The sequence below is a fragment of the Dama dama genome, chromosome 23 (genome assembly GCF_033118175.1).
Source record: "Dama dama isolate Ldn47 chromosome 23, ASM3311817v1, whole genome shotgun sequence".
In the NCBI taxonomy this organism is placed as follows: Eukaryota; Metazoa; Chordata; class Mammalia; order Artiodactyla; family Cervidae; genus Dama; species Dama dama.
The window spans coordinates 38,685,249-38,814,245 of record NC_083703.1 but is presented as its reverse complement, the minus strand read 5'-3'; the positions used below and the strand labels follow the sequence as shown (position 1 = coordinate 38,814,245).

Sequence of the window (128,997 nt, the reverse complement as noted above, 5' to 3'; positions counted from 1 at the left end):
GCAGGGTCTGGTTTTTCTTGACGTCGTCGTCGGGAAACATTCTGGCTGCAGAGCCAGCTCTCCAGGCAGCGGTACCTGTCCTGCTGGTACGAAAGACGCTGTCATCTTGTCTCCAAGTAACCCTTGGGACATCCCGTCTACACCAGTTTCCGCGTTCAGGTGCCCGCGTTACTCTGTTCAGTTCAGTTGCTGATTCTTTGCGACCCCATGGACTACAGCACGCCAGGCTTCCCTGTCCATCACCAGCTCCCGGAGTTTACTCAAACTCATGTCCATTGCGGAGAAGACAATGGCAACCCACTCCAGTACTCTTGCCTGGAAAATCCCATGGACGGAGGAGCCTGGTAGGCTGCAGTCCATGGGGTCGCTAAGAGTCGGACACGACTGAGCCACTTCACTTTCACTTTTCACTTTCATGCACTGGAGAAGGCAATGGCAACCCACTCCAGTGTTCTTGCCTGGAGAATCCCAGGGACGGGGGAGCCTGGTGGGCTGCCGTCTATGGGGTCGCACAGAGTCAGACACGACTGAAGCGGCTTAGCAGCAGCAGCAGCAGCAGCAGTATGTCCATTGAGTCGGTGATGCCATCCAACCATCTCATCCGCTGTCGTCCCCTTCTCCTCCCGCCTTCAATCTTTCCCAGCATCAGGGTCTTTTCAAATGAGTCAGTTCTTCACATCAGGTGGCCAGAGTATTGGAGTTTCAACCTTAACATCTGTCCTTCCAATGAATATTCAGAGTCTGCTTTTTCTTGATGTCGTTGGAAAACCTTCTGGCTGCAGGGCAAGCTCTCCAGGCAGCGGTTCCTCTCCTGCTGGTACGAAAGACACTGCCACTTTGTCTTCAGGTAACCCTTGAGACATCCTGTCTACACCGGTTTCCACGTTCAGGTGCCTGCGTTACTAGGGTCAGAAATGATGGAGCGAAGTGGAGAACTGAGAAGCTCACAGAAGAAGATACTATGCCCAGCTCACACAGACAATGGGCTTTCCAAGGAAGAGGTATTATGATCAAGAAACGGTTGGATGGCATCACTGACCCAATGGACATGAGTTTGAGCAAACTTCAGGAGATAGTGAAGGACAGGGAAGTCTGGCATGCTACCGTCTATGGAATGGCAGAGTCGGAGGCAACTTAGCAACTGAACACAATATTTTTTCCAACTGGAATTCTCAAAGGACAGATTTCCTCCTGTGCAAACAACTGTGGACACTGTTGATTTGGGCTGAGTCTCACCCTGAGGTTTCTTCCACCTTGATCTCTGTAGTGCTTTGCTATACCAGGGTCTGTTGTGCAGAGTGTCAGTTGCTTAAAGTGAATGCTGCTCTCCAGAAATGTAATGAGATAAAAATAACTTTTAAAGTGAAAATACCCTTTTCAAATATTTCGTCTGCAGCATTTTTCTCTGCAGAGGAGGAAGTACCATTGAGTTGGAGAATAGGGTCCCTGTGCTGACCTTGGAATTAGAAGCAGTTTAATTCAGGGCATATTTGGCTGTTTCTGTAAAGAAAAAAAAGGTATACTAGACTACTTTTTACTTGCGGTAGACTCCAGATATTTTCTCCCTCTTAGTCAGTGAGCCTTCAGTAAAGCTGCATGTCTTAGAATGTATGTCAGAGTGAGATGGTCTTTCATTCTACCATGACTGATTTTTCAGCTTGTCTTTTTGACATGGATTGTTATCCTGCTTTTCAAAAGTCCCTCATGGGGATTCACTGGCTGTTCAAGAGTTAGGACTCTGTACTTTCACTTCCATGTCCCAATTCCTTAAGATCCCTCAAGCCTTAAGGTGTGGCCTCCCCCTCGCAAAATATACCTTATGAGTTAACAGTGTCAAATTCAGAAATGGATTATCTATGTTTATATATTTATTTATCTGCAACTAAGACCCAACATAGCCAAATAAATAAATAAAAATACTAAAAAAAATCATCCCCTTTTAAAAAAAGAGGGGATATATTTTAAGGTATGCTAATTATGGAAGGAAAGTTATGACCAACCTAGACAGCATATTAAAAAGCAGAGACATTACTTTGCCAACAAAGATCTGTCTAGTCAAGGCTATGGTTTTTCCGGTGGTCATGTATAGATGTGAGAGTTGGACTATAAAGAACGCTGAGCACTGAAGAATTGATGCTTTTGAACTGTGGTGTTGGAGAAGTCAAGAGTTGGGACTCTTGAGAGTCCCTTGGACTGCAAGGAGATCCAACCAGTCCATCCTGAAGGAGATCAGTCCTGGGTATTCATTGGAAGGATTGATGTTGAAGCTGAGACTCCAATACTTTGGCCACCTGATGCGAAAAGCTGACTCATTGGAAAAGACCCTGATGCTGGGAAAGATTGAGGGCAGGAGGAGAAGGGGATGACAGAGGATGAGATGGTTGGATGGCATCACCGACTCAATGGACATGAGTTTGAGTGGACTCCGGGAGTTGGTGATGGACAGGGAGGCCTGGCGCGCTGCGGTTCATGTGGTCTCAAAGAGCCGGACACGACTGAGTGACTGAACTGAACTGAATTATGATTTCAATAAAGTTATTAAAAGAAGGCAAAAAAAATAAAGCTGTTTGTATGTATCAATTAATTTCATCTGCACAATAGGTGCTATATATTTTTTTAATAGGTGCTATTATTATGCCCATTTTACAAAGGAGGAAGGTAACTTGCCCAGAGTCCACAGCCTGAAAGTTACAGAGCAACATAATTGGTTTTTAGTTTTGTTTTCAAAAGACATAAAAGATTAAACTCACCTGGTTTAAAAGTGAATTCACTTGGTTTAACGGAGAACTTTTACCTTGAGGCAATCAACAAGACGAATGTGTATAAGTAGACTTTCAATTCTGTATTTCAGGTACTTACAGAATGGGAGGAGTGGAAAGAAAGGGAGGCAGTTAAGGTTAGTCACACAGGTGGGAGGAGAGAAAGAAACAAGAGAACAGGAAAGCAACAGACTCCCCGTAGGTTCTGAGGTCAGAGCACTGGCCTCTCAGGATGTTCATTTGGCCTCTGACAGCTACACCCTGTTCACATGGGCCTCGAGTTCAGTTTTTGAGTATCCCATTCCTCCCTTTGTGGGAGCCTTGCTGCCCTCTGGCAGGATGTTGTTCTCAGGAAGTGGCCTCAGTGAGTGAAGCTCTACGACAAAGGGCTTCTGGCTTCACTGGGGACAGTTCCTAACCTCCGGGGGCCTCAGTTTCCCCCTCTGCACTGTGGGGACAGTGATATGTCTGCTACCCCCTGGGCTTGCTGGTTGAGATGACGAATTAGCAGCATGACTGCACCAAGTCAGGTGTGTGGCAGTAGTGCATGTCATGCTCTGGCCAGTAAGTCTTCAGGGATCCCTAGGAGTGGCGAGATGGGGACCCCCTCGGCCCTGAGGGGAGGGGGAATCCTTATCTTCACAGCCTTGGGAGAAGTCTGTTCATTTGCAGCTCAGAGGGCCTTTCAGCAACATCCCAGCTGGAGGCAGCGCAAGCTCTCACCACACTTGCCCCAACCGTGATTCAAAATTCTTGGTGTGGCTGGCTGAGTTCCTTTGGATTCAAAACCCAGTCACGTTGTCAGAGAAAAATGTCAACCTTACTGGTTGTTAATGGAAGAAAGGAGCTGTTAGATCCTTTAAAGACAGGCAATTTCGACTGCCGTAAATTTATGAATCATTGTGAAAAAAATAATGGCTTTAACTGACAATACCACACGTTAGCAAAGACGTAGAACAGTTGGAACTCGCTGTGCTCTGGGTGGGAGTGTCTCTTGCAACCACTTCAGCTGAATCTACTGGAGCTGAACCAGTTTGAATCCTGTGACCCAGAACCTTCAACCCCAGATGGAGGCCCCACAGAACTGCATACATGTGTGCACCCAAAACATGTGCAAGTGTATCTGTGTGTATCCCACTTGCAGAAGTCTGCAGGTGCTTACCTTACTGGGGGTGGGGGCAGCGTGGGAGAGTATTTCCTGAGAAAACAGAGTGTGAGTGGGTCTTCTGGGACGCTGATGTCATCCTGTTTCCTAATCTTTTTTTTTCCCCCTTAAATATTTATTTATTTGGCTGTGCCAGGTCCTAATTGCGGCAGGTGAAATCTTGGTTGCAACACGTGGGATCTAGTTCCCTGGCCAAGGATCAAACCCAGGCGCTCTGCAGTGGGAGCTCAGAATCTTAACCACTGGACCACCAGGGAAGTCCCATTTCCTAATCTTGATGCTGCTACTGGGTATTCGTGAAGATGAATCAAGTGGTAATAGATTTTGTGCTCATATCTATATGCATGGCCTACTGTTATACAAAATCTTATATAAGGGATGTCCTTGGCAGTCCAGCAATTAAGACTTCGTGCTTTTACTGCTGAGGGCTCCAGTTCAATCCCTAGCTGGGAAACTAAGATTCCATAAGCTGTGGGGCAAGGCAAAAAAAAAAAAAAATCTTACGTAAAATTATGAACTGAATAAAAAAGGCTTCACATTTTATCACTGCTTCTTGCACCAAGAAAGTTTTTTCTCCATGATGACTATCAAGAATTGAGGTCTTATTAACTGAAGTAAGTCAGATAAACACAAATACACGATCTCACTTATATGTGGAATTTTTTTTAACATTACAAACGAACTTATTTACAAAACAGAAATAGACTCATAGACATAGAAAACAAACTTGTGGTTTCCAAAAAGAATGGGGGAATAAATTAGGAGTATGGGATTAACATATACACGCTACTATATACTATATATTATAGGTAAAGAACAAGAACCTACAGTATAGCACAGAGAACTATATTCAATATCTTGTAGTGGAAAAGAATTTGAAAAAGTATACACACACACACACATACACACATATATATATATTTGTTGTTGTTTAGTAGCTAAGTCATGTAGGACTTGCAACTCCATGGACTGTAGCCCACCAGGCTCCTCTGTCCGTGGAATTACCCAGGCAAGAATGCTGGAGTGGGTTGCCATTTCCTTCTTCAGGGGATCTGCCCAACCCAGGGATCAACCCAAGTCTCCTGCGTCTCCTGCATTGGCAAGTGAATTCTTCACCACTGAGCCACCTGGGAAGCCCCTGGTGCGTGATACTTCTTCCTAAGTAAAACCACCGGGAGACCTAAGCACTGCCATCAGATTGAACTTACCATCTAAGACAAAAATATGAATCTGACCTTCTCAGAAACCTCTCAATGGCTCCCCATACCTTAGGATAAGGCTCCAAACTGCTTAGAATAGCAGACTACCCTTTGCCCTTCCCTGCAGTCTCTGCAAAGTAAAAGTGAAAGTGAAAGTCGCTCTGTTATCTCCAACTCTTTGCAACCTCATGGACTGTACATCCATGGAATTCTCCAGGTCAGAATACTGGAGTGCGTAGCCTTTCCTTTCTCCAGGGGATCTCACCAACCCAGGGATCAAACCCAGGTCTCCTGTACTGCAGGCCATTTCTGTACCAGCTGAGCCACAAAGTCAAAAGCAAGTGCAGCTGGAGATCAGCGGCTTGTAGGAGAACCGAGCAATGGAAAGGAAGTGGAGGAAGTACAGCCCCCTTCCCGTGTTTGAACACTATGGTCATCAGCACTGCTTCCACCTGCACCCGTGCAAGGGTGGGATTTGAAAAAATGCCTTCACCTCTGAGTGTAATGTGGCTTCTGTCCTGCAGGTTTGAATTGGGGCCAGGTCCTCGAAGCTCTTGTGGATTTCCAAGTCGCTGGTAATATTAATCATCTACTCTCATCTAGAGGGAGGTGTTCATAGGCAAGCAAAGGTTCAACGTTGAATAAATGGTGGGCAGGAGTGCGCAGGTGAGGGCGGAGGCATAGTGAACTTGAAGGTCATGTGGGGCAGTGCTGAGGAAGAAAGAGGAGGCAGAGAGGCCACTGTTTGTTTAGGAAGAAGGTGGAGGGCATTGCTGAAGTGGCACCAGTAATCATCTTTTATGTACATGTTCCAATTTCAGCACCAAATGGTTTGGAAACATCGTACCACATGGGACCCCAGAAGGGACCATTAGGAGTGTTTAAAAAGCAAATGTAGGGCCCTGCTTCATGTATGGCCCCGTGTGGGCCCTAGCAGATAGTTAAGCAATAGGGTCCCATCTTCCTTGAGCTTAGCTTCTCATTTCAGCCATCCACCGTCCAAACTGTCCTTGAAGGAAGGCGGCCTGTTGGAGAAAATAGACTTTCTCTCAGTAGGTCCAACACAGTCTTCCCTCTAGTGCTGGAATTGATCAATGGAAATGGATCAACGGGAATTCAACGGAGGAACTATATAATTCTACACTGGAGGTGTGTCTCTTCTCTCCCACTCAGGAAATTATTCAATCATTTATTTATATAGACTTATAAATACATGCAACATCCTGCAATTTAATTTTGTGGCAAGAAATAGATATGGACGTCAGCTAGTTTACACATGAATCTATGAAGTATTGTGAAGTTTTCAGATAATTGAAGGAAGAGATGAATGACCAAGACATGGGAAGGAAAGAAGCTGGAAAATCTTCACTGAGTGTTCAGAGGTCTCTCTTTTGTCCAGCAGTGCCATCCAGGAGATAGGACATGAGCCACAGGTGTCATCTTATATTTTCTTGTACCATATCAAAAACAAGAAAAGAAAAACAGAAATGAAAAACTAAACAGGTGAAATGAACTTTTATATATTTTATTTGACCCAATATATCTGAGCTATCCTTCCAACATGTAATCAATATAAAAATTTATCAATGAGATATTTCACATTTTGTTTTTGTATCTAGCCTTCAAACTCTGTAATTTACACTTACATATGGTAAGCAGTGAACACTCTTTCCCCATTTGTCCAGATCTTCCCCACTGCCTTAGGATAACTTCTGTCTTCATTTTGCATGAATCTTTCCAGAGTTTAAGTATGTGTAAGCAAATACAAATGTTTTCCCTCATTTTTACCAAAAAGGCAGCAAAATGTACCCACTGAAATAGCTTTTAATCACTTCACATCTAATGATGTCATTTTTCCTATCTTGATATCTTTGTAGAAATTTTAAAAAAATTCTTATGTAGTCAGATGTAGTTTATTTAATTCTTGTATTATTATTATTTAATCTGCCACACCAGAAGATCTCTTCATTTCTGTCATATTTTAAACTTCTGGAGGCAAAAGCTGTATTTTGTTTGTCTCTGATAGCACTTTACCTATCACTGCACTTCCCACATGGTCAGTAAAAGTGAGCTAAAGTGAAAAAGAAGATGAATAGATCTTTGTGGAATAAATGAGTTAATATTAGGAAAATGTATACAACATTGATCCTTTTCCAGTAGTAACCAATCTCATAACCATTGTACTTTTAAGATCATTAAAAACATATACGATTGTCTCAGCTTCTTTCTGTTTGGAATGGTTTTTGCTTGTTTGCATTTTAAGGATAGGTTGATAGCATTTGGGAACTTGGAGAAAGAGAAGTACAACAATCACATCAGAATGTCATTCAAACCTAGCATACATAAATAACCCCCTCAAAAAAATGAATTAAGGTTTAGTATTTTTCTTACAAGGGACAGACTAGCATTCTTATTTGGGAACTTTCTGTGAGTAACATGAAGACATCAGGCAAAGAGTGCATAAATCAGACTAACATGGGGACAGAAGAAAGAATGAGATGTCCCCAGGAAGTCTCTTAGAAGCTAAATGGCACACAGAGCCCCACTCCATAGTCATTCCAGCATGCATTCTGATCTGTGCTCTTCACTGTCCACGGCGAGGTCCCTCTTCAGGAGTGGTGGAAGGTCTAATCCCCTTCTGATGACGGGATTATATGTCCTTTGAAAAACCTTTCTGCTCTTGAGGAAAATGGTCACTTTTCTTCTCATGCAGCTGTATTTTCACCAAGCAGGACAAAATATAATCCTGAATTTGGTGGATTCCAAACACATGCTCCCCTTTGTTAGCAACAGCAAATATTTTGTCTAGGATAGGGACCACGTCTTTGCTTGGTGTCCCTGGAGCCTACCTAGGACAGTGTCCTGTGTTTGTCAGGCTCAGACAAGAAGCCTGCTCCCAAGAAAGCAACAGTGGAGAGTGAACCTTCGCTCCTTGTACACCACCACCCAGTACACAAATCAGATTAAAATAACTTTAAAATCTTAAGCATTTTAAAACACCTGGGGTATTACACAAGTAAAAGTGCAAATCTTTTTTTTTTTGGTTGTTGCTGTGAACTATTTTTAAAGTACTGAATTTGTTATAATATTGCTTCTGCTGTATGTTTTAGCTTTTTGGCCATGAGTCAGGTGGATCTTTGCTCCCAAAATTTTATTGATAGTTAATAATGATTAATTAATTTGGTTATTAATTAAGCAAAAATTTTTTAATGTGACCCCATGGACTGTACAGTCCATGGAATTCTCCAGGCCAGAATACTGGAGTGGGTAACCTTTCCCTTCTCCAAAGGATCTTGCCAACCCCGGGATCAAACCCAGGTCTCCTGCATTGTAGACAGATTCTTTACCAGCTGAGCCACAAGGGAAGCCCTTATTAATCAATAATTAAGTTAATTTCACTAAACTTTTCACAACATCCATCTAGCTATTTCTCTCCATAGGAAGTGATTATAAAGAAATTTACCCATGCTTGACATTTGGCAAGTCTTCAGTTAAATTAGTGTTTATGGAGGGGCCTGATCCAGGCTCTGAACTGGATGGGGTGGGGGGTTACAAATATGAATAATACTTGGGCATCTCTTCTAAAGACCTGCATGCATACATACATTTTCCACTCTACCGTGATTGTTGGTTTGCCGGTTTATCTTGTCCCTTAGACTATAGGCTTTTTGAAAATATATATTTATTTATTTTTGGCTGTGCTGGGTGTTCGTTGCTACACAGGCTTCCTCTAGTAGCAAAGCGCAGGCTTCCGATCTTGGTGACTTCTCTTGCTGTGGAGCACAGGCTCTAGGGGTACGAGCTTCAGTAGTTGCAGCACCTGGGCTTCAGTAGTTGTGACTCAGGGGCTTAGTTGCTCTGAAGCAGGTGGAATCTTCCCAGATCAGGGATCGAACCCATGTCCTCCACATTGGCAGGCAGAGTCTTATCCACTGTACCACCAGGAAAGTCCCATAAGTTTGTTTTCTATATGTGTGAGTCTGTTTCTGTTTTGTTAATAAGTTCATTTGTATCATATTTTAGATTTCACATATAAGTGAAATCATATAGTATTTGTCTTTCTCTGACTTACTTCAGTTAGTATGATAATCTCTAAATCCATCCATCCATCTATGTTGCTGCCAGTGACATTATTTCATTCTTTCTTTTCCCTATGATTATATATTATATTTTACATAATATAAACAAAATCACTAATATAAGTAAATGTCTAGTAGTTTAAACTACAATGAACTACAGAACAGGTGGAAAATGGATTTACTTACTGGTAGCAAATAAACATTCTTTCTTATGGCTAAGTAGTATACTGGTTGTGTGTGTGTGTGTGTGTGTGTGTGTGTGTAAAACACATCTTCCTTATCCATTTGTCTGTTGATGGACATTTAGGTTGCTTCTGTGTCCTAGCTATTGTAAATAGTGCTGCTGTGAACTTTGGGGTACACGTATGTTTTCGAATTAGAGTTTTCTCTAGAGAATTAGTTTTCTCTAGATACATGCCCAGGAGTGGAATTGCTGGGTGCTGGGTCATGTGATAATTCTATTTTTAGTTTTTAAAGGAACCTCCATACTATTCTCCACAGTGGCTGCATCAATTTACATTCCTACCAACAATATAAGAGGGTTCCCTTTTCTCTGCACCCTCTCCAGCATTTACTGTTTGTAGACCTTATCTGAGGTTTTTCTCATGAAGAGCCTGGGGTTATGTGTGTTTAGGAGGCAAAGTGCCATTTTCATCACGTCTCATCAAGAGTGGGTATTAGACACATGACTAATCATGGTTGAGGTCCGTCTTGACCATCTAGCTGAGATAGTATTTATTGGGTTTGTCATTAAAATTACTTTTGTTTTCCTTTCTATACTGTCCTCTTTGAAAAAAAAAAAAAAAACAGTCACTGTGCAACCCACATTTGAGGATGGAGAGTCCACATCTTAGTCTCCAGACCTGTCAATATGTCTCATAGCAAAGAGGAATGAAGGATGAGGAGGGATGGTGAGAGGAAGGAAGAATTGGGATGATTATTAAGTTTCCTTTGGGGGCTTCTCTGGTGGTTCAGATGGTAAAGAATCCCCTTGCCATGCAGGAGACCTGGGTTTGATTCCTGGGTTGGGGAGATCTCCTGGAGAAGGGAACAGCTACCCACTCCAGTATTCTGGCCTGGAGAATTCCCTGGATGTACAGTCCATGGGGTCACAGAGTCAGACACAACTGAGCTACTTTCACTTTTGACTTTTGGTTTCCTCTAGGGCTGCTGAATGAATGCTGCTTACCGATGGGGAAGTCTGGGGGCAGGGAAAGGGGGAAGGAGAGATTTCGAGGAAACCTTCAGGACTTTTTCAGACTTACTGGGATGGTTTACAGAGACTCAGAATGGAGACACCAAATAAGCAATTGATCCAGGGGAATCTGAAACTCTAAGGAAGGTGTGGGTTTCACCTATGACTTTGAAGGAATTGAAATTTAACAATAAGAAATGGGTAAGATCTGCTTGGGAAAGAATGAAGGTAGGGAAGATGAAAGGAGCAAGCTTCCAGCTCTGAGGACAAGTTGAGAACAACAGTTCAGCTGAAGGAGGAAGAGAGAACAGAAAGTGATGTATATAGGTACATACTGTAGAGCACGTAGTGTGCTTCTCAGACCCCAGTGCTTACCAGAATCACCAGAATCTGGGCAAAGCCCAGATTCCTGGGCATAGAAGTCTAGATAGTGCCTGGGGTTTGCATTTCTAACAAATTCCCAGGTCAGGCTGATGCTACTACCCTGAGGACCACAGTTCGAGACCTGCTGGCAGAATGAACGCTTTTGACTTGAATAGGCTTCAGAAAGCTGGGGGTGGGAAGGGAATAAAGGAAGGATTCTCAAAGATTGAAGATGAAGGGTATTTGCTTGCAGATGGGAGCGACTGATAGAGTGAGGGAGCTGGACCACACAGAAGGGGCAAAGTCCTTGATGATGGAAAAGGGGCTGGATTTGAAGCCTCATGGGGGCTTTGGCCTCTGGTGGAAGCTGGGCACTAATCCCATGCTAGCAAGTGTGCATAGATTTTGTGGATTAGAGGCAGGAGACTGAGGAAGCTTGTACCAGGGAGCTTCTATATATTCCATAAGGAATGAAGAGTTGGGACTTCCCTGGTGATCCAGTGGTTAAGAATCCACCTGGCAATGCAGAGGACACGCTTCGATCTCTGGTCGGATAACTAAGATCCTACATGCTGTATAGCAAGTCAGCATGTGCAAACTACTGAGCCTGAGCCTAAATGAAGATCCCATATGCTGCAACTAAGTCCTGATGCAGCCAAATAAATAATAATAAAGAATGAAGGGTTTATCTGGAAGATTCTACACTCTGTATTCTCAGGGAAGAATGAAAGCAGAGTGGAGAAAATTATAGAGGAGTTTTGAGGCAAGGGGCAATGTATGAACTCATCATCTTGGGGAATGGAAAATCAGTTTCCTGATGAGTTCTATTAGATGAGCCTAATAGAACCTTTTTCCTGAAATCAGAAAAATGTTCTATAATCTGTGCTGTCCAATATGGTAGCCACTAGCCACATGAGACCGTTTGTCTTTAACTTAAATAAGAGTAGACATTTATTTCTTTAGACTCACTAGGCACATCTCGTGCCTCAGTGGAGAAACAGAGTGGGCTTCAGGTTTGTGAAACCAGCTGGCCCTGGTTGGTCATTTTTCTTCAGCAAGGCTCCCCAGCTCAGGGATAGGCCCAGAGGAAGGTGGGTGGTACAGGCCTTTCAGCATGGGACTTTTTTCAGATGTGTGCAGCAAAGGAAGAAAGGATCAGAGAATTGAGGATATTGGGGATGGAGGGGTTACCAGGCAGGACTATAGAATGTCTGGTGCAGGACATTGAACAAGAGCACTGAAGACAAGAGGACCCTCAAATGTGTCCCCCACTGTTAAGATGACCCTTCTAGAACAGGCATTCATCTAACTTTATCTCTAGATTGTATCTCAAAGGTAAATTGTTGACAAGAAGCATCTCTTTATAGAACACTCCAGCTAATAAAGAAGAAATGATAGGGCTTCCCTGGTGGATCAGTGGTAAAGAATCTGCCTTCCAATGCAGGAGACACAGATTCGATCCCTGGTCCAGGAAGACCGCACGTGCTGTGGAGCAACTAATCCCATGAGCCAAAAGAAAAAATATGCAAATAACAGCCACAGGAAGATATCTCCTTGCACCTGTCAGAATGATTATCATCGAGAAGTCTACAAATAAAAAATGAAGGTAAGAATGTGGAAAAAGGGGATCCTTGTGCACTGTTGGTGAGAATGTAAATTGGGGCAGCTGCTATGGAGACAGTATGGAGATTCCTCAAAAAACTAAAAATAGAGCTACCATATAATCCAGCAATTCCACCCCTGGGCTTAAGTCCAAAGAAAATGAAAAAAAAAGAAAAAAGAAGGAAAGATAGAATTAGAGCATCCACAGTCTATTCATATAAATCCCTAGAGAAATATGGATATAGGTAATACATATCAATGTTGCTAAACCCACACAATCAAGGGACAAGATATTTTACGTCACTTGATGGAAGAACTCAACACCAACTGATGCATTCTTGCCAAAAAAACCCATTCTGAGTCTGATCGAGCTTCTAGATCCAGCAACCCCCTTGCAGAACACGTTAGTGTGGCGGCGAAGCAGAGGGAGGGGGATGGAATCAGCACTTCAGAATTGTGCGACATCCTACCAGACATACAACTTGGCTTCTTCAACAAATTAATTAATTGCAAGGGGTGGAGGAAAGAGATGGAGAGAAAATCTAAAAGAATCTAAAATTCCACAAATAGGGACTTACCTAGTGATCTACTGGTTAAGATTCTGTGCTTCCACTGCAGGGGGCAAGGGTTCAATCCCACATGCAACCTGGCATGGTCAAAAAAGAAAAATAAATAAATAAAAAGGAAATTTTATCTCAGCCATAAAAAATGAAATTCTGACATTTGTAACAATGTGAATAAACATGAAGGGTATTATGCTAAGTGAAATAAGTCAGACAAAGACAAACACTACATGATCTCACTTATATGTATAGCACAGGGAATTACAGCCATTCTCTTGGAATAATTTATAATGGAATATAATCTGTAAAATTACTGAATCATCATGTTGTACATCTGACATTAATATGATATTGTAAATCAACTATACTTCAATTTCAAAAATTAAATGAAATCACATCATCTAATAGAATATAAAAATTGATAAATCAATAAATAGGACATTTCACATCACTACTAGAAAGAGAAAGCCAGTATCACTTTCTTTAATCAGTGGTGAAAATATAGGTCGCAATATGTGGCGCTAGTGGTAAAGAATCCCCCAGCCAATGCAGGAGACAAGAGACACAGCTCTGATCCCTGAGTTGGAAAGATCCCCTGGAGGAGGAAATGGCAGCCCACTCCCGTATTCTTGCCAAGAGAATCCCACAGACAGAGGAGCCTGGTGGGCTTCAAGCTGTGGGGTCGCAAAGAGTCAGACACGACTGAGCATCTGAGCTCATAGCCTAACCGAATGAGGCTGTTAAAGTTTAACCATTTACCACTGGCATGCCTGACAGAAGATCAAAGCCTGAGGCTGGCTTACTCCTTAAAGGGAATCTAGCCAGTATTAGAAAGGTGTTGAAGACAGATTAGCATCAAGCTAAGACTTTCTCCTGGACCTAGTCAGAAGGGTCTCGATTAAAGAGAGAACCACCTTCTCACCTGGGGCCTTCCATGTTAATATTTACCAGAGAGCAGTAAATACACCCCAAACAGCCACAGAGCCTTGACTGGTTGACAAACAACAATGGTGAGTTCATTGTTGGGAAGCCTTGGGGTAGGAAAATTACTGAGATATTCATTTGTATTCTGTTCAAGCAGTAATTTTTCCTCCATTCATACCAACCAGGTAGATGTTCCTTCATGCTTTCTAGTCTTCAGGGAGATCTGGGTTGAAAATCAAGGGCTTTTGAGGGCATCTCTCTTGCAGTCTATAAATAAAACTTAAAAAAAAAAAAAGAAAACTTAAACTCATGAGTTGGGGGGTGGGGTGTGGATGGAGGGAGGGCAGGAAGGTTGCTGAGGCTGGCGGGGGGAAGCGGAGGCCCATGATCCAGAAGCAGTGAGGAGAAGAGGTGGAGAAGGTGGCTCCATGGCAAACTCACCACTGGGATGGAAGCGTGGAGTCAGGTTAAAGAAAATAAAATCTTGTGACGTTGTCCCATACCTGAGTGTGTGGATCTGGATTCATACACAACTGTAAGCCTCTTATGGTGATTAGATCAGTAACTCATAATGGTAATCAACTCACTCCCAAGCTTTATATATATCTATATATATATCTTACATTTCCAACAAGCTTTATTGTAGACATTGACAAGCTGATTCCAAAATTCATATGGAAATGCAAAGGACCTAGAAGAGTCAAAATAGTTATGAAAAAGAAGAACAAAGTTAAATGATTTACAGAACTTGATTCCAAGACTCATGAAGCCACAGTAATAAAGACAGTGTGGCATTAAAATACACAAATAAATCAACAGACTAGAATAGGTTCCAGCGATTGACCCACATGTATATGGACGACTGGTTTTCAACAAAGGTACAAAGGTGATTCAGTAGAGACACAATAGTCCTTTCAACAAATGGTACCAGAACAATTGAATATTCATATGCAAAAGCCTGAACTTCAATCCACATCTTGTACCATACACAAAAATTAACTCAAAGCAGATCATAGACCTAAATTCAAGGCCGTTAAACTACAAAATTTCTAGGAGAAATTTCTGGGAGAAAATGTTCCTAAAATTTTAAGAAAATCTCAAAATCTAAGAAATTTTTCTTAGATACATATAATACTATGATTCAAAAAGAACAATGGATAAACTGGACTACATCAAAATTTAAAACTGCTCTTCAAAGACATGGCTAAGAGGATGGAAAGACAAGCACCAGACCAGGAAAAAAATGTATATATCTGATAAAGGACTTTCCATATTCAGGGAATTCTCACTAGTCCATAATAAGCAAACAACACCCACAGATGGTAAAAATATCTGAAAAGACACTTAACCATAATGAAACATAATTTGTTAAGTCTCCCCTGGTGGCTCAGATGGTAAGGAGTCTGCCTGCAATGCGGGAGACCTGGATTCCATCCCTGGGTTGGGAAGATCCCCTGGAGAAGGAAATGGTAACCCACCCCAATATTCTTGCCTGGAGAATCCCATGGACAGAAGAGCCTGGCAGGCTACAGTTCATGGGGTCGCAAAGAGTCGGACATGACTGAGCGACTAACACACTGACATATGTATATACTCATAAACACATTTTTAACCTGATGGCAAAGAAAGCTCAGGCAATTAGGGAAATGTACATTAAAACCACAATAAAATACCACTCCTCCTATTAGAAGGGCTGAAATTGACAAAAACACACAAGGCAAGGATGTGGAGCAAGTGGGACCATCACTTGCTAGGTATTGCCAATTCTAGGTATTCACCTCGGAGAAATAAAAACATATATCCATACAAAGCTTTTGCAGAAATGTTCATAGCAGTTTATCTATTTATATTTACATGTTTATGTGCCTAAAAGATGGAAATTAGTTGCTTCCTATGTTTGTACTTAGTTTATAGAACCACACCTTCTGTCTCATAAGAGTAAGTTAAAAAGTCACTGTGGGGACTTCCCTGGTGGTCTAGTGCCTAAGACTCCTCTCTCCCAACCCAGGGGCCCTGGGTTCGATTCCTGGTTAGGGAACTAGATTCCGCATGCCACAACTGAAGATCCTATGTGTCACAACTAAGACCCAGTGAAGTCAAATAAACAAATAATTAAAAAAAAACAACAACAATCATTGGGTCCTGCTGGTCTTTGGAGACCCAGCTTGTGGCTCATGGGTAAGAGATACACTGTCTTTTCTATGACTCACCAAAGAGCAGAGAAGAAAACAAGCGTCATTTTTAACATGTATTTAGGTGAAACTCTTGGTAGAAAATGACAAAGCACCACTCCCACTGGCTTGAGCAAGAGGGAGAGAGAATTTATTCAGGAGTCCCAGGGGTGAACTTGCTTCAGGCTGGGCTGGATCCAGAACCGTCCTGAGGACTCAGTTTGGCTCTCTCCGTCTCTTGGCATCGCCTTCCTCTGTGTTGCCTGCCCCGGGCTTGTGTCACATCCTCCCTCACCCTCCAGGGAGAGTGTCCTGGCAACAGCTCCTCCCCAGTGCTGGTTCAGTTTGGATCTTTGCCCCAGAAGCAATCACAGTGGCCAAGTTAAAGGGTCTAATTAGCCAGGTTAAGTGCCCACCTGCCCCAGGGGGTAGAGTCAGCCCACCCAGAACTGCATGTTCAGTTACTAGAAGATAGGGGGATGGATGCCAGAGGGCAGGTGGAAACACCAGGTGGCCTCCACAGGTAGAGGCATCCCTGCCCCGGACACAGGTGCACCCAGGAGCATGGAGAGCTCATTAGTGTGGAAGAGACACTGAGATCTTGTTCTTGGAAGATTTTGAGTGTGTTTATAGAGTGAATAATCCTCAGGCAAAGGGGGGTCCCCCCATGGCACATCTCGGGCCAGCTGGGGTCCCTGATGGAGACACTGCTTGTTTCCACTCAGCGTAGGGTGGATGCTCTCGGTAGCTGGTGCTTTTCTAAGAGCAGGGGTCCTTGACCTTTTAAAGCTTTTGTTTTCTCACTTGTGAAATGGGTACAAAAAGTTTTTCTCTCCCACAAATAGTTGTTTGGTGAAACAACATAGCTAGTGCAGGTGACCCAGTGTCTAGGTTAGAGCAGGCAATTCGATTAACATTGCTCATTGGTATTTAAACAATAGGAAATGCTTCTAACACGCATGTTCACAAATATGGTCCATTTGATTCTCAGTAACTGTGTGAAGTAGGTAAGAGACACGGTTATCATCCCATGTTATGGATAAAGACGCTATGGCTCAGAGAATTTAAATGACTTTGCATGTCCCTGGAGCATGTCAATGGCAGAGTCATGGTACAAAGCCAAGTCCTTAGCCTTCAACGTGACCTCCCTGTTACCCCTCCCCCTGCCCCCAATCACAGTGCTGACCAGAAAATGTGAGGATGGCAAAGAACAGCCTTCCAGAACTGCACAGGCTCCCCTTGCTGGTCATCAATAGTCTAGACCAGCACTGTCAGATAAAATTGTAACTCAAATAACAGAGTAGTGTAAAATTTTCTTGTAGCCACATTAAAAAGCAAAAAACAAAACCAAAACCCTTGAACTCTATCTTAATATTTCATTTTATTTAACCTAATATATTCAAACTATTAAGCTTCCCAAGTGGCTTTAGCAGTAAAGAACCTGCCTATCAATGCAGGAGATGTAAGAGACATGGGTTTGATCCCTGAGTAGGGATTACCTGGAGGAGGGCATGGCAATCCACTCCAGTATTCTTGCCTGGAAAACCATATGGACAGAGGAGCCTGGCGGGCTACAGTCCATAGGGTCACACAGAGCTGAACATGACTGAAGCGACTTAGCATGCATGCATTCAAAGTATTATCATTTCAACATATAAAATGATATACACAAAAGAAAAAAATGATATACAAAAGTAGTAATGAAATATTTTGTAGTCTTTTTTTCATAAGTCTTCAAAGTCCAGTGTGTTACACTTAAAGCACATCTCAGTTCAGACCAACCACTTTTCAGGTGCTCAGCAGCTATGTGTGACCAGCTGGTGGTCCTCGTTTGGAACCGTATGGGACTAGAGGCACAGTGGGTGTCTACTTAGGGCACCAGAAAGGGGCTGAGAGAAGAAAGAGAGATTTCGCATCCAGAACCTTGCAAATTATTCTAGAAAGGAGAGATTTTAAAAAAGGATACCTATTTTGTGGTTTATTGTTTTTATTTTGAATTACAGTCGTCTGAGTTTGAGTAAACTCCGGGACTTGGTGATGGACAGGGAGGCCTGGCATGCTGCGATTCATAGGGTGGCAAAGAGTCGGACACGACTGAGAGACTGAACTGAACTGAACTGAGGGTAATGTCCTTGACTGGAAGACAGCCTAATGAAGTCCTGGAGACAACCCAAGTTGCAGCATAGATGACCCAAGATGGCAACAGACTGCACTATACTTTGTTTAATCAGAAAAGGAATTTATTAAAGATATTAGGGAGCTCACGAAATCTCCAGGAGACCCTAGAATCTGTCTCTGAAGAGAGCAGCGATAAAAAGGATGCTCAGACTGCAGTTCCGAGGGTCTCCACTGGGGGCTCTGCCGCGGCCGTCCGGGTGGCCGGGCTGCATTCTGGCTGAGCTCAGGACTCGCCTCCAAGACCCTAAACCCCAGGGGTAGATCCCTGGTCAGAGGCTTGCACCCAGCATCAGGGGAGTCTGAGAAAGGAATCTCCTGGCTCCCTTGTGACTCTTAAGGGGAGATTACCCAAAGTGAAGGTGTGCACTACATCAGCCGATTTGGTTTGTTTAATTTTAAAGAATATTGTGAAATTTATTACAGCGACATGACAGTTTTTAATATGAATACATGATTAAATAACAATTATTCTCATTTTCCATGTTTAGAAATACAATATTGCCGGGACCTCGGAACCCCACCCCCACCCCTGTTTGTGTGCTGTGCTTAGTCACTCAGTGGCGTCCAACTCTTTGCTCCCCCGTGGACTATAGCCCACCAGGCTCCTCTGTCCATGGGATTCTCCAGGCCAGAATACTGGAGTGGGTTGCCATACCCTCCTCCAGGGGATCTTCCCAACCCAGGGATCAAATCCAGGTCTCCTGCATTGCAGGCAGATTCCTTACAGACTGAACCACCTGGGCACCCTCTGTTTATCCCTGCCTAATTTTACACCTGCCTCCTGTAGACAGGTATGCAGATTAAGAAGCAACAGATAGAACCAGACATGTAACAATGGACTAGTTCCAAATTGGGAAAAGAGTACGTCAAGGCTGTATATTGTCACACTGCTTATTTAACTTATATGCAGAGTACATCATGTGAAATGCTGGCCTGGATGAAACACAAGCTGGAATGAAGATCACTGGGAGAAATATCAATAAGCTCAGATATACTGATGACACCACCTCCATGGGAGAAAGTGAAGAGGAACTAAAGACCTCTTGATGAAGATGAAAGAGGCTGGCTTAAAACTCAACATCCAAAAAAACTAAGATCATGGCATTCGGTCCCACCACTTCATGGCAAATGGATGGGGGAAAAAATGGAAACAGTGACAGATTTTATTCTCTTGGGCTCCACAATTACCAAGGACAGTGACCGCAGCCATGCAATTAAAAAATGCTTGCTTCTTGGAGGAAAAGCTATGACAAACCCAGACAGTGTATTAAAAAAGCAGAGACATCACTTTGCTGAAAAAGGCCCGTCTAGTCAAAGCTATGGTTTTTCCAGTAGGCATGTATGGATGTGAGGGTTGGACCATAGAGAAGCCTGAGGGCCCAAGAATTGATGCTTTCAAACTGTGGTGTTGGAGAAGAGTCTTGAGAGTCCCTTGAACTATAAGGAGATCAAACCAGTCAATCCTAAAGGAAATCAATCCTGAATATTCTTTGGAAAGATTGATGCTGAAGCTGAAGCTCTAATACTTTGGCCACCCCGATGGGAAGAACTCATTGGAAAAGACCTTGATGCTGGGAAAGACTGAGGGCAGGAGAAGAAGCGGGTGACAGAGGATGAGATGGTTGGGTGGCATCATCGAGTCGATGGAAATTAGTCTGAGCAAACTCCAGGAGATGGTGAATGACAGGGAAACCTGGTGTGCTGCAGTCCTTGGGGTCATAAAGAGTTGTAAAGAGTTGTCAAGAGACATGACTGAGCCACTGAACAACAATTTTATACCTGGTCTTCTCTCCAAGTGAACAGCATTCTGGTGTCTTTTGTATCGATAGTTTTCTTGCTTTGTCTAGTGTTTTTTTTTTAATGGTGATATAATTGGCATATAACATTAAATCTGTTTTAGGTGTACAATGCAGTGATTTAATACATATATGTGTTACAAAATGATTACCACAATAAATTTAGTTAATATTCATCACTGCACATAACTTTTTTCCTTGTGATGAAAACTTTGAAGATGAACTCTCTTGTTGGGCTTCCCTTGTGGCTCAGCTGGTAAAGAATCCACGTGCAATGCGGGAGACCTGGGTTTGATCCCTGGGTTGGGAAGATCCCCTGAGGGAAAAGCTACCCACTCCAGTATTCTGGCCTGGAGAATTCACAAAGAGTCAGACACTTTAATTTTGAGATAATGCAGTTTCACATGCAGTTGTGTGTCCTTCATCCAATTTCCCCCAATGGTAAGTCATAGAGAACGAGCGAAGTATATTAACAGCAGAATATTGGCATTGAGACAACCCACAGGTCTTCTCCAAACCTACACAGCTTTACTTGTACTCACTGGTGTGTGAGTGGTGGTGGTGGTGGTGTGTGTGTGTGTGTGTGTGTGTTCATTTTATTTTTTTTAAAGTCTTTTTTTTTTTAATGTGGACCATTCTTTTTGTGTAAGTCTTTATTGAATTTGTTACAATATTGCTTCTATGTTTTGGTTTTTTGGCCAGAAGGCATGTGGGATCTTAGCTTTGAATCCATACCCCCTGCATTGGAAAGTGAAATCATAACCACTGGACTGCCAGGTAAGTCCCTGCGTGTGTGTTTGTGTGCATGAATGCTAAGTCGCTTCAGTCATGTCTGTCTCTTTTCGATCCTATGGACTGTAGCCCATGAGGTTCCTGTGTCCATGGAATTTTCCAGTCAAGAATACTGGAGTGGGTGGCCATGCCCTACTCTAGAGGATCTTCCTGACCCAGGGATTGAACCCATATCTCTTATGTCTCTTGCATTGGTAGGGAGGTTCTTTACCACTAGCGCCACCTGGGAAACCTCTGTGTGTGTGTGTGTGTGTGTTTAATTCTATACAATTGTATCATATGTGCATGTTGGACTATTGGCTACTACAGGTATGGAGCAGTTCCATCACACAAGGATCCCTCAGGTTACCCATTTATAATTCCTTAACTCTTTGAGAACCGCTGATCTTTTCTCCATTTTTATGATCTTGTCATTTCAAGAATGGGAGACCTGGGTTCAATCCCTGAGTTGGGAAGATCCCCTGGCAAAGGGAATGGCTACGCACTCCAGTATTCTAGCCAAGAGAATTTCATGGACAGAGGAGCCTGGCAGGCTACAGTCCATGGGATCACAAAGAGTTAGACACGACTGAGCGTTACACTTCATGTAGCCCTAGCAAACTAATAAAAAATGTAAAATGAATATGAAGGTAGAAAGTTAATTTTATAAAAAAGGAAATAACTAATTTCAGTGGAATCAGAGACTGAAGGATGACTGCCCTGAATCCTCATTTTCCCGTGTAGAATGTTAAAAGATAATGCACCAAATTCAAATATATATAGGTATCACTGTGAACACATTTAGTTTCTAAACTAAACAAGCAAAACTGGAAGGGATGTTGTTGCCTCTAAGAAACTGTCAAGGATTACAATGGTCATAGGCAGGGCCTTTTTTTTAAGGGAATTTGGAAAGTATTTTGGTTTTTTAAAATACTATTTTTATTTATTTGATCCTTACCTGTGGCATGTGGGATTTAGTTCCCTGACCAGGGATGGAACCTGGGCCCCCTGCATTGAGGAAATGGAGTCTTAGCCACTGGACCACCAGGAAAGTCCCAGGGTCTGTCCTTCTGGTAAACCTACTATAACAATGGACCATCTACCTTCCTGTATATCTTTACTACAAATAGAAATAGAATAAAATTAAAAAAAAAAATAAACAATAAAAAGAATGTTATATAAATGGAATCATACAATGGGTAACCTTCGGTATTGCTTGTTTTAAATCAGCCTAGTCTCCAGAGACTCTTCCAAGTCATTGCTTGTTGACTAATGGTTTTAACACGTGTCTGTATTCCTAAACAAGATATGGTTTACTTTGATCTGTTTTTTAAAGTAATTTGAATCTTATAGTACACTTCTGTCACTTGCTTTTTTTCTTTCAACAATATGTTTTGAGACTTACTTTTGTTAATGTGTGTGGCTATGAGCTATTCCTTCTCACTGTACAGATTTATCACCATGTTTTAATCACATCAGTTATTGATGGTCATTTGGGTTGCATTGAGATTCTTATTTTTCTAAGTATAATAAATGCTGCTATGATGAGTATTCTCGTCTGTGACTCTTGGTACAAAAGTGCAAGACTTTCTAGATTGAGAACCTTAGGTGGAATATCTGTGTCATTTAGTATGTGTATGTCCAATTTGACTAGGTAAAGAAAAACTCTTTTCCAAAAAAATTTTTTAGATACTTATTTGGCTGTGCAGGTCTTAGTTGCTGCACTGGGATCTTCAGTCTTCAGTCTTCACATGTAGCATGCGGGAGTTTCTAGCTGTGGTATGTGGGATCTAATTCCCTAAACAGGGACTGAACCCAGATGCACTGCATTGGGAGCACAGAGTCTTATTAGTCATTGGACTATCAGGGGAAAAAATAAAGGAAATTGAATAATGAAACTGGGAAGTCCCCAAAGTGCTTCAGTGAATATACATACCCAGAAATATTTGACCAATTTCATTGCTCCACATCCTCACCACACTTTGAGTATTGTCAGACTTAAACATTTTGAAAGTTGGTAGTTTGTTCAGTCATGTTTGATTCTTCGAGATCCCATGGACTGTAGTTTACCAGCCTCCTCTGTCCATGGACTTCTCCAGGCAAGAATAGTGGATTGGTTAGCCATTCCCTTCCCCAGGGGATCTTCTTGACCCAGAGATTGAGTCTGGATCTCCTGTATTGCAGGCAAACTGTTTACCATCTGAGTCACCTGAAATCATATTTCTTTGTCATTTTATTTTTTTTTCTTTGTCATTTTAATTTGTAGTTTCCTATTTACTAATGAGGCTGAGTATCTTTTTATATGTTAATGAATCATTCCTGTTTTCTCTTCTGGGAGATGCTTATCTAAGTCTTTTGCCATCTTTCTATTGTTTGCCTTTTTTACATTCATTCACAAGAGTTCTTTATAATAGTCTGGATTCTAATCATTTGTAAGATAAATGTGTTGCAAAAAGTTCTCTGCTGTTTAGCTTACCATTCTCTGATGCCTCTTGATACATTTTTAATTTTTCTGTAGTCAGCCTTATCAACTTTTATGGTCTGTTTCAGCCTTATCAACTTTTGTGGTCTGTTTTTGTTTCTTAAGAAATTCTTCTCTACCCTCTGATCATGAATACATTCTTCTACATTATGGATGTGTATATATATACACATGCATATTTCAATGTTTAATCCACTGGAAATTGTTCTGTGTGCACATTATTCAGCTTCCTTTATTTTTTCCCCAAATGCATAACCAGTATTCCAGTTTCACCTATTGAATGACACATCTTTCCCCACGGCTCTGCAGTGCCTTCTCTCATAAATCACATGTGTGGGTCTCTTTCTGGGTTCTCTGTTCTGTACTGGCTGTCAACTTGTATACTAATGTCTACTTATGCACCAATGTCTGTCCGTCCACCAATGCCCAGCTGTGAACCAATGTCTCACACTATTTTAATTACTACTGATGTCTGATATTGTCTGCACACCTCGTTTTTCTTCAGGTGTCGGATGGTTATTCTTTCATATATACTTTATAATAATTTGAGCAGACCCCACAGGTGGCCCAGTGGTAAAGAATCTGCCTACCAATACAGGAGATGCAAGAGACACAAGTTTGATCCCTGGGTCAAGAAGATCCCCTGGAGTAGGAAACAGCAACCCACTTTAGTATTCTTGCCTGGGAAATCCCATATGGACAGAGGAACTTGGTGGGCTACAGTCCATGGGTTCGCAAATGAGTCGGACACGACTGAACACACATGCACAGAAGTATCTTTAAGTATTTTTAAGAATTGTATTAAATCTACAGATGAATTTGGAGCTTTTTGACCTCTTTTTCATGTGGAGTCTAACAATCTGTTAGTATGGTAAATCTTTCCATTGATTAGCATATTCTTTAACACTTTCCAATAAAAGTTTTTGAATTTTATTCACAGGAAATTTGCACAATATTTTTAGAAAATTTATTTCAAGGCTCTTTGTATTTTGGTTGCTGCTGTAAGTCACTTTTTAAATTAAGCTTTTAATTTTTCTGACTGTTCACTATGTAGAAATGCAATTGACATAATACATATACACAGATTTTCTATAAACAACTTTGCTAAACTCTCTTCTTACTTTTAATAATTTGTCTGAAGATTCTCTTGAGTTTTCCACCCAGACAATCATACTGGCTACAAACAATGGTTTGTTATTTCCTTTATAACCCTATACCTTTATTTCTTCTTTTTTGACTTATTGAACTTATAAGAAATCTGGTCTATTGTTGAATAGAGCAGCAGCTTTGTCTTGTTCTGGGGTGCTGATTCAAAGATGAATTCAGTTTGCAAAAAGTTATCAAGCTGTGGGCTTATAATTTGTGCATTTTTTTTTTTTTCTAACACTATGTTAAGTTGTTGTTCTCTACTAAGTCATCACTGATTCTTATTCGACTCCATAGACTGTAGCCTGCCAGGCTCCTCTGTCCATGGGATTTCCCAGGCAAGAACACTGGACTGGGTTGCCATTTCCTTCTCCAGGGGATCTTCTCAACCCAGGGATCAAACCCACCTCTCCTGTATTGGCAGGCGGATTTTTAACCATTGAGCCACCAATTCTATGTTATATGCTTCAATAAAAAGGTTTAAAAAAATGAAGGAATATTTTCCCCAACATCCTAACCTGTCCTCATAACTGTATGCTCTAAGGATGCCACTGAGCAGGTTTATACCTGTCTATTGCAACCTGACCATACATTACCAGAGAAAAGGAGTCTTAGGAGAGGACAGGGGAGGTGTTTTTTTTCCTGCTTTAGAACCAGAGGGAGGGGGCACAGCAGACCCTGAGGGCAGAATGGGGAGGGGAGGTAGAAATGCAGGGACAGATTTCCACAAAATGGAAGGAAAAGCTTTCTAACAGCAGTGTTGTCGAAACGGAACTAGGGCTGCTTTTTGGAAAATGAGCTCCCCAGCTCTGGAGGTATTCAAGCGAGGCTGACTACACAGCTAACGAGAGCAGCCACCTCCTCCCCCTAATACTGGGTGAGCTGTGGACCACTCTTCCAACTCCAAACTTTTGAGATTTTTAAAAGAATTGAGGTTTTTTTTTTCATTTCTTATCCTATTTTGAGGCGATGCTCTATCAATACCTCTCACAAAACTTAAAATACTGATGTGACACAAGAGAAAAGTCAACAGAGGCAAAACTGATTCTTTGAAAATGTTAATAATACTGTTGATAAACCCATCTAGTCTGATCACACACAAAAGAAAGATAACATCAGAATTCCTTTCTTCCAAAGAGATAGCCAGTAAATATAAGAATAGGTGTGCATCCAACATGGTCAAATAAAAGTGTGATTAAACCTGTCATGCTCCACCTTAACCCCCTAAGTATTGAGCTACGTTTTGAGATTTCTTGCCTTAGATCCTGTCATTCTACAGTGTTTTCAAATAATAGACAGAGTGAATCAGATACTAGGTGATTTGAAATCCAGTGGGAAAAAAAAAAAAAGAAAAAAACTCTGTTAATGGGGTTTTTGTTTTCTGTGTGTGTGTGTGTGTGTGTGTGTTTGTAAAAGAAGGAACTTTGAAAACAGTGAAGTTTTAAAGGTTTTTATGAGATGGGGCATACTTCCATGATCTCACAGTTTCACTCTATTTTTACTTTCATTCAACCAAGCGTCTTCTTCTAACCAGGCTCCAGTTTGTTGGCAGATAAAAATACACTCGCAGAGGCTCCCAGAAGCTGCGCCATCGGCCTCGGACGAGAAAGAAGCCTGGTCTCCTCGTGCCGCTATGGAGATGTCTTCCTCTTCCTCCCCCGGGTTCCCTCCGTTCCACGTTTTTTTCCTTCTGCGTTGATCGTTCGCAGAGAATATCTGGGGTCCAGACAGGAAAGAGCCCGAGAGGGGTAGCCCTTGAGGGCAATCCCGGAGGCGGGGCGCGTCTGTCCCCCGCAGTCGGGGCTGAGCTGCGCCCCTCTCCGAGCACCCGGAGTGTTGCCGCCGAGCCGAGAAATCCGTTACCAGGCTGCCGTGTCCCCAAGGGCCATTCCAGGGCGGAAGAGGACGGGGAAAACCGCTGTGTTGATTCTCCCGCCCTGTGGGCAGGTCGCGCTGCAGGTCAGGTTACAGACAGGTGAGTCGGGCGGTTGGGCGAGCGGTTGGCGCCAGGGCACCCCGAGCCGGCCGCGCCCCCGCAGCACCCGGAGCTGGCACACGTCTGATCCCCAGGAAGGGGGGTGACCCCGCGACCGTGGAGGCCGTGCCCCGCATCCCTGGGCACATCCGAGCAGGGGCATGGGACCGGCGGCGGGCCCTCTATCCCCCAGAGCGGGTACAGCTGCTCTTAGAAACTTGGCATCCTTTTCTTACCAACTCCCCTTCCTTCTCTCCCCCCCCTCCCCCCACCATTCCTGGCCCTCCAGGTATAAAGGTAGATTAAAAAAACAAAAACAAAAAACTCACACAAAACAAAACCCAAACCCCAAACCTAAAATAAACCCTCAGCTATCCAGCCAAGCTCCCAGTAGGGGCGGTAAGGAGAGGTAAACCCATCTTGACTGGCTTCCTGAAAAGTATTTCCCAGCCTCAGAATTTGGGGAGCAAATGGTTGGGGGAGGCAATCGGGAGTGCGCGAGGATAAAAAAATTGTTTTGAAGCTGCGTTTGCATAACTAGCACTTGGCTTTTTTTTTTCCAGAGTGTTTATTTAGGGGTGAGAGGGTTCGCGGTATGGACGGGGCTTGGGGTGGAAGCAAACGGACTGGTTTTTCTTAGATTGTATGGCACAAAATAACGTGTTCTAAAGATGCTGAACTTTTTTTTTTTAAACTGTGTTTACTGGGGGGTGGGGGAGCTGTTGTAGATGAAGGGGAACCGAAGCCCCGAAGTTCCCTCTTTACCGGATCAGAATCCCGGGCGTCTCCCCGCGGCCTCCACACAACTGAGACTTCAACAAACCCAGGAATGATCCACAAGGTCCAGAGGAGCTGAGCCATTTTCTGGCTTGCTCATCGGAGACGAATCCACGGGTGGGGGCCGGGGTGCAGGCACTAGCGGGAGGCCCCAGCTCTGAGGAGCAATGCCCCGGGAAGCGCGTGCCGGGTTTCGTTCCAGGAGATCGCCCTGAAGTGCCTGTGATGCGGCATGGGGCAGGGGGTTCAGAGAGAAGCGTCCTTCCCTTCTTACAAAGGGGAGGGGGAAGAATCAGACGTTAAATTCTTTTGCAAACATTCATGCCTAAGGAAGGGCTGGAACAGGCAGCCCCGGCCGCCGGAACCGGTCGGACAGGTAGCGAGCTTGTTGACACCGTTATGTTGCAGGGCGCATGCTCACTCCCAAGTTTCCTGGTGCCTTTTCTATTCCACCTTATGAAACTTTTTTCCTCGGCGTGGTCTCACCCGCGATTTCAGGCAGAGGTGTCGCGGAGCCCGGAGGCTGGGAGTCTCCCGGCGTGCGGGGGAGAGGCCCGGCCGCGCGGCGGCGGTGGGGGGCGGAGGGAGGGGGCAGGCGGGGCGGGAAGGTGGGCTCCGGCCGCGGGGAGCCGGGGACCAAGCCGCCGCCGCCTTTAGCGGGGAGCAACCGGGACTAGGGGCCCGCAGTCCGGGGAGAGGGCCCCCACGATGCCCAAAGTCTTCCTGGTGAAGAGGAGGAGCCCGGGGGTCTCGGTCCGCAGCTGGGATGAGCTCCCGGACGAGGAGAGGGCAGACACCTACATCCCAGGTGAGCGCCGCGCGGGGGCCGGGCCTGGGCGCCAGGTTCCTGGGGTGGGGGCAGGGGTGGCCGGGTCCCCTCTGCTCCACGACCCAGGCTGGACTCCCTCCGTCCCCCATGCCCCTCCTTCGGGGGAGGGGGGAGGAAGTTACTGGGGCACGAGAGGACCGAGAGTGAGAGGCTGGGAACCCGCGACGCCCTGCACCCCCTCCCCCCTAGTGGGCGCCTCTAATTGCCCGGCGGCGGGACCGTTGGCTGCGGCGGGCGGAGGTGGCCCAGGAGGGAGACTGGGGGCCAGGAAGGGGCAACCTCAATACCACATCCTCATGGGGTTGCACAGGGATGGGTCAACCTCTCCGGGGCCAGGTGGCTCGAGATCGGGTCCCCCCATCAGCGTCCCAGGGAGTGGAAATTTGGCGCGCGGTGTCCCCAGCTGCGCGTGGCCCTCCGTACCTCGTGGGCACGGGAACTGGGAACGAAGAGCGGACGCCACCCCCCCTCCCCGGACCCCGAGCTTGCTCGGGAGCCCGAGTCGGGGGCTCGCTCGCCCACCCCCGCGGCGTTGCCCACTTGGCGAGGTGCCCAGGTCCGGGGAGGGGCGGCGGCGGCGGCACCGCCCGCAGGTCAAACTGCCGCGGGCGCCCGGGCCTGACGCCGCGTGTCTGTGTGTCGGGGTGCGGCCCTCGCTCCGCAGTGGGCCTGGGCCGTCTGCTCCACGATCCCCCCGAGGACTGCCGCAGCGACGGCGGCAGTAGCACCGGCGGCGGCAGTAGCAGCGCGGGGGAGCCCGGAGGCGCAGAGAGCAGCTCGTCCCCGCGCGGCCGGGAGCGCGAAACCCCAGAGCCCGGCGACGGCGAGGGCCCTGATGGACACCTGGCGGCGAAGCAGCGCCCGGTCGCCAGGTCGAAAATCAAGGTACGGAGTCGACTCTGCCCCCGCCGCCACCTGCACCACGCCCTGGCGTCGGGCTCCCGGGGCCGGCGCCCCTCCCTGGCGCGCCCCGGCACCGGTGCACCCTGCGCGCCCGCTGCGCCGCTCCTGCACCTGCCCTTGGGTCGCGGCCAGGGCGCCTCCGCGTGTCCTCCTGCCTGCGGGCTTGCCGGCCGCTGCGCCCGTAAGACCCGCTCCCCGCATGGGCACAGCCCTCCCGCGTGGCCTCTGGAGCTGCCCAAAGCGCTCAGACACAGACTCCTTCCCCCATTCTGTGCATAGCGCCTGAAGTACAACCAGACGGTTGGCATTCCGGGGGTGGGAAAGGAGAGGCCCCAGGCACTGGGATCCCCTCCTCTGGGGCGCAGTTCCCAGCGCTGTTTGAACTCGAAGGGAATTTCGCCCCGTTCCTTGCGTTCCGAAGACAGTCGTGGGAGCTTGGCACACAGTAGGTCTTTCACAGTAACAACTATTCCCAGCGCCAATTATGAAGTGCCCGTTAGACACGAGGTCTGTGCCGGGCACTTTTAAACTGGTGTTTATCAAATCTTCTAGAATCATATGGACGGATAATCGGATTCAACTGCAAATTGCCCCATGGCCCCGCCCGCAGTGGCTTGCAGTGTTTGTTTCCCTCAGTTCTCGCGCTTCGGTCCCCAACCCCCACCCAGCCTCTTGGAATTGTAGGCCACAGTTTATCACGACGCCCATCTGCGCTTTCCTGGGTGGAACTTCCAAGATTGCCTGCTCAAAGGTATCCGCTACCTCCAAGATTAAGTCCCATTCCACTGACTCACAGCCAGCCGGAGCCAGGGAGTGGTGTTTTTACGAATCATATGACCCCAGCTTCTAGCCAGGTGGGCCTTAATGCGAACCTTTGCGGGCTCCAGTCCCTCGGTGTAGGTGTTAATTCTTCGGCGCTCCTGGGCGGTCCCAAAGCGCCCCCTGCCCCGGCCGGGGGATGGGGAGGAAGCCCTAGAACACTGCGGATTGGGAAAACTTCCGTTACTTTTGGTGGGAGGGGTCTTCCCTCCCCCGTGCATATATTCCTGGCTCCTGGGGCTTGGCTCTGGGATGGGCTGGAGTGATTTGGTTATGAATTGAGGCTAGATGCTTGAGCTAGGAATCCTTAGGAAAGACAGCTTTTAAAGGATGCTGCCGACTGGGTGTGGGCATCCTGCTTGGAAAGGTTCCAAGTCAGCTGGGGGGAGGCTTTTCTGGGCCTCGTGGGGTTAAGTGGGAGGGACAGTTTGCCTGAGGCTGCTACCTCTGCCCTCCAGGAAATTCTACAAAGTGTCTCACTTGCATATTTACCGCCTGGCTGGAAAGACAATTGAACCGTTGTTTGGGGGTTGGTACTAGCTAGTTTAAACCTCAAACCCCCAACTGCCCACATTGCCCTGGAAAGAAAGTGGCCGGGGGAAAAATATCCAGTCCCTTAACCACCATTTTATGAGATCTCTGATGCCCCGGGCCAACAGCTCCACTGGGGCCCTGGATTAAGGGAATGAAGAAATTGATCTTATTCCAGGATGTTTGTCTTGGTGCTGCCCCCAGGGGTGGGGGTGGAGTGTAGAGTTTGCTCCTCAACCATTAACTAAATTTCCAGAGGAGCTTTTGTTTGTTTACTGAGGCTGAAGTTCAGGTTCCTTCTCCTCTCTGCTTCCACCTGAAAATAGGAGACATCTTGGCGTCAAGATGCTCCAAGATTATAGAATTATCAGCCATGGTATAGTCCATTTTCAAATGACTGGTCAAACCCCCCTTGACTTAGCAAGTGGTGGAACTTTAGAGTTCTGTGCAAAGTACAATGAACTATCTAAGAGGGGGAAGCCACTGGAGCAAGATGTATTTTTTTCAATGACTGGAAGGCACTCATTAAACAGTTGGTTCTTAGAACCAGAGAAGGGCAGAGAGAAGCTCCATCCACAGCATTTAGTGCCTGCAAGGCAGCCAGTAGATAAAAGTTGTGCCACCCTGGTGTTTCAGAACCATCTGACAGTAATGGTTAGGGTTCTACGCTCTGGCTTTTGCAAGTTGCTAAACCTTCCAGGCTTCAGTTTCCTCATCTGTAAACTGGGAGTGTTAATAGTAATGACATTTGCCTCAAAGAGTCGTGAGGATAAATGAGTCAAGCAGAAAACATGGTAGGTGCCCAGTGACTCCAGCTAGGATTCTTTGGGTTGGCGGAGAGACACAAATACTATATTAATTATTAACACTATTACAGGAAAGTGAACGCTCAACCAGAAGCACGAGGCAAGATGCAATACATTCTGAGCAGAGGGAGGTATGAATTCGAGGGCAGTGAGAGAGTGTGAAGAGGCAGGCTTTAGGGCTGAGCCTGAAGCTTGAGTAAGAACAGGACTCAGTGCTGAAGGGAGGATGGGAAACGGGCCTGGGGTCAGGGACAGTCAGGGTGAGGAGCTGGAAATATAGCTGGGATAGGCTGAGATGGTAAAGGGGCCAAGCCGTGAAGTGTGGATGCTCCTCTGGGGGCGGATGAGGGGCCGTGGGAGAAGGAGAACCTCATTTGGGTCCATCTCACTAGCTGCGCTTGGGAATACGTTTATGTGTTCTAAGCCTCAGTTCCCTGATCTGTAAAATGGAGAAATAATAGAATGGGCCTCTCAAGCACTGGGGTAGACAGTGGATACAAAATGCTGAGCGATTTTCTTAGTGTATAAACTGCCCAGTGGGGAGTTAGCTGATAGTGACCTGTGGCAGGTTTTGTTAACGTCCAATATTTTGTTGCCCCCAGCAAGGACAAGGGATTTACCAACTGGTTTGGCTGGATTTAAGTATTATTTGAAAAAAACTCACCCGTTTGATGTTTGGAAGGCAACATAAGCCTCATCCCTAACTCCTTGCCTGTTGACTTCAATCTCCCAAGACAGAATTGGAAGCTCCAATTCCCCCACTAACCTTGTAACTCACCATCTCCTTGGCTGACCAGACTCCTCTTCTTGACCCTAGAGCCACCAAAGGCAGGGAACATTCCTAGTGGGCTCATATTTGCAGCAGCTGGTACAGTAATGCCTGACTCATAGGAGGACGTACGTCAACATGGAAGAGAAATACAGGCAGGGAAGGAGGAGTCAACAGTCCCTAGACATAAGTGACAGCATTTGGGGAAAAACAGGAAGGAAAAAGGGGAAAATGCTTGGAATGGATACTTGAAAAAGCTTAAATTAATTTAAAGGGGGAAAAGGAGAAATAGGAGAACAACGTGTGAGCTGCAGATGATGGTTAATTATGGGGCATTAAATGGGGTAAGTCTTTCCTGGTGGCTCAGATGGTAAAGAATTTGCCTGCAATGCAGGAGACCTGGGTTTGATCCCTGGGTCAGGAAGATCCCCTGGAGAAGGAAATGGCACCCCACTCCAGTATCCTTGCCTGGAGAATTCCATGGACAGCGGAGCCTGGCAGGTTATAGTCTATGGCGTTGCAAAGAGTCGGACAAAACTGAGCGACTAACACTTCCTTTCAAACTGGGATAAAGAGAGACCAGGCTGAGCTCCCAGGAGTGACTCCCAGAGCCACACTGCAGAACTGCGCTGCCTAGGGAGCTGCTGCGGTGGCCGCTGTGGTTACTGTTTGCCCATCATGATGCTTCTGCTAATGCAGGGTGTGAAACAATTGCTGCATACTTGCCTCGGCTCAATTAACTCAGGCCTGCCTGAAGTCAAATCTCCAACAGTGCATGTAACTGGTGGAACCCAGGTCGCATCTAAAGACCACAGCTGTGAGGGATTCTGGGAAATGTTGTGTCGTGCTTTCTAGCCTCTCCTATGCGGGATGGTCCACCCCAGAGCAGGGACAGAGGCTGAGCCTGTCCACTCACAGGATCTACTCAGGGACTCAGATGTGGTCCAGTCCCCTCATATTTATGGGGAGAAAGATAAAGCCAGAGAGGTTGTTTTGAGTTCCTCACGGGTGCTAGTAGCAAAGCCCAACCGAAGGCCCCTTACTCTTTAGTGTATTGTACTGTCGTTGTGGTGGTGTTGTGTAGTTACGCTGTTGTGCTGCCACCTTAGCCACTAGTGTGACATGAGGGAACCTGAAGCAGTTTCTACCACATGACAGGGAACAAAGCTCAGGGTTATCCCTCCCTCTCCCACACATCGTGCCCAGACCCATGGGCCTGTCCCTGGGAGGTGTCAGCACACATTTTGCAGACTACAAGCCCCATCAAAATGTCAGTGTGGGCACCTGCAAGTGTTTTAGCCCCGGTTTCTTCTGGATGATAAGGATATGTTCCCTTCAGCATCTCTGCATTTGGGAAGACTGCATTCTGCCATGTAGTGGAATTGTGATGCTTAAGGATGCAGGAGGGGTATTTTTGTCCCAAAGAAATTGGGGAATTACACTTAGCACGTTTTGAGCACTCAGACCTTAAGCAGATGTGTCAGTGGCAGTCTTGTCCACGTGGCCATGGAAGGTAGCCTAGACCCACGATAGCCTACTGCAGGAAATAGGTCCATTAATTTAAGGAACTTGTGTGGTGGAAGCATCCACAGAAAATAAAGGATTTTTTTTTTCCTTTAGAAGTTGATAGGTAGGTGACCTTAGCCAGCTTTGAAGTTGGTCAGAGGGCCAGCCCAAGTCCCCACCTCCCTGGATGCTCCTGAAGTCTTCCGTAGCTCCGATACAATGATGGGTTTGTTTCTGCTGCAGAGGACTGTTTTTCAGAAGAACTAGAGGGGAATTTTATGTGTATTTTAAATGAAAGCTGAGATCCTGAAGAAAATAGGACAGCAAATAAGAAAGCGCCAAGCTGCAGGGTTGGTGAATTAACTGTCTCTCTTCATCTTTCGGCCCTGAATTAATCGCCAATTAGTTAATGAATCTCCAGACTGATGTCACCTCCCACCCTGCATGGTAGCTTCCCCACTTGAGTGCTGAGCCTTTTGGAGAGTTAATTTTGGATTAAGGGTGAGACTATTAAACTTTTTCAGAAGATGACACAGTATCTGGAGCAGTACCCTGTAATTGCACACATTAATAATTTCTATATCAAAGCATGAGTATTGACACCAAACGGTAGCTTCTAGTTTTGTTGCCAATGGAGATAAGAGAATGTTGGTTTTTAGAACTTTTTCGATTTCAGAGTTGCAGATGAAGGACTACGGGCTAGTGACCCACACTGAAGGTTACTTTCCTTTTCATCAGTGAGAGGAAAACTCAAAAGACAGGTGGAGAAACAAGGTTTTGACCAATTACATTTTATTTAGGATCACAGGATGCTGGAACTTGTCAAACTCTAAGAGTTACGATTTACCGAGCAACCAGTATTCCTTAACAATCCCAAGAGGCAAGTATCGTTATTGCCCACATTTTATGGGGGGAGGGGTGTGAAATTACCCTTAGAGAGGTTGAGTAACTTGCCTACTTCCCAGACTGAGTGGTAGAGCAGGATTTGAATTTAAGAAAAGAGCTCATCTAATCCCATTTGGGGCTTCCCCTGGTGTCTCAGTGGTAAAGAATCCACCTGCAGTGCAGGAGCCCCAGGAGACAGGGGTTCGATCCCTAGGTCGGGATGACCCCCCTGGAAGAGGGCATGGCAACCCACTGCAGTATTCTTGCCTGGAGAATCCCATGGACAGAGGAGCCAGGAGGGCTACAGTCCATGGGGAGGCAAAGAGCTGGACACGACTGAAGCGACTTAGCACACACACATATGGTAATCTTAAGAGAATGTGATACATCTATTACCATTCCAGTGATCTGCTGCTGCTTCACAGATAACCCCAGATTTAGTAGCTTGGTATAATGTTTTACAATATCTTCTAGTTCTGTGGCTTGACTATGCTCAGCTGGGTGGGTTTTGCCTGGGGTTTCTCTTGCGGGTGTAGTCGGATGCCAGTGGGACTGGAGTCTCCTGGGCTGGATATCCAGGAGGGCTTACTCAGGTGGCTGGTAGTCAGTCTTCTGTCTTTTTTTCTAGCTGCTTTCATTATATGATCCTACCATCTTTTTTTTTTATTTTGTAACAAGTCCCTATTGATGGACATATAGGTAGTTTTCCAGCCTTTTGCTATCACAGACCAAATTTCCAGGCATATGTGAAGTGCGCTCTGTGGGATAAATTTCATCTTTAGAAATTTATCCTCCAAATGTTTTTCTGCAGAATTCTTAGGAATTTCTCTCTCTCTTTTTTTTTTTTTAAATTGATGTATAGTTGATTTACAACATTGTGTTAGTTTTACAGGTATGGTGAAGACATTGTATATATATATATACATATATATTTTTTTTCCTGATTCTTTTCCTTTATAGGTTACTACAAGATATTGAATATAGTTCCCTGGGCTATACAGTAAATCCTTGTTGGTTATATATTTTATATATAGTAGTGTGTATTTGTTAATCCCATACTCCTAATTTATCCCTCCTCCCCTCCTTCTTTCCCCTTTGGTAACTATGTTTGTTTTCTATATCTGTGAGTCTGTTTCTGTTTCATAGATGAGTTAATTTGTATTACTTTTTAGATTCTACATATAAGTGATATCATATAGTATTTATCTTTCTCTGACTTCACTTGTATGATCATCTCTAGTTTTGTCTATGTTGCCACAAATGGCAATATTTCATTCATTCTTTTTTTATTTCATTCTTTCTTATGGCTGACTAATAAGGCATCTCTCTTTTCCTTCTGATGAAGGAATTTTTCCTTCTCTTTTGTCATTAAAACAATTTTTTTCTTGGCCGTTCAGCACATGGGATCTGATTTCCCAACCAGGGATTGAACGTGTACCCCCTGCATTGGAGCTTGGAGTCTTAACCACTGAACTGCCAGGAAAATCCTGTGCTTTCTTTCTGACAAGTGAACTAGTTTGGCAGAAGCTGGCTTTATCAGCCATGATCTTTTGCCTTTTAATTAACCTTACATCTTTCAAAGAGAGACTCTCTTCAGAGGCTCTGGATACAATTCATCACTGTCTGGGGCTGGACTGCTCAGGACACGTTTACAGGCAGCAAGTGGTCCTTTCTGGGGATTCTCTGGATAAGCATTTAGCAGTGACTCTGTTTTCCATATTGTGAAATGGGGATGTGCATAAACGTGGAGAAATGGGAACGGTGCCTTCGCTCAGGCTCAGGGGAGAACTTTTCCTTTTGCTTTGGGAAGACCAGAGGGAAGTTCCCTGAGAATGGGGTGCCCTCCTTCTGCAGTCCCCTCACTCCTCTTTGCTCCCCAAGGTTAGAAAGCTGTCTATATCTTGCTCAGATGGCCTGCTGGCCCTGCACCGCCTTCAGTGGTTACTGACCCCCTCCCCTCTGCCCTCAGCATTTTCTTCTTTTCAAACTAAAAAGTGTCACTGATATCAGATTTCCACCCTGGACTGTCATAGGAGGTATCTATGTTGCATGCAGAGCATTTTAAAAATAGGAATTTACTGAGAGGATTAAAGTAAATAAGAGTCCAGTTTGGAACTGTGGTCGGCACGTTCCCCAGGCACGTTGATGGCAGGGCTTTCAGAAAACAGCTCTCCCTTTCTTCACGTTTCTAATCAGAATGACGAGGGTCATTTGCCTGTGTTCTATTTTATTAGCTGTGCGACCTCTCAAATGACCTTCTTCCTGTGTAGAATTGGCTTTGAGAAGCTCCAAGTACCCTTTGCCAAGATTTGGGCTATATTTTGTCTTTTTCACATCCCTTCAATGGAGGCAGTGACCAGAATGGGGACTTGGGCACTGTGGACGAGGGGGAGACCATGACCTGTCCTGGTGACGGGAGAGCCTTGGGCACAGTGGAGTTGCCCTCGGGCTCTGTCACGTCCCACCACTTCAGCGGACACAGGGCAGAGGTGGGGTATGAGGCAGGAAGGTCTTTAGACTCAAGCCCCGTGGTCCTCTTATATCTTCCAGTGTGCCCCACCTCCCTCTGTCCTCTGACAGTCCAGTTCATCGGGGATCCCAGGTAGAGCCCTGCCCTTCTCCACTTCTCTGGTTCCTCGGCTCTCTTCATCAGCTGCTCTCCAGGGCTCAGGCTGGCCAAAACGGACCCCACGCAGCTCCTATTTCCCAGCCCTCTCCTGAATCTTCTTTGCCCTTCCCCCATCTTCTTCCTCCTCTTTGGCTGAGACACTAACTTCCCGAGAAGCATGTTTTCTTGCACAAGGGCACCCCCGTCCAAGGTTAGGTGCCCCTCCGAGCAGCCTCTTGCACCCTGGACTTCCCAGATGGCAGTGGCTTGTGCCTAGGCCTGTGCCTAGACCAGCCGCTTCTTGGGGACAAGCCATCCTGATGACGGGGCACCCTCCAGCTCGGAGCACAGGCTCTGTCTGGGATTAGGCACACATTAATGTTGGCTGAGACTAAGATGGAGCAACTGAGAATGAACCGCTAGAGGGGGCTGACTGAAAAGCCCTGCTCTGGGGTCTTCACCTTCTGCTACCTTTGAGTTGTTGTCCAGCAATTCTTTCTGACCTGCACGGTGCAGGGCTGCCATCTAGGCTTGGGGCCTGGGGGTTGGAACCTGCACAGACACTTTCTGACTTCCACCAGGTGTTTAGTTGAGGAAGACAGGTTAACCCTGAGGAAATGCTTCTGTGTGATGGAAGCCTCTGGAATGAGTTGGAATAAAGTGCTAAACCATCTGAAGGCCAGTCCTTCATGTCTCAAGTGTGGTCCATGGACTGCACCGTGGCGTCTCCTGGGAGCTGGCTAGAAATGCAGCATTCAGACCCCAGCAGACGTCCTGAATCAGAAGTTGCATTTTAACAAGACCCCCAGAAGATTCGTGTGCACACTGGGGATTGAGGGGCTCTGGTATTAGGGGTACCGGGACCAGTTTGGGCAGGCACTGCAGAGCCTGGAGAAGCTTATCTGGGAGGGAACAGGTGAGCTGGGCTTGGTGAAGCTGGTACCTCGGGGGGATGAAAGGAGGATGTTTGAGACTTGGAAGGTGTTAAGCCAGGAAGGGACCAACTCTTCTTGGGAATGACACTTGTCTGAAACAAGTTTTTTAGGTTCTTTTATGAATAGAATTTTGGCAGAACAGTTGGCTCCATCTTCTAAAGGATCTAGGAAACCTTTGATGAACATAACAGATCTGGTGTTTTTCATCACATAGTTAGAGATTCTGTTTTCTTCCTTTGAGGCAGCAAATGCAGTTGAGAGAGTGGAGCGGACTGTTCAGAACCTGGGATTTGATTATGGTTTTTCTGGTAATGAAGCCGTGGGATCCTGACCAAGTCCCTTCGGAAGCCAACTGTCATTTGTTCATGATTCTGGGTCAGGAGCTGGGGCATGGCTGGGCTAGGCAGTTCTCCTCTGGGCCGGTTTGTTGACTCAGCTGGTGGTAGTCCTGGGTGGGCCGGAAGGTCCAGTGGCCCCTTATCCACACCTGGCACCTCACTGCTCCTCCGCTGAGTTGCTTGGGCTTCCTCACAGCATGGGGTGCTCCGGCTTCTTGGTGGCCTCTGGCTTCCAAGAGGGAGGAGGGAGAAAAGCCGCTGCTAGGTCTCTTAAGATCTGGAAGTGACACAGGCTCTGCCAGATCCAGGGGGCGAGGAGACAGTCTCTTTTGATGGATTCAACCTCGGTGCAGGCCCGGAAGGAAGAAATTGACTGTGGCTGTCTCTGGGGGCTCTGGGGTGTTATCAGACCTACACTCCTCTCTTCTTTCTCCCTTCCATCTTCAGCACTGGCTTCCCCCTCAGGGTATGAGGTGGCAGCTAAGAGCTCTAGCAAGCAGGAAGGACTAAGGCCAGGAAGGGCACCATCCTCCTCCTTCCAGAGAGTGTATCTTACTAGGGTGGTGGTCCCACCCCCACTTGCTGGGGGCGGGGCGCCGCTGGAAATCAAGAGCATGGATGTAGGGGGAGCTGCCCTGTTCCACCGCTGCCCAAAGCCTACACCTGTTGGGAATTTTTAGTAGGGGGCGGGGCAGGCCAAGCCAGGGCCAACCCCTCCCCTACCCCCCGCCCCCCCAGCCCCGCGCTGGACCTCACGCCCCTCTCTGCCCCAGTTCACCACAGGCACCTGCGGCGATGCGGCCCTGCATACCTGCGACCTGTGCGGCAAGGCCTTCCGTCTGCAGCGCATGCTCAACCGGCATCTCAAATGCCACAGCCAGGTGAAGAGGCACCTGTGCAGCTTCTGCGGCAAGGGCTTCAACGACACCTTCGACCTCAAGCGGCACGTGCGCACGCACACAGGTGAGGGGGCGCGGCGCGAGCTCCCGCGCCAAGAAGGAGGGAGCCCTGAGCAGAGCCGTGTTTCTGGGAGGATCGCGGGGCGGGGGTGAGGGGGGCGGAGGGAGGGCCATTTGGAGCCAGGCCGCCTGCCAGCAGTGCTCCCTGGGGCCCGCGACCACCCCCCTCTCTCCTGGTCTCGCCCCCAGTGAGATGCGATTGGAGGCAGGTCACTGGTTGGGAGTGCCCTGGGATGCCCGCTCGGAGCATCTGGGCGTCAGGTGCAGCCATCGGGCCGGGCTGATGCTGGAACGCGGTTCCGGTGGTCCCTCTTGCAGATATTTTGTGCTTCTCTCGGGAAGTGAGCCTGTCTCAAAATAGCATCACGTTGGTTCCTCCTGGGAGCTCAGAAAGAAAAGAAAACACTCAGCGGACTTAGCGCTCTCCAAGCCTTCTGCGGGGGTGGGGAGGAAGGGTCGGGGCGCGGGAGGTCAGGCGGGCGGGCAAGTGCCTGCCCCCTCAGCCTTCCTCAGTGCCCCCTTCTTGTGCAGCGGGTCTGAGTCCTCACCAGCTCCTTCCACAGACAGCCCTGGGGGGTGCCGGCTCGCTGTTCTGCCGGCATCTCTGATTGCTGGTAGCCTCCCTAGTTTTGTGTAGGAGATGTCTGGTCTGCAGGCTTCTCCTTGAGGGCCACACCTGTGCCAGAGAGATCCCTTTAAAAAAAACTTTGCTGAAGTGAAATTTTCATTTAAATTTTCATTTAAATGTAACAATGCATCCAGAAAAGCACACATGTCATAAGCGCACAGTTTGAGAATGTAGGAGTTTCTACAGAGTGAACACACCCATCTAACCAGCGGGAGTATTGACAGACCCTATAAGTCACTGCCCTGCCCCGCACCCCCTCTGGTCACTGTCACCTTACCTCCGAGAGGCACTGTTAGCCTGACTGATGTTAGCAGCGTCACTGACTGTTGTCTGGCTTTGAATGTGATGAAAGTGGAATCAGTAGAGGATGCTCTCTGGGGTCTGGCTTTAATGCTTTCATTTCAGTCCTGAACATGAGAGAACCTGTAAAAGTTTGACCTCTGTGTGGCCAGGCTGACACCTTGGGTTGAAGCAGGAAGAATGCTTAGGGAGTGGCTGGTGGTAGGGTAATTACGGAGGGTCCTAAATAGGGTGATGTAGGTGGTAGATGTCCTGTGGGTGGTAGATGGTCCTATGAAAGGTGGAGGGGTTCTGTGGTTGGTAGGGCAGCCCCAGCTATCAGTGAACCCAACAAGTGGCTACAAAGCTGGTCTAACAGGCAACTAACCCAAAGGGTTGAGAAACTGGGGATCGGTTGCCCAGTCATTTGTCGTTGGTTGTCCTGGAGAATTCCTCAGCTTTGCATCTTTTTCTGAGGATGTCATTGAGGGCATGGCCTATTTCTTCTGCAGCTCCTTGCCTGATGGGTCCTCTGGCCACTCCCTGATCCTGGATCCTGGCCTTTAAGACAAAGTGAAGGGGGGGGCTCAGGGAGCATTGTGGGCTGCTGGTACGGTCAGGTAGAGTAAACATGGAGCTGCCTCATCTGTGACTGAGTTAATTCTCCGTTAGTGGAAATATGAGGGACTGACCACTCTCAGGGAAGAGTTTGCAAATTGAATCGGTCACATAGTGGTTAAGAAATCCAGATCTGAGCTAGCTGTCTGTGCAGGCTTGTCCAAATTACTTTTGTTTTGCTTTAGTTTGTCCATCTCTAAAGTAGGCGTGGGGTTTTAATACCTATCACCTAAGTGATGGCTGTGAGATTTCAGGGCAATAATGGTGTATAAAGTGCTTTGCACTCTGTAAGCACTTAGATCAGTTCAGTTCAGTTCAGTTGCTCAGTTGTGTCTGACTTTTTGCGACCCCATGAATCACTGCACGCCAGGCTTCCCTGTCCATCACCAACTCCCGGAGTTTACCCAAACTCATGTCCATCGAGTCGGTGATGCCATCCAGCCATCTCATCCTCTGTTGTCCCCTTCTCCTCCTGCTCCCAATCCCCAAGCATTTAGTAAATATGAGCTATTAGAGGTGGTGAATGTTGAAATAGTTGGCAGAGTTTTCCTGAGGCCTGAAGACTCACCTCTGTGCTTCCAGAGACCTCAGCCCACATAGAGAGAAAGAACCCAAACCCTAGACTCCCCAAGAAAGCCAGAGGGTGTGCCAGACAGAAGAAAAAGTGGCATCAGGGAGGCTTCTCGGAGGAGGTGTCCTCTTGGTTGAGCCCTGAAGGAGGAGCAAGATTTTTATAGACCTCTAGTGACTGCTAAAGGAGAGGCCGAAAATCCCAGGGATCCTGCAAGCTAGGCGGTACGGCCCTCTCACCAAAAATATCGTGAACTCTAAAATTACAAAGTGACTTGAATTTTTTTTTTTTTTTGGCCATGCCATTGCAGCATGTGGGATCTTAGTTCCCTGACCAGGGATTGAACCCTCACCCCCTACAGTGGAAGAGCAGAGTCTAACCATAGGACCTCCAGGAAAGTCCAACTGATTTGCATTTGAGTCTCTATTGGACAGTTCTTAGATCACTGAATCTATAGATAATGATTTTAATTTTTTTTAATCATAATTTTAACTCTTAAAGTGACTCCTCCTTAAGCTTCTTAAGGGGCCCAGAGCCAGTTCTAGTCCTCTGGTCTTCTGATGTTCAGCTGTGTCCAACTCTTTGCAACCCCATAGACTATAGCCTGCCAGGCTCCTCTGTCCATGGGATTTTCCAGTTAAGAATACTGGAGTGGGTTGCTATTTCTGCCTCCAGATCTTCCCGACCCAGGGATTGAACACACGTCTCCTGCATTGCAGGTAGATTCTTTATGGTGGTTAACAAAAAGTATTAAGGAAATGTCTTGAACCTGTTTTCCCTGCTCTGGTTTATTTTCTGATGGAGACTTGCCTCCAGGTAATGAGGAACCAGAGAGAGGAGTCAAGGGCTTGTTGACAGATTAGCTGCTGGCAGATCAGCAAAAGGCCACCAGCTGTGGTCATGCTGCTGAGCGGGAGCTGGAGGGACAGACCTGGCCTTCTGGCTCGAGAGGCCCGCCCTGTGAGCTCTGAGCTCTGTGCCAAAGGGATAATTGGTAAAAAGAGCAAAGACTTGGGAGTCCTCTGACCTTGTAGTTCATATGAACCACCTCACTAGCTCCAAAGAGCTCACCAGAATTCTGTGAACTTGGCTTTGCCTTTGGTTGAGACGCAGATGCTGGATTTTTACTCTGGACAGTGACAGGTAAATGTTGTGTTTGGACCAGAAGCAAAGATGTGGACAGTTTTCCCAAGTACAGTAGCTAGTTCAGTGAAGGTTGTGGTTGCTCCCAGTCTGGTCGGGCCAGTCCATGATTAGTGTAAAAACTTGCCTAAGAACTCTGGAGCCTTGTTGTGAGAATTGGAGTGAAAGCGTTGAGAGTTGGACAGAGCTGGGTGGGGCCCAAAGAGCGGGGTGAATCCCCTCCCCCTCATCTCCTCCTGCTCTCTGCAGCCCCAGAGAGAGCAGGGCGTCTAAGGAAAGATTCAGAACAGGAGGAAACATCTTGGAAAAGACCCAGGGAAACCGGAGCCTGGAAATGTCTGACCTTAATATCCAAGTAGATGAAAGAAAAGATTAGACTTCTCTTTTGGATATGACTTCACCAAGGAAAGAGTAGATTGCGGGTGTGCGAGTGAGGTGGAGGGTTGGGGGGAGTAGCCATGTGACATCTGACTCCAGGTTGAAAGAAACTGGAGTAGAAAGAAGCTCCGTTACCATCTTGTGAAAATATATTGGCAAACGAGTGGCTATTTTCAATCCAGATTCTTTTAGGTTGGGTTCCCTACAAGCAGTTTCTGAGATGGTGATTCTTTTTCTTTTTTTTTAAAAATAATTATTTTTATTTTTAGTTATTTGGCTGTGCCCGGGCTTAGTTGTGGCATGCAGGATCTTTAGGTCCCTTACCAAGGATTGAACCCAGGACCCCAGCATTGGGAGCGCATAGTCTTAGCCACTGGACCACAAGAGAAGTCCCTGAGATGGTGATTCTTATAAACCGATGTATTGAAGGGTAGGCTCTTGGGAGAAGCCTACAAGGCAGGGGGGAACTGCACAGGATAGCAGGGATGTGGCCCTAGCCTGATCCCACCGGGGTCTTGGGTGGGACTGGCTCTACAGGCCTGTCCTGCCCCAGGCAAGTGGGGGCCCACTCAAGGGGATCCGGTCGGGGAACCAAGAGCACTCACTGCACACAGAATAGAGGGGTTTGCCCTGTTTGAGAAGAGTTGACAGGGTCACTGAGGCCAGTGTCAGGTCAAAATGACACAGAGGACAGAAGGGGAGAGTTGGGGAGAGCTTTCAAGAAAGGAATGTATATTCAGTTCACAGCCCGTGAAAAATGTCATGGGTCTGTTTTTAGAGAATATTCTTTTGGCTTTGTTTAGCTGTTTTAGGTTGAACCAGCTGGCCATCCACGGAAGGAGATGGTTTGGTTTTTTGGTGGGGGGAGATCTGTCATTTAGAGTAGAATGGCGCAACCAGCATGGGCCAGACTTGGTACTCACCGTCTCTGCCCTCGATGCCTGGGACCCTGAGCACCACCGGCACCTGGGGGCGAGATGAAACGCCGAGTCACGTCTGCAGAGGTTTCAGGTGTGTGGTCTGGGTGTTGTTCGTCACTGTGACCAGATGTACCAGGCTCATCAGACAAGTACAGCCTTAATTGAAAGCATTTTATTTTCCTCATTTGTAGAAGTGACTACTTACTGTGTGAAAGACTCCAGTCGACATAGAAGCTATGAAGGGGAAAGCATAGCTGCTGTAACCAGCTGAAGAGGGCACATATGTCTGGGGTCACCCGCCCAGTTTGTGGGAGGCTCCAGAGCCTGTAACCCATGTTGGTTATACCTTTACAACTCTGGCTAGAATAAAAGAGTCAGTTCGAGGTGCTTGTCATTCCTGTGGAAGCTTCTGAGTTCCATGGGGGGACACTGAGGAATTCAGGTTGGAGGTCACTTGAGGGAATGTGGGGGGCTGTTGACCAGAGCAGTTGTGTCTGCCCTGCCCCCACCCTCACCCCAGCCCCCAAGGGGCCCTCTGGCCTTATCTTCCATCTTGGCCACATTGAGCAAGAGAGGAGGCCAACAAATCCCGTCTTGATTGAAGAGGAGGAAATGATGGTGTCGTTTGTTTGGAGGTGAAAGGAAAGGAGTGGAGAGATTGGATTGGGAGAGGCTTCAGTGGGGTATGTGGGGGAAGAATAGAGTTACCTCCACCCCTCCCACCCCAGGGAGCTGAGGAGCAGAACACAGACTCCTTCACTCAACAAGCCCTCCCCTCTTTGAGTTTGACTTACTTTTTAGCTACAAAAAATAATATAAAAGGGAAAGAAAGAAAAAAAGAAAAAAGAAGCCTCCTCTTCACACCAAGCCCTATTTCCACTCTTGAAAGCAAAGGGAAGTCGCTCAGTCATGTCTGACCCCGTGGACCATAGTCTGCCGCACTCCTCTGCCCATGGGATTTTCCAGGCAAGAATACTGTAGTGGGTTGCCATTTCCTCCTCCAGGGGATCTTCCTAACCCCAGGGGTCGAACCCAGATCTCCCACGTTGCAGGCAGACCATCTTGAGCCGCCAGGGAAGCCCCTCTTGAAAGCAAACCACCATTTAATTTTTTCCCCCAGAAATTTTTAGTACACACTGCTTTTTCATGTACTATCTACCTGGGAGACTGTTTCCTACCTGCACAGATGGAGGTGTCTCACTCTGTTGAATGGGTGTCAGCGCTTCTTATTGTGAGATGATGATGTAATTTCAGATATGGAGGCACTGTCATTTTTTTTCTTGCTCCAAATGTAACACTGTCTTTCATTTTCAGGGTGTTTTTTTTCCTTTCCTCCCTTCCCTATTTCTTTTGTTTCTCTCCCTCTCTTCTAATTTTAGAGAATGCAATCACAGATCTTCTTATATATCCTTTGCCTACTTGTGTGAGTCTTCCTGTAGATAATTTCCCTGAAGCTAGCTGAAGGGTAGACCACTTCTGATGTTTATGGGCGTGGTCACATTTCCTCTTGTGGATGTTGCCCTAAATGTCCACTCCCACAAGGTGGCCTGCAGAGAGCTTTTCAAGGAAGCCCACTTTTGAATAAAGTTTAGTAAAGGAGACAGACACAGTAAGCAGAACAAAACAGATATTGCCAGTAACAAAGACTTTTCTTTGGGGATATGTGAGATGAAGCTTGATTTGGCAGTAGAAATAGAACGTTTGAAAAGAAGGAACCCTTTGTGATAACCCACACACAGTATTTTCTAGACTAGGTGATACAGGCCCACAGCACAGCACTGAAAGTGGCTGGGGAAGGAAGTCTGTTCCTGCCTCTCTCCACCAGCTGCCTAGGGACCACATTTTATTATTTTATATATATGTTTTTGTTTTTTGTTGTTTTTTTTTTACCATGCCATGTGGCATACAGGATCTTTGTTCCCCAGTTAGTGATCAAACCCAGGCCCCCTTCTGTAGAAGCATGGAGTCCTAACCACTGGACTACCAGTGAAGTCCCTAGGGACCACATTTTAAAATTTTATCATTTTTTAAAAATTTTGATTTTTTTATAATTATAAAATGCTTTTTAAAAAAATTTCATCACGTGTCTATTCCATAATGCTTTTTAACAATTGCTGGTTTTTTTTTTTTTTCAATCACTAACATGCTTTTGTTTTTGTCATTGACAAATGATACTGTGATTGAATCATTGCTTTGACTCCTTAAATATTGCTTAGGTGTACATTAAAAATATATGTCTACGTTTAAGAAATGTAACGCATTAAAGAAGTCCTCTGCAAAATTGTTGTTGTTTTATCACTAAGTTGTGTCTGACTCTTTTGTGAGTAGGAAATGGCAACCCACCCCAGTATTCTTGCCTGGAAAATCCCATGGACAGAGGAGCCTGGCAGGTTACAGTCCATGGGGTCCTCAAAAAGTCAGACATGACTTAGCAACTAAATAAGAAATTCTAAAGTGTGTCTTTGCATTCTTTTGACCTGCATTGTAGGCACTTGAGGCTGCATCCCATTGAGTATTTACTGTGTGCTGGATCCTTGGCTCATGAGATCTCAGTTACTCCTCAGAGCAGCCTTACAAGGGGGTATTAATTATTGTCCCCATTTTACAGGTGAGGAGACAGGCATGGACTCGGTTGATGAGTGGTTGATGGGTAATGCCTAGGTTTCCAGTGGCCTTGGACTCTGTTACTGTCTAGGTGTTGGGGATGGTGTCTCTCAGTTCTGGAACCCCACTCCCAGCACAGACACGATTGGCCACTGTTCAAGAGCATTCATGTCCAAGACAGGGAGACCTTAGCATCGGTCTCCCTCACCTGGGCTCCTCTCTGGCCACCTTTTCGCCGACCTCCGAGTCTGTGGGGGAAAGGAGGACTCCAGGAGGTAGGAACTTGTTCCCAAGCCCAGAGTCACCAAGAGGCAGCTGCTGTGTGACAAGGTTTGCTTGCCCCAGTGAGTGAGGAGTGAATGTGGTGATGGGGTGGGGGGAGAAGGTTTGCAGAAGTCAGAATTAACTGCAGTAACGAGGTGTGGGGGCCTCCTGTTTCCCCCTCCCCGCCTCTGTCATCCACACGATGCAGGCTTCCAATACCCTCTCGCCCTTGCCATCCAGGCTGCGTTGGGTGCGGTGCCTGTACAGTTCAGCTTAGCAGCTGGATGAAGAGAGGAAGGAGATGTGACTCTGCATGTGGGCTTGTCCGAGGGGCAGGGCTCGGGACAAGCAGTGCAGCCCGTCCACCCCTCTTCTCAGGCCACCATGGGGTGGGACCTCCAGGAGTAGGGTGGGAAAAGCACCCACTTCCAGAATCTAGGAGTCATTGCTCCAGGTTAAAGCTATTGGAAGTGTGCTGGTTTCCCCACCAGCTGAGTTTGGATGTTTTAAAATAGTAGCGGGCTGTTTCCGATCCCTCCTGAAAGGAGCAGCTGGTCTCTGGGTGAATTTGTCTTGATGAGCTTCGGGTTGGAAATCAGGGTGATTCTTGATTGGCCAGAGGTGGTAACAGCCAGCTGCCTTGTGGGCCCAGAAGCCTGGGTAACACAAAGCCCCTTGTGGCCCAAACATGCGACCTACTTGGTGTATTCCTTTCGGGCAGGTCTCATCATAGCCCCTACGTTTGTAGAAAACTAGCCCCCAAGATGTGACTGACCTCTCTTTTCCTGTGCCAGTAGGGTTCATTCATTCATTCATTGAAAAGTGACTTGACAGTGACAGTGTTTGTTGCTCAGTTGTGTCTGACTCTTTGTGACCCCATACTGTAGCCCGCCAGGCTCCGCTGTCCATGGGATTCTCCAGGCAAGAATACAGGAGTGGGTTGCCATTTCCTCCTCCAGGGGATCTTCCTTTCTTTTCCTGGGCCAGGAGGGTTCGTTCATGCATTCAAAAATGATTTACTGAGCACCTATTATGTGCCAAGTGCTGAGCATTATAATGAAGTTTCTTTTGGCAGTTTTTCTGGAACCTGCAGAATATAATACAGGCCTGCCTTCTGCTTGGGTGGGCTGGAGGAACACCCTACCACAACACTGAACTGATGGGATTATTCTCACACTGAGTGTTAGAGGCAATGATGGAGGCTTCTGGATGTGGAAGAATAGTGGAAGCCATTCAGTTTGTTCAATTTGTTCAGGTTGGTTGAATGAGGGTGGGGAGTATTTTTTTTGTTTTGTTTTCCTTTTGACTTCCTTTATCATCTGTGTAACTTCATAAACAGATCTAGCTCTCCAGGAAGCACCAGTAAGGCACTGGGGACTTGTAACCTTGAGGAAAAGACTGGGGTGCATGTCTGCCTCAGACACCCCAAGTACCGTCCTATGGCTTCATCTGGCATCGCTTCAGACCTCAGCATAAGTAGCCTCAGCGTCACCTGGGAACCTGCTAGAAAATACAGGTTCTTGGCCCCACCCCAGAACCGGGATTGCCAGTGAGGGTGGGGGGCCTGGAATCTGTGTTTTGACAAGCCCTCTATCTAGGTGATTCTGTTTCGGACTCAAATTTGAGAACCACTGCTTTTGCTTGAATCAGGAGGTCTAGGGTTGGGGCTCGAGGCTCTGCACTTCCAACAGGCTCCTAGGTGATGTGATGTGGGGTGGACTACACCTTAGTACCAGGTTGTACAAGGCAGCATGATGTGATGCGAGGGTGTGGGCTGCAGCAGTGCTTCCTCAATCTCTATATCGTCTTTAAAAGATGGGATTTGGGTGCAGCTGAACAACAAAACACCATGGTGCTGCTAAAAAGGGATGAAATCAGGCTGTAAACACTACCATGGTAAAATCTCCAGGACTATTTACTTATTTTTATTTTTTATTGAAGTATAGTTGTTTTATAACATTGTATTAATTTCTGTTGTATAGCAAAGTGATTTAGTTATACATATATGTTCTTTTTTGGGGCTTCCCTGGTGGCTCAGATGGTAAAGAATCTGCCTGCATTGCAGGAGTCCTGGGTTCGATCCCTGGGTTGGGAAGATCCCCTGGAGAAAGAAATGGCAACCTACTCCAGTATTCTTGCCTAGAGAATCCCATGGACAGAGGAGCCTAGTGGAGTCAGTTGTATCTGACTTGTAAAGAGTCAGATACAACTGAGTGACTTTCACTATATGTTCCTTTTTTTAAAATATTCTTTTCCATTATGGTTTATCACGACATATTGAATATAGTTCACTGTACTGTACAGTAGGACCTTGTTGTTTATCCGTTCTATATATAATAGTTTACATCTGCTAATCCCAAACTCCCACTCAATCCCTCCCCCAACCCCCTCCCCCTTGGCGGCCACCAGTCTGTTCTGTCTGTGCTTCTGTTTCATAGATAGGTTCACTTGTGTCATATTTTAGATTCCACATATAAGTGATATCATATGATATTTGTCTTTGTCTGACTTACTTCACTTACTATGAACATCTCTAGTTGCATCCATGTTGCTGCAAATGACATTCATTATTTCATTCTTTTTAACAGCTGAGTAGTATTCCATTGTATATACGTACCACATCTTTAGCCATTCATCTGTTGATGGACATTTAGGTTGCTTCCGTATCTTGACTGTTGTAAATAGTGCTGTTGTGAACACTGGGGTGCATGAATTTTTCTGAGTTATAGTTTTCTCTGGATATATGCCCCGGGGCTGGGATTGCTGGGTCATATGGTAACTCTATTTTAGTTTTTTGAGGAACCTCCATACTGTTCTCCATAGTGACTGTACCAATTTACATTCCCACCATCAGTGTAGGAGGGTTCCCTTTTCTCCACACCCTCTGTAGCATTTATTTGTTGACTTTTTAATGATTGCCATTCTGACTGGTACCCTAGGAGTATTGTTAGGCAAAAAAAAAAAAGTAGATTTTGAAGATATCTTTTAATAGTTTGCTTCCATTAAAGCTAGGATAGTAAAATCATAATAAATTTCATTGTTGTATAAATCAAAAAAGCATTTTAGAGTGTGAATTTTAATTTTCACTATTTTTTCAGCAACTTAAACAATTTTTTCTTTTTTTGGCTGCACCACAGGGGCATGCAGGATCCTAGTTCCCCTACCTGAGATCAAACCCATGTCCCCTGTGGTGGAAGTGTGAGTCCTAACCACTGTACCACCCAGGAAGTCCTTGAAAATAACTTACCTTGATTGATGGTTTTGCATACTCTTTTTTTTTTTTTTTTTTCCGTACTCTTAAATTTTGAGCCTAAAGCTTTGGGGATTCCTGTGGGAAGTGGTCTTTCTGGCCACCAGGCCCTGAGATGGTCTAACTACTTGCAGCCTCCTCTCTGCTCCATGAACCTCTCTGGACTTCCAGAAGCCCCATCTCACCCAGTGGGGTACCCATGGGGGCGTGGGGGTGACTGTCATTTGATTGCTGAGCTTCTTGCTCTGTGTGGTACCTGTGACCTCTCCAGTCAGGAGGCAGGCCCCACTGATAGTAGACCAGATTTAAAGTCAGCACGAGATCTAGGTTGGAGATGCTTTCCTGACTGTAGCTAATGTCATCAGTGCTCTGCCTCTGCCCCTGTCCCTTGCCACTTCTGAGCACATCTGTCCACATCGAAGCTGACCACTGCGGGTGTTCTTGCTGGAGGCCCCCAACCCCACCTCCAGGCAGGTGGGACCTTCTGTGGAGAGAACGCCCCTCCCCCCAAGGGTGCTCTCCAGGGTGCTGCCTAAGCAGAGGGACAAAGACCCTAGCTCCCGAGGGGCAGGGTGACTCAGAGGTGTGTGTTCTCCTCTGTCCCCTACCTTGCCTGACCAGTTGGACCCTGGTTGCCCACTGACTGGATGACACCCCCCCTAACCTTGTCATCTCCCTCCCCTGAAGGTGGGGATTCACCTCACACTGTTCCTGGGGTCTCCCTTCCTAGAGGCACCTTCCAAATACCTCCTTTTCCAGGAAAACCCAAACTAAAATAAAATCACGGTTTACTCTGCCCACTCTGAAACCCAAACATTAAGGCAGGCAAGTAAGAAGATTAGAGTACCTCTTCTTAAAGCCAGGTGGTAGAGTTTTGCTGTTTGCGTCTGTTTTTATTATGTTTGCTCTGTGGACAATTTTGTCTACTGCCTTAACCATTTTCCTCATATTCTTCATCCTTGGTTATGGTGATTCTTTTTTTCTCCCTATTTCCCCAACCCAGGAGCCCCTGATGAGTATGTTTCTCTTGTTTCTTGGGGGAGTTGGACTTTATTGCATCTAAGGGATACCACACACTATCTGTCTTCCTCTGTATGGCTCATCTCACTGAACATAATGTCCTCAAGGTCCATTCACATTGTTGCAAATGGCAGTATTTCCTCCTTTGTCCTGGCTGAATGATACTCCATTGTAGATATGTACCACATCTCCTTTATCCATTCATTTGTTGAGGGGTACTTAGGTTGTTTCCATGTCTTGGCTGTTGTGAATAAAGCTACAGTGAACAGGGATGTGGAGATAGCTTTCTGAGATCCTGTTTTCATTTTCTTTGGATAAATACGGATAGTGGGATTCCTGGATCATATGGAAGGTCTGTCTTTAAGTTTTCAAGGAACCTCCACCCTGTTCTCCACAGTGGCTGCACCAATTTACATTCCCACCAAAAGTGCATGAGGGTACCCTTTTTTCCACACCTTCTCCAGCATTTACCTCTTGTCTTGTTGATAATAGACATTCTGACAGGTGTGAGGTGATTTCTCCTACCTTGTTCAATTGCTAAGTCATGTCTGACTCTTTGGGACCCCACGGACTGCAGCATGCCAGCCTCCTCTGTCCTCCACTATCTCCTAGAGTTCGCTCAAACTCATATCCTTTGAGTTGGGGATGCTGTCTAACCCTCTCATCCTCTGCTATCCTCTTCTCCTTTTGCCTTCAATCTTTCCCAGCATCAGGGTCTTTTCCAATGAGTTGGCTCTCCTACCTGTGTGGTGGCAAATTGCACTTTTCTGATGACTGTTGATGCTGGGCATCTTCCCTTGTGTCTCTCAGCCCTTCATATGTCTTCTTTGGAAAAATGCCTATTCAGTTCCTTTGCATGTTTTTTGAATTGGATCATTTGGGGGTTTTTTTGGCCATTGAGTTGTATGGGATGACTTTTAATGGCCTCATAGGTGGGAAGCTCTGGCTTGGCCTTGACCCGCTGGTTCTGTGTCTGCCCCTCGCCCCTGCAGGCATTCGCCCCTACAAGTGTGATGTCTGCCACAAAGCCTTCACCCAGCGCTGCTCCTTGGAGTCCCACCTGAAGAAGATCCACGGGGTGCAGCAGCAGTATGCCTACAAGCAGCGCCGGGATAAGCTGTACGTCTGTGAGGACTGCGGCTACACGGGCCCCACCCAGGAGGACCTGTACCTGCACGTGAATGGTGCCCACCCGGGCAGCGCGTTCCTCAAAAAGACATCCAAGAAACTGGCAGCTCTCTTGCAAAACAAGCTGACGTCCTCGCTCCAGGGAAACGCCAACCTGAGTGAGGAGGAAGAGAAGTAGGAGAGGGGCGTGTATGCCAACTCTGCCACGTGTCCACGGATTCCTGGTGTTGCAGGTCCCCTGCCCCACGTGCTATTCCAGAGTCCACGTGGTCCGTTCATCTCTGTCCTGGGGGCCTCATTGGGGGCTCCGTGCCAACACTGTCGTTGATAACAGTGGCATCAGGCCCCTGTCACCTGGGCCCTCAGGAACGCTATCACACTAATGGAAGCTTGTGGAGGGCTGTGATCACCGTCTGGGTCTAGTTTTCGTTTTTTGTTTTGTTTTTAGGATTTTCACACATGGAGGCAGGGGTGTTCTGAGAGAAACAACCTTGGAGAGATTGATATGGTGCCTTGAAATAAAAGTACTTCCACTTGAAATGCTACTCCAGCAAGGAAAACGAATTCTGTTATTCTGAAAGCATTGGCTGGAGTTATTCTAATAAAGGGAACATCCTTGTGGAATTATCCGGCTCAGAATGCAACAGGAGAGTGCTGACCTGGTGCTCCCTGTCCAGGGCTTATCGCGGGAGCTTTGACTTCAGGTTGTTTGGGCATGAGTGTTTTGTACTAGTGGGTAGGTTTGAAGAAGCGAATCTTGAGCACTGGGTAAAGGTAAATACGTGGCTGGTGAGCTGGGCAGAGGCTCAGGGCTCGGCTTGGATGGGCTCACAGACACTCTTGGTGGCCAAGCGTCCTGTGGAGATGCTCTAGCCTCCTGGGACAGGCCTGCTGGCTGAAGGCCGTCTTCCACCCTCCTTGAGTCTGGCACTGGGGCCGAGGCTGGAGCATGAGTAGCCCCGGAGCATACTCAGTGCCCTTGAGTGGTGGTGGTGTGGGGACGACGGTGGCATCAGTATCTCCTTCAGGGCCTGTGAGTGCTAAGCAGAGTGACCTTTGGCCACCTGCACCTCCTCACCTGGGACATTAGCGATAAAGTCGGCCGGGACTGAGATGGAGCAAAAGGGAAACCGGGGTTGGGGGGAGGGGGTGTGGTGTGGTTTCCAGGGTTCCCCCATGCCTGGAAGGGTGGGAGGAAGGATCTGGATCTCCCCAGAGCCACAGTGGCCAGGAAAGTTTTACCCCAGTCCCAGGAGCTGCCAGAACCAGTCAGGAGGTCTGATCCACAGCACCTCGCTGGACTTCGCTGCCCCTTGGCCCCTGGGCGCTGGCCGAGTGCACAGGTTCAATCCTCCTCTCGAAAGTTAAGAAAACCTTGGCTTCGGCGCTAGTCTGGGAACGTTGCGACGACGTGGCCGTTTTCTTCTTGCCTCCCTGCCTGCATTGTCCTCCCCCTCTTCCCTCCCCTGTTGCTTCCACCTTCTCTCCCCAACTCCCTCCCCCCGCCCCCAACACTGTGGTCAGGCCTCAGGCTGCAGTCTGGTTTAAGTGGTACATCCTATAACTCAACACTTCTCTGTGGAGTCAGCAGCACTTTTCTTCAGAAGGAAGGAAGGAGGAAATAAATTCTCTTTTCACACCTATGATGCACGAGGCACCAAGCCAAGCATGACGTTCTCTGGTCGCTCCTGTAGGGTCAGCATCTCTGTGCCTGGAGCTGCGGCTGGAACTGGCCGCTGGAGGAAGGGTCCAGGGATCCTAAATCTGGTTAGGACTCCTTTACCCCTCTCCCCACCCTCCCTTCAGAAAGGAAAGACAAGGCCTCAGGTTCAACGTTGGCTGCACCTGAGGCTGGTGTGAGACAAAGGCAGGCTTTGGGGGATCCTCACCACCTGTGTCACCTGCCCTGGGGCAGTGGCGAAGGGCAAGACAGCCCTGTGCGGCCACCTGGGTCCTGTCCACTGTGTCTGAAGTTCTGGCTATGTGGGCCGGGGCAGTGGTGCCCTGTGGTCTGAACAGTACATTCAAGCATCAGCCGTGGCAGGGTTGCCCTTGGGACCCATGGCGACACGTGGGGTGGGGTGGGTGGTTGCTGGGTGCAGTCTCCTGGGACAGAGTCAGTGCTGAGGGCTCAACCCTGGCTCCAATGGGCGAGTGGCGTTGGGTCTCAGCACTTGACACAGGAGAGAGAAGCTGGGAGGCAGCTGGTTCTTTTTCCTCAGTTATCTGACATTCCTGTAAGGGAATACCTAAGTGACTCTGTCTGGACCAGCTGCCCTGTGGCCGGTTTTGTACAGAGAATTGTGAACTAGCTGACATGGTGTTCTCTTTAGGGTCAGATTTTTATTAAACAGAACTCTTCTGGTTGCAAGTGACAGAAAATCAATTTAAAATGACTTTAATGGACAAAAAGAATGTATTAGCTGTAATGTCTGGGGTTTTTCCAGCTTCAGGGTGGCTGGGCCTAGGTGCTTAAATCATTTGATCCTGTATCTTTTCTTTTAACCAGTTTTCCTCCAGGTGGCTTCTTTCTCAGGCAGGTTCAAATGGGGCTGGATGACCATCCACTGTTCCGGACGGGGCTTTATCCTGGGCTGATGCTTCTTGTCTCTGACTGGCCCAGTTTCTCTCTCATCACTGCCTCCCCTTGACCCCAGCCAATCATGTGCTCTGTGCCCAGGCCTAAGCCGGGGCTCCTGCCTCCTCTGAAGCAGGGCTGAGAGGGCAGCTGACTACACCTCTGGCCTAGGAGAGGTCTGAGTGGGTCTCCAGCAGGAAAGCAGGGTTCTTTGACCAGAGAGGACATGGATATTGGGCAGGTGTACCAGCTAAGACAGGGCACAGCTGTGGGAACAAAGATTCCCAGCACATGATGTGGCTTAAAGCAGGATGTTTCCTCCTCCCCTGGTGGCTCTGGGTTGGCAGGTAGCTCACCTCCATGCCATTACTCAGGGACCCGGACTTCCCGTGTCTGTCGCTCTAGGACCTTGTCAATATGTGCTTGGTTGGAGCTGAGCCTCTGGGTTTCAGCCAGTAAAAGAATTGTCGTGGTTTGGTTTCCTCCAGAAGCTGCTTCTGAGGTGAGAATTCAAGGTCAAGTTACTGGCTTAGGAGGTGATCCCAGGAAAGAACAGATGTAGGGTGTTGGGGAGTGGGACAGGAGAAGGAAGACAATACAGGGACCGTAACTAGGGAAGTTGGGCTTTCCCAGGTGCCACAGTGGCAAAGAATCTGCCTGCCAATGCAGGGGATGCGGGTTCGATCCCTGAGTTGAAGATTCCCTAGAGAAGGAAATGGCAACTCACTCCAATACTCTTGCCTGGGAAATCCCCTGGACAGAGGAGCCTGATGGGCTACAGTCCATGGGGTCGCAAAGAGGGGAACATGACTTAGCAACTGAGCATGCACACACAGGTACAACCAGGAAAGTTACTGGTGTCCCAGTGGGGGGTCTCTGGGAGGCAGTTGTCCCCAGGAGGGGCACAGCAAGCCATTGTCTACTGGCTCCACACGCCTGGGGTTTGGTTGAGGATGCTGGCGTGGGAGCGTTCATTTCTGGGCCTTTCCATCTTGCCCTGTGCACTGACCAGGCATGCCTCAAGTGCCAAGAAAACCCCTTAGGCAGAGCCCGAGGGCTTGGCTGTGAGCAATGTTAATAGACCAAGTACAGCAAATGCTGAGGGGACATGGATGGGGAGGCACTGGGTCTGGTTCAGGGGTGGACAGGTCCCACCCACCCTCTGAACCAGTTGGCCAGAAATGGTACATAGCCCTTTTAGTCACCTTTCTGGGTGATGACTTTACCATGTTAGTGAGGGGGACTGGGGAGGGAACACAGGTTCTCAGCCATGGGCTCTCGTAGGCCAGGGCAGAGGGGACAGATGATGGGAGCAGCTTGCAGATTCTGCCGCGGCAGGCAAAACCAGCCGACAACCACCCCGAGCCTCTGTCCCCTCCTCCCACCCGTTTGCTTATCCTGCTCTCTGCCAGTTGTCAGGAAATCCTGCTACAGCATCCAGGGTCAGGATTTAGGGCACTGGTTCTCAGGTTGGCAGCCCTGGAAACTTAAGTCCATAGTGGTGAGGATGAACATGGATGAACTGTTGTCAGTATCTTCTGCCCTCATTGGAATCCATCCATTAACCTGTACGAAGTCAGGCTAGGTCAGGAAGGTCTTTGCTGTTGGTTGATCTTCGGTCGGCACTGAGAATGGAAACGAATTCTTGTCAGAAGTGCCTCCTGGCGGTTTGTTTTGGAAAGAGGGATCTGTTATCACCCGTGTGCTGTATGTGCTTGATGTCCTAGGTTGGGTTCCTTGAAGCAGAGCCTGAGACCGGGAATCGAGGGCATGTGGTTTGCTGGGGTAGGCTCTCAAGAGAAACCGGGAAGGAGGTGAGGGATGCCAGGTACAACGGAGAGAAACCAGGCGAGGATGTGGGTGCAGCTGGAGTCTAGCCACGGTGTGATCTCAGGAGCCACACGCGGTGTCTCTCCTCGAGGCCGAGAGAGGCTGTTGGCTGTGGCTTATCCCTGGGAGGTGGCGGGGAGGCAGGACCATCGGGCTGTTAAGCAGCCAACACTCTTGGAATCCAGGGGTGGTTCACATGGCGGTTTCCAAGGTGAGGGAGGGAGAGATCATAGGAATGGATTCTTAGCTGTGAAACCGATATTTACGTTTTGATAAGGGACCTCTTTTGGAGCTAAAGGAGTGAATCATTTATTGCAAATTATCTTGTGTTTGGGAGAGAAATAAAAAATAGTTTTAAACGTATGCAAAGACAAGTCCTTTCCTCACTCATGTCTCTCATCTGCCCAGCCTCTCTACCATCCATCATAATCAACCACTGTTAGCTTCTTGGGAAAGTTCTGGAGTTTCTTTACTCCTATAGAAGCAAATACGAACATATGTGTCCTTGTTCTCTACTGTTGTTTTTTAAAATTAACATATAGCATCATGCATACTCTTTGGAACCCTGCATTTTTCTTTTTTTCTTTATTTTTTATTGAAGTATAGTTAAATTACAGTGTTGTATTAGTTTCTGGTGTACAACAAAGTGATTTACTTATACTATACACATTCTTTTTCGTATTCTTTTCCATTACAGTTTATTAAAAGATTGAATATAGTAACCCGTGCTATATAGTAGGACCTTGTTTCTGTTTTATATATAATAGTTTGTATCTGCTAATCCCGAACTCCTAATTTATCCCTCTCCCCACCCCTATACTTTTCTTTTAATAATACATCTCATAGCTCTTACCATAATAGTACAAAAAAGAAACCTCATTCTCCTTTATAGCTACCTGCTATTGTATCTTTTGGATATACCATTAACTTCTACTGATGGGCATTTATGTTGTTTCCAATATTTTGCTACTATGATGAATGCTATAGTGAGTAACTTTGTACATTTGTCATTTCACATATGTGCAGACATATCTGTACGGTAAATTCCCAGAAATGCAATTGTTAGGGCTAAGGATAGACCCTCCATAACATTGATCAATATGGCCCAATTCCCCAACACAGAGATATACCAATTTGATTAGCAGTCTCACAAACAAAGTGTAAGATTGTCCTCTCCCCACACCTTACTGACCTTGTTTTGCCATGGTTTGTGATTTGGACCAAGCTGATAGGGGACAAATAGTTTCTCAGTGTAATTTTGTTTTGTTGTTATTGTTCAGTCACTAAATCTTGTCCAACTATTTGCAGCCGCATGGGCTGCAGCACACCAGGCCTCCCTGACCCTCACTGTCTCCTGGGGTTTGCCCAAGTTCAAGTCCACTGAGTCAGTGCTGCTATCTAACCATCTCATACTTTGCTGCCCCCTTTTCCTTTTGACTTCAATGTTTCCCACTATCAGGATCTTTTCCAATGAGTTGGTTCTTCCCATCAGGTGGACGAAGTATCAGAGCTTCAGCATCAGTCCTTCCAGTAAATATTCAGGGCTGATTTCCTTTAGGATTGACTGGTTTGATCTTGCTATCTAAGGGACTCTCAAGAGTCTTCTCCAGCACCACAATTTGAAAATATCAATTCTTCAGTGCTCAGCCTTCTTTATGGTGCAATTCTCACATATTTTGTTTCCCATTTTTCTTATTCTGTGTGAGAGAAAGAGGTTGCATGCTTTTCATTTGATTCAGGCCTGTTTGTAGTTCCTTTCCCCATGAACTGAATGCCCATTTTTCTGTTGAGATGTTGGCCTTTTTTTCTGTCCAACCAGTAGAAATTTGTTTGTTTTTTGCTGGTTTTCTCCCAGATCATCTTTCATCCTTCAATTTTGCTCATGCTGGCTTTTCTTGGCCAAGCAGGTTTTGTGATGTTTCTGTAGTTTGAATTGATCCATCTTTTTCTTTTATGGCTGTTGGAGTGTGAGTCGTAGTTAGAAAAGCCTTCCTACTCTAAGGTTGTATCGGAATTCTGTCATGCTTTTTTCTAGGACTTTAATGGTTTCATTTTATCGCGTATAAATCTTTGATCCGTTTGGACTATTTCCTGGCGTATAGTGGGAGGTATGGATCCAACTTTATCATTTTCCAGATGGCTGACAAGAGATATTTTTTAACAGGGAGCTGGTCCAAAACACACCAGAGAACGCTGTCTTCAGGAAAAGGTCTTATGCCTCGGCAGAAGGTATTGCGAATTATAGTGAGGAGCAGTTTTCTTTAATTAGCAGAGATTCGTGTGTTCAACGAATATTGACTGAGTGCCCACTGTGTGTGTGGTACTAAATACCGAGGCTGGAAGGAATGGGCCCAAGTCCTTGCCCTCCAGGAGTACTGTCTCTCTTGGGGGAAGACAGATGAGAAATAAGCAATAAACATATACTTTTTGGGGGGCTGCGCTATGTGGCTTGTGGGATCTTAGTTCCTGGACCAGGGGTTGGACCCAGGCCTATGGCAGTGAAAGTACCAAGTCCTAATCACTGGACCACCAGGGAAGTCTCCTATGTTACATAGTATAGAGAAGATCAGACTTGGTGTTCCAATTACTACTTAAACATTGTACCAAACTTGGCTGGGTTGGGGGCAGGAACGGAGACGGCACAGCATGGGGTGGCGGGGACTGCCGCCCTCCGCTGTGGGGAGTCTGGGCCTCAGGCTCATCTGAAGGCTGGTTCTCTTGAGCATCTGGTACCTGATGCTGGCTGTCGCCTGGGGCCTGGATTCCCCTTCCCGCGGGGGTCTCATCATCTCTGCGGGTTTCCTCTGACGTGGTGGGTTCCTAGGAAATGTTGAGCGTCAGGCTGCTGTCTCCTGTGAGGAGGCTGCCTCCAGAGTCCTGCTGGGTCACTTCTGCCACATTTTCTGTCAGAGGCAAGTCCCTAAGGCCGGCCCACATTGAGAGGAGGGAAATGAGTCTTTCCTTTTGGTGGGAGGATGGTTCTAGATGAGCTAATGAGAACCATTCATGTCTCTGTGGCCCTTTTTGGGCAACGAAATCTGCCATCTACAGCAAGGACGGTGGGACAAGGGAAGAGTGAGGCATGAGGGAAGACAGAAAAGGTGGGAGTTTTGGTGTTTTGTGTTGGGGAGGTGGGTGCGGACATGTGGCCTAGAGAAAGTGAGGGCAGAGAGGAGAGCCAAGGCCGAGGCTGGGACAAGCATGTGCTCAGTTCAGTGTGTCTGAGAGCAGGGGCTGAGGAGAGCTGGGCGAGTATAGACAGGTCAGTGAGTTGGGGCAGCAGAAGGCCGCTGCAGGCCGTTGCAAAGACAGCAGCTTTTCTTTTGAATGAATTGGGAGACCATTGAGAGTTCTAAGCCGAAGAGAAAAGTGATCTCACTGAGGTTGGAGCGGGCTGGTTGTGGCTTCTGTGGGAACAGATTTGGAGGCAGGAGGCTTGGGTGGAGGTGGGGAGACCAGCTCGGAGGCCACTGCAGAAATAAAGGCAAGACACGAGGAATGTTTGGACCAGGCTGATGGTGGAGGAGGTGGCGAGAATGTCCAGATGCCGGGTTATGTTTTTCAGAGTTGAGCTAACTGGGTTTGTTGATGAATTGGATGTGGGTTATTGTCAGACCATACATCTTTCTTTGTCTGGGGCAGTTCCATTTTAAATATGAATGACACGATCATCACCCTGGAGTCAAAGATGATTCCAGAGCTTTTGTGCAAGAGTCAAAATGCCGTTTACTGATCTGGGGATGACCACGCATGAGGAGTTGGGTCCGGGGAGGTCTGGAGTCAGGAGTTCCGGTTTGGATCTTTTCAAGTTGATGAGATGTCCAGGAATCTGGGAAGGTGAGAGCTCTGGCTTGAGATTGGAATTGGATACGGGAGCCTGAGCCCTGCTAGAGCAGAGAGAGCGTGAAGACATAAGGCTAGATGCCAGTGTTCCAGGGAAGAAAAGTGCTATAGGTTCATGGGCATGTGGGCAGGCCAGCATGGTGGTAGGGAGTGAAGGAGGGCCCAGCGACAGGGAATACGAAGGAGCTGCTATCGGAAAGGAGGGACGCGGTGGGGTGGGCACAGCTTCACAGGTATTTTCTGTCACAAGCAGGTGAGCACCTGTTTGTCCCTTCAAATGAAAATCTTTCCCAGATGTGTGTACTTCCTCATCTTAAACAGAAGATGGTGAACACAATCTGATCTGTTATGAGTGACCCGGTCCACACCATTTGTGGGCAAGGCTTCCCGAGACACCATGGCCCACAGGCTGCTTGTCTCCATGCCCTGCAGCTCAGGAGGCCACACCTGCGCTGGCCTCACTTTCTTCATGTCCTCTCACCGCCCCTCTGCCTTTAACCCAGGACTCTCTAGGCTGTGATGGTTGGTCTGAGGACTGGCTTGTGGGGCACACTGGGGTCACAGGTGAAGTGGAGGCTGTCCTGTGACCTGCAGTCTTCATTGAGGCTGTTTCCAAGGCTATCTCCTTTACTTCTTCTTTCTCCCTGTATAATTGCTTACTGGAAGGTGACTGAGATAAACGGAGTGAACTATTAATATAAGAGCTATTCTGTTGCCAAACATTGTTAGATCAGGACGAGGGTAGGGGCGCTGCAGGGAGTGACCGATTAATTTGCTCACACAACAAGTATTATTCATGGGCCTGCACACATAGCCGACCCAAATCCCTGCCCATCTGTTCACAGTACATTTTAATTTACAGAAGGTCAGAAAGATCCCCTGGAGGAGAGCATGGCAACCCACTCCAGTATTCTCGCTTGGACAATCCCAATGGACAGAGGAGCCTGGTGGGCTACAGTCCATTGGGTCACAAAGAGTCGGACATGACTGAGTGCACATGCACACAGGACAGAGGTAAGATAAATGAGTAAAACTTGGGAGTGTATAGGTGGTGCTCAGAGCTGTGGAGATGTCATCCAGCAGAGGCGGTACATGCAGAGCTGTAGAGGGGAGGCTGCAGATGAAACAGGGTGGTCCTGGGGCCTCAGTGAGAGTGATAGGGAGTTTGGACCCAAAAGCCCAGGATCCAGCAGCACTGAGACCAGAGGACTGTTGTGGGTCCTGGCAGGTCACAACTCCCCTACCCCCTACCCTGGCCTGCAGACATGGCCCAGAGCTTAGCTCCAGCCACAGTGGACTCTGCTTTCCTCTCACAACCCAAGCACATCCCTGCCTCAGGGCCTTTGCATGCCCTGGATAGCTGCATGCTCACCTCTTCACTTTATCCTGGTCTCTGCCCAAATGTCACACCATCATCAAGGCCTCTGGGTGACCAGCGCCCAGTGAACCATGCCCCTCAGTGCTCTGTCCCATCAGCCCGCCTCCTACGTGGAATCTGAGTTGGGCCTGTGACTTACTTTAACCGACATGATGTGTCAGAGGTGATGCTGTGCCAGCTCTGGACCTAAGCCTTAATGTGGCCTGGCAGCTTCTGCCTTTTTTTTAAAAATAAAATTTTATTTATTTTTAAAATTTATTTTGTTATTTTTTGGCTGTGCTGGGTCTTCATTGCTGTGAGGGCTTTCTCTAGTTGTGGTGAGTGGGGTGTCCTCACTAGTGGCAGTGTGAAGGCTTTTCATTGCAGTGGCTTCTCTTGTGGTGGAGCATGGACTCTAGGGAGCTGGCTTCAGTAATTGTGGCACACAAGCTTAGTTGCTCCGTGGCATGTTGGAACTTCTCAGACCAGAGATTGAACCTGTGTCCCCCTGCATTGGCAGGCGATTCCTAACCCCTGAACCATCAGGGAAGTCCTGGCACCTTCTGCTTTTGAATTTGGGGAGCCTTGAGCTGCCAAATAAGAAGTCTGACCACCCTGCTGGAAAGGCTGCAGGAAAGGCCATATGGACAGGCCAAATGAAGAGGGAAGAGCCCTGAGACTGCGGGCAGAGGGGGCTCAGCCTTTTTGACATCCCAGCAGGGCCTGGGCTTCTCACCATCCAGCCGAGGTACAGGTGTGTGAATGAATCACCCCGAATGTTCCCACCCAGCGAAGCCACATACAACAGCAGCCCCAGGAAAACTCTACAGGGAGCAGAAGAGCCACCCAGCTGAACCCCGTCAGTCCACAGAATCTTGAATGATAATAAAGTGATTGTTGTTGCCATCACTCAAATTTGAGGAGGTTTTTCATGTGGCCCCGTGGAGCTGGAACACTGGAACACTGCCTGATTACCAGTCAGTATGTAGCCTCTATCTCTGTTTCCTTTCCTCTGGGTTGTTTTTCTTCACATCACTTAAAACTTCCTGACATTTATACATGCATTTGTTTACTATCTGTCTCTTTCACTGCCCTGCAATCTCCATGAGGTGGGCATTTTGTTTGTTCTGCTCACTGTGTTATCCCTGGGGATGAGGACACTGCCCGGCTCATGGTAGGCTCTCAGTACATACTAGTTGAATGGATGAATGTGTAAGGACCCACTCTTCTGAGATCAAAACAGCCTTGGTGAGAATGACCCCTTTCCTCTGAGGAAAAAAAATCCAATCTCCAGCTCGCAAGAACACAGAGATCTTAGTTTGGTCTGCCTACAGCCCACTGCAGTGGAAGAATGGAGTCCTAACCACTGGACCACCAAGGACGTTCCAAGAATCCACACATTCTTATTGTACTCCTGCCACATGGAAGATTGATTGGAAAACTAATAGATAAACATATTTAATAGCAGCTTTAAACATATCCAGTTTTATGTCTGGGGGATTGCCTCTGTTCCCAGAGAGGGGACAAGAAGCAGGAGGGAAAGGAAGTTGGAAGAAGGGCGGAGGCACCAGGCACCAGGTAGATGAGTGGAGGGAGATGGCCCAACTGTTCACACCTCCCAGGGCCTTCTCCTGCACCCCACACCATGGAACAATCCCCCTGGAGAGGCCTCCTGGGCCCCGGAGTCCGGCCTTCTGTGCCGAGGCTCAAGCCCTGCGGCCGCCACGACAGTCCACAGGGTTGCTATTTCGGGTTTCTCCTCGGTTCCATCCGCCTGACGTTTTCTCAACTGGTTCCAAGCCCAGTGCACCATTTTAGCTGACGTGGGGGAGTGTTTCGTGGGGACAGCAGATGGATGGGATGACAAATAGCAGGCTGGTGGGGACAGCTGAGAAGCGCTTTTCCTGTGCAGGAGCTGTAGGCTGCGCACGTGCCCCGTGTGGTCTGGACGCGCTGGGAGCAGCAGACTGTGTGGGGTGGTGGGCAAGCTGCACCTCTGTCCTTTGCTGCCAAGCGTCTTGTCCGTTCATCCAGTTGACCAGCTCACGACTGTCCAGGCAGCAGACAGGGCTGTGATGTGGTCCCAGGGAAGTTAAAGGGAAAGAGAAGACAGCCCAGAGTTAACCAGGAGCAGGTTACTCAGGTGCTGGGGGTTCAGGGAACCCTGAGGGGTGGGAAGCTGGCTCTTCATACACCGCGTGTGATCTGTTGGTGGAGGGTGGCCCCAGGGGCATTTAGCCCCATGGAGCTTTGGTCCACCTGCAACACCATGAAACCTGCAGGCTGAAGTTCTCAGCTTCTTACTAAGAAGCCTTAGCTCAGGCTGCTATAACAAAGTACCATAAATGGAGTGGCTTAGAAACAACAGAAATGTATTTCTTCCAGTTCTGGAGGCCACAAGTCCAAGATCAGGGGTCAGCATGTTCTAGTGAAGGTCCTTTTCCAGTTGAAGATGGCCACGAAATTCTCATTGTGTCCCTGAGAGGTGGGAGGAGAGCAAGCCAGCTCTCTGGCTTCTTCCTGTAAGGGCACTGATTCCATCACCAGTGTGCCCACACTTGGTCATCTATCTATACCAGCGGCTAGCAGGCAGGCTCTCCCTTCCTCTAACTTCACCCCTTTGCCCCCACTTCTTCATGCCTGACCTCAGGGACTATCCACACGACTTGCTATGTTTATACAGTAGTTTACAGATTAAGAAGCAAAGTATATTGTAAGGTAATTAGCCTCCAACTAATAAAAATAAATGGAAAAAAAAAAAGCAAAGTGACATACAGGTTGGTTCACAATTGGGTCTTATGGCCACTCCATGAGGCACGTGAGAAGTTACCAGCTGCATTCTGCCACTGAGGAAACCAAGGTTTCCTACATACCAATGGATGGGCCCATGGTTACGTGGCTAGGAAGTGACAGGTCCAGGAGGCACACCTGAGACCTTGTCCCACGTGTGTCCCCCATCTTAGAGCCCCTCAGAGGCTCATGGCCGTCACGAGGGTGGGAGGGGGCCAGACAGGCCATTCTCTCCCTCTGGTCTCTGGTCTGGACTCGGTGTTTTCCTAACGACTCGAGACCATTCTATGTGCTGCTCCAAATAACCTGAGCGCACTATGAAAAAGGCCTCTTGTCTCTCCAATTATACTAAGAAGAAAACCTCTATAGGCTGTAGCTTTTGGCGCTTCTTTAACCAAGAGAAAGTGGGCCTCAGATTTGACCTTCAGAAAGCAAGGGAACTGAGTTAGAATAAACAGCACTGTTTTGTTTCTGTTGTCTTTATTTTACATTGCCTTCTGTTTACAGAAGGTCATAGCTCTTTTTCAGAGTGGTGGTGAGATACAGTTTGCTTTTGAAATAAATTTCTTCAAATAAGAAGAGCGAGAGTGTTGAAAGAAAAACATTGTGTAAATAATTGTCTGAGTGGTCCTTGGGTATGGTGAACGTCCTGGTGGTGGTACAGGATTGACAGAAGTTTAGGAAACACTCGTGCCCAATAGAGAAGAAACGTCTTCATTACTCACAACAATAACACAGCTACTATTGAGTTTTGGTTATGTGCAAGGGACTTTACATTTATTATTTCTAATCTCTATAAAAATCCTATGAAGTAGTTATTATCTTGCCCATTTACAAACTGAGGCTCAAAGGCTTTGTGTAACTTGTCTGGGTCATGCCATTAGCATGGTGGATTGTAAAAATAGCCCCATTTCTTCCCTTCCCTGGATTCATGCACCTTTGCAAGGTAACTTTTTGGCCTTTCTTTTCAAGAGGTGGAGTTTAACACTGGTATATTTAGAATGGATACCAAAAATGACCTACTGTACAGCACTGGGAACTCTGTTCAATGTTATGTGGCAGCCTGGACGGAGGGGGAGTTTGGAGAGGAATTGAATACATGCGTATGTATGGCTGTGTCCCTTGCGGTTCACCTGAAACTATCACGATGTTATTAATTAATCGGCTATTTGCCAATACAAAATACAAAGTTTAAAAATTAAAAAGTTTAAAAAAAAAATTAAAAAGTTTAAAAAAAAAATTAAAAAGTTTAAAAATAATAATAAATAAAACAGCAACAAGAAAAGAGGTGGAGTTTATTTCTGTAGCTCTAGACTATAAACTCCACGTCTGTCTTGCGTCCTCGGCGTCTTGCCCAAGTTGTCACAAAACAGACACTCAGTAAACATTTGTTGGGTGAAAGGGTGAATAAACCTCTAACTCACACCCTGTGCTTTTCTTGTCACCCTGTCCTCTATCCTGCCTCACAAAGCCCACTCTACAGGCCTGTCTCCTCTAGCCTAGATCTATATATAATACCTTTCAAATTGCTAAGCTCAGGAGTGAAGCCACAGCCTCTCAGCAAAGAGCTGACCAGAACTAACCAGAATGTCTCTGGGGCCACTCTGACTCCCCAGGTCTTTTCCTGCTCTTCTCGGGCAGGCTAGTTCCCTTTTGTTGTTTGTCCTTCCACTCATCTCTCTTAAAATTGTTCCGTGTGACTTTTATCAGCCTCTTTCACTTTCTTGACCTTGCATTCAGGATGCACCCAGGTTCACAACTTGTGCCCACCTGGCCCTTGGGTCATGTTCTGTGGTGGTCACCAAGTCTTGGATTTTTAAAAAATTCCCCACCTTGTGTGTAACTGCTGATCGTGGTGATGGATAAATAAGCATTCACACGTGGGGCAGTTTGATGAGCACATACACGGATGTACTGAAGACCCCGCATTTGTCTGGCGCTGTTGATGTGTCCTGTGAATGGGGAGGTGACACAAACATCTAGAAGGGTGAAGTGAGAGAAACAGTAGGACACGACTAAGCATGCAAACGGGGGTGACAACAGTGGCCCCGGAGGAGGCCAGCGGAGGGTGGAACTGTCACGTGCTGACCGGTGCCAGCTCCAAGGAGGGTGGAACGGATGCTTGTCCAGTACCCCTTCCATCTCCAGCATCATCACACGTTTCCTTGAATTAATTTTCCCGATAGCACTGGGGTCAGAACTGTCCCCAAGTTACGTGATGAGGAGAGAGACACAGGGGAGGGGAGTGACTCGCCTGACACCTGATGCTGAGGCTCCCTGTCTCTGTTCTGTGCTGGTCAGGGCAGGCTGGGGCTCAGGTCCAAGCACTTAAAGAGCTAAGGCTCGGTCAAACAAAGGGATGAAGGGAAGTTGTTTCAGCAAAGGCTTCGGTGCAAACATCAGCTCAGAGACGCGGGAGCCCATGCTATAGACAGCACTGGCCTGAATGTATGTTTCTAATCACAGTTGACCTTTGCTTGTTGTTTAGACTTTGTTTTCTTTTTCTATTGTTTCCTATCCTATTCATTTAGTGACAGTCCTCACTTACAGACATGTTATATGACATCTCAGCATCATTGCTTTTTTTAAAAAAATCATTTAATTAAAAATTTTATTGGAGTACAGTTTCTTTACAGTGTTATGTTAATCTTTGCTTTTTTAAAAAATAATTTTATTTGTTTATTTTTGGCTGTGCGGGGTCCTCGTTGCTCTGTGCGGTCTTTCTCTGGTTGCAATGGTTTTGTGTGTTGCTGATCATGGGCTCTAGGGCACATGGCCTTCAGTTGTTGCAGCTCCCAGGTTTCAGAGCACAGGCTCAATAGTTGTGGCGCACAGGCATAGCTGCTCTGTGGCACGTGGAATCTTCAGGGACAGGGGATTGATCTCATGTCCCCTGCATTGGTAGGTGGATTCTTATCCACTGTGCCACCAGAGAAGTCCCAGTCATTGCTTTCTAACACTCTATTGTTCATGGAACATTTTTTTAGAGATCTTTTAATATGTATCTCTAACTTTGATAGTATGGATTAATATTTTCGTGTTGGAAAGTGTCAGATTTCATTTTCTTGGGCTCCAAAATCAGTGCAGATGGTGACTGCAGCCACGAAATTAAAAGACACTTGCTCCTTGGAAGAATAGCTATGTCAAACCTAGACAGTGTTTTAAAAAGCAGAGACATCACTTTGACGACAAAGGTCCGTCTAGTCAAAGCTATGGTTTTTCCAGTAGTCATGTATGGATGTGAGAGTTGGAACATGAAGGCTGAGCACCTAAAAATGGATGCTTTTGAACTGTGGTGTCAGTGAAGACTCTTGAGAGTCCCTTGGACTGCAAGGAGATCCAACCAGTCAATCCTAAAGGAAATCAACCCTGAATATTCATTGGAAAGACTGATGCTGAAGCTGAAGCTCCAATACTTTGGCTGCCTGATGTGAAGAACTTCCTCATTGGAAAAGATCCTGATGCTGGGAAAAATTGAGGGCAAGAGGAGAAGAGGGTAAGAGAGGATGAGATGGTTGGATGGCATCATCGACTCAACCGACGTGAGTTTGAGGAAACTCAGGGAGTCGGTGATGGACAGAGAAGCCTGGTTTGCTGCAGGCCATGGGGTTGCAAAGAGTTGGACACGACTTAGTGACTGAACAACAACAACATTTTCGTGCACTCATCTTTCTCAGCTGTGATCTTAGAAGTCTTCACAGCAGACTGTCCAAGGCCCTGGTTTGGAAGGACATTGACTGGGGCTCAGCTCAGCCCAGGGAGGCAGTTTTTTGGCACAGCCCTGATGACTGCCTGCTCCTGAACCTCCCCCCATGGGACGACGTTTGCTCAGGGAAAGCCTCCCTGGCTGGAGTCTCAGAAGCCTCCGTTCTGTAAACAGCTTTGTTCCTAATCTACCCCACTGCTCTTGTGAGCCAGGGACCCAGAGTCATTGGCTGGAAGAGGCTGCCCAGCACTGGGCAGTCAAGTCTCCACACTGTCATACCAGAAAAAGTGAGGAATCACAAGTTGCCTCAGATGGAAGACGAGAAGAGAAGAGCTCTCATGTGGTTTGCTTCAGTTCAGATGTGTGTGAATGACTGAAATGCCCAAAGAGGTACGCATGGGTCCACCTGTACTTGGGCTTCTTGCCCTAACTGCAGGCCATCTTCTCCCACCACTAGGTGGCAGTCCCGTTTTAACACAGATTTTAGAGGAGCCTGGCGGGCTCCATTTATTGGGGTTGCAGTCGACACAACTTGGCGACAGAAACAACAATTCACACAATAATGCTTTTGAAGCTATAAAGTAAAAATTTTCACCCCATCATGTTGGCATGTTACACGCTCTTAATAGTAAAGATGCAGGAAAGCAGGACATTTCAGCAGCACTGGTGGGAGCAGGAAGGGCTTCCCAGGTGGCGCTAGTCGTAAAGAACCCGCCTGCCAATGCAGGAGACATAAGAGCCAAGGGTTCGATCCCTGGGTCGGGAAGATCCCTGGAGTAGGAAATGGCAACCCACTCCAGTATTCTTGCCTGGAGAATCCCATGGACAGAGAAGCCTGGAGAGCTACAGTTCATGGGGTCGCCACGAGTTGGACACGACTGACAAGACTTAGCATGGTGGGAGCGGGAGCTGAACATCACAGTGGTGGGGGGACTGGGCAGTGATGCTCACGCCGGGCACGATGGGGACCTGGCGGACATGGCAGGCCTCATCTCAATGGAGATGAGGATGGCCAACAGGTACTGGTTCCTGCCGTGTGCCAGGCATGCAGCCACATTTAATCTGCACAGCTCAAAGAAATGCTCTCATTTCCCATCAATTTACAAATGAGGAAGCCAGCCACAAAGAGATCAGGTAACCTGCCCAAGGTCACGGAACTGGTAAGTGGGAGGGCCAAGACCCACACCTGCTTCTGCTGCACTGCACGTGCCCTGCGTGTCCTGTGAACAGGCACACGTGGGGTGCTCACTGCAGTGATGTCGGCAGGAGAGAACAGTCTTAACAGTCCGCAGGTGAGACTGTGAAGCGGGAGGGGACATGCAGAGAGGCAGGGGGTCCTGCGCTGGATTTAGGGGCATCAACCTGGATGGTCTTGAGACTTGTGTTGAGACACAGAGGTAGAAACCAACACAGAAAGCAGAACTGCCTGTTATTCATGGAGACCAGCACATGTGTAAGTTTTAAGACTGTAAAAGGACATGCTAGAAAGAGAATGCACCAAATTTATGATGGTGTTTATTTCAAGGGAGGCTCTCCTGGTAGCTCAGATGGTTAAAGAATCTACCTGCAATGCCTGAGACCCAAGATCTATCCCTGGGTCAGGAAGATCCCCTGGAGAAGGGAATGGCTACCCACTCCAATATTCTTGCCTGGAGAGTCCCCTGGACAGAGGAGCCTGGCGGGCTACAGTCCATAGGGTTGCAAAAAGTCGGACACGACTAAAGTGACTTAGCAGGCACACACACATCTTAAGGGAGAGGGAAACAGGATTAGGGAGAAGGGCTTTTATGTGTAATGCCTATTATTTTTTCTGTCTCCCCATCTTCCTCCCTAAATCTCTTGAGCAAAAAGGAAAAATCTCAAACCCCACTCTAACTTCGAATAGCGTTTTATGATTGATCTTCACAAATGCATTTCTTAAATCTGACAGCTGTGATCGTCAAGGCACCAGGGAAGCCTTTGCTCAGGTAAGGCGGTCTCCCTAGGAAGCCTCTTTAGTGTAAATAGCTTTCAAGTTCAGCGGGTTAGATGCCAGCCAGGACATCTTGTTAACCTGGAAGGAAAGGAAGGAGGTGGTGGGAGCCCAGGAGAGTCACTTGTCTTTTACTTAGTAATTAATTGGTTTGGTTTAAGACAGTGTTTCTCCTTAGGCACCAACTCCAAACGACTAAGGTGTTTCTTTAAACATAAAAGTTCCAACCTTCCTTGCTTTAGTTTTTGTGTAGGAGGATGGTAGGGTAGGTTATAATCAAATGTTTAATTGCTCAGGTGGAAAGATTGGTGATTAAAACAAATTACCCCCTCCAACTCCTTCTAAAGCCTGTAGGCAAATTAAGTAAGTAATGAGTTTATGTGCACAGTTGTGTCCGACTCTTTGTGACCCCATGGACTGTAGTCTGCCAGGCTCCTCTGTCTATGGGATTCTCCATGCAAATGGGTTACCTGGAAACACAATGACTTAGGACAAACCCGCTTCCTGTATTCACTAGGGTGAATGCTTACAAAAATCGTATGTTGGATTTTGTTGACAAGCTTTCCTAGAACTGGAAGAGGTTTATAGAGGTTAATGGTCCCAGATTAATGGGGGCCAATGGCTCTGAGCGAGAAGCCAAGTCTGAGGGGGAAAAAACTGAAAATTGGCTTTCAGTGCCACCATGGAGCTTTTGCTAGCTGCTAAATGCATTAATAATAATAATGCATAGGGAGTTTCCTGGTGGTCCAGTGGTTAGGACTCTGCACTTTCAGTGCTGGGGCTCGGGTTCAATCCCTGGTCAGGGAACTAAGATTCCACAAGCCACACTGCCAAAAAAGAAAAAAAAAAAAAAAAGAAGTTGTAGGATTGCAGAGGGAAAAGGGGAATAGTTTTTGAGTAGACAGCTTTGCATCTACCGGATGCTCTCAAAGCTCAGGGCAGTTTGGCTGTTCTGCACTTTTGTGAGGAAGTCTCAGTAGAGCCATCTGCACCTCCTTTTCAAAATGTTTGAATTATCCTCAATTAGACTCTCTCCTTGTTGCAAATCCTGCTTCACTTCACTGGAGGTTAATACGCCAAGTCACATACAGGAGCAGGAGGAATCCAAACACTGGTAACAGCCACGGTGACTCTTGAAAAGCTGTGGCTCCTTTAGATGTGCTCTTCTGAGCCTCGGCAGTGAAACAACTGCTTTTCGCTTGAGACCCACAGACCCCCAGGGCTGAGCATCCATCACTGGGAAAGCTGAGGGGTGGGGGCTGCAGGGAGGCTGTAATTGTCCTCGCTCCAAGCAGGGCTTCCTGGGTGGACTGAGGGTCCTTCATGGAACAACTGGTGCCACCTTAGCTTGGGAGCAAATTGCCAACATCTGCTGGATCATAGAAAAAGCAAGAGAGTTCCAGAAAAACATCTGCTTCATTGACTATGCTAAAGCCTTTGACTGTACTGATCTCAACAAATTGTGGAAAATTCTTCAAGAGATGGGACTACCAGACCACCTTACCTGCCTCCTGAGAAATCTGTATGCAGGTCAAGAAGCAACAGGTAGAACTGGACATGGAACAATGGACTGGTTCCAAATTGAGAAAGGAGTACGTCAAGGCTGTATGTTGTCACCCTGCTTATTTAACTTGTATACAGAGTACATCATGTGAAATGCTGGACTGGATGAAGCACAAGCTGGAATCAAGATTGCAGGGGGAATATCAGTAACCTCAGATATGCAGATAACACCCCTCTTATGGCAGAAAGCAGAGGAACTAAAGAGCCTCCTGATGAAAGTGAAAGAGGCGAGTGAAAAAGCTGGCTTAAAAGTCAACATTCAAAAAACTAAGATCATGGCATCTGGTCCCATCACTTCATGGCAGATAGATGGGGAAACAATGGAAACAGTGACAGACTTTATTTTCTTGGGCTCCAAAATCACTGCAGACAGTGGCTGCAGCCATGACATTAAAAGACGCTTCTCCTTGGGAGAAAAGCTATGACCAACCCAGTCAGTGTATTAAAAAGCAGAGATATTACCTTACCAACAAAGTTCCATATAGTCAAATCTATGGTTTTTCCAGTAGTCATGTATGGATATGAGAGTTGGACCATAAAGAAAGCTGAGTGCCAAAGAATTGATGCTTTTGAACTGTGGTGTTGCAGAAGACTCTTGAGAGTCCCTTAGACAGCAAGATCATACTAGTCTATCCTAAAGGAAATCAGTCCTGAATACTCATTGGAAGGACTGATGCTGAAACTGAAACTTCAATACTTTGGCCACCTGAGGTGAAGAGCTGATTCAGTGAAAAAGACCCTGATGCTGGGAAAGATTGAAAGCGGGAGGACAAGGGGACGACAGAGGATGAGATGGTTGGATGGCATCACCGACCCAATGGACATGAGTTTGAGTAGGCTCTGGGAGTTGGTGATGGACAGGGAGGCCTGGTGTGCTACTTGTCTCAAAGAGTCAGACATGGCTGAGCGATTGAACTGAACTAGCTCTGGGTGCAGACTGACAGGTCCAGGGTGCGACTATCTGCACCAGAGAGAACTTGCTGGGTCCGGGCTTCTGAACTCCAGGGTGGTGCTTGGTGGGGCTGGGGCCACACCAGCTGGGACACTCCGAATATTTTCACATGATCCCTGACTTTGGAAATTACAGGAATATAGGATGCTTGAAAGGCTTCCCTTGTGGCTCAGCTGGTAAAGAATCTGTCTGCAATGTGGGAGACCTGGGTTTGATCCCTGGGTTGGGAAGATCCCCTGAAGGGAAAGGCTACCCATTCCAGTATTCTGGCCTGTAGAATTCCATGGACTCTATAGTCCATGGGGTCACAGAGTTGGACATGACTGAGCGACTTTCACTAACTCACTCACTTACTCACTAGGCTGCTTGAAAAGCACGCGAGGTGTGTGGAGTCATCACAAGGTCTCCCTCAATCCTTCGCCCCACTCAAAGCTCACTTTCCCTGTGAGGTGACCTTGTGTGCATATATGTGTAACACACCCCAAAGCTACTGGGTCAAGATTAAGGTGGGTAAGATACTGAATTTACAAACAAAATCTAAACAATTCCAGGTTTGTGAAATCACCCTGTAAATGCACACATTTAAATAAAAAGCAAAACCAAAAGCGTTTACTTCATCTTTTATTTCTTATAATTAATGGCTAATGAAAGAAAAAAGTGACTGTAGCACCTACTATTTTAAAGATAGCAACTGTAACTTAAGTGCTAACCTACACCATGAAACAGGGAGCCATCCCCCAGGGGGGTAGTGGGTGTTTTATTTAGGTTTCCCAAACCCAGTGACTACTAATCAATTTTATCACTGATCAAACACAGAAAAAAAAAATAACCCAAAGATGTCATTATTGTTCCCCGTAGCTGGAAAATTCCATAAACAATTTTCTCCATGTACACGATTCCTTGACTCAAACCAGAAGATAGCTACCTAAATACCCAGAAGTACAATTCTCAGAGGGGGGCCCAGCCGCTTCCAAGGATTATCTGGCGGAAGGCCAAGGGGCAATGCAGCGATACAGGGAGTGTGCACAGTCTTTCCGGAGAGCAATGTTTATTGGAGGCTAAGAGATCACATGTTTATTCTTTAAAAATGGTAAATGGATGCTTTCTCCCTCACATGAAATACAGGGAACCCCAAAAGCTAAGGCATGATTTAGGAATCTCCACTGGCATTCTCACTGCACACACACCCTGGGGGTACGTGGCCCGCTCCCCACAGTGTGCCCCAGGGAAGCGCTTGGCACACCAAGCCTCACTGCCCTGAATGTCTCAGGGCAAAGACTGAGTGTACTGCCCTGGACATAGAAGGTCCGAGAGTCAGCAACACTGTGGCAGTCCAGTGCTGCCTGCCCCTCATCCAGGGAAATGCTAGCCAAAGGTAGCAGAGCTGGTCTTTCATGGGCACGAGTCAGATTCTTTGAATTTAACTTTTCTGGCTTCACCTTTTTGGTTGCAATAATTCCAACAAGTTACTGGTTGTGCCTGTGTTGATGCAGCTCTCAGACCCTGTGACACCTCATCTCAGGTCATAGCAAATAGCGACACATCTTCCTGACTGTGAACAAGCGCTTCCTGTTCCAATGCGGCTTCCTGCCCCTAATCTAGTTTCTGGATATTCTGGCTCTTTTCCTTCTTTGTATATTCTTCCAGTCGAAGAAGCCACTTTGCCCAGTACTGGGAGCAGAGCTCGGCGTCCATGAAATGTGGGTGGGCGGGGGACCCGTCTTTGTAGGCCACCACGATCAAGCCGCACTGAACCTAGGAAAGAGCAGGGCGATTCCAGAGTTTGCAGCGGCACCAGGACTGAGGCTCGCTCCCTTCTCACTCCAGGGCAAGCCCAGAGCAAAACAATTAGCAGTGAGAGTTCCCACCTCAGTTTCTAAGACGGGCTGATGATACACAAGAACAGAAAGATGAACATAAAGAACCCACTGTGATCATTAAAGAATTATTAACAACAAAAAGCCCAGGAAGTGGGGAAAGTGCTCTGTGAAGTGTAGAAGGACAGAACAGAGGAAGCGGTCGGATACACACAGGATAGAACTTGAAGGAGCTATGACCTGGCATGGGCAAAGCCTGAAGTAAGCCAGGCTCTGCGTCCTGACCTGAAAGCTGTAGTTGGCGTCGTGGTTCACGGCACCAACATACGCCACGACTTGCAGTGGGTTGTCAAACGTGTTTCGGATGAAAGGCTTTGGCTTCTCTGATGTCTTCCAATCAATCACACAAAGCTTGCCCCTAGAGAGAAACCAAAGGAAGCCCTTGAAGGTGACAGCTCAAACTGAGACTCTGTTAGGCTAACCCTCTTCTTACTATAGTTTGCTGCTTGTCACCTGATAACTATGGCTTCCATTCCCCCCAGTTCCAAGCAGACAGCCCTCCAAAACTTTACTTGGAACTGAAGAGGTGTTGAGCCCCTCATTCAGGTCAGTGACGAGGTGTGAAGGGGTTCACCACAGGGCTACAGTGAGGGGCCAGGTGCCAGGGCTGGGAAACAGTCTCCCCAGAGCAAGCCTCTCAACTTTCTAGGCTTCTCTTTGGACCTCCACGGTTTAACAGTTGACAAGGGAATTGAAACTACATCTGCTAGCATGTTAGTTGATTTTGCTTCAAACGTCTATCAGAATGAACCACAACAGACCAGCAGCAAAGTCCCCATTGTAAGGGACCAAGCATCAGGGCGCCTCAGAAACCAAAGCTGGAGTTCAAGTCCATCAACACTTAAAAGGTAGCAGCAATATGTAGAAAAACAAATGAGAAGACCTGGTTCCTGTCCTAAAAGTTTACACACAGGGCAGGGATATGTTACTTTCTATTAGGGATCTTGGGAAAAGAAAAAAGTCCTGCCACTTTTTTTTTTTTTTTTAAGTAAAATAACCAATACATTCCTCCCTCTCCCCCATCCTGGTGGGGTTTTACACGTGCCAACCGCACATGTCAAAAGGACTGCAGGGTGGATGAGTTGAGAACCAGTGACTCTCAAGCTCTCTTACTGCTCTGTCTTGACTTCAGGTTCAAAACCAGCTGTTCAGAGGGAGATCTTCCTGTTAACATAACCCTGAAGTTAGAACCTATGCAAGGTATTTATAAAACCAGGCTAGAGGAACGCTGTCTAAAAGAAAGAAAATGTGAGCTATACACACCATTTAAAATTTTCCAGTAGCTACATCCAAAAAGAAACTGGTGAAATTTTAACATTTTATTTAACCCAATATATCCAAAATATGATCATTTCAGTATATAATTAACATTAAAAAGTTGTTAATGAGATATTTTACATTCTTTTTTGTGCAAACTCACTGTTATCTAGTTTGTGTATTTACAGCACACGTCAGTTTGGACCAGTCCCAGTCAAGTGCTTAGTGGCCGATAGGGCCCACTGCTACCCTACTGGATGGTGCAGATGTAGAGGTAGTATATCATGTTTGTAACTGTTTTCCATCCCATAAAGCTTGACAATCTCTGCAAATGAAGAGAGGCCCCAGCATCCCCAGGGGGCTACCATTCCCAGTTCTCTCCCTTGATAAGATAAAAATATCCTACAGTATCAAGTTCTGCCATGTACCACTGTTTCCAGAAATGTACTATAACTTATAGAACTTAATACTATGGAAAAAAAATCTTAATAGTATAAACCCAAATTAAAATTGCAATAAGACAGTCCACAAATAGCTCTTTAACAAATGAAAAGGTGCTTAACCTAATTTATTTTGAAACACAGACTGAAATGACAAGACACAGTCTTAAAATACCCATTCCCTGTGACCCCACAATTTCCCTTTCAGGTCTGTACCACAGAGTAATGGTTTGATATCCCGGGTGCAAGTGACAAGTGCCTGGAGAATTTAAGAACCATTCATGCCCAGGCCTACTTCAGATCGACTGGATTTATTCGTATCTCACAGGTCGCTCACCAAAACAAACCGATAACCCTGTGCACCTGCCGAAAGAAACTGTCAGGACAGGACACAAGGAGACCTGGTCACTGCTGGTTTGTGACTGCAAAACTCTAGAAATAACCTGAGAGCTCCCAACATGGAAGCGGATACACTTCATTCACACTAAACAGCAGTTAAAAAGAGAGAAGAGGGTCAAAATAACAAGGCTAGCACTTTCTGAGCAGATAGTATGCATTTTAAGTACTGTACCAGGAATGTCTCATTTAACCTCTGTAACAAACCTGTGAGGTAGGTCCTATTATTTGCCTTATTTTACAGATGAACAAATGGAGGTACAGAGAAGCTAAGTAAGTAGTCCATAGTTAAGAAGAAAACCCAGAAACCAAACTCAGGCAGCGTGTCTCCAGAGCCCAGTATCTTTTAACTAGAGTTTCATGGGTTATACTAACAGATTTTGCCCCCACCCTCTTTATTGCTCACATGCTTTTTTGGGGAATACGGATATCTGCAGGTTATATCTACCCTTGAAATCTGGAGTAAGTGGGGAAAACAGTAACAGCAGCAACTTAAAGATCACAGGAAGTTTTAGTGAGCTCAGCATTCCTCTGCATGTCAAACACTGCATGGAAGCCTTGAAGAAAGTTGATTTTCAGGGCCAATAGACCAAGGTGTCATTTTTAGCAAAACAGGAAAAACAATGCAGGAATCAAATTGGATCTTATGGCTGGTACCTTGCCTGAGGGTGGGGAGCGGGGGAACATGCTGGAAAACAGGCCATCCTAGCCATACTGGACAGTTACACCTTTCTTCTGCCAAACACCCTGACTTGGGCACACAGATTGACAAGGATGACGTGGCTCTCACCTGATGTGACTTTGCACAGGCTCTACCTTGAAGCAGGAGTTGAGAGGAAAAACTAGTGCTGGATGGGAACCAAGTGTCCCACCCAGAATTAATTCACCTCCACATTTGATGTGAAAAACCAAATATACTTACTGATAATCAGCCACACAGTCCAGCAGACCCACATACTGTAAGGTCTCATGTTTAACTGCACTTTCCAGGGCCCGCACTCCACTGATGTCTTTCAAAACATGCTGCACACTTTGGACGTAGCCAGATTCAAGGAGACTTTCATTTCTCTCTTTTAAGTTCCCCTGGGGTGAAAGTATGCTTTCCAAGGCTCCATGAAACTGCTTCCCTTGTAAAAACATGTCTGAAAAGAAAATCAGAGGAAAGGGACAACAACAAAAAATACCCCAAACAAAGCTAGTACTAAAGAACAAATACTCTATAAGACTCTGAACAGTGAAATTAAAAATCACATGAATTTCCTTTAAGTGATAACCTCTAAGACTCCATATTTCAGCCTCCTGTGAAACCTAAGAATGCACTTTGAGAACAAAAGGGACTAGAAGAGTTTAGATAATACAATGGATTAAAATGAAGCATTTCTAGTAGAATTAGGCCAAAGCTAGAATTGAAGATTTGGGGGCTGCAGGATCATACCTAGTGAATTCACATAGCACTGTGAATTTTAGAATTCATTTAATGTAGGTAACCAGTAAGTTAACCAGCTGTGATAGTTGTTAGACATTTAGAGAACTTGTTTATAGTTCTTTTTACAACCAAATCTGACTTATGAACACTGGTGGAGGCATCCTTTACCAATAGGCTTAGTGACAGGAAAGGCATGAAAATCAAGGCATGCAGGAATTAACGTTGTGGGGCTTGGGGTAGGGGAGGAAACATGACATTCTGCACCTGCGCTTGCTTTTAGGATGAGGGCAGCCTGAGATAGTGGCTCTGTCCTCATTTTTTTTTTTCTCATACACTTTTAAGTTAAGAAAAGAGAACACAAACATATTCAACAAGTTCGAGATATACTATATATCCACTTGACTCTTGATTAAGGAAGGAAAGACAGAGGGTGTTGCTATACTAAGCGCTAAGTTTGGCACTTTCAAACTGTTAACTTTGAAACACAGCAACCTGGCAAGATAAGGATCTTCTCCCCCATTTTAATGAGGCCTAGGCAGTGCTATTAAATTGCCCAAAGCAAAAAGCGGCATGGGCCTGGCCCCAGAGTCCATGCTCATTCCAGCCCGTCACCCAGTAGAGCAAGAAGAAAACTCAGGGGCCATCAGGTAGAGCGACACACAGAAACAGAGGAGCAAATATATGTGCTTGGAGACAAGCCCACAGAAAATGGGGAAAGTCATCTCAGCTAATGAGGCAATGGCAAACCATATTACCTTTGCCAAGTAGTTTTTACAAAGATTTTGAAAGGTTAGTTCTATTATTGGCAAAAAATGGAATTGCTCTGGGGACATGACCTAGAAAGTGAAGTGAAATTCAACTGAGGACCTAAGTTATTCCACTCCGAATTTACCTGCCGTAATTGGACTTATCAGTACATAAAAGGCCTACAAATGTTTAAGACTTATGGAATTAAAACCCAGGGAAAAGAAGTGTAGTTTTCATCTACAGATTAGCTTTAATGAAGCAGAACACAAACACGTTAAAAACAGGAAGGAAAAAAACGGCTTTATCAAGAGCCAAGCTAAGAGACAACCCATTCTCCACTGCAGTCTTTACTCCCTGGCGAGCTCTTCACATGTAAGGTGCAAGGCAACAAACATGAGGATCTGGGTTACAGGATCCCTTAGGATTGTAAAGCTAAGAACATTAAACATGATTCAACTTGTGAAAATAAATTTTAAAAGATTTAAGAGTTATTGCAGATAGCAATTAAGTTATAGTGTTCCTTGAATAAATTAAAGGAATAAAAGTGCAGTGTTTTCAAGTCTTATATTAACAACAAAAAAATCATGAATCTCCTATATTCTAACTGACAAGCATGGATATTTTAGAATTAAAAAAAATTCAGTGTAGCAAAAAAAAGAAAAAAAAGGAAAATATAAACCCCAGCTTTCCCACTAGGATCAACACAAGTATAAATCAAAGTCAGACTTTCTTATCCTCCACAATCTTCAAAAGGTAAATTGGTGCTTGGGAAACTGACCCTATGTTTTGGGGGTTTTTTTGGTCACACTGTGCAGCATGTGGCATCTGTTCCCTGACCAGGGATGGAACTAGCGCTGTTGCAGTGGAGCCACTGGACTGCCAGGGATGTACCTTCCTGCTCTTTTTCTTTCTTCTTTTTTTTGGGCCATGACATGAATCTGTATGTGACTGCCCCATTATTAAAAAAAAAAAAAATTAATTCTGCCTGTTTAAGGTTGATCCTAAATTGACGGAGAAATCATATCATAGTAATCTAGACCTATAAAGTTGATTTCATGGAGTCAACCAGTTTTCTCTCCGCCTGGGATAGTGGGCTGGCTCAAACCAAACAACTCCTCTCCTTCATGAAGGAGCCAGCAAAGTACTTCCTTCCCTTGTGCCAAGAGCTACAGACCTAGGTACGCAACATCCCAGCAGGTTTCTTAGATTCCCACAAGCTGTGATAGTTCTGGTTTAAAGAAAATAAAACAAAACAAAACCAAACTTGTTCCATAGGAAACAATATCCATTTTAAATTCTAGTGTTTCAGATAAAAAACTTAAAATGCCACTAAAATATTATTTTAAAATGTTGCTCGTTTAACAAGCTGAGAAATTTGGTGGTTGTTACTACTTAACTATATTAAGAGGGCAGTCAGCCCTGGCATGCGATCCTTGGCTGAGGCAGCTGAGGAATTTATATGGGGCTTGATAATTTTCGCCATATCCAAATGCCACCTAAATACTTAATATTTTTCCTTTAAACCACATGTGACCACAGGTTTAATGTGTTACGCATACACATATCTTTGTTCTAAGATGCCTCAAAATAAGTATTACTCCTATATTAAAGTGCTTCTGGACCACTATGGGTGCATGTCCTGCTCTCTGGGAAGCGTGGACTAAAAAGGATGCTCAGTGTAAACTTAGCTTTAACAATTGTGATCCTGCTGGAGAGCAGCGAATTCACCTGTACTAACGGTCTCTTTTTTCATCTTGCTTTTGGGTGGAATCTATTTTATGAAAGCTATTTTCCTTGGTTGTCCAAGTTAGTGAGTTAGGACAGGAGTTGCCGGCTCTGAACATCTACCTCAGTTTACTAAGATCTAAATACAGATCACACGTTCTGACTTATTGCCAGTCTTTAAATTTATGAGTAAGCAGAGCAAGGGGGCATTTACTAGATTCTGAACAGAATGCCTAGCAACAACTAGAACTCCATTATGTGATTATCGACTATTCCATTAAAAAAAAAAACCAGGAAATTCTAATACTTAAGTCTATAGCTTATAAAACAAATGAATTTTATACATCTTTTAGTCAGAGTATTTGATCTCTCTGCTTTAATTTTATCTATAAAATGGGGATAATGGTATCTGTGCTTCATAGGGTTGTCGTGATAATAAAGTGAGTTATAAAAAACGCTGTTAATACTATCATCTGAAAGCAGCTCCTCACTAGCTATAGTGGTGCCTTCTACTCTGGGAAACATAATAACCGTAAGAATCAGGATTGAGAAGATTACTTGAAGTATATTCGGCAAAGCCATCCTCTCCCAGTTCCAGAATCATGCGCTGCCTCCACTTCTCCAGGTAGAAAGTCTGTTCTGACGTCATGGTCTGCTGCAGGACTCGGGTCACGCTTGGTATCGCATTCCTTTGAAAAGGGATTTTCAGAGGAACTGGAGGATCCCTTGCTGGGTCTGGTTTTATGCTTTTCTCTGGATTGAACAGAGGAAACCAATTTTGTGGAACTGCTGCTTCTTCTTGCTTTGGGGCCTTACTCTTACTCACCGGTCCATAGAGTAAAGCATCTTCCTCGAATAGAGACTGTGGAGTCCGAGCATGGCCTCTGAACGACAAGACAGACCTGACCAAATCAGAGTATTTTTCCTGGTCCACTTGTTCATAAGGGTTCACTCTTTTCTTCCGGCCACACAAATAAGAGGAAGTGGAGAAAACAACACGGGGGGCTGTTTCTACAAAAAGCCTCTTTGAACTTTGAAGCTGCCTGCAGATGGTCTGAAATACCTCCATCTTTAGACTTTTTTTCACTTCCCTCTGGTATACTTGTAACGTTGAAGGCCTTTTTAATTTTTGCTTTCCTATCAAAGAGAAAGTGGTATTAGATATTAGATGTGTTAAACTTTTGAACCATCAAAGTGAAAGCTGCAACAGTATGCTATTGCTCTTTAAAATTGTATTCAATAAGCTTTTTCAACATGTTTTTTTTTCCCCAACATGTTTAACAGAGAACAAACCTGACTTTTTTATTCCTTTAATTCTAACCTTAGTTCCCTACCAGGGCTTAATGCGGGCTTTGCACCTTTTGTAGGAGAATGTTATGCCTACAGCTTGGAATATACAGGAGGGCCCATTCTCAGAATTCTGATCTTTAAAGGTACTAACACTTTTCCAAGCATAAAAAGTTACAGAACAGAAAATAATTGTCTTGTTTGAGGTTTTTAGGAGCATTGTGACCAGACCTCCCTGGGCAGCTACAAGAACAAAGGCTTCGGTGCATTGTGACCAGACCTCCCTGGGCAGCTACAAGAACAAAGGATTCCTGCACCAAGAAGTTTGCAACAACCAGCAACACTCCCTCCTCTTTTAGGATAAAAGAAGTCTCAATTCTAACTCTGGAAAAATGGCTCTTTGGGGCACTAGTTCACCATCCTCTGGGTCTGCTGGCTTTCCAAATAAAGTTGCTATTCCTTGTCCCAAAAGCTTATCAGTCAATCTCTTGTCTTGTCCTGCAGCTGAGCTTGGAATTGGTACTATTTGTACAAAACTACTTCTGAAGGACCAGCATTTGTTAAATGTGAAATAGTAGACAGCATAGCACAAGGTGTCCCTAACATCCACTATGGTGCCAACTGCCGCCTATGAAGGGAGCTCTGTGTGATACAAAGAAACACAGGACAGGACGCTAGAGGAGCCTGGTGGTCACACTTAGAAGTTTAACCACTAATCCCTAAACATCAGATTTCTAAAAAAAAATTTTTATTGGAGTATAGCTGATTTACAATGTTATGTCAGTTTCAGGTGTAGAGCAAAGCGAGTCAGTTATACATACACATATATCCCCTATCTTTAAGATTCTTATCCCATATGGGCCATTGCAGAGTATCGAGTAGTTTTCTGTGCTTTACAGCAGGTCCTTGTTTGCCTCTGTGCTGTGGTGTCCGACTCTTTGCGACCCCATCCATGGACTCTCTAGGCAAGAATACTGGAGTGGGTTGCCATGTCCTTCTTCAGAAGTAGTGGGGTATGTGTCACAACCCTTTCAAATTGTGGTGCTGAAGAAGACTCTTGAGAGTCCTTTGGACAGCCAAGAGATCAAACCCAGTCAATCCTAAAGGAAATCAACCTTGAATAGTCACTGGAAGAGCTGCTGCTGAAGTTCCAATAGTTTGGCCACCTGATGTGAAGAGCGGTCTTTCCAATAAGACCCTGATACTGGGAAAGACTGAAGGGAAAGGAAGAAGGGGGCAACAGAAGATAAGCCGGTGAGATAGCATCACCGTCTGAGCCACCAGGGAAGCTCATGTCACGAACTTGATGGGCATGGATTTGATCAAACGCCAGAAGACGGTGGAGGCCAGAGGAGCCTGGCGTGCTGCAGTCCACCGGCTGGGCTGCAGTCCATGGGTCGCAAAGAGGCGTGCACGACTGAACAAGAGCAACAATATGTCACTCCCAAATCTCCCATTTATTCCTTCCCCCTTCTCCCCAGGTAACCATAACATTGAAAACCAGACTCTGAAAAGTAGCATGGAGGGAGAGCTCTTATCTAACCCCTCACACCCGCTACAGCGGGCGCCGCTAGGATCCACTCAAGACTGGGCACTCGCGCTCCCGACCGGTCTGAACCGCCAGGGGCGGTCAGTAGCGCCCCGCCGCCCTGTACGCGCTTCGGCGGAGCCCCACAGGACCAGGCCGGCGGCGGCCCCTCGCGCGAGAATCATGGTAGGGAACAGCCGGCAGGTAGGTACCTCAGAAACCGGGGCCCTCCGCTAGCTTCAGCGCGCAAACGACCCCGCGGGCGGGTTCTTTCGTCCGTCCCGCGCTTTGCCCTCAGGCTAGGCCCCGCCCAGGCACGGCGGCCCCAGCAAGCATTGCGGCGCTCATGCCCCGCCCCATCCCTGGTCCCCCCAGATCCGTCCATTCTCCGGCGCTCAGTGGGGAAACCCTCCCTCCGGCGGGAGCGCGGGCGCCTCCGAATCGCGCCGTTTTTTTCTCGCGATATCTCGTTGACGTCAGAGCTTGTCGCCATATTGGGCTCTGGCTGAGTAATAAATTCCCCCGGCACAGGCGCGCGCGCCCTTTCTTGAGACGCGCCTCGGTATCAGAGTGTTTGGGCTTCCGCGTCCCCAGGGCGGCCCTGCGGTTGGCGGCTTCCGCGTGGCCCGGAGCGAGGGTAGGCCCCCGCGTCGCTTCTTTGCCCGGCTCCAAGATGGACGGCAGCGGGGACGGGGGAGGCCGCCCTAGGGGAGCACGTGGGGGCGCCGCTCGCCTTTCCCGGGGCTGCTGGGACGGTGGCGGAATCTCGAGGCCTCCCGCAGCCGTCGGGCAGGGAGGCTGGCGGAGGCGGGGCCGCGGCCGCCCCTTCCCCTGAGAGGCGCCCCGGCGGCGGCGGCGGCGGCCCAGCCTCTTCTCTCCTCGCACAGCCAGGCGGCCCCGCTCGAGACCCGCGTCGCCATGGCCGCGGTTCCCGAGGTGTTGCAGCAGCAGGAGGAGGACCGCAGCAAGGTGAGGCCCTGGCCGCGCTCGGGCTCCGAGCCGGGAGGCCCCGCCGGCCCTCTGGGCCCCACGCTCCTTCCCCGGGCCCCCAGGGGATCCCGCTGCCCTCCCTCCGCGTAGTCTGGGGCGCTCCCGCGGGACCCGGGCCGGGGGCCCACGCTGCGCCTTTGTGGTACACAGTTCTCCCACGGGGAGCCCGGCGGCGCACGTGAGACCCACTTTGCATGGTGCGACGGAGCTCCGAACCGCCCCCACCCCTCCAGAAATTCTGGGGAGGTTCCGCCCAGGCCGAAGTCGGACCCGTGTCCCCTGCAACTTCACTAAGCGCTCAGTACGCCGCTGCGGGACTTGTGTCATTTTATGAGGTTCTCAAATAGCTGAACTTTTCGCCCTTTAGACGTGTGTGGATGTTAAATTATCCTTCCCTGCCACCCGAATCTTTAGATCTAAAAGGTAACCAGTGCAATAAATGCGTGTCACCGTAGCCGATTAAAGATAGAATTAGGTCTCCGCTTTTATTGGTCCTGTCTCCAAAATACAGGGCTTGGTGTGAGCCACCGCGGTTTGTGCAGAACCGTCAACAGAAAAGTTTTTCTAACAAAATTGAAAAATGGTAATCTAGAAACTCGAAGTCCTCTCAGATTTGGTCTGGAAGGCATCGCTTTAGAAACCAAAGCACGTTTTTTGGTCCACAGGTCTTTGGAGAGAGACCTTTTCATCTAGTAGGTGGCGAACCTCCGTACGGCTGCTGGGTTAGTTACTGAAAGTGTGAGGAGAGTGTTTTCGTTGGCGGGGGGTTTTATTTCTTTCAAAGTAGAAAGAAATTTTTTTTTTCCTCCCTAAAGCCGGAAATGGGAACTTGAGAAGACTTTTGCTGGAAGATTCCAAAGGTAGTTTTCTCTCTAGAAGTTTAGATGGCCGCATAGAAATTTTGATATGCCCCACCTTGCATCTCCTTTCTCGATCCAGAATTAGTTTTACACTGCTGTTTAAAACTTCACTCGACCTTTCTTAGTATTGTATAGCCCTGCTTGGTTTTAAGTACCTTTACCACCCTCTGACCCTCCAGCACGACAGGATTGTGAAGGCTACTTCCTTCTGGTTTTAGTGACTACAGGAAAGGGCTATATAGAATTATTTCCCCGATTTTCATTTAATTGCAGAAGTAAGGAAATAGGTAACTTAAATGTTACTCTTAACACATAGCTTCATTTTTCTTCCTCATCTTTCATATTGGTCCTGTGATGTGGATTAAAATGGTTTTTTGAAGTGAAAGTTCAGGCTTGTTCGACTGTTTGACCCCATGGACTGTATAGTTCACGGAATTCTCCAGGCCAGAGTACTGGAGTGGATAGCCTTTACGTTCTCCAGGGTCTCTTCCCAACCCAGGGATTGAACCCAGGTCCCCTGCGTTGAAGGCAGATTCTTTACCAACTGAGCCCTTGAGGTTTTAAAGAAACCAACATTAAGATGGTTTTTAATGTTCATCAAAAAAGGGAGTTCCAAATGGGACAAGAGTGAAATAACAGGAGGACAGATCTTGGGCAGACAGTTATATTGCTGTAATACAGCTTTATTAGTTAACTGAAAAGTTTTGCTTTTTTGCTGAAAACATTAGAAGTTCAAACTTTCGGATTGTCTGCTTATGGATTTCCATGAGGGATAGGGGTTCTTCGAGGTTGGCCCCACTAATAAGACAGGGAGCATAGTTGATCTCGAGGATTTTTAATCCATCTACAGAACTTTTGGCTCGCGAAACAGGAGAATTGGCCTGTATCCAGTAGCCTGGTACTTACATTTAGTGGTATCCTTTTGAGCTGACGGTGTTGATTTGTCCCCTTTCCCAGAAAGCAGTTGCATGATTAATTTGGTTTTTAACTAATCCTGTACTGATGGGAAAGATTGTGTTATGGTCCTTTAGGGACCATAAAAAAAAGTTTAGAAAAGTAAGGTTTTTCCAAGTCTAGCCCCTGAAACAAACAGTTAACTAAAACTCTCATACCATTAGGTTCATCTCCAAGATGAATTAGTGCAGTACTGAGGCGCCCCCCCAACCCCACCAAAACACATACTGGCTGGATCAACATCTTAAGGTGTCTGTAGTTTTTAATGGTTTGGGGGGAAAATTGGGTTAGGCAGAACCTTGTTCCCCTAAGATATTTATTCAGGTGTTCAGTCATTTGCATGTTTTCCAGGTCTCCTGTTCACCTCAAGGTCCTTTAAACATCACACTTAAGTTCCCACCCACAGACTCTGTGTGTCTGTTGTGATCCTGTGAGTCTCGCCAACCTGTGGCAAATGGAGTGTGGGTCCTGATTGTCTCCAGGGGTGTTTTTTGACTCTTGTTAGTGAACTGAAGTTAATGTGCCAGTGTACACAGAAGCTTTGTAAGCCCACTCCCCACCGCAGCCTAGCCTTGTTACTTTCACCTTAACTTTTCACTAGTTGGTTACCTGGGTTTCGGATGGTGTTTTCCTTTTCAGAGCCAGTCATTAATGTTTTACCTGCTACTGCTCTGGTTTGCCTTATGACCAACCTAGATAGCATATTAAAAAGCAGAGACATTACTTTGCCAACAAAGGTCCGTCTAGTCAAGGCTATGGTTTTTCCAGTGGTCATGTATGGATGTTAGAGTTGGACTGTTAAGAAAGCTGAGCGCCGAAGAATTGATGCTTTTGAACTGTGGTGTTGAAGACTCTTGAGAGTCCCTAGGACTGCAAGGAGATCCAACCAGTCCATTCTAAAGGAGATCAGTCCTGGGTGTTCATTGGAAGGACTATGCTGAAGCTGAAACTGCAATCCTTTGGCCACCTCATGCGAAGAGTTGACTGATTGGAAAAGACCCTGATGCTGGGAGGGATTGGGGGCAGGAGGAGAAGGGGACGACAGAGGATGAGATGGCTGGATTGCATCACCGACTCGATGGACATGAGTTTGAGTAAACTCTGGGAGTTGGTGATGGACAGGGAGGCCTGGCGTGCTGCCATTCATGGGGTCATAAAGAGTCGGACCCGACTAAGCGACTGGACTATAAACACGTGTGGAAGTTGTCTGTAGGGACACCACTCTACCAGCCTAGATGCAGTGTCCTATAACTTATATTACAGGGACAACCTGAATTTTCACCAATACTGCAAAGTCCAGAGTAACTGACTGTTGTGGGCTGAAGTTTTCCACTGTGTTTATGACATGACTTTAAATTCAAGAAGTATGACTTCTCAGAGTTGCCCACGCCTTAGTTCTGGATCAGCAACTTGCACAGAGTGTCTTAAGATCTTTTGTGAATACTACCGTGACAGATCACGATCTGCCCACTTGATCCGCCGTGGGAAGAAATGGCCCAGGGAGATTATGAGGGAATTTTTTGGATTCTGAGATCTTAAGTTCTTTGGTATGAGACCTAGTAAGAGACTAAGATCTAATAATGTAGAGCTTCAGCTTGAACCAGTGTTTCTTAATCTGAGCACTACTGACAGACATTTTGGGCTTCCTTAGTGGCTGTCAAAAATAAATGCAGACATTGTCAAATGTCTCTTGGTTGAGAATCCCCAGTTTAGACTTTATAAGATGGTATGATGGGGTAGGTCAGGTTATGTTAGAGGCTAATCTTTAGTGTGCCAGTTTGTTTCTAGTTTTTTTCAGATGTTTGATAAATTCTAAAGAGACAGCATAAAACATAAGCATTGTTGACTCTCTTTGACATTGATAGAATTAGCCTTCACCCAGTATTGAGGAACCTGATCAAAAGATGGTAAAGGGTTCCGGGTAGTGGAGGGTTACAAAGGCTGCTGCGCTTACCGTGTTGGAGTTCACTGGCCACTTCGGACAGTGGAAACGAGGCTCTGATGCCAAAGTGGTGTGGGGCAGAACTGAAGTTGAGTGAGACTGTGCTGCAGGGTAGAACATGGTTTAAAAGCATGCTTTTTAAATATGTTGCTCTCTGTTGTCCTGATTGCTTGAGGAAATTAGGATATAGCTCGGTAGGTCAGCAGTACCATTGACCAGTGGTGAAAGGCACATGCAGTGAAGTTAGGTAGTATTTACAGAAACAACATTTCAGTGAACCCAGCTTTATAGAGGGAAGGGATGGTGGGGCATCTTGTCTTGCATGAATAGCAGATTTGTTTTTTATGGGTCTAAATTGAGAAGTATCTTCCCATTACTGTGAGAAACTTGCCCCTTCTACCCCCACCCCGAAAAGATAACTTCACCCCCAACACCTGTATGTTTTCTGATTAGCCATTGAGGTGCTCCTTTAGAAAAAAAAAGATTACTTGTGTATTTTAGCTGCCCAGTTGCCTGACCAGGGATGGAACCTGCACGCGCACAGACGGCCCCACCCCCACCCCCGCACTGGGTAGGGCAGTCTCAGTCACTGGACCATTAGGGAAGTCCCCACGGAGTAACTCTTAAGAAGAGATTTCCCCCCTCTAAAAGGGGAAAGTGGAATTTCTCAACTGTCTCGTACCTCAAAGGCAAAACATAAATACATAGGTAAGAGTGAAAGTGCAAGAGCAACTGACCTTCAGTACAGATGTTGGGTCCTTGGCTTGACTTCCCCTCTTTTTACACATTTGGTGTAAATTGTTCAGACACTGATACATGCTCTGGAGAGAAAACTACTTTTCTCAATAGTTGCTTATGTTAATCTGTGGTACGTGTTTTCTGTCAGAAGAGTTTATGGTTTACTTGTTTCTGAGGGGTAGCTCCACAAGCCCTTGGGTCTAGTTATTTAGTGCCTGTGATATGGGGCACAAATGCAAATTTTGCCAGCCCTATCCTCAAGAGCAGGACATAAAAAGCTTGCATGTTGTGCTGGGGGGTGCCAGGTAGTTGGTGAGGGATAAAATGAGGTTAAAATACTTAGTATCTGAAAGATCTGGGAAGTGTGGTACCTTTACTAAACACAAGAATCCCACCAGGAACAGGCAGCCTTCTCTTCTCTCTGTTGCCTTTTGTGTCTCAAACTCAGAAGACACAATCCTAAGCTCAGGCAGCTCTGTCCATGTTGCTGAGTAATCTTTGTTGGTGGTAAAGGTAAATTTTTTTTCTCAAACTTTTCTCTTTGATCTTAGGTTGAACATAAAGTTAAGACTGCTTTGTAGTAAAGAGTTGTGGACTTGATAGAGTGGGGACTTTTGATAGTAGGGAGACTTCATGAGATCAAATAGTAGGTGAAGTGAAGGTTATTCAGTTGTGTCAGACTCGTTGTGACCCCATGGACTATACAGTCCATGTCGTTCTCCAGGCCAGAATACTGGAGTGGGTAGCCTATCCCTTCTCCAGTGGATCTTCCCAACTCAGGACTCGAACCCGGGTCTCCTGCATTGCAGGCGATACTTTACCAGTTGAGCTATCTGGGAAGCAGTAGATGAAGCACTTTAGCTGTAAAAGAAACTAGTCTCTCTGTGTGTGTGTATACGCACGTGTGTGGCAGCTACATCCTCTGTAGCAGTGGTATGTTGATTCTCAATGGAATTTCTGTGCTAGGCGATGTTTATAGATCTTGTAGTTCAACCTTTCACCTTGTGAACTCTTGAAAATAATCCAGATATCTTGTAATTAGATGGATTTCTCAATGAATTTCATTTTAGCCAGTGATTCATCTTAATCTCTTTTTGGTTCCATGTTGGCATCTGACTAGCTCATGGGCTTGCAGCCTTGTGAAATGATGATTCAGTTTATCCATTCGCTGAGTGCGCTGCGCTGACCTTCTTCCAAGCCTGGGTTCCTGTTCTAGGAACTCTGGGTTACGTGGTTGCCAAATGCCCTGCAGTCTGCTGTGTTCTACTGTGGACGGCTTGTGTGTTGGTGGACTACTGGTAAGAATGGCTGGTGTCAGCAGGGATGGGTCCCTGTGGGCTCATCTCACCAAGATGAGTGGTGGAAATCTGATCACTTGCTGCAGCTCTTTACCTAGTTTTTCATTAGTGACTTTTCATAGCTGTTATGTTTGTGAGTAGATAGATCTCGAAGTCTTTGGTTCTGTGTTCCTTGAAGACTGAGGTACAGTATTGGCAGGGCTGGAATTACAGGGAGGGGAGAGACAGTAGTGGAGGGAGGAAATAAACCACAGATACAGTGCTACCTGGAAGGGCAGAGCTCTTGTGTTGCTCACAGTTCAGTTTTTCCATGTACCGGTGCTGCAGGGGTAAGCTGGCATAGAAGAACACAGACAGGTTTCTGTTAGCTTCAGGGCAGAAGAACTTGAACCATAAAGAAAAATTCAGAGAAAGATATGATACTAGAATTTCTTACAGAACACTTCCTTCCTGTGAGGTGAAACAGTAGCAGAGTAATGTAGGTTTCATAAGTATGCATCATGTTAATCTGCTTTCAGAAATTGCTGCAAATCCAGTAATTTGGATTTTCTGCAACAGAGCGTTTTTGGATTTCCTTACTGAAGGGTATTGGACTGGGCATGGCATCCCTCCCTTTCCAGCTGAAATAATGGCTCCATGCTGCTTACAAACCATGGGTTATCTGTGGTTTTGGTCCTGTCCCCGGTAGGGGTCTTGGGTATGATAGGCAGTCAGGTGAAGGGGGATAGCAAAGGAACATCCTTTGGAGAGCATCAGTTTGATGGGAAGAACCTGGTGTAGCCCGTGCTGGCTGGGTGCTTTCTGCTCTGGGACTAGAGAAGGGGGAGGCACTTAAATGTGATTAAGGCAGGCTTTTCCTCTGCCTGTGGCAATTTCCATGTAACGTTCATGTTAAGCTGGAAATACTGGGGCTGGCATATTGAATTTCTTGCATGTGTACAAAACTGGTTAGATTTAAGTAATGTTCAGCTAGACCCTATTCTAGCAGGTGAGAGTCACCGTGAAGATGGTTTCATCCTATTGTGGCTTGTCATTTGGCCATATGGCAGTAGTGTAAACGAGTCTGTAGCCAGTGGTAACATTTATTATACTTATATCTTCACCGAAAGTTCTGAATTTCTGAATCTAGCTTTGTGTGTTGTCCAGCCATAGAGGTACTCTTTGCCATCTCTGAACCGCTTCACCTTTTGAAGAGGGGGTTTTGTAGATGGTGTTAACTTAGCCTTGTACCAAAGTGAGTCAGGTGTGAGATCTGGACCCCTAAGTGTCCTTAGCAGCTCAGAACTCTGCAGACCATCCTTTGGCCAGTGTCAGGTGCCCCAGCGCTGATGAACAGGTGAGGGAGTGCATGGGGGTTTGGTTTTACTTTTTCTCCTTTTCAAGTTCTCTTATCAAGCATTCATATTCCCTTTCTGGGGGGTTGCGAGGCATATGAGATCTTGATTCCCTGACTAAGGAGCACGTCTGCACACCGCATAGTGGAAGCACCAGCTGGTACCACTGGACCACCAGGGAGGCCCCCCAGATTTCTTAAAACAGTGAAAGTTTTGTTTTCCAAATGAAGAAATGCTTGTTTACTCCCTGTTCTGTTCCCTGATCACTGTGGTCTTTACTGTAAAGGTTAATGTGATAAGTATTCTGTGGCCTGAAATTCCACCTAAAACTTGGTATGTGATGCAGTGGTTTCTGTAAAAATCTGCAAAAGAAAGTCTTTTTAAACTTGCCTTCTACATAGAGTAAATATGTGATAAATTTGGTTCTCACAAGTGGCCTAAGGGAATGAGAAAATTAACAGGCCTAATGGTTCTGAAGCCCCCCTTCACACGGCTGCCTACAGGGCTGAGGCAGCCCAGGGATGCTTGCTGAAACCAGGGGACGGGTGGTGAGTAGGGGCTTTGTGTGGAGGCCTGCCACCTGTTCCTGTGCCCTCCACCGTGTTGGTTATGTATTTAGCAGGGACTGTGGCATGGGACTGTCAGAGCAGAAAAAGGAGTGCTGAGCTTTTAATCACACTGGATACTTCGGGAGGGAGGATACAGTGCTGACTTAGAAGCTTGAAACATTTCGCAACTTTTTACTTCTTTGTGATTTATCTCTTCCTTGTTTGGAGAGCTACAGTACAGGGAAGTTTGTTAATGACTTGTGAATAGGGGCCTTTTTGAGTTGGTGAGGGTTTGCCTACTCAGAATTTTGCACCTAATTTTTTCAGGCAATTCCTTAAGGCCCAAATGCAAACTTTTCGTGTTAATCTGTTTTTTTTTTTTTAAATTGTTGATTGTTTTATTTGTGGGAGAAGGGTGTTATATCATGTTTGGGGTGAGATTGTTCAGACTCCCTTCCTGGGGTGATGACAGCTGGTGAAGAAGCTGGGTGCTTGATGATGTCTTGTTAGGGTGCAGTCTTTCCAAGCTCGGGTGGGTTTTGTTAATTCTTTTGTGTCCTTATGACACTATTTTACGCTAAAAAGTGAAATACCTTTTGCTGGCCAGAAAGGAAGACAGGAAAACAGTGAAAAGTCTGGGGTTACCTGTGGTTGGAGGTGTGGGAACAGGGCCGACCTCAGCGTCCACCTGTGAAGCCCATTGCAGCTTTGGCTCCTGCTGTGATGAGCCCATGTTCATCCGCCTGGGTACTCCAGCCCTAATTCCAGAGGCAGTGCAGTGGTGCTTGCTGGCTTATGGGGCTTGGCACTTAGATGGAATTGTCAGCATGTTCAGAAATTGAGAGGAAGCCAGGATTTGTGACCTCTCAGGCAGCAGTTTCAGGAAACATGGCTCTTGTTGCTGAGCTCAGGGAAATGCTCCTTAGTCCTGGCCCTCGGTCTACCCCACCTTTCTTTCCACCATTAACCAGACGAGCTTTATTCATGTACTGATTCTGACACATAGAAATGGAAGATCAGGTGGGTGGCCAATACTCTCTGCAGTCAGACTGTTGTGAGTTGTGTGTGTGTTGTGAGGTCTTTCTGAATGCTGTATTTGCCCAGTCATGAATTATCAGGAGGGAGGTTTTATCAGAAATGTATCAAGAGCCAGAGTCACAGCTCTGAAGTGAAGTATCCCTGACCTTGAAGCTTTATCTTTGTTTGCAGAGATTTCATAAATGGACATGTGAAAATTAAGCCAAACAAGCAAATATTTCATAGGCGTCATCAAGAATTTATTTGAAATATGTGTTTAGGTTGACATGGCAGGAACTGTTAAGTATGTTGTAGTCTCAAAAATACCTGATGTTAAAATGAAGTTCTGGTGGCAAGAACATGAGGCTTAATTCTAGCTAGGAAAGCTGTTGTTATAAGGCTAATTCTGGCTATTGCAGTCAAAATTTTTTTCTTAGTCACAGTGCTGAAGAAAAACGGGACGTACTGACTCTTCCTGAGATACTACAAAGAAGTAATCCCATGCGTTTTTAAAAAAATCTATTTAATCTTTTTATACCCGGTGGAACCAATTTTTCTGTCTTTGGTGGTTTTATTTTGAAGAAAAGAATTCAGAGGGAAATACTTGGGATTCCCTGTTCCCTCATCTTCTTAGGTCCAGTCTCCACTTGGCATCTCCATCTTTCTGTGTTCAGTAACTGAGTGTCCCGGCAGCCTCACTTCAGCTCTAGCTTACAGTTCTGGGCCTGGGGAGGGGTGAGATGCTTAATCCATGCAATTTCTCATCTGACAGGCCTTCAGATCCACTGTCAGCCTATCTTTCTTAAGAATGAAAGAATTTACCATATTTTAGATTCAGTAAGAATTTCTTTTTTTTTTTCTTTTAAGGGAAACCATTTAGCCACTTTTCCCCCCAGTAATCCACTTCTTTAAAGAATTCTTTTAAAACTGGCAAAACTGGAGTTGAGTGTTATTTTCCTTTTGAATTTCCAGCTCACAAAAATCAGTTATTTTTGTTTCCATGGTAGTGCTCACCCTTCTGCTTTATTTATATGGAATCACAGTGGAATTCTGATAGTTTATGCCTTTGTTGGTTTTTACAGTTCATCTCCTGTTCTAGATCTCTCATCTCCTTGAGACAGTCCCTAAATATACATAGGTCCACTCTGGAGTGAATTTTTCTCTCCATCCGAGACCTCATACCACATGACTGTTCTTTGTACCTTCTGTCTCTAGGTTATCCCAGCCTCTAACTTTTAACACCTCTTGACTGTTTTTGTAATTTGGGCACATATGTAGGAAGTTCACGATTTCATTTTTATCTATTTGAAGCCGCCTTAGTACAGTTCTTTAAGTATTTGGTTAAATGTATTTTTCACACAAAGTATGTAATATACATGATATTAGAATCATATAGTTGCTTTGTTTAGGTTATAGGAATTCACTGGACCCACCCATGCACTTAAGAGCAGTTGTCCCCACAGTTGCAAATAGATACCTCAACTGACTTTGTTCTAAATGGTCATGGATAGATTGCTAAAAGTTACTACTAGCTCCCCATTTTTGGATGGATGCTTTTTAGGACTAAAGTGGACTTGCGACTAATAGCTAAAAAATGTATTTCAGCTGAGATCTGTGTCAGTGGACCTGAATGTTGATCCCTCGCTTCAGATTGACATACCTGATGCACTCAGTGAGAGAGATAAAGTCAAATTTACAGTGCACACCAAGGTAAGTGACAGAATGACTTCAGTAATGAAAACAGTGCCAGATTACATCTCTGCTACAGTGGGTGTGAGCTAAAGTGCTACTGAAGGGTAGCACTCCTGAGTGAGGGCCCTCCTCACTCACTCTCATCAGATACCTGCTCCTGTTACAGCCCTCTGCTCTGTGGGGGAGCCTTGGGCCCCACTGCTGGTGTGAGTGTGGCTTGTGTTCTGCCTGGGAAGCTCACCAGTCCTGCGCAGCTCCACCTTTGTTTCTAATTTGCATGCGTGGCAAGTGCTTGCTTTTCCCATCTTGATGCTTGATGGCTCAGTTCTTGGCCATCACCCAACCTATTAAGATTTAAGACTTTTTCTCCAAGTTTTAAAAATTTTATTTTCAAGTGTAACTGATTTACCATGTGTTAATTCTCCTCCAGGTTTCTAATTTGACAAAAGCACTATGCCAGTCTGAAAACTACAGGAAGTTTAACTTCCCAGAGCCCTTTCAGGAACATTTTTAGCCTCCTTTCTCCTTCCATGCTAGTTAAGTGTACTCAGTGCTTGTCTTATGCCAGGCACTATTTTAAAGGGGTTGCATGGACCTGATTTTCTGGACATGATTTCCATTATGATGTTTTCTGATGGCCATCTTACAGGTGAGGAACTGAGGTACAGGTCTAGGTAAAGTAAGTGGTGGAGACACAGTCTGAGGCAGGATGTTTGGAGTGAGAGCTCTTGGCGGGTGCCTCCCATCTGAGTCGCCCTGAAAGGTGGAGCTATGTGACTAGAATTCCTTGAAGAACACATTGAAGCTTATCTCTGACTTTCCTAGTGGTAGGGAGGTCATGTGTTGCCACTTTGTTCTTTATTAGATCTCTTAAAAACTGGATGATTTGTTGTGCATTTTTCCCATTGTGCACTGCATGAAACCCAAACCACTTTTTCAGAAAATGGTAGTTAACTGTCACTTTGTCTTTTCTTTACAGACCACACTGCCCACGTTTCAGAGCCCAGAGTTTTCTGTTACAAGGCAACATGAAGACTTTGTGTGGCTACATGACACTCTTATTGAAACTACAGACTACGCTGGGCTTATTGTAAGTGCATTTTGAATAATCAGATAATTATCAAAGCCAGTTTCTAATACCTTGCTTTTCATTTTGTTTTGAGACATTTACCCACATTGTATAATGGGTTGTGAAAATAGTCTGAGTTCATCTGTCAACTAGCGTATATGTTCACTGTTACTGGTAAAGTCTAAAGTAAGTGAAAACAGTGTTAGAAGCACAGTCTTACAGTCCACCATCTAAGAGGGCAAGCAGCTCCTGTGGTGTAACGTCTTGTCTCCTTTTGGGTGTGGCGTTTCCTTTCAGCCATCAAGTTGAATTGATTCCTGGTGGTGGTGGTGGTTGGTGTGTATATTCTGCTGAGAAGGCAGTTGTCTTTGTGCTCAGCTGTGGAGAGTTGATGCCTGGCTACAGAAAGACACTTAGCTGATTTTAAAGGACAGAGACATGTGGCTTGATCTGCCAGGCCAAGAATCTGTCCAAATAGTTAAAACAAAATCAGTACTGAAGCTTATGTTTAAGAATGTTCATGCAAAATTAGAATCTTTTGTCCTGGAATAAAAAAATTCCTTGTAAGTCCAGAGGTTAATACCTGGTTAATACCAGAGGTTAATACTTCATTGGTTTCATTTTAGCATTGGTTGTAATATATAAATTAGATAGTTGCAGCAGAATATACAGTTTGCCTTATAAATTGTTCAGTTATTAACCGAACAGATGTCAAAGTGAGTGCCCAGTTATAGGAAGGACCCTTCTCTTTTAAATCGCCAAAAGGAACGAGGGTGAGAGAAAGCACAGTTGACTTTCAGAGCGCCCCCTCCCCCGCCTCCTGAGGATGGGGGTGGGCCGGGAGGGTGCTCAGGAAGTCAGTGCGTTGCCCGCAGATCCCGCCAGCGCCCACCAAGCCCGACTTCGATGGCCCTCGAGAGAAGATGCAGAAGCTGGGAGAGGGTGAAGGGTCGATGACCAAAGAAGAGTTTGCCAAGATGAAGCAGGAGCTAGAAGCGTAAGTGGCTTTCCTCGATGGGGCCCTGTCTTCTGAGGAGAAAAATGATGAGAATCTGACAGCTAAGTTTTTCAAGTGTAGCAGTTAATGAATTGCATGGCTACTGTCAATGAGTTGCATGGGGGTGTGGGGGCCTGGTCTTTAGACGATTCCCTGGTGATACTTGGAGAAGGAAATGGCAACCCACACCAGTATTCTTGCCTGGAGAATCCCATAGACAGAGAAGGCCTGGCAGGCTACAGTCCATGGGGTTGCAAGAGTCGGACACGACTTAGCAACTGAACCACCTGGTGATACTGGACAGACTAATTTTCCTCTTTGTAAACCATGCTAGTCATGGAATGTTGGTCTGGCAAAGTGAAGAACTAAACCTTTGACTGTAATGTACAAAAAGCTTTCTTCCCTGACATTTGTTTACTGGAAATACAGTTGAAACTAGATTGTAGCAAGTGCTGTTAATAAGGAACCATTCTAACAATGGCTACATTGATGGCTTGAAAGAAGTCCAGGTCTGCAAGAAGCTTACTTTAATCTGATTGTAATTCTTTCAAACAAAAATGGATTCTTTATGCATAGTTGAAGGTTTGCACGAACTATCCTCCTGCTCCTTCCTCTTGCCCTTCCCCTATTCATCGGGGTCCATTTCAGCAGTTCTTGCCAATATGCTGCCACAGACCCAGGTGAGCTAGGCCCGGGCTCACACTCCTGCCAGGCCTGCCTGGGCAGCTCTGAGGACAGAGCACCAGACTTGCAGACTTGGTTTCTTGCTGTTGAGCATGGAGTGTGTAGGTTGAGATAAAGCCACTTTGTAGTTTCTGATAGTTCCCAGCTTTGTTAGACTCCTCGCTGTGTACATGGCTGCAAAATTAAAGGCCTGTCATGGTTTTGAAGAAGCCATTGTTGTGTGCTGTAATTGCACGTGGGTTTGGGCTTCACAGACGTGTCCATCAACTCTGGTTATGTCACTTCCCCTTCCATGGCTATTTCACAAATTCCAAAATGAGAGCTGCCTCATTACCTAACTGGATACTGAATTATAGCAGGCTGCTTGGGTCCAGTTCAGGTATTGTGTGTAGCTGTAGGACAGCACAGTGCTGTCCCGGGAGTGGTACTTGGAGGCGAGCTGAGATGAGCCTTGTGCCTTGTATTGCAGTGAGTACCTTGCTGTCTTCAAGAAGACTGTGTCTTCACACGAAGTCTTTCTTCAACGCCTCTCTTCTCACCCTGTTCTCAGTAAAGATCGCAACTTCCATGTTTTTTTGGAATATGATCAAGATGTAAGTCATTTTAATTTCATTTCCACAATCTAATTGCAGTGTACAAAAAAACACATATTTTCTGAAAAATTGACTTTCAAAGTTGGATTTCTTATCAATGCAATGGAAACCTTTCTTAGCCCCCACCCCCCCGCCACATTGCTCACCGCCTCCCACAGGGCAGTAAGTCCAGTGTATATAAAACGTTGCATGCAAAGATTTTGACCCTTTTCCCCTTCAGTTAGTTTTGGGATTATTTGAAAGTTGATCCACATTCATTTTTTTCATTGAAAGGAGACATATGGTTGCCTTAAAAGAATACATTCTTTTTCTTATATATGAGGCAGGCACTGACTTACACATTTCCTCATAGTCTTCTAACCAGTGAATAATAGCATAACAACAATTCTACCCAGAATTTAAGGACACTAAGACTTGATGCCTAGATAGTTTTTCAAAATATCTCCTGAGTCATAGAATTTGCAAGAGACTCTGGTTCAACCCCTGGGCCAGGAAGATCCCCCAGAGTAAAGGATGGTAGCCCACTTAAGTATCTTGCTTGGAAAATTCCACGGACAGGGGAAGCTGGTGGGCTAGAGTCCGTGGGGTCGAAAAAAGTCAGACATGACTGAGCACACACGCACAAGACTTGATACGTAGATAGTTTTTCTAAGTACTTCCTGAGTCATGGAATTAATCACCTATCCTTAGGTTTAGTTGTTTTGTCTGATATTTTAGATGTGGTTACGATGGGGTTAAAGGTGTCTTGGGTGTGCTTATACTAGTGAACAGTTACTTGGGGTGTGTTCAGAACTTGATGGAAAATATATGTACCGTTAACTATTTTGAATTTCTTTTCAGCTAAGTGTCAGGCGGAAAAATACCAAAGAGATGTTTGGTGGCTTTTTTAAAAGTGTGGTGAAAAGTGCTGATGAAGTTCTTTTTTCAGGAGTTAAGGTAAGTGGTCTTTAGCTGTTTAAGAAAATTCTCTCTGTGTGAATAGGTGACCTTTTCTTTCTTCAGAATAGGTATTTGTGAAACAGATGGTATTAGCTTCTCAAAAATGGAAGTATTTTCAAGTTTTGGTTATTTTTATCAACTTACCGAACTTTCGCTCATTTTCCCAAAATATCTGTTCTTTCCCAGGAGAAGGGATGAGAGCCTCACTCTTCAATTTTCGTTGTCTCCTTTTCTGTAAGGAAATGATACTCAGTTATTTGTAAAAAAATAGACCTTGTGACCAGTCTTGGGTGCTGTTCTCCACAGCTGCACTGTCCCCGTAGCCCCAGCCTTGTGTGGAGTTGAGCACCTGACCAGTGCGGTGCCCTGGTGTAATTAAGGGCATATTTTGTCTACACACTGGATTTGTAGGCCTTTGGTAATGAAGAAAACATAAAACATGAGAAGTAATTTTACCTGTTTCTTTTTATACTGTGGCTACTAAGTAGAAAGTTCTAAGTAGCACGTTTGGCTCACTTTATTTCTGTTGGACTGTGCTGTTCTGGAACATAAATAGATGTCCCAAGTTTCTCAGTAGCATCCTAGGTGTGGTTTATTTCTTTGCTCCCCAGTTACTGTCTGGTGTCTGAGTTTGCCACTTGTGGTCCTGAGTAAGGAGACTAGGATGTGGGTAACGCAGGCCTTGTCAGAAGTTTGGACGCTCTCGGGCTGTCTCCGGATGGCAGTGAAGGTGTGAAGTGGGGGCATTCGGCATCCCTGGTCAGTGCCCCCCCAGATGCCAGTATTGCGTCCCAGGCCATGTTTCAGAAATGCAGGTATCTGAGGCAAGGTAGCAACCCACCTGGCCAGACCACCACTTTTTTGGAATTGCTGCTGGAGGTCAGCAAGCTTTACTGGGCTGTGCTAAGTGGTTCTTCAAAATGGTTCTCTTGATGTTTCTTGCCAGCCTTTGACTTTTCACTAATCCCTGATGTGAAATGTTAATTTAAAAAATTATGTAAATTTCCCTGGTCCTTAGAGGTTAAATTTCTTATGCCCGAGCTTATTTTTTTTGTTTGTTTGTTTTTTTCCCAATTATTTTCGAGCTTATTTTTAAAATATAAAATACATATTCATATGTAGAAGTTTTGTTTCTTTGAAACTTTTTTTCCTTCCCTTTTAGGAGGTAGATGACTTTTTTGAGCAAGAGAAGACTTTCCTCATCAACTATTACAACAGGATCAAGGATTCCTGTGCAAAGGCTGACAGGATGACCAGATCTCATAAAAGTAAGTGCACTCACCCACTAGCCCCCTACCTCTGCTCAAGTGCCAGCTCTGTTCACATGAAAGGACTGTCCTTGTTCCCACAGGTGTCGCAGACGATTATATCCACACTGCAGCCTGCTTGCATAGCCTGGCTTTAGAGGAGCCTACAGTCATCAAGAAGTAAGTTTTCCTTGGGAGACGTTTTCTCTCATCCCCTAATTGAAAACTTGTGCAGTTAAGAATATAATGAATAAGGGCTGCATAGTTCAGTTCTGTCTTGAGTACAAGCTCATCGAGGGTGGATGGTCTCCAGCATGCATTTTATACACCCTCCAAACAGGAGTACTTCTAAGCCGTCTATAGGGAATTCAGGACACTTCTGTACCAAGTGTGGTAGCTGTGGTCAAGGACTTGATTGCTGTGTCTGTGTCGTGTGTTTGTTGTTGTTGTTGTTAAGTTTTGACTGCTCTGGGGCTATTCTCATTATGGTGCATGGACTTTTTGTTGTGGAGCTCAGAGCTCTAGGCATGCAGCCTCAGTAGTTGTGGTACACGGGTTTGGTTTCCCTTTCACAGCATGTGAAATCCTCCCAGACCAGGGATTGTCCCCTATGTTGGCAGGCAGATTTCTATCACTGAACTCTACCGGGTGGTTTGATTAGTTTGATTTGGAGTTGTCACTGAGTGAGGTTTTTTAGCGTCTCCATTCAGGTTATTTCTGGTATGAGATGGTACAGTTGACCCCCTCCATATCCATCTGCATCTGCAAACTAGAAGAAACTGCAGATAGAAAAACATTTTTTAGAAAGTTCCAAAAAGCGAAACTTGAATTTGCTGCACATCAGCTATTATTTGCATAGCATTTACATTGTGCTTAAAACTGTTTGCATCCCTTTACATTTTATCATGCACAGGAAGTAATCTAGAGATGATTTAACATATATAAGAGGGTGTGCATGTATTATATATATCAGGGGCTTGAGCATCTGTGGATTCTAGGGTCCATGAAGGGTGTGGCTGGGTTCCAGAGCCAACACCCAGCTGTTACCATGGAATGACTGTTCTACTAGGCTTGGTCTAGTGGGTGGTAGTATATTTAAGACCTTAAGTCAGAATCATGTGTATTTGCAGGTACCTGTTGAAGGTGGCTGAGCTGTTCGAAAAACTTAGGGTAAGGATTTTTATGTTGGTCTTCATAGTATATATTTTATAATCTGTAGATTTCTGTTTACATGATGTGGCCTTTTTTTTTTTTTTAACAGAAAGTGGAGAGTCGAGTCTCCTCAGATGAAGACCTGAAGCTGACGGAGCTCCTGCGCTACTACATGCTCAACATAGAGGCTGCCAAGGTGAGGGCTTCTCCTGAACCAGGCCTGGTGGTGCAAGTGTGTTCTCTGGGTTAGAAATGAAGGGAGATGGGTATTTGTTAGCATCATTCATGTAAGTTATATCACCCTAAATAAAAGAAGTAAACTGAGGCAAGCACCTGTTTATTCAGGAAGAGCAGAGGAATTGTATGCCGCATGGGAAGCCACAGGAGATTTCATTGAAGGTCTGGAGTGGGCTGTATTTTGGGGCAAGGAGTGCAAAGACAAAGAGTCTGGGAAAGCATGTCATTGGCATGAGGGCGCTGGTCCTGAGCAGAAGCTCATTGGCTGGGCGCTCAGTGCTCGGAAGGGGACGTCAGGCTGGGTCTTCTGTGCCTCAGGTATTTGTGGAAGTTAGTCTCTCGGTTCCTACATTCTATTCTGAGGGTGCGTGTGTCCCCCAGGTCCATCTTCGATTGAGATCTTCTCAGTGATGTGCCTTCTTAGGTCTGATACCAAGTCCTTAGTGTGCTTCAGAGGCCTGGAGCAGGAGGGCTGGTGCCAATAAGAGTTTGGGGAGTTATATGCTGCTGGATGGGGACATAAGTGGACATACACCTAAGGGGCTCTTTCTGAGGCAGTTATCTGGGGTTTGTTATCTTTTATTGAATTGTAGTTGTCACTGCATCCTTTGAGTCATGAAGCATTGCTTAACCAAAAGCAAGATGAAGTGTAAGCAGAGTAACATTTGAAATGGAACACACATTCTTCACTGTCTACACTGTCCTGACGACATGTTTAAATTATTTTTATGTCATTGTCTTTCATTCACTAAGCCATGTCCAACTCTTTGTGACCCCATGAACTGCAGCACACCAGGTTTCCCTGTCCTTCACTATCTCAAATTTGTCTGTTGCTCAAACTCATGTCCATTGAGTCGGTGATGCCATCCAACCATCTTAGCCTGTTGCCACCTTCTCCTGTCCCCAGTCTTTCCCAGCATCGGCGTCTTTTCCATTGAGTTGGTTGTTCACATCAGGTGGCTAACGTATTGGAGCTTCAGCATCAGTCCTCCCAGTGAATATTCAGGGTTGATTTCCTTTAGAATTGACTGGTTTGATCTCCTTGCTGTCCATGGGACTCTCAAGAGTCTTCTCCAGCGCCACAGTTAGTATCAATTCTTTGTCTCTCAGCCGTCTTTATGGTCCAACTCTCAAATCTATGTGACTGCTGGAAAAATCATGGTAAAGTGGTATCTCTGTTTTTTAATATGCTAAGTTCATCATAGCTTTTCTTCCACAGAGCAAATATGTTTTAATTTTGTGTCTGTAGTGATTTTGGAGCCCAAGAAAACAAAATTTGTCGGTGTTTCCACTCTTTCCCCATCTGTTTGCCATGAAGTGCTGGGAACCGGATGCCATGATTTTTTAATGAGTTTTAAGCTAACTTTTCCCCTTTCTTTCACTCTCATCAAGAGACTCTAATTCTGCCATTAGAGTGGTATTATTATCTGCATATCTGAGGTTGTTGATATGATTTTTATATGAAATATACTAAATTAGGCAGCATAAAATTTTAAGCTAATGGGAAAAGGTCATCAGGAAGTAGAAATTCTTTCCCCCATAGTTTAGTTTTATTATAAGCGATTAGTCTTTTGACATGTTTTCTTTTGGGAAATAACCCTGTGGTCATCACTGTTTGGTTCCTTCTCTTGATGCATGTTGAGATCTTAAGGAGTGGGAGTACATGAGGTGGCTGCCATCTGACCTTTCAGGCAGTAAACCAAGGTACTTGTCTGGTTCTTAGACTTCAGATGGTCTTCCTGTTCTGTTCTAGAGATTTTTCAGTATAGGTTTAACTACCATGTATCATGTCTGTCGATTTTCCTTCTAGGATCTCTTATACCGACGCACCAAAGCCCTCATCGACTATGAGAATTCAAACAAAGCTCTGGATAAGGCCCGGTTAAAGAGCAAAGACGTCAAGCTGGCCGAGGCACACCAGCAGGAATGCTGCCAGAAGTTTGAACAGCTCTCTGAATCTGCAAAAGAAGGTGAGTGAGGCCGCTTCTTTCTTTTTAAAAAATATTTTTATTTGCTCTATCAGATCATCATTGCAGGATGTGAGATAATTTTGTTGCTGTGATGGACTCTAGTTGTGGTACGCTGGCTAGCTTCGTTGCTTCTTGGCACATGGGATCCTTGTTCCCTGACCAGGGATCAAACTCATACTCCCACCATTGCAGTGCCAATTCTTAACCCACTGGATCTCCAGGAAAGTGCCTACTTTCACTTTTTATTGGGAAACAATTTAAAAAGTTTACAGAGAGAAGTTGTCCAAATGGTGCAGAGGATGCCCACATGTCCTCTGTCACCTGCACACGTTCATGTGTTTCTGCTTGTGTAATTTTATAAACACATCTGGGTTTTTTTTTTTTTTTTAAACTGCTTAAGATTAAGTTATATCCTTCTTAGTCATTTTATCTGTAAAAACTTGGCTATGTTTCTACAATACAGTTACCAATGAGGGTTGTATTTAGTTTTCGCTCTAAAATCTCCCTTAATCTGGAAGGAACACATCTCAGGTTTAGTTTCTTTCTTTTTTTTTTTTTTAAAACACATTTGTCTTTTGGAAGACCGATTTCTTTTTGCAAATATTAATAGATGTCCCTCGCTTTTGTTTGGTCTGTCTCCTCGCGATTGGATCCTGGATGCTGTGTAATTGTGGCCTTTCGAGGGCATCACATTCGAGGATATGTTGTGTCTATCTTCCCCTCATATCTGTGTGTTTTGATGACACAGGGGTTTGTCCACTGTGTACTTGACTTTTTTTTTTTCCTATGAGCCGCTGATGAACAGACTGTAGGAGACAGTGTGAGACCAGGCATCTCCCTTCCTCCCTGGATGTAGCCAAAGGCAGTTGTCTCTCCTCCACTCCAGCCCTCCTTTTCCAGGTCAGCTTTCAGTGCTACCTATCCTTTATTAACACAAGCTTTCCCTTCTCTCCCTTTTTTAAAATCATTTTTACTAGAATTCTGGATTCCTATTTTCCAGAAGTTTAAAATTTTTTCAGTGTATTAAGCTATTTTGGTGTTTATAGTGTCTGGAGTGAGCCCATGGCATGGCTTTAAGCTGGCGTGTCCTACGACACCCCATATTTTTGAGCGTTTAGATACTCTGTTTTAATCTTAGACTTCTCCTACTCCAGCCCTGAAAATCACCATTCCTTCCAGGAGCCCATATTGAGTACTCTGTGTGCCCATTGCTTCTGGGGTGCTTCTGCTCCTGGACCCTTCCACTGACATTGAGGAAGTGTCAGGGTGTGTGCATACACACCTACTCCTCAGGGATCATGAATCCATGATAGTGACTCAATTCTGGTCCATCTCCAGGGTTCTTTCTTGCCCTCTGCCATTCCAGGATAATGGGCTTTTTAAAATAATTTAGGACTTCCCTGGTGATCCAGTGGTTAAGACACCACACTTCTAATGCAGGGGGCACAGGTTCAATCCCTGATCAGGAAACTTAGATTCCACATGCCAAAAATGAGAAGATAAAATATAGTTTTATAATATTGGGAGATGGCATATCATTTCTGTTAAACATGAGTGTAGTAGGTAGTCTTTTCCATAGGGGATCTCAACTGCCATGAAGCTTTTAGGGGCCGTGGAACATACCAGAGCAAAAGTTGAAGACTGTGGTCTTACAGAATGTGAATGTGCATTATAGTGGATTCTGTACTTGATTCATCCTCAAGACACCCTCCCCCTTCAAAACTCTAGGTTTCCATGTGAAATGCATATCATCATAAGACTGTTATCTCAGGACGTTTCCCTCTTCCGTGGTCCTGAAGTCTTGGTGGATCTGGAGGGTTCTCCTTTTTTTTAGCTAAGACTGGCCAGGACTATGGGGCCCTCCCTCGGAGAGGGACTGGGCTCCTCTGTGCAGAATCTCTGCTCATGGCCTGTGGACACGCCCATGTGGCTGCCCTTGGGATTCTTTTAGAGAGGCACCTCTTCCTCACTGCCCTGTACTTAAAGTAAAATTCTAGCTTTTAAAAAAAAATAGCTAATTTAAATGTATAAGGAAAAAGACTTCAAAGCTACCACATTGAAATCTCAGGTAATTATATAGACCAGAGTTAGTGGCTTTGATAATTTTGGTGTTTTTCTTAAAATAGTGCCAATTTAGCCCGAACTTGGTTGCGGAAGGGTTGTGCCGGTGGCATTTGATAAGCCTGGGTGTGCTGCCTGTAAAACTGCAGTGTGCTGTCGGATGCTGAGATGAGTGGCTCTTGGCCTCATGGCCCCAGGGTGAGGCTCTCAAGTCGTGGCTGACTAGATGGGAGCTGTTGAACAAGCACAGCACCGTGGGCAGGCGTCCTGGGAGACGGATGGGTGGTCCTGGAGGGGAGGAGGAGAGCTTATTATGACATCCCACACGACCAGCCTGATAATATCTGAACTGTCATTAATGTCAGTATATGTTTGAGTTTTTACTTGGCTCTTAACATGACATTTCTTTTCTACTCAATGCTGTGTAGGTAAGGTTCGAGAGGGTGAGTTTGCTTCTCAGACCCTCAGCACCCGCTGAGGCTGAGGGGAATTTGATCAAAGGAAGTTTAAAATAACCCATATCTTGGAGGGGAAAGGCCAAGCAGCTCAGCTCAGGGGACCCCGGGTGTTCAGGAGCGGTTTCCATGTCAGGTGTGTGTCCCAATGGCAGAGAGAAGTGAAAGGTGAGGTGTAGTGGGAACCAGAGCTCTAGAGGTCATTTTGTTTGTGAAAATGAGGTATGGAAGTTAAAGATGGAAATTGCTCAGTTTTTCTTGGTAAACTTTGTTTTGTAGAGCTAATCAATTTCAAACGGAAGAGAGTGGCAGCGTTTAGGAAGAATCTAATTGAAATGTCTGAACTGGAAATAAAGCATGCCAGGGTAAGTCTTATCTTTACACAAGTCAGCTTTGGAGGGTGTTTTTCAAATTAACTTGGCAATTCACTATTCCAGTATGTCATGCAGTTGGGGCTGGCTTTGTGGTCTTAATCCCCTGTGGGTGGATGGGAGCCACTTGATGGAGTGTTTTTTTCCACTGCAAACCAAAAATCTGAAATGTAGTCTTGATGAAAAGCTGCTTTGTGAGAAGAGCAATCTTGGTGGCAGTTACCCTGCTTCCCTCCTGACGCCCTGTGGGCCATGCTGTGGAGGGCTTGTCCTAGTAATTTGTTAGCAGCCATTATAGCAGTTGAAAGCTCAAGTTTGCCAATTTGCTAACTTCAAATTTCTGATACTGATTCCTTTTTGGTTTAAAAAGGAGGGAAAACGTCCTTATAGATACAATGTGTGTAGGATAACTTAGCCCAGAAGAGATGGAGAGCAATGGTTCTCAGTGCTTCAGGGTTTTTCTGCCCACGCCCAAAGCTCTTTGGGCAGTTCCTGGGTGCAGCTGATCCTGACCCCCTCGGGTGCTGTCTAGTCCAGGGCGGTTGGGTCAGTATCACTACTCATCCGCACTGGTTAAAGCAGGGAGTCTGGACAATTTGTGTGTGTTTTGAATTCCTTTATTTTGACCACAACAGAGATGTTTCCTCACTTGGTTCTTTAAGTCCTACCATATCTGACCTTCTAAATTGGAGTTTTAAAGTATCATTTGTGTGTCATTTATACATAATGTTCTGAGTATTCTGTTACGTGAATTCCTTTAAAGCGAGAACTTTGTAAAACATATCCCGCCAAGTCCTATGTGGATATTTATCATTTATAATCTCACCCACAACTGTTTTTAGCAACTTTTTATCCAGTCTTTCCAAGGCCTTTGACCTCTCATATCACGTGCAGGTTCAGCCACGTCAGTGGGATTGGCGTGACTGCAGTGGGAGCAGAGCTGGGGTGGTGGTACTGACTGGGGGCAGTGACCGGGGCGAGAGGGCTTGTGGTTCAGGTGTCACTGCAGGAAAAACAAGCACCAGCCCAGATGTCTGTGGGTCTGAGGCCTGAGCTCAGGTGACTTGGAGGTGGGAGGCCTGGAGCATTCACTGGATGCCTTTTTCCAGAACAACGTGTCGCTCCTGCAAAGCTGCATCGACCTGTTCAAGAACAACTGAGTGAAGGACTGAATGTGAAGAAAGCCAGCATCACTTGCACTCAAATCATTACCACAGAAGATTTGATTTATCTTGACTTCAGTTTAAAATTATGTGAATACGTATTTTGATTTCTAAAGATCTTAACACTTAACCATGTTGGTTTAAAAATATTTCTATTGCATGCTCCTTGGACATAACTAATCTTGATGGCAGTTAATACCTCAGTGGGTAGAATCTTAAGTACTGGGTTCTCCTCTAATTTGTAGTGATGAAGAAAGGGTGCGGAATCACGTGCCTTCTGGAGCAAGTGTAATCAGCAGGGGCCCCACACATGTTGTCTCAAGTTTCATGTGCCCGGGTCGCTGTAATTTAGGGTAGGTGCCTGTTAATAGCAGATGAGTCAGCTACTTGTTAAGGTAACAGACATTCCATCCCTTTGTCAAGTGATTTTCCCCTTTCTTACTCTCACGGATCAGTAGTCACCTTCAGTTGTTTGTACTATAACAAGAGCAAGAAAAATATCATATCTTTATATATACCCTTTGCAACTCCATTTTTGTAGTTGGGATACAAATATTTGTGGGGAGAGGCTTATCTTGAGGGTATAAGAACAAGTAATGTGAACCCCTCCCTTCCTGGTGGGGGTGCAGTATGTGTGTGCTTGGACTTTTTATAAAGCATCCAATAAAATAATCCATGCTCTCCTGTCTGGAGTGATTCTGGGGGGAAACAGGCCCAGTGCGCTGAGGCTGCAGCCCAGCTTTGGGGTGGTGGGATAGCTGCCTGGCGCTGTCTTGGCCTCTCTTCTCATTCTCACATTCAGGGGACAGGCCTTTTCATAAGGGTCCATCTGCCCCATCATCCATCACTGAGCCTTGAGGTGGTATCCACCAGATTTCCAAGTTTTATTACATCTTTTATAATTATTTGAAATATATACTTTGAGACTGTAAAAAAGTTCACCCACCCCACTGCTTTTAGCAGTCTTAATCAGTTGTAACTGGTGTGGGGGTTGCAAAATACTGGTTTTGAACAAATGTTAAACTGATGTTGAAGTCTTATCTTCCCAGCCAGTTAAGCAGCTAAAATATACTCAACAGGCCTGGACACAGTTGTTCCTGCTCTCGTTGATTTAAACAGTCTGAGTTCCTGACCGTGTCTCCGTCTTGCTCACCTGGCGGCCCGGTAACCAACACTCGCCCCAGCCACAGTAGCACAGGTGTGTTTGGGGTTGCACCTGGACCCAGGAGTTGTGGCTGCTGGCCCACCTTGCCTCAGGGCTTGAGGGGGGCACTTGGTTTGGACAGCATGGCTGGGTGTGGTAAAGGTGGCTGGGATGCTGGGGACTAAGTTCTGCACCTGCTTAGTGGCTCAGGGGCTCCCCTTCTGAGCCAGCCAGGTCTGTAGTGCAGCAGGGCTTTAAACTAGGTGCCCCTTACGGTCGTGTGCTTGTGTTTACCTTCTGATCATGATCTTGCTGGTCATGAAGCTCCATGGGGTTCTGGGTGGGTGGGGGCATTTCTAGTCCTATCGCCTCTCGCCCCATGTCTGTCAGTGGAGCCATCACTGCCTTTCTGCAAACCTGGGCTCTTCCCCAGGGGCCAGGTGAACTGGGCTCCAAAAGGACAGGCTCCCCTGTCCCCACACCCTTTAGCACAGGCAGACCTGTTCAAGCAGAGCAAAGTGATTGCTTATTGCCATTCAAAAGGTGTTCACTTTCTGTTTATAATCTTTATTTCTGACTACTAGAAAGGAATTCAATTTATAAACTAGGAAGGAGAAATCCTCAATCATACTGCATCCCATGAAAGTCAGTTACTGACTGTTTCTGATTTCCCGTCTACCTGTGTGTGTAGTTGTTGGTATTTTACAGAAAACTATCCAGGGCTTGGTCTCTGGAGCCTCTGGAGTCCAGAAGCCTGCACACTTCTGCATCTTTTTGTCTGGACTGTCAGTCCCACCAGAAAGGGCAGGACCCCCTGCAGTGTGGAGGAGGTGAGGGTGGGCCACACACACACACACAACCCCACCCCAGCTCCAGCAGCTGCCTTCTCCATGCTGCAAAGGCTTCACTTAGACGGAAAGATTTAGCACAGCCATTTTAGGAGGATTTTAATTTTAATTGGGTCTTACTTTCATGCTTTACAAAACCTCTTTTTAAAGCTTGTTAAATTGTGAGACCTGTAATCTTGGGAAAAGAGAGCCCGTAATCCCAGCCCACAGCCACTTCATCCTACACCTGCCTTTCAGCTCTTGAATTAATTCATGTGGTGCACCCTCAGCCTAAGGAGGGTTTTTAGCATCAGTTAGATGGGTGGGGGTTTTGAGGGGGTCAGGAAAGACGCCTTGTTTTTTAACTACCATGTTGCAGACTTGTCATTTTGGTAGAGTTTGAAGATGGGTGGAAATGATGTGTCTGAAGCCTGGTGTGCTGCAGTCCCTGGGGTCGCAAAGAGGCGGACACTCTGCACTGCAGGTCACGGGAGGGGACTCTTCCCTGCTCTGAGACCTAAAACCAGGCGAGATTCCCAAGCAGCAAGTTAAAACCCTGCTTGGTTTAGGCTAGGACCAGTTTTTTCCAGATTCAGGCTTAATATGCTAATTCCTGGCCTAGTGATGGAATGCCCAGCTCCCCACTGGCCTGGCCTGCTGGGGAAGGGAGGTGCCTGCAGATAGCTGAGCGAGTCACTCAGAGGTGAGTCACTCATCTCTGCTCTGGGCAGTTGATTCTATCATCAACCTTTTCAGTCTCTAGCAGGCAGGTGGCCAGGCATGGACTTAGGGGCAGGAGTGGGAGGAAGAAGAACCCAGGAAGAGGCCTCTCAGGACCAGGGGAGACGCCCACTGAACACCCATAGGCAGGGGGTGGATGAAGTCCATTTGTTCTGGGAAGCTGCCCTGGCCCAGAAAGCGGCAAGTCTGGGTGGATTTTTCCAGAAGGAAACTGCTGTGAAGCCTGTGGGGCTCGCACAAGTGTTTCTCATTTGTGTCTTCAGTCCTCTGGAGCTGTCTGTACTGTCCACAGAGCGCTTGCCTCGCAGAGCGGGGCTGGGACAGTCAGGGCCCCAGACAGGCCAGTGTGGGCAAGCTGAGGAGGGCAGCAGGGGTCAGGACTGTCGGGAAGCCCCTGCGTCACCAGAACTTTCAGCCCGAGTTCACTCTGGCCACCACGTCTGATCGTGACCCTTTGTCTACAAAAGACCCTTCTGATGGGACATAAAGGCCCAGTCCTCCTCACAACTGCAAAGCCCCACCTGATTTGCAGACGCTGCCCTGATGTGGTTTGCTCCCAAGGCATCCATACCCCACATGTGCTTCTGTAATGGGACTGCCCGGCCCAGGAGTCTGATCTCCCCTCGAATCCAGGCTGGCTTTGGTGACATGTTTGTAATCCATGGGATGGGACAAAGTGGCCCTGTGGATGGGTGCGGGTGGAACCTCCCTGCAGGGAGAGGAGGAAGCCTTGCTCTCTGCTCCCTCTGGTTTCTCCCAGGGTCGGTTGGTCTGTCTCTCCAGCTGCAGTGCTGGGAGAAGCCAAGCCATGTGCAGGAGGGGCCAGCTGAGCCCAGCCTTGAAGCCCTCCTGGCCCGGGAGCCAGACAGGTGAATGAAGGAATCTCCAGACCCATGGTGACCAATAGGACCCTATGATGGATGGGAAGGTTCTATGTGGTCCAGAGGGGTGGACATCAACCACGTGGTAGCTCTGACTCAGAGCTACTTTGGGAGACTTAAAATGCTGAAGCCCAGGGACTCCCCTGGTGTCCAGTGGTTTAGACTCCTAGATCTACATGATCCTCCACCCCCAAGGTTCTAATTCCAGTGTAGGGGGTTCAGTGGACAGCACTCACCCCTGGTTCTGATGTAGAGGCAGGATCAGAGCCCCTTGTTTAGGTGAATCCAGTCATTACCATGAGCCAGGGTGCTCATTAGACCCATTTTACAGATGAGGAACATGAGTCTCAGCTGCACACAGGTCAAAGGGTGCCTATGGGAACCCTTGGTCCTCCTAGAGTGAGAAGCCAAGCTCAGAAGGCTGTGGCTCGGGCCCCCCTGGGTTTTGGCGAGGAGGCCCTCAATCCCCCAGGAGGTGGGTTCTGTCTCCCCAGGGCCTGGGCTGGGACTGCATCTAATCAGCCTAATGAGAGACTCTGAACCCCTTGCTCCTGCCCTGTGAGCGGCTTACTGCCCTTCCCTCTAATTTTGTCTCCTTAGCAGTCTCCCAGGACCTGGGGGCTGCAGTGGGAGTCCCCCCCCCCACCTTGCCTTGATGAAGGGGCTGCTTTTTCCAGTTGGCTGACTCTGGGGAGCGGGGACGGTGCAGAGCCCTGAAAGGGGAGGGAGAACCTATTTGCAAGTGCTCTAGCGTAGAGCAGGAGGCAGTGGTCCACCTAGTGCTGTTCTAGGTGCTTTTCCAGACGCTTTGTAGAATCATCACTGGACTGGAAAGAGCAGGGGCGTGGCAGTCGTATGCCCAGTGTCTGACTCTGGGTGGTTCCCTCTCCTGCATCCCTGCCTTGTTTTGGGGTTTAATTCTGCTCATTTTCTTCCCGGGCTCATTCCTCTGTGTCTCTTGGGGGTGAGGACTCTGATGCTTTCTCATCACCCAGTGGGTTGGCTTCTGCCTCCCTCCATCAGCCACTCGCAAAGCTCACACCTCTGCATATTTGCATGGGGACAAGGGTGGGGTGGGGGTGGGTGCGGTGCTGGGGTGGTTGGGGGGTTGCTCTGAGCACAACAGGAGGGCCAAGATGGGGAGCTTTGGGGCCTTTTGTGTGTACCTAAGGGGCGTTGGGACATCAGTCTTGTCCTGGGTAATAGTTCCAATTAGTTGGAGGAGCTGTGAGGACTGAGGGAGGTGGTCCAGGCAAAGGGTTTGGAAGCACAGTACTCAGCACATAGTAGGTGCTTCTTGAAAGTGACGTCCCCTTATTTGTCCCCACTGGCTCTTGGCTGAGGGCCACACACGCAGCAGACTCCGTTAGGGCTGTTTGTTTCACTGGTTTGGAGCCTTTTAATAACAGGTGCTCAGACGCTCAGTTGTGTCCAAGTCTCTGCAGCCCCATGGACTGTAGCCGGCCAGGCTCCTCTGTCCATGGGATTCTCCAGGCAAGAATATTGGAGTGAGTTGCCATTCCCTTCTCCAGGGGATCTTTGACCCAGGGATCAAATGTCTTACATCTGCTTATTGAGTGTGAGATAGTGAAGGACAGGGAAGCCTGGCGTGCTGCAGTCCATGGGGTCGCAAAGAGTCAAACACGACTTAGCGACTAAACAATAACAAAAATATCTGGGAACCCATTTACCTGGGAGCTAATTCTAGGAATTCCATCTCTGCCTGGGTTCCTATCTCAGGCATCCACAGGGCAGCCAGAGGTTGACAGGCTGTGACTTTTCTCTCACCAGGCAGGCAGCCCCTGCAGCCCCTAGACCCCGCCCTGGGGGTGGGGGACACCCCAGAAAACCCAGCACTTGGCCCGAAGGGGGCGAGTCAACCACACGAGCCCTCTGCTCCCCCTGCCCTGCTCTGTGGACACCCCACCCCCTGGGAGCCACTCTCGTCTCTGTCCCCCTGGGCACTGCAGGTACCCTGGGATCAACACTGACCACCAAGGCCACCTGCTGCTGCCCCTGCACACAGTGGGCCCTCTGTCCTGGGGGCCCAGCTGCTCCGCCAGGGAGAGACCCCACCCAGAAAGGGGCAGGAGTTGGGGATCCTCGGCCGGGGTGGGATGAGTTGGAGGTGGGGGTCCGCAGGCCCAGACTCTGGCCCCCTTGCCTCTGCACCCCCTGCCAGGCCTCCTGGGCCAAACCCTCCGCCCTGAACCCCACGGGTGCTCTCGGGAGCACCAGAGGCTCACACTTGATGGTTTTCCTCCCCAGTTACAGAGGAGTCTGGCAGGTTACAGCCTGTGGGGTTGCAAAGAGTCAGGACCGAGCACGCAAGCACTCCTGAATGACCAGTATCTACTTCAAGGGGCCACAGGGGCTAGAGGGAGGTTGAGAGGCAGGAGGCAGCTGCCCGGAGGTGGCAGGGCACCCCCTCCTTGCCCCTCTCCCTTAGACTCTGAAGGTCTCAGTGCAGAGGGGCCCCAAGGCCAAGGTCCAAGAGCCCTGCTCTTGGCTTCACACTGAACAAGGCTGAGCTAAGGTCAGTGTCGTGAGGCGCCAGGGATACTGGAGCTTCTACTGCAGGGAGGGCAGGTCAGGTGCAACCTTGAGCAGGAGAAAGGGTTCTGGTGGGGCCTCCCGGCTGGGGGTCCTGTAGGACCCAGGGCCAGGAAGCAGGAGGCACCTCTATCCAGTGGTCTGAGGGAGCGCTGGACAGGGCGTGCCTCCAATTACCCCCATCTCCTTGGACAAGTCACTCAGCCCCTGGTTTCCCATCTGAAAAGTAAGAGTGGAAGTGTCCCCAGGGGTGGAAGCAAACCCAGTGGTGAATGGAGGGAAAGGGGACCACTAGGCTATATGGAGACCCATTCACACTCTAAAGGCATCAGCGTTCACAGGCAAAGACCAGGGCAGTGAGTGTCTGGAGTGAGGCAGGCCGAGGTGGGGATGCCCAGAATGAATCTACCCAGGGTGGTCTACAACTTGATGAACAGGAGTCACAGAAGCGTGAGGCGAACGCATCACTCACTCTACCAACAGCCTGAACCACATGCTGGGCGCGAGGAACAGCAGGGGATGAAACACACACTGTCCTTGCCCTCCTGGACTTTATTCTGCTCTAAGTGTGGGGGCTAGAGCAATGGTGAAAAAACAAGCAGGTTCATAGAGGTGTTGCGATGCTGCTTTGCTGAGACACATGTCTGGGAGGGTGAGCGGGGCTGGAGCCGTTATTTTACCTGAAATTGCCAAGGGTGGCTTCACTCAGCAGAGGCCTGAGGGTAATGAGAGGCTGGTGGGTGTTTGCGAAGAGAGTCCAGGTGGAGGAAAAGGAAAGAAAGAGCAAGGATATTCAAGAGGGAGGGGACATATATATACCCATGGCTGATTCCTGTTGATGTTTGGCAGAAATCAGCAAAATTCTGTAAAGCAATTATCCTTCATTTAAAAAATAAATTAAAAAAAGAGCAAGGATGATGGTTGTCCTGTGGGGCATTTTTAGTGTCTGTTAGCTAGTGCTGTGTAACAACCACTCCAGCACCTAGTAGCTTAAAATAACAGCTCTTGATTTTTAATGGCTAGACCCAGCCAGGCAGTACTTCTGGTACGTGGGCTCACTCCACCAGCCAAGGTTGGCTGCCAGGCCGGCGGAGGCAGGGGCTTAGAATGACCGCCCCTGGGAAGGCTGGTCTTGGCTCTGTGGAGTCCTGGCCCCAGCAAGCCTCACCCAGCTTATGCTCATGGCCACTGGACAAGCTTCCAGGAGAGTGATTCTGGGCTCAGAACTGGCACTGTCACTTTATTTTTTAATTAATTTTTATTGGAATATAATTGCTTTTACAATGTGCTGTTAGTTTCTACTGTACAACAAAGTGAGTCAGTCAGATGTATACATATATCCCCTCCCTTTTGGATTTTCTTCCTATTTAAGTCACCACAGAGCATTGAGTAGAGCTCCCTGTGCTATACAGTAGGTTCTCGTTAATTATCTATTTTGTGTTAATACACAGTATCAATAGTGTATATGTTGATCCCAATCTCCCAATTCATCTTACCCTCCCAGCACTGTCACTTCTGATGTATTTTGTTAATTTATGAGATTCAAGGGGAGGGCTATTTGACCCAGCTTTTTGATGGAGGTGCTGCAAACATCAAGGCCACATTTGCAACTTCCTACAATCCCCTGTGTTGCAAGTGAGCAGCCAGGGCTCAGAGTGACCCATCCGAGGCCACATGGCCACGGAGACTGTAACTCAGCCTGGTTTAATGTCACAGTTTGTGCTTTTTTCATGAAAACTTCTTGTCCCCCAAGTTTCTTAGATTGTTTCATTTCTCCCAAATTACATGTTAGGGGAGAAACTACAGAGAAGTAAGTGAAGTCATGGAGTGGCAGGACAGAGAAGTGAGACACCTGATAACCTTGCAGGCTTTCCTTCTGCACAAGTGTGACTCCCCCCTCCCCTGCTGACACCCTAACCCCACGGCCTCCTTCCCGGGCTAGAGATGAGGGTCCTATAGGCAGGGATGAGACCCCCTGGCCAGAGGGATGGTCTGGTCAACCTGGTAGAAGGAGGGAAAGGCATTCCTAGCCATAGTGGTGGAAGCAAGCTCGCTGCTTCTGGGGGCTGGGAGAGGTGAGGTGGACGCCTGGCCCCTCCACTCTCCCTTGCTGCCCTCCCCCTACACTCGAAACCAAAGGAAGCTGTGCCCACCCACTTCCCACTCTGGGTCTCGACTTACTCTTCTGTGAAATGGGTCTAATGGGCCTCACACCTGAATGGGCATAGTCACCAGGGAAGGTGCTAAAAATGGACAGTCTGAGGCTCCATCCCTGAGTGAATGGAGGGGTGTGGGGGTGGGAGGGCTAGAGGGAGGAAAGCACATTTTTACCCAGTGCCCCTGGGGGGCCTCTGATGACAGCCCCGCACCCATATCAAGAAGCTCCTGGTCCCCCGAGGATGCTGGCAGGACCCATGGTCCCGGGACCCATGAAGCACCCGCTGAAGCAGGATCACATTTACCTAGGATCTTCCAGACCTGGCATTCGTCATAGACCACGGGTGGCCCTTTGGGGCTACGCCTTTGCCAAACACGATCCACCGAGTCCCTGGCGTGGCTCCCGTCCTGGCCACTGACCCCGAGTGCCCCAGCAGTATCTCAACCAAAAAGCCTTGAGGGCGACGTGTAAGGGCCCCTCTCTGAGGCCCTGCGGAGGGGAACTCTGTGGCCTGGGGATCTCAGGGCTCCCTCCAAGGACTCGTTCTCAGGCTTGTGCTGCTCCTCACTCCATCAATATTTGTTTCTCCCCTGGCTGCAAACAGCCCAGTATTTGCTTAAAGGGCTGAGCAGACGTGGCAGCCCTGGGGGCTCCCTCCTCTCCTCAAACAGGCTCCCCGGACAGCCCCGCCTCTGCCGGGCCCAGCCCAGCTCTACCAAGTCACTTCACGTTGAACCGGTCCTCTGGCCCCCCACACGTTGGGTCTGGTCCCAAGCACATTCCCCCAAATGTCCCCCAAATGCTCCTGGCTGCAGCAGGGCTCCTGATCCCAGCTTGAACAAGCCACATGGAGGCTGTGGGGACAGGATGTGCTCTTGAAACAGATTTGCACGTGGTTTTCTAGGAAACCAGCTCCTGGCCTGGGCGGGTGCAGCACACAAGCCCAGGAAGCCCCAGCTGGGACCCCAGAGTTGTGAAATGCTATAATGAGTGTGTGACTGGCCCTTGGACAGGCCACTGAACATTTTTTTCTGCCAAATTTAATCATATTGGTGTTGTTCAGTCGTGTCTGACTCTTTGCGACCCCATGGACTGCAGCACACCAGGCTTCCCTGTCCTTCACCATCTCCTGGAGCTTGCTCAAACTCATGTCCATTGAGTCAGTGATGCCATCCAACCATCTCATCCTCTGTCATCCTGTTCAGATGGGATCTTGTAATTTTTACCTCCTCGGAACCTGGGGACCTTTACTCTTACCTCCCTCCCACACACAGCAGAATATTTTGAGGTCCGTTGCCCTAATTTTGAGCATCGCTCACATCAACACAGGTGTGGCGATTGTTCCTTTCCTAAGATGGACTTTAATGGCAAACTGGACATTTGCTGCTTCTTAAGAAACTTTTCATTTTGAACTACATTTCAAGAAGTACTGGTAGTAAAGTTGCAAGGACAGTACAGAAAGCTTCCCATCCTCCTCTCCTAGCCTCCCCAAACATGTAGTCAGCGGTCAAGTCAAAGTTTAACTCTGACACTAACACCCTGAGTCCAAGACAAGACCCTGCATGAACCTCACCAGCTTTTCCACTAAAGTCCTTCTTGGCTCCAAGAACACATCCAGGACCCCGCATGTGCGTCTGCTTGTTCTATGTCCCTGCTGTGTTGCCCTTGGCAAAGGTTCCCAAGCTGTTCCTTGTCTGCCCAGACCTGAATACCCGTGAGGAGTGTTGACCGGTCACCTGGCCAAAGGCCCCTCAGCCCAGGGTTGGTGGGGTCCTCACAACTGGGTGGAGGACCTGCGCCTGGCCAGGGCACTGCAGATGTGGAACCTGGGATCCCAGGCCACAGGTCACGGCTTGTGCAATGATGCCTGGCTCTCTGGGCTCCCCCAGTGGCTCAGCCGGTTAAAGAACCCGCCTGTCAGTGCAGGAGATGCGGGAAACGAGGGCTCGATCTCCTGGGTCTGGAAGATCCCCTGGAGAAGGGAATGGCTAACCAGTCCGATGTTCTTGCCTGGAGAATCCCATGGACAGAGGAGCCTGGTAGGCTACAGTCCACAGGGTTGCAAAGAGTTGGACACGACTGAACTCGCACATGTGTGCACACACTGGGCTCTCTGGTCAAGTGGTCCTAAGGGGCTTTCCTTCTGCGAGGTCATAGTCACTTCTCACCCCTGCCCCGTGAACAGACACCTCAGGAAAGATTCCTGGAGGCTGTTCTGATGCGTTTTCTCCTCAAACTTTCCATGGTTCTAGCCTCCATCAGCCAGCAGATCTTGTCTTCAACATTGCTCTGTTTTTCCCTCCCTCCTTACCTTCTTTTCTCTCTGTATTAAGCAGATTTACGCAGCAAGAAAGAGCTGTCCCTTCTGCTCCATGGACTTATTTAATCAGGTAGCTATTTCTATCAAGGTGGACTTAGGGATCTTCTATTTTGTGAGTGATAATCTGATAGAATCATTTTTTATTTTATTCCCAGTTCTGCAGCCCTGGCTGCTAGGAGCGCCGTCAGGACTCCTGTGTCCTGTGGATCAGCCCCCATGTTTTCTGGCTCCTTATGGTTTCCCAGGATTTTGCTGCCCTTCCTTCTCACTTGGCTAATCATTAGATATTCTGCTCGGGTTCCGTGGGCCTTTGAGAGCAAGGTCACACCTTCTGTTTGATATCCATTATGGGCTAGACTATACATAAAACTTTTCCTTTGTTGACTGGTATGTATTGGCAGAGCTGTGTCTTTGAAGGAATCCCTGCCACGTGGAGTTGGAAGTTGTGGTTTTTGTATGGGGAGCTGTTCAAACCAGGCAGAGTCCAAATCAGCTCCAAAATGACTGCCTTTTACAGTTCCCGTCCCTTCTATCTTGGAGTCCCCCCAGGGAGGCCCCTAGGGTCTGAAAGCTGGAGGACACCAGAGTCGCCCTGACTAGGAGCTCCGTTTGTGCAGCACACGGGGTCGTGCCAAGAGGCCATGATGTTAACCTTAACCTTTGTTTACAAGCTTCACCTGATCTTACCAACTTCTGAGAGAGCTGGGAAGGTCCTTAGTTTGGGTCCCTTCAGAAGTTGACCTTGTTGCAAGGATTCAAGGGCAAGGGCTTTCTACTGGCAGTGATCCCTGGAGCAGGGGGCGTGGGGCGTGGGGAAGGGAGACAGAGCTTAGGGTTAGAGTTAGTTCTGGCTTCTTATTCTGACTCCTCACAGCCCCACCTGCATTCCCAGCCTGTTCTCCTGCTGAGCTCCTGGGCCTGGGCTTTCCTTCTGGGTCTGGAGTGAGAATTTTGGGCTGGGAGACCTGGGCTTTGCCATCAGCTGTCTGTGGTTCGTTGTGGGCCCCGGGTGCAGCCCTGCCTACTTGCACAAAGAGGGAATCATCCTGGTCTGGCCCACCTCCTGGGACAACCTAGGACTTCAAAGCAGGTGAGGTAAAAAAAGGGTTGTCACAGTCCAGGGCCTGGCTGACTTTCTGGGCTCCAAGAAATGGAAAGAGACAATGAACATATAAAAAGAAGTTCTACCTTCCTGGTTTTCGGGAACATGTGAGTTAAAAGTTCAACTGTGGGAATTCTCTGGTGGTCCAGTGGTTAGAACTCTGCTCTTACTGCCAAGGGCCCAGGTTCCATCTGTGGTGGGGAACCTAAGATCCTGCACAGGATGGCCAAAAGAAAAGAAAATACTAGTGATTGGTGTGGGTGTGTGGAGGTGGGGGGAGGCTGTCTTAGCCCCTTTGAGGGGTAAGTTGACACAGTCTATTATAATACAAAAATGTCCACATCCTATAACCAAGAGAATCACTTCTTTGAATCTGCAGAAGCGTGGCATCGTGGGTGTGTGAGGCTGGTCACAAAAGCACTCCTTCTCCATGATCCTGAGCAAGCTCCAGCCTTTATTTCTGACCTGTCACAAACTAGTACATTTTTACTCTTACAGTAGAAATGAATTGCTAGAGGAATAAAGTTTTTAAAACACAAAAGGCTTACAAAATACAAGCCCATGATTTTTATTGTGAGATTTGACATAGCATCACTCTACCAAATTGCTATAAAAGTTTCTCAGTGTTTATCCCCAGCCTGGGGCACAGGACCACAGACCCTGGGCTGTGATGCGCAGCTGTGCTGCCTGCAAAACAAACAGGAAAGAACCTAAATTATTTATTAATCAAAGAATGACTATATAAACATGTTATGTCCACAGTATAAAATCCAGGTAAGAGTAAAAAAATAAAGATGAGAAATTTATAAGACCTAACATAGAAAAGTGGCTGAGACTCAGAACTGAAAAGATGCAGTGTTCTTATGTGTTAAATGTAAAAAAAAAAAAAAACAGGAAAAGAAAAAGCAAGCAACCCACAATAAAACAGCATTTTATGTGTCCTATGGGCTTGTGAATACATGTGAAAATGTATAAAAACGGGAGTGGAGACACGGCTGTCTGGTACAGACCCCTTGTTTGGTTGCACGTCACTTCATTGTGCTTTGCAAGCATTGCTTTTTTTTTTTTTTTCCACAGATTCGGCATTTGTGCCAACCCCACGTTGAACATGTCTGTTGGTGCCACTTTCTCAGCAGCATTTGCTCACCTCATGTCTCTGTCACATTTGGGTATTCTTCCAATATTTCAGAATTTTTCATTATTATCATGTTTGTGATGGTGATCTGTGAGTGGTGATCTTCAGTGTTAGTACTGCAAAAGATTATGACTCCTTGAAGGCTGAGATGATGGTTATCATTTTTTATCAAGAAAGAACTTTTTTGGGGAGACTACACCACGTGCATATGAAAATTTATTACTATTGTGCTTTCATCATCAGAATGTATGAGCTTGGTCTTTCCTTCTTACTTTTGTATAAGGTCAAAACAGATACATTGGCTACTTTGATAACCTTAAAGTGGACTCCAGGAATGTCGCCAATAGCATGCTCTTTGTGACCAAAGCCAGCGATCAGAACTTCATCATTTTCTTCAATAAAATTTAAGCAACCATCACTGAGTACAAAGGCTGTGTTTTTTTTTTTTTTTAACCGTTCTTGATTAGCTGAACCCTGGCACACTTCCTGATGGCAGAATCTGGCTGTTTGGTTTCAACCCCTGCTTTTTCGAGCACAATTCCCTTGACATGAGACGCGCCTCCGAAAGGGTTGGCCTTCAGTGCTGTGCCCACAAGGGCTTTCTTGTACTGTTTATCACGCCACTTCTGGACTTGTCAGTGGCTACGGAGCTTCCTGGCAGTATGAAGACTGTGACTCTTGCCCATCCTGCCAGCATCACAGGCCTGAGTGAAAAGGAAAGTACTTTATAATTAAGGTATATACATTGTCTTTTGGACATAATGCTATCACACACTTTATAATAGACAGTGTGAACATCTTTATGTGCCCTGGGAAACCAAAAGAATTAGTGTGACCTGCTTTATTGCTGTGGTCTGGGACCTAGTCTGCAGTATCTCCAAGGGCTGCCTGTATTGGGAATGGTGAATAAAGGGGGAATCTTTCATAAGGGCTTAATGTTTATGAAAAGAATTCATCCAAATATTACTTGCATAATGTAAAAACTATGACATCTGAATTGTGGTGTTGGAGAAGACTCTTGAGAGTCCCTTGGACTGCAAGGAGATCCAACCAGTTCATTCTAAAGGAAATCAGTCCTGAATATTCATTGGAAGGACTGATGCTAAAGCTGAAAACTCCAATATTTTGGTCACCTGATGTGAAGAACTGACTCATTTGAAAAGACCCTGATACGGGAAAGATTGAAGGCAGGAGGAGAAGGGGATGGCAGAGGATCAGATGATTGGATGGCATCACCGACTCAATGGACATGAGTTTGAGTAAACTCTGGGAGTTGGTGATGGACAGGGAGGCCTGGTGTGCTGCAGTCCATGGGGTCTCAAAGAGTTGGACATGACTGAGTGACTGAACTGAACTAAACTGAGGCAACGTTGATCTAAGGCAGGCAGGTTACACTTCAAAGTGAATTTTCCAGACTCTGCCCTACCTCCTAACAGAGGGATAAACTACCCACTCTGCCATGCAGTGAGATGTGATTAAATGAACAGTAAGAATCAGGTGCAGATTCATGAGAAAGAAGGCACAGTTGCAACCTGAGAGGCTGGGAGGAGGAGGAGACTGGCTGGCTGGTTGTAAACAAGCCTTGTGTGAAGGGGCCAGTGGTCGAGGAGAGAATTTGGGTTTTAGGTTCGAACAGAGAGTAAAATTCTAGTGCCTGCCTTCTGAGTTGAGGGTAGGCTGAGCACAGGTATTAGTCTCGGCTCCTTCCTGAATCCCAGCTCATGTGAAACAGTAAAGGGAGAGAAACCCTCAGAGGTGAAGAGGGTGCAGAAATTGTTGGCTGGCTCAGTAGCCAGGGTTAGGGTTAAGTTGAGTTAGTTCCTCTCTATTTCTATTTTTCTGAGAGTTTTTTTTTTTTTAAATTATAGATGGATGTTGAATTTTCTCAAGTGCTTATGTCAATCCCTTCATTCGATCTACATTCTGGGGCCCCACGACACAACCACCCCCCACCTGACCCCTGCCCAGCAAATTCAAAGACATCATGACCTCCTTCATTGCTCCAATCCTGCCCTCCCCAGCATTGTCCCTGATCTACTGAATCATTTACATCATTCAAGTAGGTGGAGTATTTTTTTTTCCATCTTTAAAATCTCTCCCTTGAGAAGCTCACATCATCTATGTGGTTATCCTGCCAAAAAATGTTTAACCTGAGTCCAGTCATGAGGAAACAATCAGACAAAGTCCCCAGTATTTGGGACGAGCTACATGACAACCGACCCGGACCCTTCAAGCATGTCAGTGCCATGAAAGACAAACAAAAAAACCAAGGATTGTTTCTGATTAAAGGAAAGACCAGAGATGTGACAACCATAGGGAATGCATGAACCCTGATTGGCTACAGGATGGGGAAAAAAGCAAGTGTAAAGAATGCGTCTGTTGCTGGGGCATGTCCACATGGTCTGTGCGCGGGATGACATTATTGATTCACTGGTCCGTTTCTCTGAGTGGAATGTGGCATTGAACTCACGGAAGAGAATGGTCTTGTTCCTAGGAAAGCACGCTGCGGTATTTAGGAGTATCTGTACCCCAAAATGACTATGTGTGTGTATGTCGGGGGGAGAGGTAGTAAATGAGGCAGAATGTTAACAAATGATGAATTTAGGTGAAGGGTGAAGAGGTGTGTGTTATACTCTTCTTTCAACTTTTTGCAGGTTTGACAGTTTTCATAATAAAATATTAAGCAGAAGAGGCTCTTCCCTGGATCCATGTCTGCCTACAGCTACACCCAGTTTTTCTACTGATCGGCGCAGCCGACCTTCTGCATAGAGTCTCTGACGCTCGGGCTTTCACTCCTCCCCCGGCCCATTCATGCATCTATCCATTCCTGGCTGGTTTCTGCCCATCGCCACACTGGACCTGCCTTGCCCAGATCCTCACTGCCTCCGTGCTGCCTGAGGTCACATTCCACACGGGCGGCCACTCCTCCTCCAAACACTCTTGTCTCTCAGCCTCCACAACACTGGCTTCTCCTGGTTTTCCTTCTGCCTCGCCAGACTCTTCTCGCTCTTCTTCACTTTCTCCCCTTTCTCTACTCACCCTGGAAAGCCTGGGTTCCTAGGAGCTCATACCCTTTCTTTCATTAAGTCTTTCTTCAGGTGGTTCACTGATCCCTATAGATTTAAAGAAGGAATTTGTTCTAAAGATGCCCACACTTGACAGCTTTTTTTTTTTTTGGCTCATTCTCTTGGTGTTTTAAAATTAATTTTTTTTGCTTTTGAAAACTCTATTTCAACATAACTATACTTATAGAAATTAATTTTAGTTAAAGTACATTTGATGTACAATGTTGTGTTAATTTCTGCAGTACAGCAAAGTGCTTCAGTTATACACATATTCACCTTTTTTTTCATATTCCTTCCCATTATGGTTTAATCATAAGATATTGAATATAGTTCTCTGTGCTGTACAGTAGACCTTAGACAGTTCTCATTTGACATTGCTCCTTGGATATTTCGCAGACATCTCAAGTTGAACTTTACTCATTTATTCATCCATCCATTGAGCACATACTGAGCACTCACTATGTGCTAGGCACTTGCTGGAAACATTGGGGAAGGAGAAGAAGGAGCCAATTTTGGCTTCACCATTGGAGACATTCTTATTGGGAAACAGGTGATGAACATACAAGAAAGAATTTGAGGGTGGTAAGGACTCTGAAGTTGGCGCTAGTGGTTAAGAACCTGCCTGCCTGCCAATGCAGGAGACATAAGAGAACTGGGTTCAATCCTGGGTGGGGAAGGTCCGCTGGAGGAGAGTATGGCAATGCACTCCAGTATTTGCCTGGAGAATCCCATGGACAGAGCCAGGCTACAGTGCATGGGGTTGCAAAGAGTCGGAGACAACTGAAGCAACTTAACACACATGCATGCACATGGACTCTGAAGAGAGTAAAATGATGAAAGGAATGTGTTAGAGACTGCTTGGGTGGACTTATATATTTAGGGTGATCTGAGGTGTATTTTGAGGGAGGTGCATTTAAATGGATGAGCTCAGGATGAGATGCAGGGGCAACATGACAAGATTGTGAGATGAGGGGTCTAGGTAGAGGGCATGTCTATTTCAATGCCCTCTGGATGGGAGTGGGCTTGGTGTGTTCTGGAAATGAGATGTGTCCCCAGAATCAGAACCTTGATCCTTTATTTTCCTATCTGGTTTGTATTTAAAATTTTCAGGGCATGTAAGACCCTGCCATCAACTCTATCTAAAAACCTTGATTTGACCTTGCATTCTTATTTTGGGGTCTTCTTCAGATCGAGAACAGTTCTCTCTCTGAGCTGGACAGTACCTTGATTCTTTTAAGGGCAGGGAGTCAGAATATCAGGATAAGATGCAGATGTTTGTCAGAGTTTCACCTGTCCCTTTACCCATGTGCAAAGCGCAAGGAATAAGCTGACATCTGCTTGAAGGGGGATGGTTTCCATTGTCAGCTGGCTCTTGGAGACCCACCACCAGCCCACCCCAGTCCTCTCCAGCTGGCCTTGTGTTCCTGGAGACCAGGAGGGACAATGAGGGAGAGTCCTGGGGCTGATAGCTAAGTCAGTGCTGAAAGTGTCCTTCCCGGCAAAGTGGAAAGGGTGACCTGATTCTTATAACCTTTCCCAGTAGAAGTTGCAGCAAATGATGATAAAATCTTTGCACCTCCCTCAGGGCTGGATCTTATTAGGCCTTGCTAATGAGGCAAAAATCCATCTTTTTAAAATAGGGAGTTGAAACTTATCCTTAAAAGGATCAGAAACACACTTAGACCTTAAATTTTTCTGAATGGGCAACACATTCATATCTTTCTAGAATTTAAAAGAAATTTAAAATGTGCCCCAAATATTTTCCTTTTATTCCTGTCCCCAGCCTCTCAGTTTCCACCTGGTCCATCTCCTGCCCTACAAGTGCATAACCACTATTATCACTTTTCTGTGTATCCCTGTGTGAGACCCGCTTAGAGCCCCAGAGTTGATATAAGATTATTTTGTACTGAAGATATTTGAGATTCAACAGATGCAGAAAGAAGTCTTCTTGGAGCTTCCTTTATCTGACTTTTTAAAAGGAGAAATTTCTGAGAAATGAGGATCACCATAAATTTCCTCTTTGGGGCAGGAGAGAGACCAAGATTCCCCTCTTGGGAGAGTTTCACAGTGCATGAAGAAAATGGAAGGACCTGCATGAACAAATACCATCACAAATGTTCTCATGGTCAGTTTGTTTTCCTAAAATCCATTTGTCTTTCCTAAAGAAACCTGCTTGTTCTTCCTATAGAAGTCTTTTTCCTCCTCTTCCATTTCCCCTACTAAGTGAGGTGTGTAAGTAGATAAGGCCCAGGTTCTAAGAACTACTCTTGTCATTGAGGACTCTTGCATGGATGAATAAATAAGCTCTGCTTTTTCTCTTGCTACCATGTCTTTTACAGCTTAATTTACAGGCCCCAATCACAAAGCTAAGCAGGTAGAGGAAAGTTTTTTCTCCTTGGCACTTGCAAAGACTTTTCGGGGGTGATATATATAAATATAACCACAAGTCTTTTTGGGGGTATTTGTTTTAATTGCACTCTGGGGAAGATCTGAGGGGATTTACTGGGACACAGGGTAGGTATATGTTTAATGTTAAAAGGAACTCCAGAATTTCTCCAAGTGGTTGTTCAATTTTCAGTTTCTGCCAGCAGAATATGAGAATTCCAGATGCTCTCCCTTCTGTCAACACTTGGTATTGCAAGTTCTTAATTTTAGCCATACTTGTGGGTATTACATGGTATTTGGCTGTGGTTTTATTTTGCATTTCCCGGATGACTAGTCATGCCGAGCATCTTTTCATGGGCTTGTCAGCCATCTGTGTATCCTTTGTGAAGTGTCTACTCATGTCTTTTGCCCATTTTTTTTTTTCCATTGAGTTGTCTGCCTTCCTACCAGTGAGCTGTGCAACTACTTTCCATATTCTAAACGCAAGTTTTTTCCTAAGGTCTATGTGTGGTGACTATTTCCTGCCAGCCTGTGGTTTGCCTTCTTAGAACAGGAAGCTTTTTCCCCCCAAACTTATTCATTTTTAATTGAAGGAAAATTGCTTCACAATATTGTGTTGGCCTCCACTATACATCAACATGAGTCAGCCACAGGTATACATGTATCCCCTCCCTCTTCAACCTCCCTCCCACCTCCCACCCCTTCCCACCCCTCTAGGTTGTTACAGAGCCCCGGTTTGAGTTCCTTGATTCAAATAAATTCCCATTGGTTATCTGTTTTACACATGGTCGTATATATGCTTCCAAGTTACTCTCTGCATTTGTCCCACCCTCTCCTTCCTCCCCCTCCACCGTGTCCATTAGTCTGAGAACAGGAAGCTTCAGTCCTCTGCCACTGACACCTCCCCGTGGCCAGCTGGCCTCCCCGCCCTGTCAGTCCTTTCAGATCCCTCTGGACTCACTTCAATCCTTCCTTTCCTGCTTTGCAGGTCAGCCTCTCCATTCCTCCCTCTAATCTTGCACAAAACCCTTCTTGGGGCTCAATTTTTTTTCCAAAAAGAGTCAGTTCTACTTGGAAAGAAGATGTATCTCCTCCCCCCGCCCCCCCGCCCCCTAGCTCTCTCTCTGCCAGCCCATGACTGGCTCCTGCCCAGCCCCACATCGACTCTCTTTCTCTCTTTTTCTCCATCCCCTTTATTCTTCAGTTTCCCCACCCTTGCTTCCATATCCATCATGGACCAAAGATTAACCTTTGAGGATAAAACCAGGCTTTCCCCCCAGTTGAGGCTTTTGTACAAAGTGTTCTTCCAGAAACCTCTCCAATTCCTATCTTGCCAGAAGAAACTGGGGTGGGCCCCTAGAAAGTAAGTCCTACCACACCAAGAACCCCAAATTACAGTTTCACTGGATGAGAACAAGCCCTCAGAACAAATTTCATTTCTTTTCCTGTAATGTACTCACCCGTAATGTAATGTGGGTCTCCTGCCACGTTCAATGATTACAGTCCAAGGAAGCATTTATTAACCCTCACCTGGGTCAGAGTCACTCACCTGGACAGTTTTTAATCCCCACCCCTCAGAGCTGGGTCTGCCCATTAGACAGTTAGACAGTGATGGTTCCCAGAACATCAGTGTCTGTACCACCTGTGAACCCGTGAGGAATGCAAATTTCTAACCACAGGAGGGGGCCTCGCATTTGAGCGTGCATCAGAGTCACCGGGAGGGCTTCTCAGAACAATTATGACAGAGATTGCTGGGAGCAGCTCCAGAATCCAGGAGGTCTCTGTGGGCGTTTGCATTTCTAACACGTTCCTGCTTCAGGAGCACGCCTTGAGCATCACTGTGTGGGAGGGTCTGATTCAGCCGGTCTTGGGGGGGTGGGCCTAGTACCCTACATTTCACGGCTCCATGGGATTCTGATGTACAACTGAAGTTGACATCCCCCGGTCTGTGGGCTGGGGTGCAACACGGCTGAAACTGTGAAATTTTAGCAGAAAAAAAGTGTCTGATTTATTTATTTAAAAATTAAAAAAAATTGAAGTATAAGTGATTGACAGAAAAGGAGTTTTAAATGCAGGACCCTCCTAAAGCGTTTCTTCCTTTGTCTAACCTTCCCTTCCAGAGCAGCCCTGCGTTTCCAGTGTACTTGTGGCCCCGTAAGCTTCCCCTGAAGTCCAGAGGACCCGCTCTGAGGTTCTGAGCAAGCCTGGCTCCCAGGTCCAGGGTGGGGCTGGCAGCACTCGGGCCCAGGGGCTTGGGAGCTGTCAGAGGACAACTCCAAGAAGGGAGTCCCTGGAGACTCCTCTAGGGTGTCGCAGCCCGCTTGGCTGGAAAGAGACACGCCACTTTTGGTGCCAGGTGAGCGGTAAAGATGGAAACTGTTACCAAGGGCCTGGGGACTGGGTGTCTGAGACTGCCCTAGCAAACTCCCAGGGGATGGGTTCACACTAGTACAGGTGAGTTTTGCTGTCCAGCCATGCCTCTGTCAAGTGTGGTCACCAAGACCTTTGATTGTTTTTATTTACTCTTTTATTGAGGCATCATTTACAGATGATAAAATGCACAAATTTTAAGTGGACAGGGACTTGGTGGTCCAGTGGCTAAGACTACGTGCTCCCAACGCAGGGGGCTTGGGTTCAATCCCTGGTCAAGGAACTAAATCCCATGTCCCACAGTGAAGAGTTCATGTGCTGCAACTAAGACCCACTGCAGCCCAACAAACAAATATTGAAACAAAACAAAAGAAAAAAATTCTTAAGTGGATGGTTTGATGAATCTTTACCACTGTCTACACCCATGTGACCACCATCTGGGTCAGCACAGAGGAAGTTCTGTCATCCAGTGAGGCCCCTCAAGCTCTCTTCCCAAGCCCCACCGCCCACTGACCCCAGTGCCACAAACAAACTGTCAAACTCCATATAAATTTAGTTAGCTGGGATGTGCTCTTTCGTGTCTGATTCCTTTTCCTTTACATTGTTTTTGAGCTTTATCCATAGTATTGCATGTAAGAGCAATTCATTCATCTCCCTTCGGTGCTGTACACCATGTATTCCTGTGTTCTTCCACTGATGGGCATTTGGGTTGTGTTTAGGGTTTGGCTATTTGCGGTTCAGCTGCAGTGGGTGCTTCTGAGGACCCTGCCTTCCTTTGGGCTCATCCCCAGGAGGGGATCTGCTCAGTCAGACGTTACGTGTATGTTTGCTTTTAGCAGAATTACCTGACAGGTCTTTGCAGGGCTTGGACCAATCCACCCTTTCACCGACGTGT

The 128,997-nt window shown here is 46.5% G+C and overlaps 3 protein-coding genes and 1 non-coding gene across 10 annotated transcripts; 3 read left to right on the top strand and 1 right to left on the bottom strand.

Moving 5' to 3' along the window:
• The first annotated feature begins 27,730 nt into the window (after positions 1–27,730).
• OVOL2 (ovo like zinc finger 2) lies at positions 27,731–57,042 on the top strand. 3 transcript variants are annotated; one of them, XM_061126410.1, is made up of 4 exons: positions 27,731–27,953; positions 28,639–28,859; positions 38,848–39,037; positions 51,701–52,658. In XM_061126410.1, the coding sequence occupies exons 1-4, from the start codon at positions 27,854–27,856 to the stop codon at positions 52,012–52,014; spliced, it is 825 nt and encodes a 274-aa protein (XP_060982393.1). In that variant the 5' UTR covers positions 27,731–27,853; the 3' UTR covers positions 52,015–52,658. The 3 variants fall into 3 exon arrangements, with proteins under 3 accessions (XP_060982393.1, XP_060982394.1, XP_060982395.1); XM_061126411.1 differs by lacking the exon at positions 28,639–28,859 and having other exon boundaries at positions 27,764–27,953; positions 51,701–52,673; XM_061126412.1 differs by lacking the exons at positions 27,731–27,953; positions 28,639–28,859 and adding an exon at positions 29,633–29,731 and having other exon boundaries at positions 51,701–57,042.
• Positions 57,043–73,035: 15,993 nt separating this feature from the next.
• On the bottom strand, positions 73,036–83,452 carry MGME1 (mitochondrial genome maintenance exonuclease 1). Its single transcript, XM_061126409.1, has 5 exons — positions 83,323–83,452; positions 80,854–81,432; positions 77,320–77,539; positions 74,530–74,662; positions 73,036–74,182 (listed from the first exon to the last, which is right to left on the bottom strand). Exons 2-5 carry the CDS (start codon positions 81,362–81,364, stop codon positions 74,021–74,023), a joined length of 1,026 nt encoding a protein of 341 aa, XP_060982392.1. The 5' UTR covers positions 81,365–81,432; positions 83,323–83,452; the 3' UTR covers positions 73,036–74,020.
• On the top strand, positions 83,442–120,697 carry SNX5 (sorting nexin 5). 5 transcript variants are annotated; one of them, XM_061126403.1, is made up of 14 exons: positions 83,442–83,747; positions 84,002–84,079; positions 94,397–94,501; positions 95,463–95,573; positions 96,428–96,549; positions 97,703–97,826; positions 98,667–98,762; positions 99,928–100,033; positions 100,117–100,192; positions 101,143–101,182; positions 101,274–101,360; positions 103,212–103,371; positions 106,167–106,252; positions 120,225–120,697. In XM_061126403.1, the coding sequence occupies exons 1-14, from the start codon at positions 83,457–83,459 to the stop codon at positions 120,381–120,383; spliced, it is 1,641 nt and encodes a 546-aa protein (XP_060982386.1). In that variant the 5' UTR covers positions 83,442–83,456; the 3' UTR covers positions 120,384–120,697. The 5 variants fall into 5 exon arrangements, with proteins under 5 accessions (XP_060982386.1, XP_060982388.1, XP_060982387.1 ...); XM_061126405.1 differs by lacking the exon at positions 120,225–120,697 and adding an exon at positions 107,368–108,105; XM_061126407.1 differs by having other exon boundaries at positions 83,608–83,747; positions 83,998–84,079.
• Positions 89,734–89,969, top strand: LOC133045348 (small nucleolar RNA SNORD17). The gene has a single exon (XR_009690221.1). It is a non-coding gene; the product is annotated as a small nucleolar RNA SNORD17 (small nucleolar RNA).
• Positions 120,698–128,997: the final 8,300 nt, after the last annotated feature.

What these genes read in the sequence shown, in the direction of transcription:
- OVOL2 (XM_061126410.1), top strand. Translation starts at nt 27,854, where the DNA reads ATGCCCAAAGTCTTCCTGGTGAAGAGGAGGAGCCCGGGGGTCTCGGTC. An exon ending in TCGCCAGGTCGAAAATCAAG is followed by an intron (nt 28,860 to 38,847) that starts GTACGGAGTCGA and finishes TCTCTGCCCCAG; the next exon opens with TTCACCACAGGCACCTGCGG. An exon ending in GCACGTGCGCACGCACACAG is followed by an intron (nt 39,038 to 51,700) that starts GTGAGGGGGCGC and finishes TCGCCCCTGCAG; the next exon opens with GCATTCGCCCCTACAAGTGT.
- MGME1 (XM_061126409.1), bottom strand. Translation starts at nt 81,364, where the DNA reads ATGGAGGTATTTCAGACCATCTGCAGGCAGCTTCAAAGTTCAAAGAGG. An exon ending in GACTGTGTGGCTGATTATCA is followed by an intron (nt 74,663 to 77,319) that starts GTAAGTATATTT and finishes GTTTCTCTCTAG; the next exon opens with GGGCAAGCTTTGTGTGATTG. An exon ending in ACGCCAACTACAGCTTTCAG is followed by an intron (nt 74,183 to 74,529) that starts GTCAGGACGCAG and finishes GCTCTTTCCTAG; the next exon opens with GTTCAGTGCGGCTTGATCGT.
- SNX5 (XM_061126403.1), top strand. Translation starts at nt 83,457, where the DNA reads ATGCCCCGCCCCATCCCTGGTCCCCCCAGATCCGTCCATTCTCCGGCG. An exon ending in AGGAGGAGGACCGCAGCAAG is followed by an intron (nt 84,080 to 94,396) that starts GTGAGGCCCTGG and finishes AATGTATTTCAG; the next exon opens with CTGAGATCTGTGTCAGTGGA. An exon ending in CTCTGAATCTGCAAAAGAAG is followed by an intron (nt 103,372 to 106,166) that starts GTGAGTGAGGCC and finishes TTTGTTTTGTAG; the next exon opens with AGCTAATCAATTTCAAACGG.